Source organism: Salvelinus namaycush, chromosome 11 (assembly GCF_016432855.1).
Source record: "Salvelinus namaycush isolate Seneca chromosome 11, SaNama_1.0, whole genome shotgun sequence".
In the NCBI taxonomy this organism is placed as follows: domain Eukaryota; kingdom Metazoa; phylum Chordata; class Actinopteri; order Salmoniformes; family Salmonidae; genus Salvelinus; species Salvelinus namaycush.
The window spans coordinates 13,740,840-13,885,018 of NC_052317.1; the positions used below are offsets into that span (position 1 = coordinate 13,740,840).

The 144,179-nt window shown below is 45.0% G+C and overlaps 3 protein-coding genes across 4 annotated transcripts in view; 1 reads left to right on the forward strand and 2 right to left on the reverse strand.

The window, feature by feature from the left end:
- Nucleotides 1–5,623: 5,623 nt before the first annotated feature.
- On the reverse strand, nucleotides 5,624–92,510 carry chd7 (chromodomain helicase DNA binding protein 7). Its single transcript, XM_039003855.1, has 38 exons — nucleotides 92,282–92,510; nucleotides 72,575–74,575; nucleotides 59,613–60,091; nucleotides 53,192–53,339; nucleotides 52,087–52,215; nucleotides 51,845–51,910; nucleotides 50,778–50,833; nucleotides 50,346–50,460; nucleotides 50,028–50,111; nucleotides 49,674–49,811; nucleotides 49,386–49,507; nucleotides 44,936–45,179; nucleotides 43,938–44,114; nucleotides 43,403–43,645; nucleotides 43,073–43,259; nucleotides 42,668–42,878; nucleotides 42,198–42,393; nucleotides 41,676–41,843; nucleotides 41,269–41,448; nucleotides 40,831–40,941; nucleotides 38,720–38,928; nucleotides 37,114–37,313; nucleotides 32,713–32,875; nucleotides 29,813–29,902; nucleotides 29,018–29,121; nucleotides 27,324–27,453; nucleotides 26,866–26,984; nucleotides 26,230–26,578; nucleotides 25,678–25,886; nucleotides 24,615–25,517; nucleotides 24,066–24,217; nucleotides 16,065–16,298; nucleotides 14,378–14,545; nucleotides 12,604–12,837; nucleotides 8,991–9,206; nucleotides 8,552–8,695; nucleotides 8,302–8,406; nucleotides 5,624–8,142 (listed from the first exon to the last, which is right to left on the reverse strand). Exons 2-38 carry the CDS (start codon nucleotides 74,396–74,398, stop codon nucleotides 7,135–7,137), a joined length of 9,615 nt encoding a protein of 3,204 aa, XP_038859783.1. The 5' UTR covers nucleotides 74,399–74,575; nucleotides 92,282–92,510; the 3' UTR covers nucleotides 5,624–7,134.
- A 2,041-nt stretch (nucleotides 92,511–94,551) lies between these two features.
- LOC120055847 (ras-related protein Rab-2A) lies at nucleotides 94,552–116,092 on the reverse strand. Its single transcript, XM_039003856.1, has 8 exons — nucleotides 115,870–116,092; nucleotides 107,200–107,271; nucleotides 106,587–106,654; nucleotides 101,200–101,282; nucleotides 100,653–100,745; nucleotides 100,085–100,196; nucleotides 97,387–97,455; nucleotides 94,552–96,183 (listed from the first exon to the last, which is right to left on the reverse strand). Exons 1-8 carry the CDS (start codon nucleotides 115,913–115,915, stop codon nucleotides 96,088–96,090), a joined length of 639 nt encoding a protein of 212 aa, XP_038859784.1. The 5' UTR covers nucleotides 115,916–116,092; the 3' UTR covers nucleotides 94,552–96,087.
- A 24,957-nt stretch (nucleotides 116,093–141,049) lies between these two features.
- LOC120055848 (carbonic anhydrase-related protein-like) overlaps nucleotides 141,050–144,179 on the forward strand; it is a 24,823-nt gene continuing 21,693 nt past the window's right edge. Inside the window, exon 1 of one of the 2 annotated variants that reach the window (XM_039003857.1) lies at nucleotides 141,050–141,552. In XM_039003857.1, the coding sequence (XP_038859785.1) occupies nucleotides 141,480–141,552 (73 nt within the window). In that variant the 5' untranslated portion in view covers nucleotides 141,050–141,479. The remainder of the gene's footprint in view (nucleotides 141,553–144,179) is intronic. The other variant, XM_039003858.1, reaches the window with a different exon arrangement.

The following is a 144,179-nucleotide window of genomic DNA, read 5'->3' on the forward strand; positions in this document are numbered from 1 at the left end:
GAATATCGCCGCCCTCGTGAAGAGCTGGAGGCAGCTAAAGCCGAGAGGCGGCGGTATGAGGAGGCAGCACGGAAGCAGGAGAAGGATCTGGGTTACACTACGTGGGAGGAGATCGACAGGTGGGCGATCGACCCAAGGAGAGTGCCGGAGCCCGCCTGGGATTCTCTGGCACAGTGTGAGGAGGGATACCGGCGAATGGAGGCAGCACGACGACGCGGTAGGAAGCCTGTTAGTCAAGCCCCAAAAATTTATTGGGGGGGGAGGGGGCTAAAGGGTAGTGTGGCGAAGTCAGGTAGGAGACCTGCGCCAACTTCCCGATCTTACCGTGGAGAGCGAGAGTACGGGCAGACACCGTGTTATGCGGTAGAGCACACGGTGTCTCCTGTACGTGTGCATAGCCCGGTGCGGGTTATTCCACCTCCCCGCACTGGCAGGGCTAGATTGAGTATTGAGCCGGATGTCATGAAGCCGGCCCAACGCATCTGGCCACCAGTGCGTCTCCTCGGGCCGGCATACATGGCACCAGCCTTACGCATGGTGTCCCCGGTTCGCCTACATAGCCCAGTGCAGGTTATTCCACCTTCCCGCACTGGTCGGGCTACGGGAAGCATACAACCAGGTAAGGTTGGGCAGGCTCAGTGCTCAAGGGAGCCAGTACGCCTGCATGGTCCGGTATATCCGGCGCCACCTCCCCGCCCCAGCCCAGTACCACCAGTGCTTCCACCACGCACCATGCTTCCTGTGCGTCTCCAGAGCCCTGTTCCTCCTCCACACACTAGCCCTGTGGTGCGTGTCTCCAGCCCATTACCACCAGTACCGGCACCACGCACCAAGCCTCCTGTGCGTCTCCAGAGCCCTGTTCCTCCTCCACGCACTAGCCCTATGGTGCGTGTCTCCAGCCCATTACCACCAGTGCCTACACCACGCACCAAGCCTCCTGTGCGCCTCCAGAGTCCTGTGCGTCCTGTTGCTGCTCCCCGCACTAGCCTGAAGGTGCGTGTCCTTAGCCCGGTACCTCCAGTTCCGGCACCACGCACCAGGCCTACAGTGCGTCTCAGCCGGCCAGAGTCTGCCGTCTGCCCAGCGGCGCCTGAACTGCCCGTCTGCCCAACGCCGTCTGAACTGCCCGTCTGCCCAACGCCGTCTGAACTGCCCGTCTGCCCAACGGCGCCTGAACTGCCCGTCTGCCCAACGGCGCCTGAACTGCCCGTCTGCCCAACGGCGCCTGAACTGCCCGTCTGCCCAACGCCGTCTGAACTGTCCATCTGCCAAGCGCCGCATGAACTGCCCGTCTGTACTGAGCCTTCAAAGCCGCCCGTCTGTACTGAGCCTTCAAAGCCGCCCGTCTGTCATGAGCCTTCAGAGCCATCTGCCAGACAGGAGCCGCTAGAGCCGTCCGCCAGACAGGAGCCGCTAAAGCCTTCCGCCAGACAGGAGCAGCCAGAGCCTTCCGCCAGACAGGAGCAGCCAGAGCCTTCCGCCAGACAGGAGCAGCCAGAGCCTTCCGCCAGACAGGAGCAGCCAGAGCCTTCCGCCAGACAGGAGCAGCCAGAGCCTTCCGCCAGACAGGAGCAGCCAGAGCCGTCAGCCAGACAGGAGCAGCCAGAGCCGTCAGCCAGCCATGAGCAGCCAGAGCCGTCAGCCAGCCATGAGCAGCCAGAGCCGTCAGCCAGCCATGAGCAGCCAGAGCCGTCAGCCAGCCATGAGCAGCCAGAGCCGTCAGCCAGCCATGAGCAGCCAGAGCCGTCAGCCAGCCATGAGCAGCCAGAGCCGTCAGCCAGCCATGAGCAGCCAGAGCCGTCAGCCAGCCATGAGCAGCCAGAGCCGTCAGCCAGCCATGACCAGCCAGAGCCGTCAGCCAGCCATGACCAGCCAGAGCCGTCAGCCAGCCAGGATCCGCCAGAGCCGTCAGTCAGCCAGGATCCGCCAGAGCCGTCAGTCAGCCAGGATCCGCCAGAGCCGTCAGTCAGCCAGGATCCGCCAGAGCCGTCAGTCAGCCAGGATCCGCCAGAGCCGTCAGTCAGCCAGGATCCGCCAGAGCCATCTGCCAGTCCGGAGCTGCCCCTCAGTCCGGAGCTGCCCCTCAGTCCAGTGGCGCCCTCTGGGATGGTATTCAGTCCGGGACTCGCCGTTCCAGAGGCGCCACCAAAGCGGGTAGTGACTATGGTGGAGGGGGGTCCACGTCCCGCACCCGAGCCGCCGCCATAGGAAGGCCCACCCGGACCCTCCCCTTCTGTGTCAGGTTTTGCGGCCGGAGTCCGCACCTTTGGGGGGGGGGGGTACTGTCACACCCTGGCCTCTGTTATATTGATTTTCTTTATTAGTTTAGTTAGGTCAGGGTGTGACATGGGATGTTTGTGTGTTTTGTCTAGTTTAGGGTGTGTGTATTGTTTAGGGGGTTGTGTATAGTGTATGGGGTTGTGTTCAGTCTAGAGGTTTAGGAAAGTCTATGGTTGCCTGGTTTGGTTCTCAATCAGAGACAGCTGTTTATTGTTGTCTCTGATTGGGAGCCATATTTAAGGCAGCCATAGGCTTTAGGTGTTGTGGGTAATTGTCTATGTTTACGTTAGTAGCTGTGTGTGCACTTTCGTTTGTAGCTTCACGTTCGTGGTTTATTGTTTTGTATATTAGTTTGATTAAGTATTCGTGTTACGTCTTCGTCATCTAATAAAAGAAGATGTACTCATATCACTCTGCGTATTGGTCCGATCCATGCTCCTCCTCAGACGAGGAGGAGAACGAACGTGACACTAATCGAAGTTTAACATAAAAAATTAAAAGGCTACTTGATCATTAGAAAGCCCTTTTGCAACTGTTGTGCTGATTAAAGAAGCAATAAATCTGGCCTTCTTCAGACTAGTTGAGTATCTGGAGCATCAGCATTTGTGGGTTTGATTACAGGCTCAAAATGGCCAGAAACAAATAACTTTCTTCTGAAACTCATGTCTATTCTTGTTCTGAGAAATTAATGCTATTCCATGCGAGAAATTGCCAAGAAACTGAAGATCTCGTACAACGCTGTGTACTACACAGAACAGCACAAATTGGCTCTAACCAGAATAGAAAGAGTGGGAAGCCCCGGTGCACAACTGAGCAAGAGGACAAGTACATTAGTGTCTAGTTTGAGAAACAGACACCTCACAAGTCCTCAACTGGCAGCTTCATTAAATAGTACATGCAAAACACCAGTCTCAACATCAACAGTGAAGAGGTGACTCCGGGATGCTGGCCTTCTAGGCAGAGTTCCTCTGTCCAGTGTCTGTGTTCTTTTGCCCATCTTAATCTTTTATTTTTATTGGCCAGTCTGAGATTTGGATTTTTCTTTGCAACTCTGCCTAGAAGGCCAGCATCCCAGAGTCGCCTCTTCACTGTTGACGTTGAGACTGAGGTTTGTACCCTGAGCAGTCACGGGCTGCATCTCAGTGTTAATTGGTTTCCTCTTCTAGTCTCCTTTCCCCTTATCTGCACTGATGTTAAAGAGCTGGACAGGACAAGAGATAATCTCTATAGTGGCGCACCTAGTGCTTTAACCTATGCTTTGTTTTCAGTGCAGATGAAAATGGAGATAATTAGGAAAGGAAGCAATTTAGAGTTTTGAGATGTACCTATATTACTGACAAAACCACAGAATAAAAGAATCAGGAAGGTTAGCTTGCTTCTGTCAACCTTGCCTTGCTTTTAGAAGGTTTCACCTTGTTGTACTGAAGTGCTTCGTTACATTGGGGATGAGACAGCCCTGTATGTGAATTAAATTGAATCTACTTATCCTGCTCTTTGAATCTAGCGTACAGTACACCCAGTGTCCACTACACTCAACCTTAAATAAATGCAATACATTTGTGCTGTTCATAAACACATGCATGAATGGGCTCCCGAGTGGCGTAGCGGTCTAAGGCACTGTATCTCAGTGCTAGAGGCGTCACTACAGACCCTGGTTCGATTCCAGTCTGTGTCACAACCGGCTGTGATTGGGAGTCCCATAGGGCGGCGCACAATTGGCCCAGCATCGTCCGGGTTAGGCCGTCACTGTAAATAAGAATTTGTTCTTAACTGACTTGCGTAGTTAAATACAAAAAAATGGAGGGTAATAATGTGAGAAGTAGTGTATATACAGCTGTTATGATTGTTTTCCTTAATATCAAATCCTTTCCAGGTAACAATTAGGTACCTTACTGTAATAGTTTTCTACAAAACAAATTGCTTTTTAGCAAAGAACTATTTCTCTCTGGGAGTGGTCTGAGTGGGTAGGGTAAGGGCACCAAAGCGATGGAGGGGCTAATGGGAAGGATATGTATTCTTAAAACTAGCTGTTATTATTATTGGAACTCTTAGTTATTGGTCTATTAACATATTGCTTGGTGATGTCACCAGGCAAGCCAAAACTTCATACATCCAAAACCTGTTGAGGTCCTGTGTAGTTTGTATTTTCAACCAGCAACTATCAGGAAATAACCCTGATCAGATTTTTTCACCCTTCTACAGTGTTAGTTTCATCAGCTGTAGTACAATATATTAAACAGAGAAAACTTAAATTTTGACTGCACTGGGCCTTAAAATGAAATAACATTAGATTGGATTTTACAACGCTACCTGCACTAATTACTCTGTCATTATTGCTCAATATCTTTATATAAAAACATCCAAGTACTGAATAATTACAATTTTTTTCCTGGTCAAGTGTCCCTGTCTAACACTGAACGCTTCCCCGACACAATACATGCTGGGAAATCACGGGAGACCTATGGATTTCACGACCCACTTCATCGAGAGCGCACGATTATGAGAGATGTCTGTCAGGGGAAAACCAGTCACCCATCCGCTTGAGTAAACACACAGGGTCTCCAACTCCCCACCATACAGGCTGCTCTCCGCCACACACACACAGCTAGTCTTCCACAGCCACACACACACACACACACACGGGCTGCCTCATTTGCCCCTCCTGTCAGTTTGGGTCACATCAGCAGGTCCATTGGGAGAGCTGCCATTTATGACTGCCCGAGTTAGCAGACCGACAGCCCCCAGTCTCTGGAAGCACTGTAGTATCTCCCACTAACCCTACCCCTCCTCTCTCCTGTGCCTCCACCCCACTGACCCTAGACCCCACCAGGCAACATATGCTTCCAATGGCCCAGTTGGTTGAGGCAGTGTTTTGTGCACAAATCGTAGGTTTGATTCCTGCATGAGCCACACATACGGAATAAATAGGTTGAAAGCATCTTCGAAACGACCATTTTATATAAGGCATGAGTTAGAACACTCCAGTAAGAATCCAAGTTGGTTACCCTTAGGACTCTCAATGACTGGTCAAATTCTCAAATGGCCTAACCACATTTGTTGGCTTCTTCACAACCAAAGATAAGCCTAATTAGGGTTGTATCAGATTGCTTTCACCTATAAATACCTTTCTGATCACAGTCAGAGGTGAGCTGGCATGCAGCCAAAGTAGACATCTCAGCAGGGGCCCCTCTTCTTCCCTCCTGTAGGGTAGGTGGATGGTGTGATTGCTCTAGTGTTCAGCCAAATTATTATGCTTATTGCGCAATGAAATATTTCTAAAATGTGATTAATTGTAGTGGATTTTATTGAATTGTTAGTAGATATCACATTTGGCAAAAATATGTCCATCTGCACTTAAAAAGCCTTTATTTTCCTATTCTGGGGGTAATAACTTCACCACCATGAATCAACCAAGGTCATTTAACACTCAAAATAGACATGTACATTTAACATCCAATTAAAAATAAAAAAAACTGGTCAACAAGCACTCCGGGTTTGGTTTCCTAGGCGAATATCATGATTCACTTTTATTAAAAGCATCATAACTACAGTTCATCATACATGATGTAAAAGAAAAAAAAAAAAAGAAAAAAAAGACAAAGAAAACATTTACAACTTATGTCTGTAAACTTCAAGGCTAGTTAGAATTGAGGTAATGCATTTCAGCTTGGTGGCTAAAAGTAACAAAAAGCCCATTCAATAGTTCTAATAAAGGTACCTGATTATTTTACTCTTACACCAGTGCATCAACAGGGATAGTGTGAGACAAATTGATTGCAGTACTTTTTCATGTCATCGTTTATATGCGATTTAGTTTCTCTTTTTCACCGACACTTGTGGTTGTGTTTTAATGGGAGAGCGATGTTTGAGACATTCAAAAGCTGCCTTAGGTTATTGCTGTCTCCTTCCGCGTTGTGGAAGAGAGGTCTCTCCCCTGCTTGGCTTTGTCAGTGTGTCAGACTAAAAACAGTCAGGAGAGTCAGGGCCATCAGTGTGTGAGACTGGAAAACAGTTTCTATAACGAGTGTGACTTGGAAGAGTCAGACAATATGGGTGTTAGTAGTAGTAGTAGTAGTAGTAGTAGTAGGTGGCAGAAAACTGGAACTGGGAAGAGTTTGACTGAGAAGGGTAACAGGGTCGATTCATAGACTGGGAGAGGAACGGTGGATGAGGGTAAGACCGTCCGATTGAGACGGGGAAGAGTCAGAGATTGGATTGTTAGTGTGTAAGACTACAGGAAGAAACAGTCGGGTGTGTGTAGACTTGTGTGGGAGATCAGTGAGAGAGACTGGGAACAGTCAGATTATTAGGCCATCTGATATGTGAGGACTTCATCCTGCTCTTCAAGGCAGAACAGTACAACAGCAAAAAAAAAAAAAATTCAACAAGATCCTTTTCATCAGCAGCATATAGACGCTTAATGCCGTTAAATTGTACGCCAATGGAGAGTTACGAGATGCTACTTAATTTCACAATATCAAGAGAGTAAAAAAAAATAAAAAAATACAGAAACAGAAAAGCAGCATAGCACTATTGGAACGATTAATTCCTATAATAATATTTCGGAGGAAATGTTCCATCTCATCTAGTATGCACTGTTCAGAGAGCACAAAGACCAAAAATAACACCCTTTTGACATCTGCAAAACTCTAGTTCAGTTTGCTTTTTCCCTGACTACGCTATTAACGCTACAGTGAGAGCCTTTTAGTTACGTATACTCTCCCTGATTTTCATTTTTACCTGTAAAAGAAACAAAGACAAATAAAACAAAAAATCTAATTTGGATATCAAGTTGGTGTGTAAACGTGTCATGAGAGCACTGGGGGGGGGGGGGGGTCAAAGGCCAGTTTAGTTTCAGTCACTCTTCTCAGGGGCATCCTCTCCTTCCTCCTCATCCTCGGCTGCTAGGTCTTGCGGCGAGTCGGCTTCCTCAGCCAATGCGGAGGCCTCGTCTTCTAGGGCAGACGACTCGGCCGTCTTCTCCAGGCTCTCTGCTGAGTCACTGTCGTCGGCTGTCTCTGGGTCTGCGGTAGCGGCGGCAGGGCGGTCCGGGGCAGGGCCAGCCTGGCTGGGCTCCTTCTCCTGGCCCTGAGCTCCAGAAGCAGCCCCCATGGCTCCAGCCATGGCGCTCTGCAGGTCAGCCAGGGTGGTGGGGGGGAAGCCAGGCATAGTGAGACCTCCCAGGCCAGGGGGCAGGAACATGTAGGGGGAAAAGAGCCCAGGGGCCATGGTGGACAGCAGGAAAGGGTTGAAGGCCAGGGAGCTGGCCGACATGCCGGAGGCGGCCATTGCGGCAGCGGCTGCGTTCAGAGCCACGGCGTCCCTGTTAGCCTCGCTCGACTCCACCCCAGTGTCCTTCTCCTCATCCCCCTCTTCTCCGCCCTCCCCGTCGTCTCTCTTTGACGTCTCGTCCGAATCGCCCTCGTCATTGGTGCCGTTGGAGGCTGCAGCGGGCGTGGCTGCAGCCGAGGCAGCGGCGAGGTTATTTCCGAACAGGCCTCCCAGGCCAAACATGTTTGGCAGGCCGCCCATACCAGCCATACCAGGCAGCATGAGAGGCAGCATGGCTGAGGCGTGTTTAGAGTCAGCCCCCCCCATGCCGGGGAAGCCCATGAGCTGCAGCTGAAGACTCTGGAAGCTCTGTAGGCCCTGCAGGCTGGTGAGGTCCATGCCTCCAAACAGACCATTCATCAGCAGAGGGTTCAGGCCCCCGGACGATGCAGCCTGGGCCTGAGCTGCCGCGGCAGCTGCCGTCGCCTTGGCGATCTCCGATTTGGGGCGTCTCCCCCGACGACGGACGCCCTCCTCGCGCACCACGGGCCCCGTCAGGAGACGGTCAAACATGGCCTCAGGGAGGAAGCCCTGTGGAATGGGGTAAGAAACCGTGGTTAGTTAGTCAAACGACAATTTTGCGATTCGGCATTAATTTCTCCTCAAACATCAACAGATAAGGTTAAAATCTAAAACAAGTGCTGATTGGAATCAATTGAGGGCGAACCGGGAGAATGACAAGAAACTCACCGATTGCTTGACAATGTCGGTCCAGTCAGGAGCGATGGCAAACTCTGGGTTCTCCAGGAGCCATCGGGGCAGTTCCTTCATGGGCGGCGCCATGGCTCCACCCATCTGGGAAAAAAAGAGGAACAAAATGTTTGACAAGATAGCAATACCTTCAGTTTTGCTATGAAAGGCCAAATTGAAACTGTTGCCAAATGGCGACCAATGCATTTGTGACAAAGCTAATTTGTACTGTACTGAAAAGAAGCCATACCTTTCTGCCGTTTCTCCGGTTGACCACGGGAACCCTCTCTTCTCCAGTGAGAGTGTTGATGTCGATCTTGTTGGGGTTTCGGCAGCGGTGCCGCTTCTGCTTGGGTTTGGGGAACTGGGAGGAGAGGAGCAACTCCTCACTCTTCTACAGAGAGACATACGGGAGTGTGGACAGGGATTAGGAACCACGACAGGACCAGACATGAAATTCTTGAATACTTCATTAAATACACTAACCGTTATGATTTAGAATAGCTAAATGTTATATTTGTAACCATATTTTAATCACTGAAAGGGATGGTGTAAGATCTGATTTAGGAAAGGGAACAGGGGGTTGAAGGTAGGGGATATGCTCATATTCCACACGGATGTGTTAGTTCTACTGTATAGGGACATCTGGTAAACAACTAGACTTTATTCCATTTTGTTGAAGTACATACTGGTGTGTATGCAGTAGGCATGTCCATTGTGTACGTGGGGTGCTGTCTGAGCCAGTCCCTCAGGTCCTTGTCAGAGGGGGTACCAGCGTCCCCGTCCTCTATAGCGCTGACAGAGGGGACGCGGGCAGATGCGCTGGGACTGGGAATGTTGTGGCGGTAGGAACGTGGGGGCATCTGCACCCCCTCCACCGACGCTTTGGTCCCCTCGGAATCCTCCTATAGAGGGGTGCGGGGGATGAAGATCGGGAAAAGTTAACTTCATTCATTACCATGTAAAGTAGAGCTACTCAAATGGTATCTAAAATGTTTGATTTTGTATGACATTTGATCAATGTCCTGTCAAACTTGTATTTAAATGTACGTTAGTCTAATTGAGATATCCCAGGCATACCCGTGTTCATTTGACATTTTCTAAAACTTAATTCAGACTGTCCCATTGAACCTGTTTTCTATCAGGTATTTAACTATTTATTAAAAGGTCCAGTGCTGTCCGAAACATGATTTCCTGTGTTTATATACATTTTCACACTAAGGTTGGAATAATACTGAAATTGTTCAATTATGGTAATGCCCTTTAAGTGTAAGACAGCGTTTCCCAAACGTGGTCCTGGGGACCACAAAGGGTGCACATTTTGGTTATTGCTCTAGCACTACACAGCAGATTCAAAGAATCAAAGCTTGATGATTCGTTGAGTCAGCTGGTTAGTGCTAGGAAAAAAAGGGGGATCCCGAGAACAGAGTTTGGGAAGCTCGGTAAGAGCTGCTTGAGTGGAGCTGAAGTGAGGGACTAAAAATAAAATCACTAATGTAAAATATACTGTGTCCGTAAAATGTATATAGGTTCAGAACGTCTGTGAAACACAACAGTTGAAAAATATATGTCAAATAGAAACTGGATGGTCAAAACTGGATGGTCTTCAGATAGGAGGGGTTGAGGGTAACTGACGGTGGAACTAAAAACAAACAACTGCAATTAACACATATGGAATCATGCATTAACCAAAAACGTGTTAGAAGAATCTCAAATATAACGTTTGATTTGTTTAAGTAGCCACCCTTTGACTTGATGACAGCTTTGCACACTTGGCATTCTCTCAACCAGCTTCATGAGGTAGTCACCTGGAATGCATTTCAATTAACAGGTGTGCCTTGTTAAAAGTTAATTTGTGGAATTTCTTTCCTTCTTAATGCCTTTGGAGACAATCAGTTGTGTTGTGACAAGGTAAGGGTGGTATATAGAAGACAGGCCTATTTGGTAAAAGACCAAGTCCAAATTATGGCAAGAACAGCTCAAACAAGGAAAGAGAAACAGTTCATCATTACTTTAAAACATGGTCAGCCAATAAGGAATATTTCAAGAACTTTGAAAGTTTCTTCAAGTGCAGTCTCAAAAAACATCAAGTGCTATGATGAAACTGGCTCGCATGAGTACCGCCACAGGAAAGGAAGACCCAGAGTAAACTCTGAGGATAAGTTCATTAGAGTTACCAGCCTCAGAAATCAGCAATTAACTGCACCTCAGATAAATGCTTCAGAGTTCAAGTAACAGACATTTCAACATCAACTGTTCAGAGGAGACTGTGTGAATCAGACCTTCATGGTCAAATTGCTGCAAAGAAACCACTAAAGGACACCAATAAGAAGAGACTTGCTTGGGCCAAGAAACATGAGCAATGGACATTAGACAGGTGGAAATCTGTCATTTGGTCTGATGAGTCCAAATTTGAGATTATTGGTTCCAAACTCCGTGTCTTTGAGACACAGTAGTTGAACGGATGATCTCCGCATGTGTGGTTCCGATCGTTAAGCATGGAGGTGGTGGTGTGATGGTGCTTTGCTGGTGACACTTATTTAGAATTCAAGGCACACTTAACCAGCATGGCTACCACAGCATTCTGCAGCAATATGCCATCTTATCTGGTTTGCACTTAGTGGGACTATCATTTGTTTTTCAACAGGACAATGAACCAACACAACTCCAGGCTGTGTAAGGGCTATTTGACCAAGAAGGAGCGTGATGGAGTGCTGCATCAGATGACCTGGCATCCACAATCACCCGACCTCAACCCAATTGAGATGGTTTGGGATGATTGAGCAGAAAGTTAAGGAAAAGCAGCCAACAAGTGCTCAGCATATGTGGGAACTCCTTTAACTTCTTGACGCTAGGAGGCAGAATTTTTATGTTTGGAAAAATAACGTTCCCAATGTAAACGGCCTATTTCTCAGGCCCAGATGCTAGAATATGCATATAATTGACAGATTCGGATAGAAAACAGTCTAAAGTTTCCAAAACTGTCAAAATATTGTCTGTATAACAGAACTGATTTTGCAGGAGAAAACCTGAGGAAATCCAACCAGGAAGTGCCTCTTATTTTGAAAAATCCCTGTTCCATTGCCTGCCTTTCCTTCATTTAAAGGGGTATCAACCAGATTCCCTTTCCTATGGCTTCCTCAGGGTGTGAACAGTCTTCAGACATAGTTTCAAGCTTTTATTCTGAAAAATGAGCGAGATTTATCAAATCGCGTCAGTGTCCTTGATAAGTTCTTGCGCGCGAAAGTGGTAGCTCGACATTTTATTTCTGTCTTGTATTGAATAGTTTACCCTCCGGTTGAAATATTATCGATTATTTATGTTAAAAACGTTTGACATGTTTCTACGAACTTTACGGATACAATTTGGAATTTTCGTCTGCCCTTCATGACCGGCACGAGCCTGTGGATTACTGAATATAACACGCAAACCAAATGGAGGTTTTTGGATATAAAAATCATCTTTATCGAACAAAAGGAACATTTGTGTAACTGGGAGTCTCGTGAGTGCAAACATCCGAAGATCAAAGGTAAGCGATTAATTGTATTGCTTTTCTGACCAATCTACATTGCTGCTAGCTGTTTGTAATGTTTTGTCTAGTGATCGATAAACTCACAAACGCTTGGATTGCTTTCGCTGTAAAGCATATTTTTTAAAATCTGACACGACAGGTGGATTAACAACAAGCTAAGCTGTGTTTTGCTATATTGCACTTGTGATTTCATGAATATAAATATTTTTAGCAAATTTTTTAATTTGGCGCTCTGCAAATCAGCGGTTGTTGATGAAAATTATACCGCTAAAGGGATCCGTGCGCCAAGAGGTTAAGAAAATCATTCCTCATGAAGCTGGTTGAGAGAATGCCAAGTGTGAAAAGCTGTCAAGGCAAAGGGTGACTACTTTGAAGAAACTCAAATAAACTATATTTTGATTTGTTTAACACTTTTTGGTTACTACATGATTCCATATGTGTTATTTCATAGTTTTGACATCTTCACTATTATTCTTAGTCAAAATGAAGTAAAACCCTTGAATAAGTATGTGTGTCCAAACTTGACTGGTACTGCATATATACATACATCAATTTTTTTTAAAGAGCTGTTTTGATAGGATGGAGTTTTGGCCGGAAAATTAAATAGACCAATGCTCTTTGCTAAGAAGCTGTTTGTTTCTTTTTGACCATTTTAATTTAACACAATCACAGTACTTAATTGTTACCCAGAACCCATTTGTTATTGCAATAAAAAAAATGCTGCATTGGACCTTTAATAAAATGTGACTGTTAGTGACCATGCTCTGTACCGTGGCTCCTCTCTTGTTGTTGATAAACAGCAGCTCTAGCCCCTCCACATTTTTCCTGCGGCCTCGTCTCCTCCGGGTGGGCAGGTCAGCATCGGCCAATGAGCCATTGGCCCTATGTCTGGAAGGCGTGGCCGCCTGTAGCAGCTCCATCTGAGCCTTGAGGGTAGCAGAAGGCACCATGCTGCTGCTGGAGTAGCCCGCCAGGGACGACGCTGCCTTGTGGTGATGCATGCCCTGGAGCAGAATAAGTCCCAATGATAAATATGGAAACTTAGAGTCAATGTATAGACTAAAATGCAATGCCTGTAACAAAGAGGTTAATTTACATGGCAACTAATATGACCATAGTACTTTACATGCTTGACTCCTTTATATAAAAGATATGATAAATATTAAAATGCTTTATTTCAGTGGGGTCAATTTTACTCATACATCAGGGAGACCAGAGGGGTATCCTACAAAGTAAGCAGGATCTACTCAGGGTTTTCTAAAGTGAACCAGCATCAGTTCCCTTCGCATTCCAGCTCAGGCTTCACCCGTACTACGATGGTGGGTATTGCTTGTCCGCCTGCCGCTAATTCTAAAATCTCTGAAACTGGAAACACTTATCTCCCTCACTAGCTTTAAGCACCAGCTGTCAGAGCAGCTCACAGATTACTGCACCTGTACATAGTCCATCTATAATTTAGCCCAAACAACCTCTTCTTCCCCTACTGTATTTATTTTGCTCCTTTGCACCCCATTATTTCTACTTTACACATTCTTCCACTGCAAATTTACCATTCCAGTGTTTTACTTGCTATATTGTATTTACTTCGCCACCATGGCCTTTTTTTGCATTTCCCTCCCTTATCTCACATTGTATATAGACTTATTGTTCTACTGTATTATTGACTGTATGTTTGTTTTACTCCATGTGTAACTCTGTGTTGTTGTATGTGTCGAACTGCTTTGCTTTATCTTGGCCAGGTCGCAATTGTAAATGAGAACTTGTTCTCAACTTGCCTACCTGGTTAAATAAAGGTGAAATATAAAAATTAAAAAAATAATTCTAGCAGTCTTGTAACTGACACATTTAGATTTGGTCGAAATCAAAATAAAGGAAAAGTTCTCTTGCAAATTCAGTATGGTATGATGAGAAATATGCTTTTAGAAGTGACGTCTTTATTTTATTACGTATCATTAACACAGTCTTTGGTGCGCTTATCAATGAATGAGCAACACCCCCACCCATTCCTATCAATAAAATAATTTTACCGAAATAACACTTGTCATATAAAAGTTACTGTCCCTGTAAAATACCAAATGCATTTTGTCATTACTAAATAATGTGATATACTTTTACATTTAATACTAACAAAACATTTGATAATTCAAAAAAATCAGTCTTCTTCCTCAAATGAAGAGGATGATGGCACAATCTTTGTGAGCGAGAGGGAGGGAATCCTTATTTAATTTGGTCCTCAACTCGCTGCTCAGACACTTCATTCAGGATAAATTAGTTAGTCATGAGTTACCCAGCCCTGGAATAGGTTAGTTCTGTAGGATTCATTGCCATAGAAATTTACCTGACTGAAAGGTGAGCCACATTGGTACGACTGGTTATCCTGAGTTGAACTCAAGAGTTGACCAAGGTTACCTCGCTAACTCTTCAAACCTGATTCGTAGGACACCACTGACCCAAAAGTGTCATTCAAAAAAATACAATGCAGTTGTAAAAAGTGATACATAATTCTAAATTTAGAATTAATTCATAACATTTTAAAGACCCTACCTTGGTGAGGTCCATGGCCTGGCTCTGGGACTCAGGTTGGTGAGACTCTCTGAGCTGAGCCACCATATCCATCAGGTTCCTTCGCTTGGCGGCGCGCTCCGCCTCAATCTCCACCTTTCTCCGCCTGCGACGACGCTGCTTTGGCAACGACATGCTCAGAGCATCCTCCTTTACAGAGAGCGAGAGGGGAAATATAGGGTTGAGAATTCAAGGTTTTACTGCTTACCTACAAAGCATCACATGGGTTTGCGCCTACACCCATCTCTCCGATTTGGTCCTGCCGTACATACCTACACGTACGGTCACAGAACACAGGCCTCCTTATTGTCCCTAGAAATTTTAAGCAAACAGCAGGAGGCAGGGCTTTCTCCTATAGCGCTCCATTTTTATGGAATGGTCTGCCTATCAAAGTGAGAGACGCAGACTCGGTCTCAACCTTTAAGTCTTTATTGAAGACTCATCTCTTCAGTAGGTCCTATGATTGAGTGTAGTCTGGCCCAGGGGCGACAAGGTGAACGAAGAGGCTCTGGAGCGACGAACTGCCCTTGATGTCTCTACCTGACCGGCTTCCCCTCCACTGGGATTCTCTGCTTCTGACCCTATTACAGGGGCTGAGTCACTGGCTTACTAGTGCTCTTCCATGCAGTCCCTAGGAGGGGTGCGACACTTGAGTGGGTTGAGTCACAGACGTGATCTTCCTGTCCGGTTTTGCACCCCCCCCTTGGGCTTGTGTGGTGGAGGAGATCTTTGTGGGTTATACTCAGCCTTGTCTCAGTGTAGTAAATTGGTAGTCTTGATATCCCTCTAGTGGTGTGGGTGCTGTGCTTTGGCAGTGGGTGGGGTTATATCTTGCCTGGTTGGCCCCGCCCCAGTCACCAGTATCTATGCTGCATTAGTCTATGTGCCCGGGTGGGGGGGGCTAGGGTCAGTGTTAAATCTGATGTAATTCTCCTGTCTTATCTGGTGTCCTGTGTTAATTTAAGTTGGGTCCCTCTAATTCTCTCTACCCCCTCCCGGAGAACCTGAGCCCTAGGATCATGCCTCCAGACTACCTTGTCTGATGACTCCTTGCTGTCCCCAGTCCACTTGGTCGTGCTGCTGCTCCAGTTTCAACTGTTCTGACCTGTTCACCGGCTATGAAAAGCCAACTGACATTTACTCCAGAGGTACTGACCTGTTGCACCCTCTACAACCACTGATTATTATTTGACCCTGCAGGTCATCTATGAACATCCTGAAGAACCTGGCCTTAATGGCCATGTACTCTTATAAATCTCCACCTGGCCAGAAGAGGACTGGCCACCCGTTGGAACCTGGTTCCTCTAGGTTCCTTCCTAGGGAGTTTTTCCTAGCCACTGTGCTTCTACATCTGCATTGCTTGCTGTTTGGGGTTTTAGGCTGGGTTTCTGTTTAGCACTTAGTGACATCTTCTGATGTAAAAAGGGCTTTATAAATACATTAGATTGAATGTAGAAAAATGGGACACCGGTTTGAAAGTAAAATTAAGTGATTTAAGTTAATTATGTAGTAATAAGGGAATATTCATTTTCAGACCTCACCCTATATATCAGTATGAATACACTTTCTTCCAAGACCAATCATCTGAGATGCATGTTTTTTAACCGGTAGTTACAAACTAAATCTGTTGAGTGGGCATTTTTCGCAAAATATTTTTTTTACTACTTACGTTAACCTGTGGCGAGAGGGTGAGGTCCTCGCTGCCGCTGAAGCTCGTCTGAGCAGCCACCACCATCGACAGCTCGGCCAGGCCGCGCCTCTGCTGGGGGCTTTCTGACGCCATGGGGCCAGGGTATCCAGGCAACAGGCCCGGGATGTCGAAGAACTGACGGCGGTTGGCGGGCCACTTGCCCTTGATGACCGCCTCGCAGATGTTGTCCATGCGATTGATCATCACGCGATCCTGGAAAGTCAAAATGGCGCACAGAGGAATGGGTTAATACAACTAGAGAAGTACTTTGGAGTTGGGTCCGACTTGAAAACAGGGCTTTTCTCCATTTTATTTCTTTACGTAAACTGATATCCGTGTTATTTCTTTAAAACCGAACTGCTCAAGTACCTTAGGTTTATAGTGTGTGCCTAGCAAAAGTGTTCATCCACCTCTGCGTTGTTCCTATTTTGTTGCATTACAACCTGTAATTTAAATGTATTGTTATTTGGATTTTATGTAATGGACACACAAAATAGTCCAATTTGGTGAAATGTTAAAAAATAACTTGTTTAAAAAATAATAATAATAAAAAGAAAAAGAAAAGTGGCGCATACATATGTATTCACCCCCTTTGCTATGAAGCCCCTAAATACGATATGGTGCAACCAATCACCTTCAGAAGTCCCATAATTAGTTAAATAAAGTCCACCTGTGTGCAATCTAAGTTTCACATGATCTGAGTATATATGTATATATACACACACACACACACACACACACACACACACACACGTTCTGAAAGGCCCCAGAGTCTGCAACACCACTAAGCGAGGGGCACCACCAAGCAAGTGGCACCATGAAGACCAAGGAGCTCTCCAAACAGGTCAGGGACAAAGTTGTGGAGAAGTACAGATCAGGGTTGGGTCATAAAAAAATATCTGAAACTGAACATACCACAGAGCACTATTAAATTCATTATTAAAAAATGGAAAGAATATGGCACCACAACAAACCTCCCAAAGGAGGGCCACCCACCAAAACTCACGGACCAGGCAAGGAGGGCATTAATCAGGGAGGCACCAAAGATAGCCAACCCTGAAAAAGTTGCAAAGCTCCACAGCGGAGATAGGAGTATCTGTCCATAGAACCACTAAGCCGTACACTCCACAGAGCTGGGCTTTACGGAAGAGTGGTTAGAAAAAAGCCGTCTGGCGCAAACCCAACACCTCATCACCCCAAGAACACCATCTATACAGTGAAGCATGGTGGTGGCAGCATCATGCTGTGGGGATGATTTTCATCAGCAGGGACAGGGAAACTGGTCAGAATTGCAGGAATGATGGATAGTGCTAAATACAGGGAAATTCTTGAGGGGAAAACGGTTTTAGTCTTCGGGAGATTTGAGACTGGGACGGAGGTTCACCTTCCAGCAGGGCAATGACCCTAAGCATACTGTTAAAGCAACACTTGAGTGGTTTAAGGGGAAACATTTAAATGTCTTGGAATGGCCTAGTCAAAGCCCAGCCCTCAATCCAATTGAGAATCTGTGGTATGACTTAAAGATTACTGTACACCAGCGGAACCTATCCAACTTGAAGGAGCTGGAGCAGTTTTGCCTTGAAGAATGGGCAAAAATACCAGTGGCTAGATGTGCCAAGCTTATAGCGACATACCAAGAGACTTGCAGCTGTAATTGCTGCATTTCTTGTTTGTTTCACAATAAAAATATTTTGCATCTTCAAAGCATGTTGCGTGCAATGTTGTGTTCCAGGGTGCAAGGCAATAAAATAGGAAAAATGCCAAGGGGGGGGGGGGGGGTGAATACTTTCACAAGCCACTGTATAGTGTGTGCCTATTATGGGGTATTGTGTGTAGATTGCTGAGAATTTTTATTTATTTTCATCAATTTTAGAATAAGGCTGTAACGTAACAAAATGTGGAAAAAGTAAATGGGTCAGAATTAATACTTTCCAAATGCACTGTACCTTTCATAATATTTCCCTACCTTTAAATTTGCCTACCTTTAAATCTATTGTTGCTTCATTCTTTCCTCACTTTCAACATTTGAATGAAATAAGTTTCGTTGTCCCCATCTTCATAATTCTAATGACATCCTTGAATAATATAGGACTAGATTCAGAAGGCTTTCACTTCTCTTCGCGAAGATTGTATGTTACAGGTCTGAATAAATGCAACAAAATAAAGTCGAGCAAGCTATTCTAGATGAGCTTTTCCTGGGACTCCAAGAGCTAAGGAGCTTGCGTGTTGCGCAAGAGACAGAAGCTTATTATGCATAACCCAACATTAATTAGCTAAGGCTAATACTGGATTGAATTCATTACCTGAAAGAGGTTGGCTAGGACATCTAGATTGATATATAGCCCAACATATATAACATAATTTGAATGGAGTCAAAGCAACAATATTCGAGTGATAAGTAGTTTAAAACTCTTAAAATAAAAATTGTAATCTACAATTGAAAAACAAGCCAGATGGATGGGTAAATTTGACGCACATTCAGCCTTTATATTACTGTAGCATAGGTCACAAGAAAAAAAAGTTACCATGAGATGATAGGTCTACATGCATTGTGAACTGCCGCTCCATACTGAGATGAGTCATCATGCAGAGGCTGTAGAGATGCCAGATTTGGACCACACAATTTAACAGTTCCAATGAATGCCATGCTGTTCATATAAATCATTTATTACAATTGACCAGTTTCACAGTTATTTATACCAGTGAAAGGGAGTGGTAACCGGGTTCTTGGTAACTGGGTTTTTGTCATTCAACCCTAATCAGGTGTGACCATTTGCCTGATGCAGAGCGACATCTCCTTCGCATAGAGTTGACCACTCTTCTTCAATGGCTGTGCGAAGTTGCTGAATATTGGCGGGAAATGGAACAAGCTGTCGTACATGTTGATCCAGAGCATCCCAAACATGCTCAATGGGAGACATGTCTGGTGCGTATATGCAGGCCGTGACAGAAGTGGGACATTTTCAGCCTCCAGGAATTGTGTACAGATCCTTGCGTCATGGGGTCATACTGAAACATGAGGTGATGTGGCAGATGAATGGCACGACAACGGGCCTCAAGATCTCATTAAGGTATATCTGTGCATTCAAATTGCCATCGATAATATATATTGTGTTCGTTGTCCGTAGCTTATGCCTGCCCATACCATAACCCCACCACCACCATTTGTAATTTATCCCTTTTTTATTTTTATTTATTTAACTAGGCAAGTCAGTTAACTTCTAGCGACTCAGAAACCCGGATCCGGGAGCACCCCCCACCCCCCCCACACTGATTAGCATCGCTAGCATAGCGTCACAATTAAATAGTAGCATCTAAATATCATTAAATCACAAGTCCAAGACACCAAATGAAAGATACAGATCTTGTGAATAAAGCCACCATTTCAGATTTTTAAAATGTTTTACAGGGAAGACAAAATATGTAAATCTATTAGCTAACCACGTTAGCAAAAGACACCACTTTTCTAACTCCATCAGTTTCTTACTCCATCAGGTGCTATCACCAATTCGACCAAATAAAGATATAAATAGCCACTAACCAAGAAAAAACTTCATCAGATGATAGTCTGATAACATATTTATTGTATAGCATAGGTTTTGTTAGAAAAATGTGCATATTTCAGGTATAAATCATAGTTTGCCATTGCAGCCACCATCCCAAATCTCCCCAAAGCGACTAGAATTACTACAGAGAGCAACGTGTATTACCAATTTACTCATCATAAAACATTTCTTAAAAATACACAGCTCACAGCAATGGAAAGACACAGATCTTGTGAATTCAGACAATATTTCAGATTTTCTAAGTGTTTTACAGCGAAAACACAATAAATCATTATATTAGCATACCACATATGCAAACGTTACCCGAGCATTGATTCAAGCCAAAGAGAGCGATATCGTTATCATCGCCAAAATATATTAATTTTTTCACTAACCTTCTCAGAATTCTTCCGATGACACTCCTGTAACATCATATTACAACATACATATAGAGTTTGTTCGAAAATGTGCATATTTAGCCACAAAAATCGTGGTTATACAATGAGAATAGTAGCAAAACTGGTCTGAAAATGTCGGGCGCCATCTTTGAGAGTGATCTAGCCTAATCGATAACTAATCATAAACTTGACTAAAAAATACAGGGTTGACAGGAATCGAAAGACAAATTAGTTCTTAATGCAATCGCTGAATTACATTTCTAAAATTATCCTTACTGTGCAATACCGGGTCCGCCAAAGCGAAGCTACACAAAACAAAATGGCGATATATGCGTTTAACATTTTTCAACAGAACAGCGATTTATCATCATAAATAGTTCTTACTATGAGCTGTTCTTCCATCAGAATCTTGGGCAATGTATCCTTTCTCGGGTCTAATCGTCTTTTGGTCGAAAGATGTCCTCTTGTCCCGTCGAAATGGCCACTAACGTTCGACCGGTACTGGAAACGTGCCCAGCGCTTCAAAGTGCGTCACAAAGAAATGCCTCAAAATCGCACTAAACGGATATAAATTGCTATAAAACGGTTTAAATTAACTACCTTATGATGTTTTTAACACCTATAACGAGTAAAAACATGACCGGCGATATAGAAGTGCCTAAACCATAGCTTGGAAGGAGGCCAGTCCCGACGTCCATCGTGCGTCAGGCGCAGGAAGAAAAGAAAGCTACTTCCGCCTTGTGGTCTTTTATACAGACCCTGATTGCGCAATGGACTCCATTCAAATTGTCACCTCTTACTGACATCTAGAGGAAGGCGTGGGCAGTGTTTGTATCCTCATAGCATTTACAGGGACATTAAAACTGACCTGGGAACAGAGGCCTGTAGTGATGTCTCTAGCACAGAGATGCAGTGCCTTAGACCGCTGCGCCACCCGGGAGCCCTGAGGTAAGTTGACTGAGAACGCATACTCATTTACAGGAACGACCTGAGGAATAGTTACAGGGGAGAGTACGGGGGATGAATGAGACAATTGGAAGCTGGGGATGATTAGGAGGCCATGATGGTATGAGGATCAGATTGTGAATTTAGCCAGGAAATCGGGGTTAACACACCTACTCTTACGATAAGTGCCATGGGCACTTTAGTGACACCAGTTTAACATCCCATCTGAAAGATGGCACCATACACAGGCCAATGTCCCCAATCACTGCCCTGGGGCATGCCAGATCTTATTTTTTCAACCAGAAGAAAAAGTGCCTCCTACTGGCCCTCCAACACCACTTACAGCAGCATCTGGTCTCCCATCCAGGGACCAACCCTGCTTAACTTCAGTGGTAACCCAGCAGTGGGATGCTGGATGGTATGCTGCAGGCTTCATGAGAGACTGTTCACAAAGTTGACATCAAACCGCTTGCCCATACAACACCATACTCAATGTCTGCCATCTGCCTGGCACAGTTACAACGAGGATTGATACGTGAAGAGCACACTTCTCCAGTGTACTAGCGTCCATCGAAGGTGAGAATTTGCCCACTGAATTAAGTTACGACGCCGAATGGAGTCAAGTCAAGACCCTGGTGAGGATGACGAGCACACAGATGAGATTCCCTGAGACAGTTTTTTACAGTTTGTGCAGAAATTCTTTGGTTGAGCAAACCCAGTTTCATCAGCTGTCCGGGAGACTTGTCTCAGAGGATCCCGCAGGTGAAGAAGCCGGATGTGGAGGCCCTGGGCTGGCATGGTTACACATGGTCTGGGGTTGAGAGGCCAGTTGTACGTACTGCCAAATTCTCTAAAACAACGTTGGAGGCAGTTTATGGTAGAGAAATTAACATTAAATTCACTGGCAACAGCTTTGGTGGGGATTCCTGCAGTCAGCAGGCCAATTACACACTCCCTTAAAACTTCTTGTCAATAGGGGGGCGCTGTTTTCACTTTGGAAAAAATCGTGCACAATTTAAACGGCCTCGTACTCCGTTCTAGATCATACAATATGCATATTATTATTACTATTGGATAGAGAAAACTGAAGTTTCTAAAACGGTTTGAATTATATCTGTGAGTAAAACAGAACTCATTTGGCAGCAAACTTCTATACAGGAAGTGAAAAATCTGAAAACGAGGCTCTGTTTCAGGGCCTGACTATTCAACTGGCTTTTATTTATCGATATGTATGCACTTTATACGCCTTCCACTAGATGTCAACGGGCAGTGGAAGGTGGAATGGGGTGTCTAGCTTGATCTGAGGCCGAACAAGGGCTTTTGGAGTGACAGGTCCGGTATTTTCTTTGTCTTCGACGGCGCGCGAGGGACCTCGACATTGTCTTCTGAAAAGCGTTCGGTATACACGGCGAATATGTCCGGCTCTGATTTTATTTGACACATATGATAATATCATAAAGTAGGTTTTTTCAACCGAGTTTTATCAGTTTATTCAACGTTTATTGGGACTTTTGGAATTTTCCGTTCTTTGCACCAAGAGTTGACGGGAATGTTAGCAACCTTGGCTAGCATTGTGGCGCGAATTCGACAGAAGAAATGGACATTCTAAAACCAAACAACGATTTATTCTGGAAATAGGACTCCTTGTACAACATTCTGATGGAAGCTCAGCAAAAGTAAGACAACATTTATGATGTTATTTCGTATTTCTGTGTAATATGTTGATGCCTATTCTCCGCCGTGTTGGTGAGCGCTGTCTCACAATAACCCAAGCTGTATGTTGTGGTAAAGTTATTTTAAAAAATCTAACACAGCGGTTGCATTAAGAACCAGTGTATCTTTCATTTGCCATACAACAAGTATTTTTATGTAAAGTTTATGATGAGTTCTTTGGTCAGATTAGGTGAGTGTCCAAAATATCTCCGGACATTCTGGGGAAATGTTGCTATGTATTCACACTGTATAACCACGATTTGCAGCTCTAAATATGCACGTTTTCGAACAAAACATAAATGTATTGTATAACATGATGTTATAAGACTCATCTGATGAAGTTGTCCAAAGGTTAGTGATTAATTTTATATCTATTGCTGGTTTTTGCGAAAGCTACCTTTGCGGTGAATAAATGCGTTTGTGTGTTTGGCTATTGTGGTAAGCTATTATAATTCTATATTGTGTTTTCGCTGTAAAACACTTAAAAAAAAAAACGGAAATATTGGCTGGATTCACAAGATGTTTATCTTTCATTTGCTGTACACCATGTATTTTTCATAAATATTTTATGATGAGTATTTATGTATTTCACGTTGCTCTCTGTAATTATTCTGGCTGCTTTGGTGCTATTTTTGATGGTGGCTGCAATGTAAAACTATGATTTATACCTCAAATATGCAAATTTTCGAACAAAACATAAATGTATTGTATAACATGTTATAAGACTGTCATCTAATGAAGTTGTTTCTTGGTTAGTGACTAATTTTATCTCTATTTTGTCGGTTTTGTGAAAGCTACCTATGCGGTGGAAACATGGTGAAAATATGCGGTTGTGTGTTTGGCTATTGTGGTTAGCTAATAGAAAGTGTTTTCGCTGTAAAACATTTTAAAAAAAATCGGAAATGATGGCTGGATTCAGCCATCATTTGGACTTGTGATTTCATGAAAATTATATTATATGATATCCCTGTCCCGTTAGGCTAGGCTAGTCAGCTTTTTTGATGAGGAGGATCCCGGATCCGGGAGGGTGATGAAGTAGAGGTTAAAATTTGCGACAGTGTGTTTTGTCCCCAGCACAAGGTGCACCTGTGTATTAATCATGCTGTTTAATCGGATTTTTGATATGCTACACCTGTCAGGTGGATGGATTATTTTAGCAAAGGAGAAAATGCTCACTAACAGGAATGTAATCAAATGTAATCAAAAATCAAAACATTTTTGAGAAATAAGCTTTTTGTGCGTATGGAAAATTTCTGGGATATTTTATTTCAGCTCATGAAACACTTTACATTATATAATTATTTGTTCAGTATATATTTCACCACTAAATGAATATGAGCATGTATCTGTGAATTAATGTACATCTTTGTTCTACAAACCTTTGGCCAGAAAGAGAAGGAGAAGGTTCTCTGGATGGCTGAGGGTTCTCCATCCTCGGGGCAGAACCCATCGCGGGTCTCGTCTCTGGCCGTGGTGCTCAGTGAGGCATTGCTCTCCTCGTCAAAGTTCTTCTGCTCAGAGGTGGCACCAACTGAAAAATGACGACAACAACGCTTGGTCAACAGCAGCCACAAGAGAATCTACAAATGGCTTCATGTAGTGCTTTCTCAAAATTAGCAACAGCAGTATACTAGAAGGGTCATACAGTGAGTCTTCAATTCAACACTAAGCAGCAAGCATAAATAGACAACATATAGTAGTTTCTAAATGCCAGCTAAAGCAGACCAACTACACACAGCCACTTACTGTGTTGGGGCTGGCTTCAACAGAGAAGTTATGATTCATGCACTTGCATGGCCCAACGGACTATTGTATAGACTTCTACACAGACCCACGGTTGATAGTTTACATGAATTCACACCCTAAAATTGAAATTTTCCTTGAGAAAATATTTATTTTTTAGCAATGGAGTTGGGAGTAAGACATACCTTCAGCTTGAGACGACTTCTCAGACTTGTCGTCTTCCTCCATCTTCTCCTCATCCTCCTCTTCGGGGCCTTTCTCAGCCACTGGATTGGGAGATTTGGGAGACTTGGCTGGACTCCCATCTTTCTCCTTCTTGGTTTCCTGGTCTTCCGATGCTTTGGAAGACTCCGGTTTCTCCTGGAATTCCGGATTCTTGTCCTGATCCCCGACGTCCTCATTGGGAGGGTCTTCTTTCTCAGGTTCGGCCTCCTTGGAAGTCTCTCCGTCAGCATCCCCGTTGACCTCCATTTTCTCCTCCTTCAGTTCTTGGTCTTCCTCGTCTTTTAGGTCCTCTCCCTCTTCCTTCGCTTTCTCTTCCTTCAACTCCTTCTTGGGAGACGCAGCCTTCTCTTCTTTCTCTCCCTCCATCTCTTCGTCCTTGCCTTCCTGCTCGTCTTGTTTCTCGGCTTTAGTACATGGAAGGTCGTTGTCACCTTCCTCTTTCACCACCTTGCCTTCCTCCTCCTCCTCCTCCTCTTTGACATGGGAGGGTTTCTCAGCAGCGGCCTGCTCAGAGGCAGTAGAGGGAGCACCATCGCGGGGCGGCTGAGGCGCCCCAGCCGATCCCCCCTTGGTGAACTTCCTGTGGGCCTCAAGGAAGCCCAAGGCTGGGTCGTTGAGGATGTGGTAGTCGGTGCGGCTCACGCCGTGCTTGGAGGCGCCCAGGAGGAGGTCGCGGTCGTGCCTGCCGCAGTCCCACCACTCCGGCAGGTCAGAGCTGGGCTGGCAGAGGCGCAGGCGCTCGCCCAGCAGGGGGTGGGGCAACACCTGCTCGCGGATGCGGCGCAGCAGCTCGATGCGGTAAAGGGTGCGTGATGCGCGCTCCTCCGTGATGGGGTCAATGATCAGGGTGGGGTCTGGGAGCTCTGCCAGAGAGAGAGAGGAAGGGGGGGTGAGGAGAGGAAAATAGTTGTTAATCTAGTCAGTCTTTCCAGGAATGATCCTTTGCTTTAGCTTAAGTAAATGTAGGTATGGCTGAAGTTGTGTTCAACAGCTTTCTGTTATTAAATGTGTGAGGGAATTTACCTGTGTCGGTCTTGACCTGCATGCGACACACCCGTTTGCACATGGCCACGAAGGAGAAGTAGTACTTCTCCAGGCTCTCGTCAGTCTTCTTGTCCAGACGGGCGAAGGCCCTGAACTGGGTCCAGTCAAAGCGCTGACGGGCCGTGTCATAGATCACGCCAAACGTGGACACCACGCGGTAAAAGTCGGCTTCCTCACGCCTGGTCCACCTGACGACGAGACACGGAAGGGTTAATCCAACAACCAATGGGACGGAAAGCAATGTATGAGTAGTGTATTGATTAGGAGACTGGAGCATTATGGGTACTGTAGTACACACATCATGTTACAAGTAGTGCTTCTCAAACAAGCCCCAAACAATAATACAGGAAGTTGATAGAACTTCAAGAAACTCTTGACTGTACTGCCTTCTATACAGCCGGGTAACAAATTGAAATGTTTATAATATACATATTGTTTATGGTGTATAACATATCCTAAGTAATCTGGATGGAAGTGTGCCTCAAAAACATCTAATTAACTCAACCAATCAAACTATTCATGTTTCTATACCTTTGACGCCTCTCTTTGAAGAAGGCCCCTCCTTCCGCCAGGAGAGCCGTCGCCTCAGGAATGAACGCTCCGCCCTTGGCCATATAAGGACTGCCCTCTGCCATGAAGGCTCCGCCCTCATGCACGTAGGCCCCTCCACCATCTGTGACCATGGAGAGTAGCTGTTCTCGGGGCCGCCGGCGACGGCGGCCGTCGGGCCGGGCCATGGCCTCCTGGCGGAGCTGCTCTCGTTTGTGCGTGCGCTGGTAGGCAGTGATGAGGCGGCGGAGTCTAGCGGTGAGGGCCGAGGCTGCCGGCCAGTACAGACGACCCGCCCCTCTGCTGCCTGCTCCATTCTCACCTGGTTTAGCTGTGATGGGGAGGAGAAAAGGGTGGAATATTAGGACAAATAAATGTGACTGCATACTGTTGAGATGGTTCTGAAAAGCAACTTTGGTTTCTTTGGGTGCGTACATTGGTGGTTTGATATAAAAATAAATATATACATATTTTGAACTAAGGATTGATGATGGTGAATCATCTTCAGACAGATTGCTAGTAAATAATACATTGTCAAGCTTTTTATTGAATTTATCCCAAAATGGTGGTCAACATAGTGCTACATCATGTGAAAGCAGAGATGGCCACTCCACTTACATTCACCACTCTCAACGTCCATAGCTTCCTCTTTGTCATCAAGGGGAGAGTTAGTGAAGTCATCCATCTCATCTTTAAAGGGCATGCGGAGAGGCTTGTACTCTGGGTCCTCATCCTCTCTGTACACACAAAGAACCAGGGATGGAGGGATGAAGAGAGAGAAAAGAGAGAAATTAGTTTTAAACTTAAACAGAATCAAACAAAGGAGCAAGGGGAAAAAGTGGTAGACAGCCAGGAAGAGAAGATTGAGGGAAATTGGAGATGGGAGGTCAGGGAGGGAAAGGAATATCGAGTGGAGAGAAGGAGACCGAGACAGGTCGAAAAAACAAACAAATAGGAGGGAGAGACAGGAAGGGAAGATGAGAGTTGGAGGGTGACGGGGACAGGAGGTTGATAAGAAAAAGAGGAGGAGGAAGAGGGAAAAAGAGGTGGTGGTGAATTTTGGCTGAGTGTCTTACCCCTCCGGACCATCTGCCATCATGTCCGCCCCCCTCTGCTCTGCAGCGATGGCCTTGGCATCAGGCATGCCCACCCGCTCCAAGAAACACAGCGCAGGGTCGGCGCGCACCGAGTTATACTTCTCATAGCCTGGGATGGAGAGAGCGCGATTGAGAAAGAAGGAGAGAGTGGGTGAGAATGGTTGAATTACAGAGTTCTACTTTCCACATCCGGTGAAGAGAGAGGGAGTGGGTGAGAGATGAGTGCATTGTGACTGGGAAACGACACGCACCAGGCCTAGAACAAAGCAGACGTTGACTGACAATTTACAGTGGAAATGCATAGGCTACATATACACCTAGGCATTAATCATGATACACAGTAGCATCAATCCTGAAAGATGCAACAGAAAGCAAGAGAAGCCAAATTGAGTTTAAAACAAAACCCATCATGAAGTTCAGAATCACATCCTAAAAACCAACTGCCATCCGTATAAAGAGATGAGAAAAACAAAAACAGAAGCATAGGGTCCAGATGCAGACAGAGGGCAGTGCCTGTTGGAGCGTGTGTGAGCGCGCATCTGACTGGGTGTGTGTGTGTGTGTCAATGTGTGTAAGAAAATCTGTGTGTCTAAGTGTGTGTGCCTATGGTCTGTATGTGTGTGTATTTGCCCAAGTGTGTAGCAGAGAGAGAAAAGTGCCCGTTGGAGCTTTCCAAGCAGAACAGATTAGAGCCTGCAGATCCCACTGAGCACGGCGGGTGGGAGGAGGGGGAGACAGAGGCACAGGCTGGAGCCCCCTCAACCGTGCCAGTTTGCAGACCAGACTATCTCCCCCTTCTCCGCCACCCCTCACGGCCTGTCCCCCCCTCCATTCCCCAAAGCCCCCACCAGAACATCACATTTCAATTAGGATTTATGCGGTGACACATTGTTCCTAACCGCTGCTGCGCCCCGAGCCAAGCGCTAATCATGAGGGGGTTTATAGGCCATCACTCTTCCCTCTCGCAGCCCTGGAGAGTGTGTGTGCCTGTACAGTGTGTGTACAGTGTGAGTACCAGACATGTGTGAGGGTTCGGTGTATGTGCGTGTGTGACAGAGGCAGAGAGTAGCTTCCTCCCCCGGCCTCCCAAGTGAATGAGGATTATGATTAACTATAGGCTAGCTCTATTGTTTCCATGTGTGTTTGAGAGAGCACCCGTGTGTGTGTGTGTGTGTGTGTGTGTGTGTGCATTAGGGCTGAGGCACAGCTCGGATCCATAATTGAATCAGAGAGGGTCGCAATTACGGAGAATAATGACAATTATCCCAAATTAATATGAATATTTATCACCATCAATACAATTGACACTTAAAATCGTTACAATTCTAGCTTATCTTGTTTTTCACTGTAACACAATACAAAAAAGTGGTTAAATCTAAACCAGCTAGCCCATAGCTAAAAGAGAACAAACCTCATGATAAAGTGCATCAACCAACTGTGGTTGATAGAACACTGGATAACCAGGGACTAGATGGAAGCTGCAACAAGTCTGTGCGCGCACACACACACACACACCTACACGGCCTGCTGGACATAGCCATCAATCAATCTCCTGACGTCTCACTGAGCCAGCTGTGCGCCGCGGTCGCTATGGGAACACCAATCAAGCCGAAGCAGCCAGAACTCGGGCGGCGTGCGTATGTGTGTGCGAGTACCGGACGGGTGGGGCTTACCGTGTTTGAAGACGCCGATGAGGAGCGATTTGTCCGACTCGCTGTCCCACCAATCGGCAGGGACCTCGGCGTGGAAAGGCTGAGGGATCCAGATATCCATTTCACTGTCGGCCCAGACCAAGGGGAGAGGAAGAGAGAAAGAGGGGAAAACGAATTAACAGGGTCTAAAAATCGGCACGTGTCCGTATTAGGCCCCATCTCCAGGCATCTGGGAGGAAATATGGTCATTAGCCACGCTGCTGGAACATCTCCACTGTGTCCCAAATGGAACCCAATTTCCTACACCGTGCCTTGACCAGAGCCAAAAGTAGTGTACTATATAGGAAATAGGGTGCCTTTTAGAAAGCAGCTCTCATCACTAAGGAGACCTAGGCAGAGCAGGCCTAACCTTATCACCACTAGCAGCCTGCCCTGATGCCTGCAACGCTATCACCACTAGCAGCCTGCCTGGCCTAATCCAATACAGACACACACACACACAAGCTGGCACTTATACACAGGCACACACACATACGAGTGAACACACACACACACACACACACACTAACTGGCACATATATGCGCGCACACACACACAATAACAGCATTGTAGCTATTCAGCGAAGAGCCTCAGACGCCATCGACATGGCGTGCACATTTTCTGCATTATATATGCATGCACATCTGGGTGATGGGGTGAAACGAGGGGAGAGAGGGAAGAGAGGGAGTGTGAAGATAAAGCAGGCAGGGGCTTGGGAGTGTTGGAGTGAGAGATAAAGGGATGGAGGGAGGAGACGGAAGGGAGTGGATGCCAACCTTGAGTCTGTTCCCTCTAGGATCCGGTCGGCTTGGTCACCGATGACTTCCTGTCGCAGATAGTAGAGCATACGGACCCTCAGGAGAACTCTGTGTGTGTGTGGGGGGGGGGGGAGAGAGCGAGACAGAAATAGGAAAGAAAGAAAAGGGAAGAGGGTAAAAAAAAAAAAAAGTGAAACTCTGGTCCCGTGCGCCAGCAGCAGTAGCTGGCTAGAGCGGCTAGCTGCGGCGGCGGATCTTTGGCACTGGCCGTTGCCCATCCATCACGCTGCCAGGCCTGATTAGCCATGCCGTGCGCCAGCCCCTGCGCCTGACAGATGGCACCACATAATCGCCCCTGTGTGTGCCGCCTTTCACCCGCTTCCAACAGGTCTGCCTGGCACCTGGCCTGGCGCAGCGCCAGCCTCAGCCCCAAAAAACCTGGCCGCCACAAAATCTCCCCGACAACAACAGAGTAGAAAGAAGAGTTGTGGCCAAGGAAGGAGGGGGGAAAGTAAATAGGACACTGGCTAGAAGTAAACAAAAGGATTGTGAAGTGTGTTGTGTGTGGGGCTAGCTGGAGTGGAGCTATGGAACTCATGTGAAATAGGATTACCGGGGACTTAATGCGTGTTCGATTTTTGGGAATTATAAAGAAACCACCAACTATCAACGGTGTGTTGGCCTGCTTATCTATGACAATATGGTGGTGTATGAGTAGGGGCTGTGTTTCCTAGGGGTTAAAGGTCAGAGGTTAGGGTTGACCAGTGTGTTCGAGACCATCTAAAGCGAGACCGATTCAAGACTGGAGCGAATCGAGTCCAAGTCAAGACCAAGACCGGAGGGGGGCAAGAGAGTCAAAACCAGCAAAATATGAGTCCAATTTAAGACCATGACAAAAAAATATCAAAATGTCAAGTATTTCTGTGCTCATATTTCAGAAGAACTAGGCAAGTCAGTTAACAAATTCTTATTTACAATGACTGCCTACCCCGGCCAAACCGGACGACGCTGGGCCAATTGTGCGCCGCCCTATGGAACCCCCAATCACAGCCAGATGTGATACAGCCTGGAATCGAACCAGGGACTGTAGCAACGCCTCTTGCACTGAGATGTGTCTTAGACCGCTGCGCCACTCAGGAGCCTTCAGAAATTGAGAATGATGAAAAATGCATGCCGAGAGAAAATAGACCCACTCTACAAGTTATTACTAACCCAAACGCAGTAGGGAACAATGACGGCCTTCAGAGAATTTGTAAAATAATAATGTTCTGATTTAATCTCTTCAGTTTTTGTTGGAAAGGAAAGCATTAACACTGAAGATGAAAAAAAAAGATCCAATAAGGATTTTTCTTTGGTGGTTTTTGGGGAGATAAATCTAGCTGGCTAAACTCTATTAGGGAAGCATTTGAGTGACAGTGGACATTCAACCAATCACATGTGGATTTTTAATGGGTTGGACCGTTAACCAAAACTTACGGAAACTATTTCCTTCGAAGGCCAACAGGTCACTGCGCAATAGCGAGCAGTATTTCTCCCACGATCTAGCTAGCTTTTGTTGTAGGCTAGTTTGCAGCAGGTGCTATCGAAGAGGATGTTAATGCTAATTTGTTGGGGAGTGGAACTGTGCTTTCATTTCAGCTCGCAGCCATTTCTTTGAAAAGAACTTCAGTGTGAAACGTTGTTGCATTTAAACTTTAGTTCACTGGCTACTTTGTGTGCTGAACATGACATGTTTTTTGCAACGGAAAGAAATAGTTAACGCTTAATCGTTTTGTTTTTGTATTCTTATGATTGGGACCTACTGGCTTATTATGTCTGAGTGAATGTGCTGCTTGTCCTTCAACATCATGCTGTGTGTGACTGCTGTCTTTCCATCGGACCTATGCAGGGGTGTAGTGGTTCTTCAACATCATGCTGTGTGTGACTGCTGTCTTTCCATCGGACCTATGCAGGGGTGTAGTGGTTCTTCAACATCATGCTGTGTGTGACTGCTGTCTTTCCATCGGACCTATGCAGGGGTGTAGTGGTGCTTTAACATCATGCTGTGTGTGACTGCTGTCTATCGGCCCTACGTGTTTAACATAAACTGCACTCTGCTACATAGTGCGCCCTGGTATTACGGTCACTGTCCTTCCAGCATCACAAGCTTGTCTCGCACATCCTTTGACGTGTCACTGTCCGTACTTTTGGTGATAAGTGTGATCGTGGCGTAAGGCTACCCTAGGTTGTTTAAGCAGTGTGGTTGTGGGTAGCATTATCCGTGTGGGTGCTATCTGTGTGAGTGGCAGCCAGAAGCTCGGCTCAGTTCTGTTTTATTCAGTTGAGCGCATTAAGTGATGGTATGATTTTTGAGTTTGGTACATGTTGGAAGTTGCCACGTTTCACCACTGAGCAAACATGTCTATAATAGGTATTAAGACTGTTACAACCCCCCCCCCCCCCCCCCCCCATCACTAATAGTGAGCGCGCAACTTGCAAATAATTCCCCTAACTCTTCCCTACTAGTGAATCAAGGAAATTCTGACGAGCACGACAAAGATTGAGTATATATTTCAATGAAAGTAAAGTACAGTAATGTTACGAATCAAGTAGGAAGCCCAGGTTTCAATATGTGATAAGATATTGTTTAATGAAAGGTGGGTATATATATATATATATTTCACCTGGCGAAGCAGTTTTACACACTGACTGAATTGAATCTGATAATTACTGTTTGAGTTTCTTACGCCACTAGTCTCGGGAAGAAATGACGAGTCCTCACTGTCCGACACAGAGTTAAAATGTATCAGACAAACATGGGGTCTCGAGTCTCGAGACCGGACCCGAGCACAACGACACTGAGCTTGATATATGGCTAATTTGTTCCTTTGGTGTTTGAAAAACGACAGTGTTGAGGTTAGGATTTGGGGGTGACTTACTTATTACAGTGGTGTTTGAGGTGTCTCTTGTAGCTGTCCTCCTGCAGTAGCAGGTCAGGGTTACAGCTGGCCAGCCACTCTGCCCTGGGGAGCTGGGGAGGGGCAGGCGGGGCTGGTTTCCCCTTCTTCCCCTTACGACCCCGTGGTACTGGAGTAGACAGACCTGCAGGAGAGACATTACAATTTAGAGTAATAGATCCATTATTTCTCATTGAGATCCCTTTATAAGAGAGACCTGGGTTGGACAAGTCTAGTACCAGCAAGGATTTGATCAATTACTACAATTATTTATTTGAAATGGCCATCTGCAAACTAATTGATAACATTGAAATAGCAAGGCATTGGGCTAACTCCATGGTTCTTGTAACCAAATCAGATTCCAGTTTGCTTAGGCGGGAAACCAATGAGGATCAAGGTCAAATAAGTCATGTAAAGTCAGACTGAACCAGTTTGAGCCGGTTCTAGTCCAGCACTAAACCAGACAGAGCATAAGGTTAAAGCAAGGTCATGTCAGGAGTTGTTGTGGCGGGAATAAGTGGGGGAGGGGTTGAGTGAGCGAGTGAGGGACGTTCGTGGTGGTACTGTGAAAAATCCTATGGAATTCAACGTATGTTTATTCACTACTCCTACTGGGGGCTATTGGGCAGGTCTTAACTTCTTGCAACTATAGGGGGTGCTGTTCCGCATTAGCATATTTTGGTCTCCAAATTAAACGGCCTATTGCTCAATTCTTGATCGTACAATATGCATATCCTTACTAATATTGGATAGAAAACACTGTCTAGTTTCTAAAACCGTTTTAATTATGTCTGTGGGTGACCCAGAACTCCCTCTACAGCAAAAATCCTGACATGACTTGCGAAGGTCTGAGAATTATCCTCTGATCTGGGTTCAGTTTTAAAGCCTGTGTATATCCTATGGCTGGAATTGAACTGCACCCGCCTTCCCCTGGATGTCAGTAACCAATGAGAAGTGGAATGGTCTGTCTGCGTAGCTGTCCGAGGTTATAAAGCCGGATGGAACGAGAGTACCTTTCTTTGTCTCGTTCGTCATGGCGCCTGGCAAGAAGTCAGGATGAAATTTTGGAACGCTCAGTTATCGACCAGAGATGTATCCGTCTGTAATTTAATTAAATATAGGTGTTAGAAACATCATAACGATGTTATTTGAAACCGATTTATATCAGTTTATGCGAGTATAGTGCTATTTTTCTGAATTTCCTTTGTATCTAGTTTGAGGATTTGGACATGTGTGTGCGACATAGCTAATGGTAGCAGCTAGTTCCAAAGGTGAAGAGGACGTTTTACAACAAAGCAACTATTCTTTTGAAGAAAAGACACATTGCCCAAGATACTGATGGAAGCTCGTCCAAAAGTAGGAACTATTTATGATGTTATTATGTATTTATGTGGAAAAATGTCATAGTGTTTGCGCGCCACTTTTGCAGGCACTGGTCTGGCTGCAACGCACACTATATGTCTAGTAACGTTAATTTTAAAAATCTAACATAGCGATTGCATTAAGAACTAATTTATCTTTCGATTGTTGTCCAACTTATATTTTTTAGTCAAGTTTATGAATAGTATTTTTATAAGAATAGGCGCTAATCCAAAATGGCGCCGGCCAGAATACATGCAATGTTTGTAGTGATTACATAGTATAACCACGATTTGTGCTGCTAAATATGCACATTTTCGAACAAAAGCTATATGCATTGTGTAATATGATGTTACAGGTCTGTCATCTGATGAAGTATATCAAGGTTAGTCAAATTATATATCTTTTGTTGGGTTGTTACGATCGCTAACATTTACAGCTGGTAAATGCGGTTGTGATTCTGGCTATTGTGGTACGCTCATATAATGCTATATTGTGTTTTCGCTGTAAAACACTTAGAAAATCTGAAATATTCTCTGGATTCACAAGATCTGTGTCTTTCGATTGCTGTAGGCTGTCTATTTTTCTGAAGTGTTTTAGGATGATTCTTTTGGTAATTGACGTCGGTCTCAGTAATTATTCCGGCTGCTTCCAACGCTATTTCAGATTGCAGCTGCAATGTAGAACTGTGATTTCTACCTGAAATATGCACTTTTTTCTAACAAAAACTATCCTATACCATGAATATGTTATCAGACTGTCATCTGAAGAGGTTTTTTCTTGGTTAGTGGCTATCAATATCTTAGTTTAGCCGAATTGGTGATAGCACCTGAAGTAGTAAGAAACTGATGGAGTTAGAAAAGAGGTGTATTTTGCTAACGTGTTTAGCTAATAGATTTACATATTGTGTCTTCCCTGTAAAACATTTTAAAAAACAGAAATGATGGGGTTATTCACAAGATCTGTATCTTTCATCTGGTGTCTTGGACTTGTGATTTAATGATATTTAGATGCTACTATTTAATTGTGACGCTATGCTAGCTATGCTACTCAGTGGGGGGGGAGTGGGGGGTGATCCCGGATCCGGGTTGGTGACTCGTTAAAGGTTAACCTGTTGAGGACAGAGGGCGCTGTTTTCACTTTGGGGGAAAATCGTGCCCAATTTAAACGGCCCCGTACTCAATTCTTGCTCGTACAATATGCATATTATTATTACTATTGGATAGAAAACACTCTCTAGTTTCTAAAACCGTTTGAATTATATCTGTGAGTAAAACAGAACTCCTTTTGCAGCAAACTTCCTGACAGGAAGTGGAAAATCTGAAATCGATGCACTGTTCTAGGGCCTGCCTATTAATGTCCTTGATATTTATTAGAATACATGCACTTCATACGTCTTCCACTAGATGTCGACAAGCAGTGAGAGAAGAAATTGAGTGTGTAACTTGATCTGGGGTCGAATAATAGCTCTTGGCATGACATGTCACCAGTTTCCTGTTTTCTGGAGAGCGCGAGAAGGGACCTGGATTTGCCTTCTGATAAGCTGTCATAATGGACGACTAATATCTCCGGCTTTGATTTTATTTGATACATGTGACAATATCATCGTAAAGTATGTTTTTTCAATATAGTTTTATTAGATTATTGAAATTTATTCGGGACGTTAGGCGTGTTGCGTTGTGTGCCTTTGTTCAGGAAGGAGAGCTTAGCGCCACTCTGCTAGCTTTCCGTGCTAATTGACTGGAGAAGAGGACATACTAAATCCAAACAACGATTGTTCCCGACAAAGGACCCCTTGTACAACATTCTGATGAAAGATCATCAAAAGTAGGACCCATTTTATGATGCTATTTCATATATCTGTCGAACATGTGAAATAGTCGTTTGCGCCCAGAGTTTGGGCACTCTCTCGCTATACCTAAGCTGGATGTCGTAATGAAGTTATTTTTAGAATTCTAACACGGCGATTGCATTAAGAACTAGTGTATCTATCATTTCCTATACAACATGTATTTTCTAGTAACGTTTATGAATAGTTATTTGGTCAGAATAGTTGGTGTCATAAAAATATCCGCACATTCTGGGGAAAAGATGCTACGTTAGCACAATGTATAACCACTGATTTCAGCTCTAAATATGCACATTTTCGAACAAAACATAAGTGTATGTATAACCTGATGTTATAGGACTGTCATCTGATGAAGGTTTATGAAGGTTAGTGAAAATTAATATCTTTTGCTGGTTTATTCCCTATCGCTAACGTGCCTTGATGAATGAATGCAGTAGTGTGGTAGGCTATTGTAGTAAGCTAATATAATGCTATATTGTGTTTTCGCTGTAAAACACTTAAAATCGGAAATATTGGCTGGATTCACAAGATGTTTGTCTTTAATTTGCTGTACACCATCGATTTTTCAGAAATGTTTTATGATGAGTATTTAGGTATTTGACGTTGGTGTCTAATTACTCTGGCTGCTTCGGTTCTATTTCTGACGGTAGCTGTGATGGTAGCTGCAATGTAAAACTGATTTATACCTCAAATATGCAAATTTTTCGAACAAAACATAGATTTATTGTATAACATGTTATAAGACTGTCATCTGATGAAGTTGTTTCTTGGTTAGTTAGGTTTGCTTTGTGCATGCTACCTGTGCTGTGAAAAATGTCTGTCCTTTTTTGTATTTGGTGGTGAGCTAACATAAATATATGTGGTGTTTTCGCTGTAAAACATTTTAAAAATCGGACATGTTGACTGGATTCACAAGATGTGTATCTTTCATTTGCTGTATTGGACTTGTTAATGTGTGAAAGTTAAATATTTCTAAAAAATATCTTTAGAATTTCGCGCTCTGCCTTTTCAGTGGAATGTGGGAGGAGTTCCGCTAGCGGAACGCCAGAGCCAGACAGGTTAAAGAGCAGTTGGTAAGGTTGCTACTGTGAGAGAGTGGAAAGGTGGTGGTGTGTTCGTTACGTTTTTAGTTAAGCTACGGTAATGCTGCAGTAAGGATGCGTAGGAATACGTACCGGAATGGTTGGTGAGCGTGCGGCTCTGTCCGTCCTCGGTGGGCGTGATGAGGTCCCAGATGAAGCTCTTGATGTTCTCGTCGCCACGGTAGTGCAGCAGGCAGTAGGCCAGCAGGGCGCGGCAGATGGTCTCCACGTCTTGCTCCCGCAGGGGCCGCTTGAAACGCCCGTGGGACAGGATGTCTCCCCAGCGACCCCACCTAGCAGGGAGGGAACGGGGGGGATCGTCAGAGAGGGGAAGAAAAAGAGGGGAGATAAGAAAAGAAGAATAGACGAACGAAGGGAGGAGAGAGAGGGGGAGGAGAAAGAGAGATGAGAATTATTTAGTCAGTGTCTCAAGTATTATCATTTATCCCGATGACTCACATTTACAGTCTGGATCTGGAAGGTTTTATATTTCCATACTCATCCCCCCACCCACCCAAACTACTACAGTAAGGTTGACGGGCGGGTATGAATGGGGCGGTGTTATGTCTGGCTCTCTGCCTTTCAACCAGGGTCCAATGTCACACCACGATCTGATTCCGTGACCCCGTTTGCTCATGACCGCACACGCAACCGACAGCACATCTCACTACCGTGGGTGACCCAGAGTAGATTTCTACTTGTGACAACCGAGCGAAGACTCTCGCCCTAAAACGTTTCTACACGGCGGTGAGATAACCCCACTGACACCCAGACGATAGGAGTGCGTTTGTGGGTTGAGGGAAGCTTGGGCTGGTCTATGGAGGGAGATACAGCGAGGGAGGGAGTCAATGGCAGCAGCGTCAGTTGAAATGAGTCCTCTCAGACGTGATGGCTCTAATTTGCCCTACAGCCCCGGGGTCTAGACAGTACAGTTGACTCGGTCACATGTGAAAAACAAACCCCACTGCTGGTCAGACGTTGTGAGTGCATGCAGCCAGCCGTGATCTCTCCCTGCGGAGGGCAGCCGGGCACAGCGACTAATGAGTGTGTGTGATGTAGGTGCTGGTTGGTTGGTTCACTGTGTGGTTGTGTGTTGGGTCATTATAGGAGTGCACGCAAGATCGATCTGGGCTCGTGTGTGTGTAAGTATACAGGCATGTTTAATGGCCCCTTGCGTGTGGGAGCCTCAGATGGCTAAGTGTTAAATTACTCTACATGGGAGTGTGCAAGCATTAGCGCTCCGTGGGCGTCATTTCCCCCCAGACCACCGCAGCATGACCAGACCAGTCGCTTGTGACTGGTGTTTAGGCAAGCACACATCCTCAACCTCCTGAGCCTACAAAGGAGGGAAAGGAAAGATGAGATAGGTGCCCTGGAAGCCAGACAAGATATGACATCTCAGGAATCAGGTGGACTTCCTGACCGAGAAGACGTAGAGGTGAAAGGATTGGATAGGTGATAATCAAGGGCTGTGGTAATATCTCTGGTGTGTTTGATTCATTTCTGACATCCATCTAACAGTCTGTAGTATCTAGCTGTAGATATTGACCCCTATGGTGAAAATCTTTCACCGAATCCCCCCCAAAAACAACAAACTATTACATTTTCCCCGATCTATCAGGGTTAGCCTTCCAAAGGGACTTGGAGAACAGTCATCCCTTCCCTAACAAATGTCTAAGTCTTTCAGATGTCCACTCACCCATAAACCAGAAGGTTCTTCTCCACCCTAAAGCACTCGCTGCGGGGGTACCCTTGGGCTCGGTCCTGTGGCCGCCTGGGTTTGGTCAAGGGCTTCTCGTTCTCGCCGTCGCTCTCCAGCTCGGAGAACTCCGCCAACTCGTCCTCCTTCATTGAGCTGTAGTGGCGTGTCTGCTTCCGTACCCTCGGAGTGTCAATTACCAGGGTGTTCTAAGAAAATTGTTAGTTAAATCCCACAAAATCAAATTGTGTCAAAACCACCCAACCACATTTCCCTCCCTGTTAAAATGATCAAAACAGGTAGCATGTTGTTATTATTGTCCTTATTACCAGTTTCCCTGCTGATAGAGATCGATATATTAGGTACAGTACAAGTCAAAAGTTTGGACACCTACTCATTCAAGGGTTTTTCTTTATTCTTACTATAATAATAGAAGACATCAAAACTATGAAACACACATGGAATAATGTATTAACCCCCAAAAAATGTTAAATCAAAATATATTTGAGATTCTTCAAAGTAGCCACTCTGTCTTGACAGCATTGCACACTTGGCATTCTCTCAACCAGCTTCACCTGGAATACTTTCCAACAGTCTTGAAGGAGTTTCCACATATGCTGAGCACTTGTTAGCTAAACTCCAAGCGGGCTGTCGTGCCATTTACTGAGGAGTGGCTTCCGTCTGGCCACACTACCATAAAGGCCTGATTGGTGGAGTGCTGCAGAGATGGTTGTCCTTCTGGAAGGTTCTCCCATCTCCACAGAGGAACTCTAGAGCTCTGTCAGTGACCATCGGGTTCTTGTACACCTCCCTGACCAAGGCCCTTCTTCCCAGATTACCCAGTTTGGCCAGGGGGCCAGCTCTCGACAGCCTTGGTGGTTCCAAACTTCTTTATTTCAGAATAATGGAGGCCACTGTCTTGGGGACCTTTTTTAGTTTCCCTTCCGCAGATCTGTGTCTCGACACAGTCCTGTCTCTGAGCTCTACAGACGATTACTTCGACCCCATGGCTTGGATTTTGCTCTGACATGCCCTGTCAACTGTGGGACATTATAGACAGGTGTGCCTTCACAAATCATGTCCAATTAATTTAATTTACCACAGGTGGACTCCAATCAATCTCACGGATGATACATGGAAATGGGATGCACCTCAGCTCAATTTTCAGTCTCATAGCAACACATCTGAATACTTAAGTAAATAAGGTATGTTCGAAATTTTTTATAAATTTGCAACAATTTCTAAAAACCTGTTTTTGCTTTGTCATTATGGGGTATTGTGTGTAGATTGATGAGGATTTTTATTTATTTAATCCATTCAAGAACAAGGCTGTAATGTAACATTTGGAAAAAGTCAAGGGGTCTGAATAGTTTCCGAAAGCATTGTGTATACACACACACACACACACACACACACACACACATTATATATATATATATATAAAACTCATCCAGGGTGACTTGCAGAGATGACACGTCTGTTTATGCGGCTGGATTAAGTGCTATACTCTAGGGCCCTTGAGGAGAGGGAGGAGGAGAGAGCAAGAACGGTGTGGGGTAGAGGCAGAGAGGAGAAAAAAGGACTTGCTCTCTAGACTGACTAAGTGATGTCTCTGTTCCCCTCCGGCAGCAGCATAAGCTGCTTACTGCCTCTGGGTCCACCGAAGAGGGGAATGCGGGGTAATTAAGGAATAGAAAGAGATTCCCACAGCCACCGTTTTAAATGAGCTTGACTTAGCCCAGTTATGACTGGGGTGCCACGCATGGCTAGCCTGGGGGTAATAAGCCATATTAATTAATGCTTTAGATTAGTATATGTATGAGGGAGATAATACTATTGAGCTCCGATACTTTTGCATGTGGTGTCTAAAGGGAGGGGAAACGCTGGTGTGACCACCCCGGGCTGTGTTTCTCCCATTCCCATAGTAAATACTGCAACTGAGAATTCAGCCCCAGAAGCCAAACTGTCAACGAAATCGGTAGGCTCACTGTCCTCAAGTAGCCGGTTACTGTACAGTCCTTGAGACTGAATTACTGACCAAGCCAAGTCCCTGCCCCCTAGGTCACACCAGTCACACTACATTTCCCACAATTCAATTTCCTGAGGCTCACCCGTCCATTGATGGCATCCATGTCGAGCTCCGCCTTCTTGGCCCACTTCTGCCAGAAGTCCGGGTCCTCCAGGGAAATGTCCGTCCTGTTACCAGCGGCCACGAAGCTCGCCTGGGGAGAAAGGGAGAAGGAGAAACGGTCCCAACGGCGAATCTCCTGAATGCGTTTTCTCCACATTCTTTTAATCAAATGACACTTTTGATCTCAGAGAAGTGCTGCTGGGTTAGCTCCCACTGACACTGCACAGCTTGGTTCTGAACGAGCTTGGCTCTAGTGTTAATGACCATGGAAATAGAATTACTAGAATGGGGCGTCGGTCCACCCAGGCCCATAGACTTGAAAGGGTAAATCTGTTCTAGTAATTCAATTCCTATGGTAATGCCTACTGAATTGAACGAGGGAGCTAAGAATACATAGGAAACAGCGTATTGAAGCTACCTTGGCGAAGGTGGACCCCTTGCCCTCGGACTCAATGGTGATGGTCTGGGTTCGTCTCTGGAGGATCTGGTCAATGTCTTCCTCGCAAAACTTCGAGCCCTCGTCCTCCTCGTCCATCAGAGCTCCGTAAGCTCCTTTGCGGAGGAGGTCCTCCACTTCCTTCTTCGACAGCTGCTGCACCTGAGGTGGTCGGGTACATTTGAGGGCTTAGATCACGGAGCTCGGCACATCAACAGAAGTTTACCTTTATTAAGACAATGAAGTACAGTTGAGAAGACCCTCTTTCCAAAAAGACAGGTGAGCAACCTTCACTGTTCTATTGCTGCACATAGAACTTAGACTATAACAAGATGTCCTCAAGCCTGGTCTTGCTATTTGACTGTGTGAGAACTGTGTGTGTGTCATACCCCATTGGCTGCGTTCTCTCGGCCACTCATGGATTGCAGCACAGCCTTGTCAAGGCCCAGCTTGAGGCTGGCCTTGTCAAACATCTCTCTCTCATAGGAGTTCCTGGTGATCAGTCTATAGATCTTCACTGCCTTACTCTGGCCAATCCTGTGGCATCTGGCTTGGGCCTGAGAGAGGGGAAAAGAGAAAGAGGTATGGAGAGAGAAAAAACATGCTTAGATTCCAAAAAGCATAGATCAACTGATAATAAACGAAGTCATGGATCGGTGTACCAGTGTGATAACATCTTGTCTGCCCTGTTTTGGAATGTTCACTCGTCTGTGCCCTGTTTTTTGTTTAATTTACAAACCAGTGTACTGCATTTTGACTAGTGTCTGTCTACTGTATTTTAACAGGACTGTATTGACCTGTGCAGTTATTTGAGTTGTGACCACAGCATTTTCAAAGATTCAAAAAAATTGCATCTTCAACTATCAAACTAAGTAGTGAGACTATTTCTAAGTACAGCCCAGTCTTCATACCTGTAAGTCATTCTGGGGGTTCCAGTCCGAGTCAAAGATGATGCAGGTGTCTGCAGCAGTCAGGTTGATGCCCAGGCCTCCGGCCCGGGTACACAGCAGGAAGACAAAGCGGTCAGAGTCCGGTCGAGAGAAGCGGTCGATCGCAGCCTGCCGGAGGTTACCCCTCACGCGGCCGTCGATACGCTCGTACGGGTACCTAGTCGGATGGAGACGGTCATGGTCAGCTTCAACAACACAGTCATACTAAAACAACCCACGTTTCTGCCTCTCATCGATGTGCTCCTACAGACTACTAGTAATGTGTGTGTGTGATATATATACCATGAAATATGTTCAAAAGCATCAACTACTCAAAGACAAACAAGGCCAACATTTAAATAAAAGCGGGCTGCATTTGGCACACGGGCCACCAGTTTCAGAGCCCTGGGTTAGGCGATTGAAGAGAACATCTAAAACGGTCAAATTCGCACCGTTTCTGGATGAGGTAGTCCTCCAGGATGTCCAGGCAGCGCACCATCTGGGAGAAGACGAGGACCCTGTGTCCCCCGGCCTTCAGCTTGGGCAGCAGCTTGTCGATCAGCACCAGCTTGCCCGCCGCCTGGATCATGGCCTGCAGGTGGAACTGTGCCATCTCGGCGTGGTGGTTCTCGCGGAAGTCCTCCAGGATCTTCTCCTCTGCACCTAGAACATAGAACATAAGAGGCCACCATCAGAATCATTCAAAGCAGCATGACTAAACCCAGTCAGTTCACAAACAAACCCAAGCAGGTGGGGCACAGAGACACCAAATCAACATCCAGAGGGTCCAAAATAAACACATTCTAAGCCGAGCGATTTTAGAATGAGTGTGATCTGCGTTAGTGTGTGTTTAGTACCGTTGATGAGGTAGGGGTGGTTGCAGCACTTCCTCAGCTCCATCATGGTGTTGAGCAGGTTGGGGACCTGAGCCCCTCCGCCTCCCCATGCACCACCACCTCCTCCCGGTCCTCCTTTAGACAGAAAGGAGAAGTTCTTCTCCAGGATGGCCCGGTAGTACTTCTTCTGGATGTTGGTCAGCTCCACCTGAGAACGGGATAGGAACGAAATCAGTCAGCAAGACTCCTCATAATACGGCAGTAGTAATCTAACAGAAAAGGTAAGATGGCTTGCACGTTGCAAGAATTGACGTTAACATAACACACTCAAACACACACACACACAAACACCTCGATGATGGTCTCCTCCTTGGGTGCCAGGTTCTTCTCCACATCCTCCTTGAGACGACGCAGCATCATGGGCTTCAGGATGGCCTGCAGCTTCTGGACCTGCTCCTCAGTCTTGAGGTCGCCAAACTCCTGCATGAAGGTGTTCTCTGAGGGGAAGCGTTCAGGCTCCAGGAAGTTGAGCAGACTGAAGAGCTCCTCCACAGTGTTCTGCAAGGGCGTTCCGGTCAGCAGCACCTTGTGCTCCTTCCCAGGGGGAGAGGGGGGGAGTATTTAGTCAGTAGTGTACTTAGTTCCTTCCAGTAGGTCTTTAAATATATGTTTTTTTTTTATTACTCCTGTGATAGTAGAGGAGGAAGGCGGAAACATAGTCCCATTAATGTCCATGAAATAAGCATTTCATCAATAAGTTGCTTATTTTCCAACAGGTCCAATGGCAAGTAGTCTTTGTATTCACATGTGGTTGTATTGTGCATTTTCTTTTTTTGTCAAATAAATCATACATCTCAACTAGACATTTCTCTCCGTTTCAACTCACCATGTCCATCATCTTGAGTCCCTCGAGCAGTTTGCAGTTCCTGTTTTTGAGGCGGTGAGCCTCGTCGATGACCACACAGCGCCACGGGACGCTGCGCAGCTCCGGGCAGTCCGTCAGGATCATCTCAAACGTGGTGATGACCGCATGGAATTTGTACGCTCCCTTTATCACACGACTCTGAGGATGGAGGGAGAAGAAAGCGAGGGAAAGAAAGGAGTGTTATGGTGAACAGTCGATTTTCCTGCCCACACGACTCAATCAGGGAAAACTCAGGACCCTGGTTATAGGATTACATGGTCTGCCGAGGTACTGGTGGTCTGTGGCGGTACTGCAGATGGTCCGCAAATTTTATTATGAATTGGTCTTTTTTGTTGCCAAAAATAACAGTTGGGAGTATTAATGGTATTATAATTAATTTTACATTACTTTTCACAATGCTATTTATAACAATAAATAATAGGCCTTTAATCTGTTACATTTACCGATAAAATTTACTCAATTTGGCCTGCAAGATATTTTGGTACAAATCGACAGTGATTTGGTGTTCACCGGATCAGAAAAGATTGGGAACCGCTGGGTTAACACATTTAAAATAGTGATTGGAGTAGGTTACAGTCACATTTCGGTCACTGTAGTCTTTATTTGGTCTGGTAAGGTCAGTGTGGCTCTCTGGTTAATGAGGTTAAGTACCTGACCGTCTATCTAAAAGTGCTTACTGTGGGATTATTCTTAGATTAGGGTGAAGAACCTACTGTACCGTACTATAGTCTCACTTAGGCCTAAGCGTCTTGTGAGGTCATGTTTGTTATGCAATGCTAAAGTTATGATAGAATAAGGTCATGGTGTGCTTGGGATTATAGTTACATTAAGGTCACGTTACCTGTGCGTCTGGCCTTGATGGTCAGGTTAAATTACGGTATGGAGTTCATCTCGTAGGCCTGGGTGGTCTTATAGTTGTGCTGTGGTTAGGTCATGGTTACAGTACGGCCAAGACGTACCTGCGCGTCACGGTAGTTCATTTCGTAGGCCTGGATGGTCTTGCGGCTGGCCTGGCTGCCATGGTAGACGATCACGTTGAGTTCGGTCCAGGTGCGGAACTCCCTCTCCCAGTTTGGAATGGTGGAGAGGGGGGCGATGACCAGGAAGGGCCCGTGGATCCCCTTCAGGTAGATCTCATAGAGGAATGTGATTGACTGGATGGTCTTGCCCAGGCCCATTTCATCTGCTAGGATGCAGTTCCGTCTGGGAGGGGGAGAAACATAATATGAACATGATGAAAGGGAGTCCTCGGTGACTATTAGCAGTAGTGGGGGCCCTCGGTGACTATTAGCAGTAGTGGGGGCCCTCGGTGACTATTAGCAGTAGTGGGGGCCCTCGGTGACTATTAGCAGTAGTGGGGGCCCTCGGTGACTATTAGCAGTAGTGGGGGCCCTCGGTGACTATTAGCAGTAGTGGGGGCCCTCGGTGACTATTAGCAGTAGTGGGGGCCCTCGGTGACTATTAGCAGTAGTGGGGGCCCTCGGTGACTATTAGCAGTAGTGGGGGCCCTCGGTGACTATTAGCAGTAGTGGGGGCCCTCGGTGACTATTAGCAGTAGTGGGGGCCCTCGGTGACTATTAGCAGTAGTGGGGGCCCTCGGTGACTATTAGCAGTAGTGGGGGCCCTCGGTGACTATTAGCGGTAGTGGGGGCCCTCGGTGACTATTAGCGGTAGTGGGGGCCCTCGGTGACTATTAGCGGTAGTGGGGCCCTCGGTGACTATTAGCGGTAGTGGGGGCCCTCGGTGACTATTAGCGGTAGTGGGGGCCCTCGGTGACTATTAGCGGTAGTGGGGGCCCTCGGTGACTATTAGCGGTAGTGGGGGCCCTCGGTGACTATTAGCGGTAGTGGGGGCCCTCGGTGACTATTAGCGGTAGTGGGGGCCCTCGGTGACTATTAGCGGTAGTGGGGGCCCTCGGTGACTATTAGCGGTAGTGGGGGCCCTCGGTGACTATTAGCGGTAGTGGGGGCCCTCGGTGACTATTAGCGGTAGTGGGGGCCCTCGGTGACTATTAGCGGTAGTGGGGGCCCTCGGTGACTATTAGCGGTAGTGGGGGCCCTCGGTGACTATTAGCGGTAGTGGGGGCCCTCGGTGACTATTAGCGGTAGTGGGGGCCCTCGGTGACTATTAGCAGTAGTGGGGGCCCTCGGTGACTATTAGCAGTAGTGGGGGCCCTCGGTGACTATTAGCAGTAGTGGGGGCCCTCGGTGACTATTAGCAGTAGTGGGGGCCCTCGGTGACTATTAGCAGTAGTGGGGGCCCTCGGTGACTATTAGCAGTAGTGGGGGCCCTCGGTGACTATTAGCAGTAGTGGGGGCCCTCGGTGACTATTAGCAGTAGTGGGGGCCCTCGGTGACTATTAGCAGTAGTGGGGGCCCTCGGTGACTATTAGCAGTAGTGGGGGCCCTCGGTGACTATTAGCAGTAGTGGGGGCCCTCGGTGACTATTAGCAGTAGTGGGGGCCCTCGGTGACTATTAGCAGTAGTGGGGGCCCTCGGTGACTATTAGCAGTAGTGGGGGCCCTCGGTGACTATTAGCAGTAGTGGGGGCCCTCGGTGACTATTAGCAGTAGTGGGGGCCCTCGGTGACTATTAGCAGTAGTGGGGGCCCTCGGTGACTATTAGCAGTAGTGGGGGCCCTCGGTGACTATTAGCAGTAGTGGGGGCCCTCGGTGACTATTAGCAGTAGTGGGGGCCCTCGGTGACTATTAGCAGTAGTGGGGGCCCTCGGTGACTATTAGCAGTAGTGGGGGCCCTCGGTGACTATTAGCAGTAGTGGGGGCCCTCGGTGACTATTAGCAGTAGTGGGGGCCCTCGGTGACTATTAGCAGTAGTGGGGGCCCTCGGTGACTATTAGCAGTAGTGGGGGCCCTCGGTGACTATTAGCAGTAGTGGGGGCCCTCGGTGACTATTAGCAGTAGTGGGGGCCCTCGGTGACTATTAGCAGTAGTGGGGGCCCTCGGTGACTATTAGCAGTAGTGGGGGCCCTCGGTGACTATTAGCAGTAGTGGGGCCCTCGGTGACTATTAGCAGTAGTGGGGCCCTCGGTGACTATTAGCAGTAGTGGGGCCCTCGGTGACTATTAGCAGTAGTGGGGCCCTCGGTGACTATTAGCAGTAGTGGGGCCCTCGGTGACTATTAGCAGTAGTGGGGCCCTCGGTGACTATTAGCAGTAGTGGGGCCCTCGGTGACTATTAGCAGTAGTGGGGCCCTCGGTGACTATTAGCAGTAGTGGGGCCCTCGGTGACTATTAGCAGTAGTGGGGCCCTCGGTGACTATTAGCAGTAGTGGGGCCCTCGGTGACTATTAGCAGTAGTGGGGCCCTCGGTGACTATTAGCAGTAGTGGGGCCCTCGGTGACTATTAGCAGTAGTGGGGCCCTCGGTGACTATTAGCAGTAGTGGGGCCCTCGGTGACTATTAGCAGTAGTGGGGCCCTCGGTGACTATTAGCAGTAGTGGGGCCCTCGGTGACTATTAGCAGTAGTGGGGCCCTCGGTGACTATTAGCAGTAGTGGGGCCCTCGGTGACTATTAGCAGTAGTGGGGCCCTCGGTGACTATTAGCGGTAGTGAGTTATCTAAATGTGCAGTTAGGAGGAAAGAAAGGAGAGAAAACAATGCAATGAATGAGATATAACCGGGATAGCGTCTCAAATGACACGCTATTGACTATATAGTGCCCTACCTTTGGCCAAGCAGTCCACTATATGGGCAATAGTGTGTCCTTAACACTGTTCACTCCATTAGTGAGTGAGTAATCTAATGAACAGTTAAGCTAACCCAGTTAGGGCAGATCAATGACATTCAAATTAAGAAGTGTGTGTGGAAGCTTTTCTATAGAGTGTTATACTGATATATTGGGGTAGGCAGGCTACACTGGTGACGGGTTTTTGTGTGTGTGTGTGTGTGTGTGTGTGTGTGTGTGTGGTGAAGGGGTGTCGGTGTGTGCATGCAGTAGTGTGTCGTGTGCAGCAGCGGTAGATCACACATTAATGATTAGTGTGAGAAAAGCACAGCTTGGGTACACACATGTCCCTATAACACATGGGTTGGAGGACACCCTATGGGGAATGGATGTGTTGATTGTATTCACGCATGTTCGGTGACATGTTTAAGTATTATCCATGCGAATGTGTTGGATAAACATAGCATCTACACTACATGACCAAAAGTATGTGGACACCTGTTCGTCAAATCTCATTCCAAAAATGTTTGCCATTAATATGGAGTTGGTCCCCCCCCTTTGCTGCTATAACAGCCTCCACTCCTCTGGGAAGGCTTTCCACTAGATGTTGGAACATTGCTGCGGGGACTTGCTTCCATTCAGCCACAAGAGCATTAGTGAGGTCGGGCACTGATTTTGGGCGATAAGGCCCGGCACGCAGTCAGCATTTTAATTCATCCCAAAGGTGTTTGATGGGGTTGAGGTCAGGGGTCTGTGCAGGCCAGTCAAGTTCTTCCACAACGATCTTGACAAACTATTTCTATATGGACCATGCTTTGTGCACAGGGGCATTGTCATTCTGAAACAGGAAAGGGCCTTCCCCAAACTGTTGCCACAAAGTTGGAAGCACAGAATTGTCTAGAAAGTCATTAAATGCTGTAGTGTAAAAAATGTCCCTTCACTGGAACTAAGGGGCCTAGCCTGAACCATGAAAAACAGCCCCAGACCATTTTCCTCCTCCACCAAACTTTACAGCTGGCACTATGCATTGCGGCAGGTAGAGTTCACCTGGCATCCGCCAAACCCAGATTCATCCGTCGGACTGCCAGATGGGGAAGCGTGATTCATCATTCCAGAGAATGCGTGTCTGGTGCTTGAGAATCCAATGGCGGCGAGCTTTACACCACTCCAGCTGACGTTTGGCATTGCGCATGGTGATCTTAGGCTTGTGTGCTGCTGCACAGCTATGGAAACTCTGTAGCGAGTGTTGCAACCAAGGACAGACAATTTTTACGTTCTACGCGCTTGCTCCTAGATGTTCCCACTTCACAATAAAAGCACTTACAGTTGACTGGGGCAGTTCTAGCAGGGCAGAAATTTGACGAACTGCCTTGTTGCAAGTGGCATCCTATGACGATGCCACATTGAAAGTCACTGAGCTCTTCAGTAAGGATATTATTTTGCCAATGTGTGTCTATGGAGATTGCATGGCTGTGTCCTCGATTTTATACACCTGTGAGCAACCGGTGTGGGTGAAATAGCAAAATCAACTAATTCGAAGGGATGTCCACATACTCAATTACATGCACTATATATACAAAGTATTTGTTATTGAGTACCTGTGGGGTTTTTTGTCACATCATGCATATTATACTACTGTTAAATAATAAACGTTGTAGAATAGTGGGTCACACAGATATATCATACAGCTTAGCACACACAGAGAGCATTATAGTACTTCTCCTTACGTATTGTACCAGTTGAAGAGCAGCCAGTTCACTCCCTCCAGCTGGTATTCCCTGAGTGCGTTGTCGTTTTTATAATCCCTGGAACTCTCGGATTTCTGCCAGCCGTCGGTGGGAGGTCGCTCCTGTTTCAAATAAAAGCCTGCCGTTAGTGGTTTCCGTGCGACTGCAGGAGCGTGGCCTTGCTGGCTCCGAGTTAAAGGGCTGGGGCCATAAAAACATGTAAGAAAAAGGTAGCAGGAGAGTCTGTAGAGTGGAAGTGTGTGTGTGTGAGTGGTTTTTAATACTCACCACGCGCTTGGTCTCGGGCTGGCGGGCCGCCACGGCCTCGTACTCCTCGATCTTGGCCAGGTCGATGTCGGCCTTCAGCTCCCACGTGCTGTCCTCATAGGGCAGGGAGCACCACTTCACCAGGTACAGGTTGACAGGCTGGGGAAAGAGGGGAGGTAGAGAGAGGGTTCGTGTGTCTTTGTGACTCCAACATGAAAGGAAAGGCCAACCAACGTTTGGTCTGAACTTAAAAGGAGCGTTCAGCCAATGAACTTCAAAACAAGGATAAGTCAAGGACATAACCAAACCTATCCAACTTTGGAGGCCATTTAAAGGCCATAGAGAACAGGTAGAAAAGAAAGATAAGGAACAAACCTCGCCGTTCTCATCTGTGCTCTCTGACTCGTCCAGGACCCGGTCCACCTCAACATAGTCCGGGTTGAAAGGCTCGTCATCCATCTGCAGGAGGGAGGGAAGGAGAGAAGGTTAGCTTCTGACCATTACAATGGCAGATGAAGATACCAGGAAAAGTGAAGAGCAGAGAAAGTCTAACATTCACCCAACCAAATAACCTTATGTTATTGAATCCTCTGAAGATGAAAGTGGGAGGAAAGAAACCGATTGTACCACACGTGTCAAAACTGACACAAAATGGCAGCCAAACAGTGGGGAATATAAAGGTGCGGGACTGACCTCTGTCACGAAGGTGGCGAGGGCCTGCTTGGCCCTGAACCGCTTGACCTTCTGGTGGATCCTTTTGTCCTTCTCCAGCTCCTCCAGATCTGCCCAGCGACAGTGCAGGTAGGAGCTACACAGAGAGAGAGAAATACAGTTACACACACACGCGCCATAAAACATGACAAACACCATAACAGACATGCCATGATATACACACCACATACCAGAAACACACACTACCAAAAATGCGCTAATCTAGAGAATTATAGCATTATATTATAATCTTAATCCAAACAGTAGTCCTGTGGTTTACAGAGCGTGTATTAGATTACACGTTTTATTACGATGCCATTTATCCACCATTTCCCCCCAAACGCTTGAGGTAATCAAATGACACGGTGAACTAAGGCCCCTGTATCGTAGTGTGTCGGTACTTTGGTCACTCACAAACTCTTGAACTTCACATAGAATTCTTCCACTTCCATTTCCTCTCCCGATTCCATCTGTGAAAAAACAACCAAGACGTAAATATCTGTGTCAGCTGTTGTCGATTACAGTTGGGCGATAGGAGTGTGAGTTTTAGGTTAAGATGCAAAGTTTGTCCTTGAGTGTGATTCGCTGATTAAAAAGAAAACTAAATCCAGGCCACCGTTTTCTCTAACAAAGTAGTAAAGTCTAACAATTGTATCTCGGTACAGAGTTCTCGCTGTACTGTAGTGGAGAAGAGAACTGACAATCCCCCCCCCATTAAAGACCAACCATCTCTACTGTGCGGTGCTGAGGATGACTCATGAATCACTTCTATGCACACACAGCCACACTACACGCACACGCGCACACGGTTCCATTCACAGAGAGCTGACCCGAGGCCTGGCTTCCTGCCAAAACCACAGCGCTACGACAGACGCCAAACTAGCATTTCCTCAGGCAGAGTGTGTGCGTGCAAGGTGGGGGGGGGGTAACCCATTCGCAGCTGCCTTACTTCGAGTCCCAGCCGCCAGCCAGCCTGCACGAGTGTTCGTATTGTTTTTGGCAGAGGTGAACTAAGCTTTGTTTTGGAGAAGCTTTTGAAATGGAATGAAGAAACACACACCCTGAAGACAGACAGAACACACACAACTCCCTCACACACACACCCTGTCTGGAGTGTAATGTACCATATAAAACCAGCCGGTCTTGGGGGAACAAAGCGCTTCTCGTTTTCTCATCCCTTATACTTCAACTCCCTACACCGCCGCTACTGGAGGAGTACAGCGGCGCCCCTTCACTGCCAACAAGGGATACAGTCACAATGAAGTATCTAGACTTTAATGTAAGAGAGACTCAAGGCTCATGTCAACTCCACGGCTGCGAATGTCTGGCCTAATCAAATTACTAGTCCAACCCAAAAGTCAAGAGAACCAAGTCCACACAACTCTAACCGGCTTCATTCCAGACCACTGCTAGACTGGTCTACGAAGCGGCTTTCTAGGAGGGAGGATGAGCGTGTGTATAATCTGGCGCGCGAGCCTCACCTCTTTCTTCCCCATGCGCATGGCCATGATCTTCTCCACCACAGGCCCCTCTGTCTCCACCACCTCCTACAGTCACACAGATGGAACAACGTTAGCAGGCCTATGTAATGGAGGGCAGGGAGCACAAATCTATCCACAGACAATACAGAAAGATGATCTGACACACTTTGGCTCTGTCTGACAAGCTCTTTCTGACATGCACACGCCAGAGCACCTCGCTCTGCCTCTCTGTTAGTGCTGACCTGCTGTTCAGAGTTGTTGGAGGGGGACTTGGGAGCTGGGGAGTCTCCATCATGGTCCTCATCCGAGATCCTGAATTCCAGTTCCTCGGTGTAGCGCTTTCTCTTCACCTGACGACTGGAGCGACGCTTCTATAGAGAGAGAGACGGGTGAGGACAGAGAGAAGGACGAGGGAGAGGTGATAAGTGAACAGTTGTACTTTACAGTACCGCGCTAGACCGACATTCCCGAAAACAGAATAACCATAACAGAAACGTTAATCCCAGCAGGATTTAGAATAGAAATGAGATTAGAAACGGGATTGACAAATAAAACCAGGGTGGAAACAGAGGTGAATTCTATGATAGTGTTTTTTAAAACATTTGTATCCTATGTAAGATCAATCAGGTAAAAATATATATATATATTTTTAAATATCTAACTTCCACAGCCACACAGCCACGCTCTAGCGCAGGGCAGGCCCTCTCTGCTGCTCTCCTAACGGGCTAAATAGTGCCAGCTGCAATCATGGTATTACATCTGTCAGGTCATGCCTACTGTTTAAGAGTGGTGGAAATTGGACAATGCCTCAGTGTCAGACGGCTGGGTCACCTGGATGTTTGGGTTGGTGAAGTCATTTGCAGCTAACAGCTCCCATATGCCTGGCTCAGAGCAGGCTAGTGTGCTTGTATGTTTGAGTGAGCATCTCGCATTAAGATATTTTTTATTGAATTCACTCCTGAAAAACACAGGGACCAGATGAAGTTAATAATTGAACACCAGGGCCTGTGGCTGAATGCCCGGTAGACCCGGGCCCATCTAGGAAATAGGGTCCCATTTGGGATGCATACTTAAGACTTCATCTGGCCCCTTTAGTTCAGCCATCATCCATACGGCTGTATTATTAAATCCATATTAAAACCAGAATGAAGTCAATAAATTAGCATGGGGGTTATTTGGTGGCTTCTAACAGGATTGACATTGTTGGAAAGTGTGTGTGTCTGTACTGTACCACTGATGTTACTCTGTATGAACAACTGACGTTACTGTGTGTATGTGTGTGTACAACTGACGTTACTGTGTGTGCCACTAACGTTACTGTGTGTGTGTGTGTGTGTGTGTGTGTACCTGGACACCGTCGTCGTCCTCCTCATCAGAGGGAGGTGGGGGTGACTTCTCCACATCGGAGTTGACCGACACTGACGGTTCTCTCTTCCTCTTGGTCTCCTTCACACTGCTGCCACCGCCCTCCACTGCCTCCACCTTCTTAGTGCTGCTGGAGGACGAGGAGGACGAAGGGACAAGGAGAAGAATGAAAGAGAGCGTCAGGAGAGGAAGGAGGGATAAGGAGAATAATGAAGAGATGAGTGTGAGAGGAGATGGATAATAAAGAGAAGGATGAGTGTGTCTGAACCCCATCTCCTATCACCACCACTGTATTGCACATAAAAAAATATATTGTCGTCAGCTTTCGGTCGTCTGTGTCTCTGATAGTCTAAAGTCAATGCCAAAAGTATAATTACCTTCACACCATGAGGGACAATCTCTTATCATAATCTGCTCCCAATATCAAGGCTTTTACCATAGCATAAGAAGCTTAGGAGACCATTTTCATGACCGTTGGAACAATCAACAAATCACCCTGTACACAACAAGGAGAACTCAGCAGATGAACCTGTGGTTTCAAAGTTGATGTTCGATACACAAGAAGATGGATGTCATCTGGGATTTCTAGTAAGTAACCATCTTGGAGGCGCCATGTTTTGAATTAACAGTTTGAGGTCCTTTCCTTGAGGCTGGAGGACAGAGGGTTAAAACATGAAAGAGAAGAGGGGGAGAGAAGGGGTGTTGTCTCCTCTCTGTGTACTACACACACACACACAGCTCCACGGCTGCCACAGATTACACAAAGCCCAGGGGGTGGGCAGTCAACCCCCCTCTTGCCTTTCTCTCTCTCCCTCCCTCTCTCCCCTCTAGGGCCCCCCTCTCCTTTCATTTGCACGCCAAGAGCAATCACATCGCCCTGGTAACCGGCGGTCACATGACCCGCACCTGTTCCTTTGGCTGGACGCCACCGGCTGGAGCCATCTGCTCTACTCAGTCAGTCTCCCTCTCTCTTCTCCTTTTCTCCTTTCCCTCGATCACGCCTCTCCTCTATGGCTCCTCTTTCTCCTCTAAAGCTTCTCCTTGCTTTCTCTCCCCCCCCGGCCTCTCCCCCTTTTTCTCATCTTGGTTAGATAAGGGTAATTATACTGACTCCAACTTTTCTATGTAAAATGTGTGCCAAACAAAACCATTTGATTTCAAAGTTGAAAAACCATCCAACTCTATGCCGAAAGACAACTTAAGAATTTACACAGAAAACGCATCAAAAACACATTTACTTGACCGGCGCAGATGCAAAATTTGTTAACAGAATGCCGTCATTCTGTCACCGAACTTTATTCTGTTACCATATTTTGCATCTGCACTGTCCAAGTAAATGTGTTCCTGTGTAAATTGTTTAAGTAGTCCTTGTGTATAGAGTTGTATGGTTTGTTAAACTACATTTTAAAAGTGAAAATTCTGAGTGTCATACTTCCGTAACTGTTGAATTGCCCATAAGCTTCCCCATCTCTTTCCCCCACCCAATCAACCACAGATTTACTATATTTTTCCTCTGTCCATTCTCCTCTACTCATTCTTCTTGGCCAGCTCCTCCAATGATCCATCATTTACCCTCAGACTCCATCGCCATCTTCCTTTCTCATTCTACCGGGCCATCTTATTGACCAGTTTCATCATCCCTTCTTTTAATCTCTCTTTTCCCCTTCCCTCTCTTCCCTTTGGTCGGCCTTTCAATCTCTTCTCCTGCCTCCGTCTTTCTACCCCTCTATCAAGTCTCCATTCCTTCCCTCACCACTCATCGTTTCCTTCACTCAATTTTCTCTACCATCTCCCCATCTTCTTCACTCCCATCCACCCCCCCATCAGTCTCCTACTCCATCTCATCCTCCAGTCACAAGGTATTGTGGGCAGGGTTCAAGGAAAGACTCTGGGGGCTGTGTGTGTATGCACCCAGGGGAGGAGGGAGGTAGTGAGGCAGCAACACTGAGGACTAACGCCGCTAACCAACGCTGTTATAGATACAGCACAAGGGCAACAAAACATGACGTTTCATAAGACGGCGTATGTAGTACCAAAATACCAGTCGGCCATGATGGTGTTGTAACTGCATTAACAAGCAGGATTTGTTCCAACTGCACCACTGAAATTAATCTGGTCTCTGGGGCGTACTGAATGGCATTTAGGCATGTGGTCCTCCAGCAGTGGTGTGTGTGTGTGACTTTGCTCAGTGTGTGTGCGTGATGGTCCATGCTGACAGCGAGGAGACGGGAGGAGGAGAGGGAATAGAGTGAGGAGAAGGTCGGAGGGAGGGAGAGTTATAGGACACCTGCCGTCCGCTGGTGAGATGAGTCATACACAGCTGGACCCCCTGACACTCTCTCCCCGGGCCCACACACACACAGCTTTAGCATACTTGCAAAGGCCAATGAATGCACACAGGAGTACCCACACACACACCGCTTCAGCAGAGTGCCGGCAATAACTCTATGGAGACATTAATAAGGGAAGGTTCTCAGTCATGTGACTGGCTTGGAAGGGGAGGTGCCTCGATGCAGAGCGAGTAAGCAGCAGATTAAGATAAATGGTCCGGTGTGTGGAGAGTGAGGAAGGCCCTTCTGTCCTTTCAGTATGAAGGAGACGCTGTCGTATCACACATTTCGAGGGTTAACAGTCTGTTTGTATTAAGGGAGAGCCACAAACACGCTCAATGTGAGGTGCTGCATGTGTGCTTCCCTCTTCCTGACGGCTGTGTGTACAGCAAACAAATCTGCCAGCACACACACACACCCCATGTTGCACACACACGGGTGTGGCAGCGAGAGGAGCAACGATGCAGGAGAGGGTGTAGCTATTAATAGCGCCGCTTTCTCCCAGGATGACCGAGCACAGAAACACAAGGTCAAAAGACAGCCTTCTTCTGCCTGCCAGCCACTGGCTCGCTCTCTCCTGAAGCCCCTCACTCCATCCATGTCAGTGATGCTGGCTAGGGAAGCAGGGGACAGAAAATGAGCACATGGACTCGAGCCAAACTGAGTGTCTCTCTACACAGTGCAAAAGGAGAGGTCTGCTCCGTTTCAGCTGTACTCATGACTTATTCAGATATGGCTTCCACCATATTGCTTTCACCTATCCTATCATGAAAGGTACTTTTACCTAACCAGTTATATCAAAACACATAGGATATTTAGGGTGTTTAACTAAAATCAAAAAGTGTAACGAAAGGAGACCGGGCGGAGAAAGCCACTTAAGACCAGAGAAATTCAGACACGGAGGTTCCCTCTGTGTGCTCAGGGAGCAACCCTCTGTGGACAGATGAAATGGCCATTGGCCAAGACCAAGTTAGACAGGGTAGGTGTGGGCAGGCAGATCTAGGATCAGTTCCATTGCTCCCACCTCATGGTTGAGGCCAGGGTTGGGGTGGAGGACGTCTGCCTCCGATCTGGACAGAGTAGAAAACTTCTGCCTGAAGACTGGGAGAATGTTTAGTCCACCATTACAGGGTGGAGGTTGAGTGAATGAGCTGCCACCATTATCATGCTAAATTAACCCATTGGCCTAGCCATCACAAAATGGAGGAAGGTTATGAAGAATGGTGCTCTCAATACCAGACTGACTGATACAAGGTTTAGTATCAAGAAAGTCAATAATAAAATGATACTCAACACCAAAACCAAACCACAGCAAAAAAAACGAATGAGTATTAGCTAAAGTCACTGAATAACCACCGGGCTTTATTTTTTGAAACATATGTTGATAACTAGTATAACAAATAGAACATTTCTATTCTATTTTCAATTTATTAAAAAAATTAAACACCATATTAAATAAGAATCTTACATTTTCCTGATGCAAAACCATACCATATGAGAATAATTGTACAATTACATCTAAAGTGTTTTAAAATGTAATTTGATACATCTCGGGGTTAATTTGCTCATCTATGACCATAATATCAGGTCAAATGACATTCATTACACTTAAGATAACATTATTCGTTACAACTAAATCATTTAATGTATTAAATGAACAGTTTAATTCCAAAACGACACACTTAAGTTCATTTCTGAAGCTTCTATATTGCAGTAGTCTAGACGTCATACAAATACAATGGACTTTACACGGCACACTACGATTCCCAGAGTGCATTTCAACTCCCAGGGTGCAATGCCCCACCCAGTGCAGTTGGCTGGCTAATGGTAGAAAGCCCAGACAAACAGGAAGTAGGCCTAACGTTAACTATGACAGCAATATATTTAAGTTAAGAGTGCATTTCACATGACTTTTGGGATGTAATCATTATTTTTTTTTTTTGTCGTTTTGCAACTGAACCTCCCTTGCACTGAACTGCTTTTAACACCTTTCACAGTTGTTGTTTCGGTAGGCTTGCCCTCATCGGTTGTGTAAGCAAAGTATTCCCATAGTTCACTTTTGGAGCCAGTTTTGTCAACAAGCTGCGGGTGTGGAGGTATGTTCGTTAGAAGAAGCCAATGCTGTCAGCATTTGCCCTCTCCTCTCGCTTGCTTCTCAAAAGTGGCTTGCACTGTGTCGGCTGCATGCGCAAGTAGCCTGGCTAGCTTGCTACTAGCCCCGTGAGAAGATCGACAAATTACATTTTAGTCATTTAGCAGACGCTCTTATCCAGAGCGACTTACAGTAGAGTGCATACATTTTATTACATTTACATACTGAGACAAGGATATCCCTACCGGCCAAACCCTCCCTAACCCGGACGACGCTATGCCAATTGTGCGTCGCCCCACGGACCTCCCGGTTGCGGCCGGCTGCGACAGAGCCTGGGCGTGAACCCAGAGACTCTGGTGGCGCAGCTAGCACTGCGATGCAGTGCCCTAGACCACTGCGCCACCCGGGAAATTACTAGACATACGGCTTGACAGGATTGAGTCTATGACGTGAGACATTTGAAAGAAGTACCAAAAGTAACAAATTCTAGTACCAACCTGTTTTTCATGTTCTAGTATCGAAAACATCTGTACATTTAGGTATACCGTGCAACACTAGTGGAAAGGGAGTTGGCCCCAATTAAATTGGAGCTCATTTAGCGCCCAGAGACAAGAGCCTTTTTGCAGGGCTTCCTCCCGGTGCTGGAGTCAGGCTTGGTGGCTAAATGAGGCAGCATGGCCTTGATTACCATTAGCGGCCATTTTACGCCACAAGATTACCTCCTCCCCCTCTAGGCACACACACACAGAAACACACTCACTTCCCTCTACCACACAGCCACACATGAATCTTTTTTTCCTTTCCCCCCACCGCTCGCTTCCTCTCACACACACCTCCCCCTCAGCTGACCCCTGCTCCGGTGCTGGGCCGCAGATGCGGGGCTGACTGGCGGCTCTGGCCCCTCCCTCTTCCTCTGGATGAAAGGGGCCAAGCGGCAGGAGGAGTGACAGCACTGCGGAGTAGGGGAAGAGAGGGGGATGAGGGCAGCGGGATAGAGAAAGGCGGGGGTGGGGGGGCTCTGCTGACATTCCTCAGGCAGCTCATGTTACTACCTCCACAATGAAAAGGCCAGATCGCTCACTGGCTCTGCCCACCTGCTTTGCATTTCCACCCAAGGAGGCAGAGAGCGAGGGGGAGAGAGAGAGAGAGAGAGAGAGACCGAGACGCAGGGTCTTTAGCATGCTAAGGGCTCCTGAAGCCCTGTGATAGACAGAGAGAAGAGAGAGGGAGAGAGAAGCCAACATCTGAGACATGGTGTTGAGATGGACAGACCAGGTAACATGAAGGCGCTTCTCCATCCATCTCCAGCCCTAGATGAATCACTCTGGTTCACGCAACTTCTACCTCACAGGTTAAGTTGACTGGCGATTTTCAGTGGTTTCATATTAGGTCATGACTGAATGCTGAAGGCCAACCAACATGTTCCCACTAAAGCATGAGGATGGAAGGTTCCCATCGCTGTGTAAGCCAACGCGCCAAAGCTCTCAGCTTGGTTTGGCAGCAACTTGGTGTGCTACTACTGCTGCTGTTAACGTCAATAGATGGCTGCTTCACAATTCACAATGTACACTCACAAACCCACGGACACTCCACCAAACCAGCGGCATAGCTAGCTCACCGAGTCGAATGATCACATAACCAACCAGTGTCCCTGCCTACATGTGCCAAGACCCCGGATGTCACTCCTCGTCCACCTGTGTGTTCGCGAACTCGGGGTCGTGACCGATGTTTCCCACTGACTGGTCACGTGATTGAAGAGCAAGGTTTATCCAACTAAGTACTAAAAGCATAAATACTGACCTGAACACAGACTGAAATCAGCAAGGCGTTCAATAACAGTAGTTAGAGAGCAGCTTATGTGGAAGTATGTGCCTTGCCTAGATGTAGCCTATCATCTAAATGTAGTGCTGCTATTAATAGTTATGCCTCTACTAGAGTGATATAACCTACATTTAGTTTATATAATGCAGATGTAACCTACCTGTGCTTCTTGGGAATCTTGGCCTTAGGGGTGGTGCTCCTGGCCTTCTTCTCCTTGGGATCTTTGGGGGTCTTGGGCATTTTCGGAGTCTTGGGTGGCTTGGGTTCTTTAGGCTCCTTCTCCTTTGGTTTCTTCTTGGTCTTCTTATCCGCCGCTGGCGATTCCTCCAGGGCGCCTGTCAGAGGGTCAACCTCAACCCCGCAGCTGTCCCCGACGCCCGGCTTCCTCTCCTCGTCACCTTCCTCCATAACTCCTTTCTTCTTCTTCTTCTTCTTCTGCTTCTTCCCCTCTTCTCCCTTCTCCCCCTCTTCTCCCTTCTCCCCCTCAATCACGTTGGCTTTCTTCTTCTTCTTCTTCTTTTTTGGCTTCTGCTCTGTGTCCGTGGGCTGCTGGTCACGGTAGGCTGGCTGGAGGTTTGCCCCTGAGGCGGATGTCCTGTCGGAAGCTGTCGTCGCGGATGATGGATCTGAAGGGGAATGCTGCCAGGAGAAGAGAAGGAATAAGATATTAGTAAATGTTTTCAGCAGCAGGGAAACAAAAATGCTGATCACATAACGACTCTTTAGGGTTAAACCGTTTTTGTAAAAGATGTCTTCCACAAGTTGCCCCAAACATCACACCTGCTGTTCCCCACCGTAGTCGTTACCTCTATCCCAGTACTGCTATTGCTAGCTTTATACTTTTCTCAAAGCTTCTACCCCCAAGCCATAAGACTGCTAAATAGTTAGCCCAACAGCTAGCTACCTCTGTGTATACTAACTCAAACATATGCTGCTGCTACTATTTATTATCTATCCTCTTGTTTAGTCAATTGATCCCCACTAGTGCTGAGCGATTAGAGCTTTTTGAGGTTGGTTCAGTTAGATTATTTGGGTTGAATGCATTAACAGAATAAAACAATGAATAAAAGTCCCATGATGCTAGTGACTGCTTACCAATTATTAATTCACATTCATAAAATATTCCAGTTGTGTATATTACATTTATTATTATTGTAGTTAATTACCACATTCAATGCACTAAACTAGGTAGAATATTGGCTTGTTGGAAACTACGTCGCACAGTTCAGGGTGGATGTGATGCATCTCTAAAGAAACTGTACAATGTGGACATTGAGATCACAGAAGAAAAGAAAACAAATATACTGAAGAAAAATATAAATGCAACAATTTCAAGGATTTGATTGAGTTAGTTCATTTAAACTCTACGGACACCCCATCCCGGATCCGGGATCATCCTCGTCAAAAAAGCTGACTAGCATAGCCTAGCGCCACAGGGATATCATATAATATAATTTCATGAAATCACAAGTCCAATACAGCAAATAAAAGATAAACATCTTGTGAATCCAGCCAACATTTGCAATTTTTAAAATGTTTTACAGCGAAAACACAATATATATATTTGTTAGCTCACCACAATAGCCAAACACACAACGCCATGTTTCCACCGCAAAGGTAGCTTTCACAAAACCCACACATAGATAAAACTAATCACTAACCTTTGAACAACTTCATCAGATGACAGTCTTATAACGTCATGTTAAACAATACATTTATGTTTTGTTCGAAAATGTGCATATTTATAGCTACAAATCCTGGTTTTACATTGTGAATACGGCGCCATAATGCACCAAATTGTCCGGAGAAATTTTGGACAGTCACGTAATCTAACCAAAAAACTCAAACTTTACTAAAAAAATACATGTTGTACAGCAAATGAAAGATACACTGGTTCTTAATACAACCGCTGTGTTAGATTTAATAAAATAACTTTAGTACAAAGTACAACATGCAATATTCTGAGATAGCGCCCAGCAATTCTCCGCCTTGTTGGAGCCAACATATACCACAAAAATACGAAATATCATAAATATTCTCTTACCTTTGATGATCTTCCATCAGAATGTAGTGCAAGGAGTCCTATTTCCACAATAAATCGTTGTTTTGTTTTAGAATGTCCATTTCTTCTGTCGAATTAGCAACTTTGGCTAGCATTGTGGCGCACACGTGTCCATCAACTCTTGGCGCATGGAACAAAATTCCAAAAGTCACAATAAACGTCGAATAAACTGGTCAAACTCGGTTGAAAATCCATCTTTATGTTTTTCTCATATGTATCCAATAAAGTCCGAGACGGAGCATTTCGTCGTGTATACCTAACGCATTTCAGAAGACAATGTCGTGTTCCCTGGTGCGCAGCTGAATACTGCCAATAGGGTGGACCTGTCACTCCAAAAGCTCTCATTCGGTCTCACATCAAGCTAGACACCCCATTCAACATTCTACTGCCTGTTGACATCTAGTGGAAGGCGTATGAAGTGCATACAGATCCATAAATATAAGGCAATTGAATAGGCAAGCCCTGACACAGAGCCCCATTTTCACTTCCTGTTTGGCAGTTTGCTGCCAAATGAGTTCTGTTTTACTCAGATATAATTCAAACAGTTTTAGAAACTTCAGATTGTTTTCTATCCAATAGTGATAATAATATGCATATTGTATGATCTAGAACAGAGTACGAGGCCGTTTAATTTGGGCACGATATTTTCCCAAAGTGAAAACAGCTCCCCCTATTTCCAAGAGGTTTTAAGGAATCAGTCATTTGAAATAAATTCATTAGGCCCTAATCGATGGATTTCATGACTGGGTATACAGATATACATCTGTTGGTCATAGATACTTAAAGGTAGCACGACATCTCCATATAGAGTTGATAAGGCTGTTGATTGTGGACTGTTGAATGTTGTCCCACTCCTCTTCAATGGCGGTGCGAAGTTGTTGGATATTGGCAAGAACTGGAACACGCTGTCGTACATTTTGATCCCGAGCATACCAAACAGGCACAATGGGTGACATTTCTGGTGAGTATGCAGGCTATGAAAAAAATTGGGATAATTTCAGCTTCTGCAACATGAGGTGATGGCGACGGATGATTGGCACGACAATGGGCCTCAGGATCTTGTCACGGTATCTGTGCATTCAAATTGCCATTGATAAAACGCAATAGCGTTTGTTGTCCATAGTTTATGCCGGCCCACGGCCAAATTCTCTAAAATGACATTGAAGGCGGCTTATGGTAGAGAAATGAACGTTCAATTCTCTGGCAACAGCTCTGGCGGACATTCCTGTAGTCAGCATGTCAATTGCACACTCCCTCAAAACTTGAGACATCTGTGACATTGTGTTGTATGACAAAACTGCACATGTTAGAGTGGCCTTTTACTGTCCACAGCACAAGGTGCACAAGGTGTATGATGATCATGCTGTTTAATCAGCTTCTTGATATGACACCTGTCAGGTGGATGGATTATCTTGGCAAAGGATAAATGCTCATTAACAGGGATGTGAACAAATTTGTCCAGAACATTTGAAAGAAACAAGCTATTTTTGCTTAAAAAACATTTCTGGGAATTTATATTTCAGCAACACTTTACATGTTGCGTTTATACCTTTGTTCAGTGTAATTGAACCGACGTTGATCAATTAGTTTAATTTCAGCTTAATCGCTCAGCACTAACCCCTACCTATATGTACACGTCTACTTCAATTACCTCATACCCCAGCACTTCGACTCCGTACTGGTACCCTGTGTATATAGCCTAGTTATCGTTACTCATTGTGTAATTATTCCTTGTCTTATTTTTCAATTTCAATTTTTACCCCTCTGCATTTTGGGAAAGGCCCGTAATAAAGCGTCCCACTTAGTTTACACCCGTTGCTTACGAACCATGCGACAAATACAATTGTATTTTTTCTTTAGTTCAGCATGGAGACAAATGACTAAATCTAAACCTATAGGTCTATAGAGAAAGAGCACATTTCCAACTTAGCCTTAGAGACAATATATGCAATTTATCCAGACTGTTGGCTCTAATCTGAATTCTATTGCTAAAGAGTCTGGGGCTAGGTCTAATCTAGCCTCTATTCCTAAAGAGAGGGACTTGGTAATTCTAGTCTCTATTCCTGTAGAGACAGAAGTAGCTCTCCTCTCCCCTGCTCTCTATCCCCAGTAGAGCTGGGCTGACAGGAAACACGTTGGCAGCTGTTTGGGGCTTCCAGCTGCCCGGAGTCCCAGTAGCAGATGGGGCGAAGGCATTATGACACGAATAAATTATATCCATACGTGAAAAAAAAATGGAAAGGGGGGGGGGGGTGCATTTATGGACATAAGCAAATTTACTGCAATATGGCACAGCTCTTGCCGAAGGAGTCTTCGAAAACATCCCCCTTGTCTGAGCTGGTTGGAGTGTGCGCAAGTATTTTCACTAAAGAGAGTAGAGAAAGAAAGGAAGGAAATTCAGAAGAATGAAAGATGAGGTCTCGTTTGTAGCGTGCTCGTTTTATCTGGGAGGCCTGCAGATCGCTCAGAGACCAATTTTTTTTGTTTTTTTGTTGTTGAAGAAACCACAACCGCTGCAGTCAAATGCAAATTTCCTGTAAACAAGCGAAGAGACAGATTGGGTGCATGGTGCATGCCAAACATCACCAAGGTCACATAGAATGTGTTTATGCACATCCCCAAACAGAGGTGTGCAGAAGACAGGCTGGCCATAGAAATAGAGAGAGAGGCGAGAGGGGGCTTGGACTGCTGCTTTAATGGATAAACGTCTCCTCTTGCCCAGCTTCCCCGATAATCAATCACATGAATGACAATGGGCCCGGTGCACGCACACACTCACTGCATCGCTAATGTGACAGCAGCAGTGCAGAATACGATATGGACGGTATTGGGTTTCATCTCTCGGAGGGGAAGAGTGATGTGCCGGTTATTCTGGCAGCCAAAGTGCTCGCTCTCTGAGCTAAATACTCCCTGAAGGAGCAGAGCAGAGGGCGGCCACTGCTGCTGAGTGGCTGTGGTCCTTCACCACAACACCTCCAGGGTGAACAACGCCATCGCGATGCTACAAATATGGTCCTCCATTTTTCATATTCAGTATTCCTTGAAGGAAGCATAAAATATGGACAACGATGGCATTAAAAACAGTCAACTGTATAGTCTCCGGTGATGGAGAACCATTGGCTTGACCGTCTGGGGTTTGTCAATTCCTTGCAACTAGCAGACCCCTGCTCACAGGCTACGGTTAGAAACCCCTGGGACCACCTGTCTTTCATCCCTGTGCAAATCAGGGTTAGGGTCAGTTTAATTTCAAACCAGAATATTTCTTTACAATGTCGGTTGTTCAATTCATTTTGATGAATTGAAATTGTTCCCAACTGATGCCAATTCAACACTGTTAAAACAAAATGGCAAGCCTGTGGCCTAAGGGTGTAAAAGACCGTAGATGCCAATCAACCAATGTCTTGTTGTGGTTTTGAGAGAGGGTGGGGGGGGGGTACCATGAGTCTTTTGGAGTTCGAGCACTTGAGGGACAGGGCTGAAAATCCTAAAATGGGCCTTACCATCACTGGAGGATAAGTTGGTGATCCAACAGCCCCAAAGAATAAGGCCATTGACAAACATTAACTTCATTTTCTTTTTTACTGTTTGTTGATGCCAACCAAAAATAACAACATCAACTGTGTTAGCCAGAGGTAATCAGGTGCAGAATTCCTACAACAGCTGAATTTGAAAAGGCAGAAAGACTCCAAGGACACCTTTTCTTATTCAAAAGTACTCTTGAATTCATCTTTCAGTCTATCCCCTTGAAAACAAAACGGACTAGAGGGAGCTGAAGTGATAAACGTGCCAGCACGAGCAGTCATGGGAGAAGCCCACATTTGGAAACATTAACTCCGTCAAACGGGTCCAGTTAGCTAGCATCTGCTGATTAAATCTATGGGCTTTTTAAACTCGTCCATTCTCCGAATGGGATCATAATGGACGAAATGCTACTGAAGAATGGAATCAATACTTGTAGCCTTCAACACGTGCAGGTGCAGTTTATGGCCTTCCTAAAGCTCTTTTATAACAAAATAAATATATCCGGCACCGCCAAAATGCAAAGCAATATTTTCGAACTCTGTAGGCATAAGGCAGGCAGATACATTCATAATATTCCAGGTAGCTTGGTAATCCAATGTTTCCCACATCATTGCTTTGGCAGATGGGGATATGATGAATCAGAGTAGTCTCCACAGACATACTCTGCTGCCTCCTTGACTGATGAAAAAAAAAAAGAAAAGGCATTGTGTCGTTCGGTTGGAAAAGTTGATGCCGCTAGGAGCGGCGAGACACAGAACACCGATATCGTCAGACCAAGCAGCAATAGTTTTTGCTTAGGCCTATAGTGATATTTACATGCGTGACATACTCTTTCTTTAGAGCATGATTGGTTCTGGTTGCTATATAGAAGAAAGTTCATGGAGCCAGTATCCATCAACTCAGCAACCGTGACCGACTTAAAGAATAGGTAACCCTGTGCAGCGTGGACTAGACAAGGATGGTGCCGATATTCGATTAAATCAAATATTGTGATATTTGACAGTGACAATATATTGTGCATGACTATATCAATTTGAACTTTACAAATCCAAACTGCAGTTTTAGCAGTTAGGCTGTATCAAATATGTTGAAAATGACCCCTAAATTAATCAACTAATACCCTGACTACACCGCTCAAAAATAAATGTAGGAATATATGTTATTCAATTATTGCACCCACTGCTCGCGCGCGCCAAGGGCTAAAATAGAAGTTGTTCCTATTTCTGATGCAGATCTCGCTGAAAGTCCTGCCTCTCCCATCTCCTCATTGGGTTATAGAAGCAAGTACCCATGTGCCATCTCCTCATCCTCACCCACCCACGTGGGTGATTGAAAGCCTAACCGTTTTGCCGGTTGTCGTGATAATACTATGAAAGTTTAGATGCGATCACCATATAAGTTCAACGATGAAAAAGCCTGGAAGGAGGAGAGATGACTAGAAACGAGTCGGTTGACTGTTTTATGTGTGGATTAATTGTCGTAGTAGAGGACCTTGTGCATTTCAGGTAAAATAACTCAATGTTTATATCCCAGGACAAATTAGCTAGCAACAGCAAGCTAGCTAAAGAGGACAAATTAGCTAGCAAGTGCAAGCTAACTAGCTAAATTGCCATATATGTTTAATGCTTTCGACCTGTCCCCAAATTAATGTCATTGGTTCAGAGTTGTTGTTGTTTTGATATTTTAACCCGTGTGTCGTGATCACGTTTGGTGTAGGGGACAAAATAAATTTATTCCCGATATTTAACACCATGTACTTTATAGGTTTTCAGATGTGAGAACAGGAAGAACAGCACAACAATCCCAACCCCTTATTCCTCCACCCACCAAGGCATCATACAAAGATCACACAGAAAAGTAAAGACAAAAAAATTGATAATGGAGAAAGAAAAAAAATCTATATCACAATATGGCCACTAGATCAGACATGACTTTTGTCGAGACCCAAGCACAGTGCACCTAACCTTTTCTAGAGGCAGAGATGACATCACCTCCTTAACCCACTGCATAAAGGAAGTTGGCTTTGCAGACTCCCAGAAAAAGAGGACAAGGCAGAGAGCTAGCAGTGAGGCAAATGCTGTTGCATTCACCTGATGCGTGGTAACATTCTGATCTAGGGGAATTACTCCAAAATTAGCTGAACAGGTTGGGGTTAATAGTTATTACACATACAGTAGCAGTCAAATGTTTGGACACACCTACACAAGGGTTTCTTTATTTTTACTATATTGTAGAATAGTGAAGACATCAAAACCATCTAATAACCCATGGAATCATGTAGTAACCGAAAAAGTGTTAAACAAATCAAAATATGTTTTATTTTTGAGATTCTCGAAGTAGCCACCCTTTGCCTTGATGGAAGCTTTGCACATTCTTGGCATTTTCTCAACCAGCTTCATGAGGAATACTTTCCCAACAGTCTTGAAGAAGTTCCCACATATGCTGAGCACTGGTTGGCTGCTTTTTTCTTCACTCTGCAGTCCAAATCATCCCAAACCATCTCAATTGGTGTGGAGACCAGGTCATCTGATGCAGCACTCACTCTCCTTGGTCAAATAGCCCTTACACAGCATGAAGGTGTATTTTGGGACATTGTCCTGTTGAAAAACAAAATTATTGTCCCACTAAGCCCAAACCAGATGGGATGGCGTATCACTGCAGAATGCTATGGTAGCTATGCTGGTTAAGTGTGGCTTGAATTCTAAATCAATCACAGACAGCGTCACCAGCAAAGCACCCAACCAAACCAAAAAACTCAAATTTGGACAGATTTCTACCGGTCTAATGTCCATTGCTCGTGTTTCTTGGACCAAGCATGTCTCTTCTTATTGGTGTCCTTTAGTAGTGGTTTCTTTGCAGCAATTCGCCCATGAAGGCCTGATTCATGCCATCTCCTCTGACAGTTGATGTTGAGATGTGTCTGTTACTTGAACTCTGAAGCATTTATTTGGGCTGCAATTTCCGAGGCAGGTAACGCTAATGAACTTAACCTCTGCAGCAGAGGTAACTCTGGGTCTTCAATTCCTGTGGCAGTCCTCCTGAGAGCCAGTTTCATCATAGCGCTTGATGGTTTTTGCGACTGTACTTGAAGTTCTTGACATTTTCCGTATTGACTGACCATGTCTTAAAGTAATGATGGACTGTCGTTTCTCTTTGCTTATTTGAGCTGTTCTTGCCATAATATGGACTTGGTCATTTACCAAATAGGGCTACCTTCGGTATACCACCCCTACAGTGTCACAACTGATTGCCTCAAACACTTTAAGGAAAGAAATTCCACAAATGAACAAGGCACACCTGTTAATTGAAATGCATTCCAGGTGACTACCTCATGAAGCTGGTTGAGAGAATGCCAAGAGTGTGCAAACCTGTCATCATGGCAAAGGGCGGCAATTTGAAGAATCTAATATAAAATATATATTTTTAATTGTTTAACACTTTTTTGGTTACTACATGATTCCATGTGTTATTTCATAGTTTTGATGTCTTCACTACTATTCTACAATGTAGAAAAAAGTAAAAATAAAGATAAACCCTGGAATGAGTAGGTGTCTAAACTTTTGACTGGTACTGTAAGTGAGATTTTAAAAAAGCATTAAAAAAGGGGGGGGGGGTCCCAGAAACCAATCAAAGATTGGCATGACCGAAACGTGTCCCACAGTCATTCGACTCTGGTGGCATCTCAAACACTTGGATGTATTTTTGCCAATCTGTCATTTGAGTAATGGAGACGGTGCAAAGGCTTGAACTTACATGCCTTATGCAAAATGATGTGTGGATGTGCCACATACTATGTTGCTATGTGTCATCGTGTAACTTGCCACCCATGGTCTTGCTCCCATGGAGATGTTGTATTTGCCCAGGAAGGCAGATTAATGTTCTGTATTATGTCCTATAATCTGAAAATTGTGCCCTTCAGATAGATGTTAAGATCTGAGCACCTCTCAACTGGACAATTAGGAGGGCTCGAGTGGAAATGCATTTTAGCAAAGCAGAGTTTGGGGGTACATAAAAAAAAAAGTTGTGGGAACGTTATGGTCAACCCTCAGAATATCAAATGAGACAAATGTGTTATCAACAAATAGGTCACTAATAAACACCAGACCGTTCCTATGCCAGAACTGAAATGCTGTGTCAATCTGCGATGATGAAAAGACAATTAGAACATTAAATGGGGAGAAGCAGATTGCATGTTTTAGGCTAAAGTGATTTCGGAAATTGGGACGAGATTTTAAAGGAGTTCTTGACGAAAGGATTTAAAACATGGGGTGCCGAGGTTCATTGGCAGTGGGGAGCACAGCAACAAGACAGTCAAGGCTTCCAACTTCTTCTATATCCTTGGAAGCCCAAGTTGGACCATCCTTGTTTTCAAATGTAGAAACGCAATAAACACATTTAGACAGTGTATTCAGAAAATATTCAGACCCCTTGACGTATTACATATTTTGTAAAGTTACAGCCTCATTCTAAAATTGATTAAATTGCTTTTCCACACATCAATCTACATTCAACTCCACATAATGAAAGCAAAAAGACGTTTAGAAATATTTGCTAATGTATTAATAATATAAAACTGAAATCTCACATTTACATAAGTATTTCAGACCCTTTACTCAATACTTTGTTGAAGGAACTTTGGCAGCGATAACATCCTCGAGTCTTCTTGGGTATGATGCTACAAGCTTGGCATACCTGTATTTGAAGAGTTTCTCCCATTCTTCTCTGCAGATCCTCTCAAGCTCTGTCAGGTTGGATGGGGAGCGTCGCTGCACAGCTACTTTCAGGTCTCACCAGAGATGTTCGATCGGGTTCAAGTCCGGGCTCTGGCTTGGCCACTCAAGGACATTGAGACTTGTCCCGAAGCCACTCCTACGTTGTCTTGGCTTTGTGCTTAGGGTCGTTGTCCTGCTGGAAGGTGAACCTTCACCCCATCCTGAGGTCCTGAGCGCTCTGGAGCAGGTTTTTTTTAAATCAAGGATCTCTGTACTTTGCACCAGTCATCTATCCCATGATCCTGACTAGTCTCCCAGTCCCTGCCGCTGAAAAACATTCCCACAGCATTATGCTGCCACCACGCTTCGCCGTAGGGATGGTGCCAGGTTCCCTCCAGACATGATGCTTGGCATTCAGGCCAAAGAGTTCAATCTTGGTTTCATCAGACCAGAGAATCTTGATTATCGCCGCTACCATAAAGGCCTGATTGGTGGAGTGCTGCAGAGATGTTTGTCCTTCTAGAAGGTTCTCCAATCTCCACAGAGGAACGCTGGAGCTCTGTCAGAGTGCCCATCAGGTTCTTGTTCACCTCCCCGACCAAGGCCCTTCTCCCCCGATTGCTCAGTTTGGCCAGGCAGCCAGGTCTAGGAAGAGTCTTGGTGGTTCCAAACTTCTCCCATTTAAGAATGATGGAGACCACTGTTCTTGGGGACCTTCAATGCCGCAGAATTTTTTGTACCCCTTCCACAGATCTGTGCCTCGACACAATCATGTCTCGGAGCTCTACGGACAATTCCATCGACCTCATGGCTTGGTTTTTGCTCTGACATGCACTGTCAATTGTGGGACCTTAGACAGGCGTGTGCCTTTCCAAATCACATCCAATCAATTGAATTTACCACAGGTGGACTCCAATCAAGTCGTAGAAACATCTCAAGGATGATTCAATGGAAACAGGATGCACCTGAGCTCAATTTCAAGTCTCACAGCAAAGGGTCTGAATACTTAAGGTATGTTTATATGAATAAATTAGCCAAAATGACCAAAAAACAGTTATCGTTTTGTCATAATGGGGTAGTGTGTAGATTGAGGATTTTATAATTTTATTTATCCATTTTATAATAAGACTAACGTAAGGAAAGGGTCTGAATACTTTCCGAATGAACTGTATACGAGTAGGCTAATCAGGCTATATCATTTTGACAATTTAATTACATTTACTTTAGGGGAACCGTAGCTTATGACGCGCCACCTTTGTCTGTAGCGCACTTGTGATTGAGTTTTCAAAACGGTCACTGGATTGCTTCTTTAAAAAAAGTTTCGTTTTAAATCGCATTGCAGCTCAAATTGCATTTCCATCTACACAAAGACTGTCAGCAAAGCTAACGAAAGCCTAACGGCTACACAAAGTGGTAGACCTACTGAATAAATCATAATAAAAAAATCAAGGTACAAACATATGAAAAAAAAACACCCTTTATGACCAATTAAAAATGTGTGTCGCACTGCCAAGTCAAACGTCCGCAAACGCGACTGTTTTGGTCGCGATATCGAACCCTGCATTACCATATTACAGCAGCCAGGGCAGACACGGCTGGGAGCTAAAGGAGCTGCTGACTGTCAGGAACCCTATTACCATATTAGAGAGTAGTGATGCAGAGTTGAGAGCTGAAGAGCCAGACACTGCTACCGCGACCGGGGGGGAAATCAGATCCACCACAGGAACAATAACGCCATCATAGTCTTGACGTCCTCGGGCGCATTTCCCTCAGCCAGCCTAACATATAACGGGGTTACGTTCTTGTAGCCAGGAACCGAAGCACACCGAAGCGATGCTATGAGGCTTAACTGTGTGCCTAACATCTAGGTCATTCGCGTTGGGCAAATTAACTCTGACATCTTAAATGTCAACCACAAAACTCCCTAATAGGAGTCCCCGGTACCAGGGGGATGGGGCGAGGGGGCCACTACTGGTAAAGGGGAAGAGGAGGAGTGGAGAGTGGTGATGGTGTGAATGAGGAAGAGGACTAATAGAGATGCTAAGTGTTGGATGCGTGTGCTGCCACAGGGCAGCCATTGTATGTGAATGGGTTTGCAGGGAAAGAGGCTTTGAGCACAAAACAAGCTAATGGAAGCCAGGACACACACACAGCAAACTATTGAGAGCTGGTAACCTCCACTCCCCACTGGCTCCCCCCTATCCTCCCCTGCCCCCCTTTCCCCTCTTCTCTCTCCCTCCCGACAGGCCACATCCTGCTGTACACCATTAACTCACGCATGAGTCCTTCGAGACAGACAAGGCAAACACACAGAGAGCAGAACGAGAGAGAGCAGAGAGAGAAAAGAGCGAGACATGGAAAACAACAGGATAGGGTGCATGGATAGAGGGGGGAAGAGTAAAAGATAGAGGGGCAGACAACGAGAGAGAGAGAATTAAACAAACAAGAGAGGGAAGTGAGGATGGAATAGAGAGAGCAGAGCGGGCGGAAAGAGAGCAGACGGGGGAGGAGAGAGATGCTTAGAGAGCAGGAAGGGAGTATTCCCCCTCAGAGAGAGGGGGTGGGGATGGGAGGGGGATAGGAGATTAGTACTGTGGCGCCTGGGTCTTGGGGAGGGCCAGGATATGCAGTGGAGAGGAAACAAACCGCTGTAAAAATCCATTTCCCACACACACCTCAAAACTCCCATTCAACCTCCACCCAGTGCACCACTGAGTTTTTAAATGTCACAGACCCCCCCCCCACACACACACAAATACCCCACGCACATGAAAACAAACCCACAAAAACCCCCACACACAAACCTCAACATCAAAGGAAACTCACCTGAATGTGAGGCACTTTCTGGGGGGTTGGAGGCGACTGGTGTGGCGGTGGCGCCCAGGGTGGCTGGTTGGGTGGAGAGTTCTGGTGGTGGGGGCCGGCCAGGTGCGTCTGGGCCTGCGACGGGGGCAAAGCAGCCTGGGCGGGGTGCACCTGCTGCAGCTGCTGGAAGGCCATGGGAGGAGGCTGCAGCTGCTGCCCAGGTCTGGGAGCCTGTTGCTGGAGAGGGAGCAGCCGCTGGTCCTGGGGTCCTGGAGGCTCACCGTGGGCCATGGGACCTGGAGGTCTCACCTGGCCGAGTGGGACTCGCTGGTTAGGGGGCATGCCGGGGTAGAGCTGCTGGCCCGGGGGCATGTGGGGGTGCTGCTGCGGGTGGGAAGGGTGCTGAGTGTGGTGTTGCAGGTGGGGGTGTGGCTGCTGAGCACCCATGGGAGTGGGGTTTCTCTGGGGGGGGGCCATGGGGTTAGGGGGCTGGAGTGGGACTCCTGGGTAGCCCCCTACCTCTGGAGCCAGGCCGGCACTAGGGGGGCGGCCCTGTTGAGGCGGAGGTGTGCCCCCAGGGGTTCCCATGCCCCTCATTGGGGACATGGAGGGGGGAGAGCCGTAAGATCCCTGAGGCGGTGTGGGGAGGTGGGGCTGCTGTTGGGGGGTGGCCTGTGCCTGGGAGGGGTGCATGGGCTGGGAAGGGTGCATAGGCTGTCCGGTGATTTGGTTGGGGTGGACAGGCTGCTGGTGTACCTGGGGGCCCGTGTAGCGCTGTGGGGGTCCACCTACATTGGGGTAGCGCTGGACCTGGGCTGGCCCCATGGCGTTACTGTTGTTGCTGGTGCTGCTGAGGCTCATGACGGGACTCATCCCTGCACTGCCGGCTAATCCCTGATTAAGGTTGCCGTACTGGGGGTAGGGGGGGTATTGCCCTGAGCTGGTTACAGCACCAGGGGGGGCTGCCTGGCCGTGCATGTTGAACCCCATGTTCTGGTGGGGCCTCCCGGCCAGGACCTGCTGCTGGCGAGAGGGGCTGTGGGGGAAGCGAGGGGTGTGGGAGGCCATGGGTTCCTGGCTGGGCCGGTGGAGGAACTGCTGGGCAGGCGGTTGCTGCTGTGGAGGCTGCTGTTGCTGGGCTGGGTGGCGCATGGGGGGACCTGTCATGCTGGGGTTCTGCTGGAGCCCCACGTGGCCCATGTAGTGGCTGGGCTCCTGGCCCATACCTTGGGGGAAGTGGTTGATCCTAGGAGGCGTCTGAGTCTGGCCAGAGTGGGCCTGCATGGTCGCATAGTCGGCCCGGCCCATGTAGGGGCCCATCTGGTGGCCGTGGCCCTGGGGTCCTGAGGGGCCGTGTTGTTGGTGGGAGGGGGCCTGGGTTGCAGCCTGTTGCTGCTGGAATGGAGGCCTTCCCTGCCCGGGGCCAGCCTGGGGGCCCCACACGGCTCCTCCGTCAGGGAATGGCTGGCCGCGCCCGTCACCCTGCGCTCCAGAATAGACGTGGTGCCCCCCTCCAGGTTGTTGGGGATTGTTGTGGTAGCGCGAATGTGGGGACGCCATGCCGTTGACGACGGGCCCGTTGCCCAACATCCGGCCCTGCTGCTGCTCGTAGCCCGCGAAGGGGTCGTAGGGGTGGCCCATCTTGGGCTGTCCGGGAACGGCCTGCGAGGGGTGGTGGAGGGAGTTGGAGGAGAGCGAACCGTAGCCCTGGTGCTCGTGGGGCATCTGCTGCCCCATGGGGTTGGGCTGGCCCTGGGGGAAGCCACAGTCCCCCAGGCCCTCCAGCCCGTCCGAGAACAGGTTGGCGTCGTCCCCGAACAGGCTCAACATCCCTGGGTCGGCCATGGCTGCTGGGGACCTGGCGGCTGGGGGGAGCGGAGCTCCAGGGAATCTGCGCTCACACAGAGGTGGATGTCCTCAAAGCCACTAATCCGCTAACTAATCTGCAGCATGTCACTCCATATTTCCCTAATTCTCTCAGAGAATGAGAACGCAGTGTCAGGCAAAGCCAGGTTATGGGACCTGGAGGGAGGGAGAGAGGAGAGCGGTAGGAAGAGGACAGAGAAAGGGAAGAGAGAGATAGGAACATTAGAATCGGCTATATCAGGTCAATTGTGCAACGCTACTCCTGTTCTTTAACCTCCTAACTGAAATAGATTTCTTAAAAAGTGGCACATGTTTAGCAGTTTAATCAGTTGTAAACGCCCCCCCCCCCCATAGCCCTTTCATCCCCATCCCCCACCACCCCATCCCACCTCTGTTTCCATTTACTTTCAAACAAAAGATTTTCTTCCAACACACACACCAAGCCTAAACTCATTCATTCTTTAGAATGGGTTGTTGGTTGGAAAAGAACAAAGGCCTGGGCAGAAGCAGGGGTGTTTAAACAGCAGCAGCTGCCAGATCAGCCCAGCAGATGTGAGAATACAAGGAGGGGAGCCACCTGCTCAAGCGTGTGTGTGTTTTGTTGGGCAGAGGAGAGAGAGCGGCAGAGCTCAAGTGTGAGTGTGTAAGAGTGAGTGCATACATGTATGTTGTGTGTGTGTGTGTTTCTGGGTGCATCACGAGTGAGTGAGGCTACACAAATAAATAAAATGTTTAATAGAAATTGCAATATTGACATGTGCAACATCCATACCGCCAGACATTTTGAAACGCCACAGCCGTCTAATGCCTTATTTAAAACTTTTGATTTATTGCTCAAGTTGACGGAGCTCTCGCTCAGTCTCTTTTGAGCGCTGCCCAATCCCATACACACAAGACCCGCCCCCTGTCACTCAAGCAGGCAGTTCCTGGTGCTCGAGCTGCACTCTGCATGCACTGACTAAACAGTGAGCAGTCAACTGATTTTGAAACAATAACGCAGTTTTCCACATTGCTTCTTTATAGAAATCCACGTTTCTATTTTATACTATTTGTTTGTGTAACTTTCTCTGCAAAACTCTAGTTAGTTGGTCTTAGCAAGCTGCAAATGTGCCTAGAAAACATGTGCTGGCCCCTTATGCTAATCACTAGCTAGCTGGCTAGCTAAATCCACTTATCTTGCTGACAAACCTTTGCTCTTATACAGGCTGGTACCAGTGGTGAAATATATCAGCACTGCTTGTGCAGCTTGTTCATAAATGAGCGGGAGAAAGGCAAAAAAAAATTAAAAAAATCTGTCTATGTATCCATCTATTTAAACCCAATTAGGGTCCCCTGGGAAACACTGACCAGCAATTTGGTTCCTACTCCAACACAACCATCTCCCTTACTTCCATTGTCATGCCAAACAAAACTGCATTCCCACTGTATTCTAACCATAAAACTAGAATGATCATTCTAATTTTATGGTTCCCAAAGTTTAGCCAAGTGTAAAATAAAATATTTTTTTACAAAATATTGCTAAAACGCTATTAGATTCTACGCCTATATCGGCCATCCCCTAATCATGCGTGTCCTCAACCTGCACGTCCCCTGAGCTCTGTAATCAGATGAGCTGGCGGTATTATGGCGGTGTGAGATAAACCAGGCTGAAAGGAGAGCTAGCACAGGGATTGGGTGTCCAACTCAACACGTGACGTGTGTTTATGTGTGGGCATGTGCGCGCAGGTTAGGGCCCTACTCCGCCTCAAGCCTATGAAAGCAGCGTTACGGAGTCCAGACATTAAAACGGAATTCAACAATATTACATTTATTGCTCTTAGTAGGAAATAAACTGAATGTAGGAAATAAACTGAATCTATTGGACTTATTAGAAAAAGCATTAATTTACCCAAGTGAATCACAAGACAAAATGCGTCAGTGATTCGTATTTTCATGCAACTTTCTGAAAAGTTAGCAATGATGCTAATGATAACCTTCTGGTAGAGATGGAAAAGGCTTTCCCAAAAACCTCACTTAAATGTTAACGCCAAAGTAGCCTATGCCTACCTGGCAGAATGCTAACATGATTATTTGCGTCAATCCAGTGGCCATTTGTCTTGCAAACTCTGCAATCACATGAGCGTTACAGCAACACCGCTTAACCAAACAATGGCTCTTCCTGGTGTGCAGTTGCATTACATTTCCCAGACCTCTAAAATAGTCTCCTGATGTGGTTTAAACATTGTTGTAATTAAAAACATTAAACTTGAATGTTCTATTTTTATAAAAAAATGTGTGTTTGGGGGTTTCCAAAAAAGTGGAAAACGGACACCTGGAAAAAATAAACCAGAACTATATCAGGCTAAAATTGGGTCCTAGTGTAAGCTTGAGTATGTGAAGAGGATAGTGTAGGTGTGTGTGTGTCACAGTACTTATTATGTAGCTTGGGTGCACGAGTAGGGAGGAGGAATGTGTCCCCGAAACTTCAACACTTCACTTCCCCCACTAGAGAATCCCCTCCTCTCTTCATTCCCCTCCCTCTGCCCCACCCCCAACTTTCCTCTTTCTTTCAAGCCTCTCCACATGGTTGCTAGCATCAGCCCCACGCACTACTACCACTGACCTTTCTAGTCAATGAGCAGAGGGGAAGCAATTTCCTGCTAAACAGCAACTCTTCAAAAAGGCTACATTAGCATACTGGTAAGCCTTCGCAAAACACAATTCAGACACTGAATTTCACCTTCAAACTCAAAAAGGAAAGACATCACAAAGGAAAGGAAGAGAATGATGCTCGCAAGTTGCAACACAACAAACTTGCTTTAGCAACAACCTCAGACAAAGGGAATTCAAATAAAAACTTGCTGGGCGACTCACTAGATGAAGAAAGAACAAACTGTAACAGATCTCTAAAGACAAACCACAACACAGCGGGGAGTGTTGACACAGAGAGAGAGAGAGAAAGAGCGAGAGAGTGACGAAACATGATTGAGTAGGAAGCGTGCGTAATGTCACATCCGTAGTTAGCCACCAATGTGGCGGAGAGTGGAGTGGCGTGACATGCCTGGAGCTGTCAGACTTCCTGTTTATTGTGGTGAATAGACTCACACTCCACGGCCGCCATGTAGGCCTATGCAGTAACAAAGATATAGTAACAGATATTAGGGCTGTGAGTCATGGAATTTTGGATAACGATAATTGAGCAGACAAAATTACAGCGGTCACCATAACAGTCAGAATAGCAAAACAAATGTATATTATTATTATGCATCGTTTCTCGTCTCCTGACTGCAAGTGCTGCCATAGAAGTAGAATGAATCAAACGGGAGTCCCATTTCAAGTCAATGATGGCATATTGCGAGTATACCATAGGAGCAAAGCAGGAAGTAACATTTTCTAAAACGTGCTGTGATATACTAATTCAACTCAACTGACGTTACAAAAAACACATTACAGTGAATGAGCTATATCAGTTAACATAACCTGAATGACAAGTCTATATTACCATAGTCATTGCTTCACAATACCAGGCAGCCATTGCGAGCGTCCTAAGGATGTGACAAAAGAACAATTTCTTTAAACCGCCATTTTGTTATTGGTTCTGTTAAAACGATAAAAATGCACAAAATTACATGTGAAATCACAATTCAGCTGCCAGCAACTGTTAGGTTGTCACAGTGCGTCCCTTTCAGATGGTCAAGCATTGCACCAGTACTACCATTGCTGTACCTCAATTCCACCTCGCAAAGTTTGCATTTCCTTCTCATAGTAATGCCATAAAGGACTTCGCTGCTGTTGCTTGTCTTTCTCTGCCATTTTTCCAACTGGTGGAGAGACGACTCCAAAATAACGGAGTACTCGACTCACAAAAAAAAGGACAAGCCATCCAGGAATTTTTGTTGTTGAGGTGACCATGTTTTCAATTGGTTTCTATGGAAATCTAGATTTGAGGCATCTGGTTGCAGTTCCTAGGGCTTCCACTAGATGACAAGTCATTAGAAATTGGTTGATGTTTTTCTTTTGACTAATTAAGAAGTATGGCTATTCAGAACGAGGGTCGAGTCTAGTGTACTGTTGTGTTTGTGGCGCGCGACCTAGCGCTCGCTCCACTTTCATTTTTATCCGCTATTGATTCCGTCTTCAATAGTGGAATAAAGCCTTTTTGAAATCTGACACGGTGGCTGGATTAACAAGAAGTGAAGCTTTAATTTGGTGTATTGCACTTGTGATTGTATGAAAGTTAAATATTTGTAATTTAAAAAATGAATTTCGCACTCTGCAATTTCACTGGATGTTGTCGAAACGTTCCGCTAGCGGAACACCCAGCCGTAACAGGCTAACAACGATCAAGAGATGTATATCACAATGGAATGCTGTATCTTGCAATGGTTCACAACATCAGTAAAGCAGGGCCTATCATCAATGACTTGGCTACGATATTCTACACACAGACTGAACACACACCCGCATCATTAGCCACTAGCCAAAAGAAAGAGCAGGCGAGCCAGTGTGAGGGACAGAAAGGAGGGGGCAAGCAGGAAGAAACGTGCACATAGGTCTGGGTAATCCATATCTCGCAAGGTCTTGTACACCTCGCAGATTCACCAAAGTAGCCTAAAGTTAGGATTTTTTAAATGTAAATCATACCAGAGAGGAATAGGGTATCTAGTTAGGCTACAACACAGAAAATAATCTGTTTTGTGATAACTGCACTGTGATCTAAGCTGATATATATTTACGGTCTTCATCCATAACCGTCGGTTATAAAGTACTTTTCTATCAGCTAAACTACAACATAGACTAGTAGTCTTACATCATTTGAATTATAGGCTACCCACAGTTTTTTCTTAAATCTACGCAAGTGATTGAACATTGCTTCTAAACCGTCATATAGGCCTACAGTAGACTACGACATATTACACTACCATTACACCACTTACTCTTCATCTACAGAGTCAACCACAATTATACACCCACCATCATGCTCTTTAACTTGCCCTGTGTTGTTTATTTCTGCCACACAGTAGAGGTACAGCGAAAATGAAGCACTAGGTAAATGGCCATAGCAATCAACAACTACACTCACAAAGTCACTTGGGCCCGCGAGGGAAACACTCAAGAAGAACGAGAGAGAAAGAGGACGTTCTTCAAAATAAAATGATTGGGAAACTATTCCGTGCTTTGGCCTACATTTCACCAGATTGAGCCTTGTTATGATTTAAACGTGCCAGAATGAGAGCTGAGGGCTCCAGTGTGGCGGGCCTATGGGCCCTGTGTTGCCGTGACAGCACTAGCCGCTTTTATCACCTCACAGCTACTGCTAAGAGCAGGAACAGGAGTTGCCCTGCTTCCTCTCTTCCTGGCCCATAAATCACCTCTCCTCCCATTAAGCAGCTCAGCTCCTCCAGCACAGTGAGAGCTCCCACAGCCCCCCTATGACATTGCACCGTGGGGGAGGAGATGAGACGGTGTATGTGCGTGGGGAGGAGTGTGTGTATCCATGTGCGTGTGTGCAGGGTGGTGAGAAGGGGTGGTGTGTGTGTGTGTGTGTGTGTGTGTGTGTGTGTGTGTGTGTGTGTGTGTGTAGGGAAGTAGGATATGGGGGGGGGGGGGGGGGAGGGTGAGCGAGGTGTGCAGCAGGGCCATGCCAAAAGCTGCAAATTTGAATCCCTGTGATCAGATTTGGCGTCTAAGCCAGAGGGCTGACCGTTCACCTAATTCCCTCTAGAGTGACAGATGTGGCTCAGTGCCAGGGCCTTCTCTACGTCTCTCCCTCTCGCTCTCTCTGGTAGGAGGGCTACGCCCGGGTGTGTGTGTGTGTGTGTCTGAGAGGGAGGGGCTTAGGTGTGTTAGTGAGAGGGAGTGGAGTGGGAGAGAGAACAAGCTATAGGAAGAGTAGAAGACAGAGCAAGCGAGAGGTGGAGTGGGAGAGAGTTCAATCCGCAGGCTGGGTGCCGACCAATGTGTGTTTGGTGACGTGCGAGTGTGCGGTTAGGCATGCCCTGATGCAGGAGAGACAACGAGTTACCTGCCCATACAAACAGAGCCAGACCACCACAGCCATCCTTCAATATCAGACCTGCACATTCCCACCACCACTTGCTCTTTCTTGGGGTTAGACTACGTGTTGTCGACTCATCACTAGAGATGTGATTTTTTTAAAATAAAATCGTAATGTTTAAACACCTTTTTTTGCGGTTTTCTGTTAAAACAATAAGAAAAATGCATAGAATTCCACGTGAATTCACAATGCAGGTGCACTAATGCCAGCGACAGTTTGGGCCTCACAGTGTGTCCCTTTCAGATGGTTAACATGCAGACTAGACCGGGCACGCGCCTGCATGTTGATTTTGTCCATCCATACCAGACGCGATGAGCACACATTGGTTGAAATATCAAAACAAACTATTCAATTTGGGGACAGGTAAAGAAGGAAAAAATTAAGTTTCTAAAAATGTTTTAATGATGTCTGTGAGTATAACAGAACTCATATGGCAGGCGAAAACCTGAGAAAAATCCAACCAGGAAGTGGGAAATCTGAGGTTTGTAGTTTTTCAAAGCTTGGCCTACCGAATACAGTGTCTATGGGTTAAGTTGCACTTCCTAAGGCTTCCACTAGATGTAAACCATCTTTAGAAACTTGTTTCAGGCTTCTGCTATAAAGGAGGGGGGAATGGGAGCTAAATGAGTCTGGTTCTGGCAGAGTCTCTCAGGCTCTGACGCGCGCTCCAGACAGAGTTAGCTCTCGTTCCAGTGCTTTGCTACAGACAATGGAATTCTCCGGTTGGAACATTATTGATGATTTATGTTAAAAACATCCTGAAGATTGATTCCATACATCGTTTGATATGTTTCTACGACCTGTAACGGAACTGAGTTTTTGTTTGGACGTAGTGCTCATGAAGATGGATTACTGGGCTGAATACGCTAACAACTAGTGGCTATTTGGACATAAATGGACTTTATGAAACAAATCAGTCATTTATAGTCGAACTGGGATTCCTGGGAGTGCATTCTGATGAAGATCAAAGGTAAGTGAATATTTATCATGTTATTTCTAACTTCTGTTGACTCCAACATGGCAGATATTTCTTTGGCTGGATTGGGCTCTGGGCACCGTACTCAGATTCTGCTTTTTCCGTATTTTTTTTTTTTTAATCTGACACAGCGGTTGCATTAAGGAGAAGTCCATCTTTAATTCTGTGAATAACACTTGTATCTTTCATCAATGTTTATTATGAGTATTTCTGGGGCTATCTGCAAAATCACCGGATGTTTTGGAATCAAAACATTACTGCACGTAATGCGCCAATGTAAACAGATTTTTGGATATAAATATGCACATTATCGAACAAAACATATATGTATTGTGTAACATGATGTCCTATGAGAGTCATCTGATGAAGATCAAAGGTTTGTGATTCATTTTATCTATATTTCTGCTTTTTGTGACTCCTATCTTTGGCTGGGAAAATGGCTGTGTTTTTTTGACTTGGCTCTGAACTAACATAATCATATGTTGTGCTTTCGCTGTAAAGCCTTTTTGAAATCGAACATGATGGGTAGATTAACAAGATGTTTATCTTTCATTTGCTGTATTGGACTTGTTAATGTGTTTCAGCACAATGCTGTCGAGGGGTTCCGCTAGCGGAACGCCTGCGCTAGAAAGGTTAACGGTATTGAAAAACCAACCTGTGGCTATTTCCAAATACCCCCGTATACCGTATACCACCCAAGCCTTCAACAAAACACTTGCATCTTTCACAGCGAGCTAGTGAGGAACGAAAGGGATGGGCACAGTATAGGTGGTTGGCCACAAAGACAGAGCCGTGCACTAGGCTTATCTATTGGCAATCAAAAGCATTCTCTCGCAAAGGAATGATGTATCTTGCAATTTTTTGGGCTTGCAAGGTCTCGCAAATTCAGTAATCATCAATGAATAGGCTAAGACAGAGATGAGCAAGATTCAACACTTTGCTCTGACAGTACATGCGCAAGTGCAGAAGTTCACAGCGTGGTAGCCAGGGCACCAAAACAGTGGAGAATTTTTGCCTCGAGCTTCACTCTTAGGGACTTTACAGTTAAACTTTTTGCAAAAATAGCCTCGGCTACACATATACGTTAATGCAAACTTGTCACATTTCGACCACGCACACATGCCCGACAGTTGCTAGCCTCTAAGCAGGGCAGTGTAAACAGAATGGTCTCGTTTAACCACACACAGAAAAGTGTATGAAAAAGATAGAATTGAGTACCTTGAAATAGTAACATCCTGTTACATACTTTTAAATCTCAAGTCAAGGTTTTTGCTTGACTGCACTGAGCCACCAATTTTCTTTTACCTCATAATGACTTCGTTGATATAGATCAAACTAAGCCTGTTTTTTTCTAAGGTAACTAATGCGGTAGCTAGTGTAAGCCTTAGAGCGCTTATCTAGCTATGATTCAACTAAAGATTAGAATTCGGCTATAGCCAGCACATATTTGATGCAGAAATTAAATTTCGTTGAGCTAGCATGCTAACGTTAAATAGCTGTGTAGCCTATATAATAAGGACACTGATAATGTTACTGTACTTTTACATTTGTATATCATTATTGATATGCTAACATTACTTGATCATGAAGCATGTTAGCTAGCTGGAGTTAGCTGTGTATTGTCAGCTAATTTAATGTGTACAGACGAGAAAATAAACTAATTGACTGCACATGGTTGTGGATTGTTGCATTACTGATGAGTAATATGGTTTGGTTGCATTACTCCACATTGTAATATGTTTAGGAAGAAAGGTTGCTCGGATTGTTAAATAATTTGCGCTTACTTGCTAGTGTCAACTGTGAAATTTATGGTTAATTTGAGCTGCGGACAAAGAATTTAGTGTTACCCGCCACAACGAAAGGTAAGGCAATGATGTAATGTGAATTGAAAAGTAGAAATCTCTTTGGCCACTCTGCTCCTCAGACGCCATCTCTCGTAGTGGGAATAGGGAGGAAATTGACCCACTATGCCGTTTACTTTGCACCTACTTCCTATGGCTGAGTCAATATTTAAATTACACTATTTTCCCAGGCCTTTATATCCTATCGTCTAGTTAGGCTATAACAGAAAATGGTTTGTGATAACTGCACATTGATTAATTTTGTGGGAAAATAATAAAATGTATTTTTGATTAAGGATTTTCCCTTGTGGTTAAGATCCCAATTTCGTTTAAATGCTCACACCCATACTCAGGACTAATTTTATTTTTTTACACTAGAACATCCAAACCATAACTGCTAGTCGACAGCTCTGTGTCAGTAACTACCATTGAACGCGAAACTCGAGTTACAAAATGGACTGTAGCAAGCTGAATAGCAACAGAATAGAGGGACTAGTTATTTCCCCCCCTACTCTCTTGATGGTTGAAAATGAAACTTTTTTCCAGGAAATCCCCAAAACGTAAACAGGAGGCATTTCCTGTGGGCCACATACTAGGCCTGGTTGGGAGGCCATGTCACATACAACAACAATACCATTTTTACTTTATCACCAACAGTCAATGGATCATAATAATTGACTTTCATTAGAAATACTATCAGAACATAGCCTGGCACATGGATGGTAGGCAGACCGTGTGGGGGAGGGAAGTTGTAAAGTTGATTGTGTCAGATTGCGTGACCATAGGTCTTTCATAAGAGGTACTCTGCTGTTCTGGTTTGAAGGCTGGCTCTCCCAACTGCTCTGCTGCTATTGACAAGAGCACCAGAGTGAAACACACAGACAAGCTTATAGGGGGAGGACTTAAATTCAAATCAGAAAAAAGACAAGTATCAATCTGCACTGTATCATGGTTGGAAACTTCCGTAATTATTGTTTGTTTCATATGCAAAAGGTTTGATTCAAGTCAGAACAGATTAGTGAAGACAGAAGTTTCCAAAATGATCTTGTTCACACCTTTCAACCAAGCCAAAATAAACTATCGGAGCACTCCCAAGAAATTATCTTTCGACACGGGAGCAAATGGGAGCAAATTTCTGCCACTTAATTTTACAAGACTACAGAAGCAGCAAGCCTACAGAAGCAGCAAGCCTACATCACAAACATCCTAAGTTAATAACGGCTTATGTTCTTTATCTTTAATGATAACACAAATTAGGTCAAATGTGAGAGTAGTAAGCAAGCTTAACTAAGAGAATAGTTTCACTTCAGGGTGTCTGAACTAGTTGTTAGAGGGGCTGTGTCCTCAAGGAATCATCATGCTACAAGAAGAACGCCTGGTCCAAGTTCGTTGGCTACTGCCTGAACCTCTGCTTGGCTAGACTTATGCTTATCGAATATGACACTAAGTCATTTTCACTTGACACGTTGAAAAGATAACCTGCAAAAACAATTTGAAGACAAGTGTAACCTCACGGATCAGTTAGAAGACAAATTACTTCTGAAGTGTCCTAACCAAACTGTATACATTTCAAGACGAATTGTCGTAATCAACCGTCTGCGCTTTTCTTTGTAGATTCAAAGCAGAGTGAAGTTCAATTGAATAAACACTGCCAGTCTAACTTCCAAAAGCTAACAACACTTACTCCAAAACCAAAAGTTATGGTCACAGTTCTTATTTTGGACATATGAAATTACTCATAATATGAATAAAAGGACCTACAGAGCTCTTAATTTCTGGGTCCCACTAATCCAGGGCTATGTGATTCAGCAGTGGCCTTAAGAGCCTTGTGGACTGCCATCATATGGTAGAACCACCTGTGGTGTCTCCCTCCCTGAGCCCTAGCCCCAGAGTACAGGCATCAGGTCCCAGCAAGGGGCTAGCTCTCCAGAGGCACACCACCAGCATTCCTTTTATCTGCCCTACCCCCTCCCAGGGCCCCCTCCATACCTTACCCACTGAAAACTCCCTCCCTCCACCTACCCCACAAGAGGCATGCGCCTGAGCATAATTTATACCTCTGCTCCACTGGGGGGGGGGGGGTGAGCATGCTGATGTGCATGTGCAGACGGGGAAGAGGGTATGGATGTGTGTTGTGAGTAGCTAACTGCACAAAGACAGTGTTTGAATGTGACTGATGTGAGCAGTGGGGCGATTGAGTAGGGAGGCAGGGGGGGGGGGGCCTGAGGGGCGAGCAATATGCTTGGGCTGGGATTTGAGTGAGGGGGCAGGGGGGACTATAGGAATCTGGTTGTTTTACGCACGGCTGCCTTGTTAATGGACTTTTTTTCTTTACAGCAGGGAGGGGGAAAACAGGAAGGAGTTCTGTTTATGCAATCTGCTCTCTGCTTTAAACACGTGGGCTTAATATCCCCCCCCCCAAAAAAATCGCTGTCCAAATCAGAGGCCTTTTGTGGTCAAATGTGGGGCAAAGGAGGAGTAAGAGCGGTTGTATGTGTGTACATGTGAAAGGTAGAAACAGTCGCATGGGGAATAGAAGAGGTTGTCAGTGATATATTCAGCAGAACTTTGACCTTGACTCCAAGGAAACAGCACCACAACGCCTTCCTCTGTGGCACTCATCTGACTGGCTGCCCAACAGCCGAGGTACCTGCTGCAGGGTCAGCCGGGGTAAAAGCCCCTTTGTGTCAGCCCGTTGCAGGCCTGGGGCAAGAGGGGGAGAAAGAGGAGTTTTAACTTCCTGTCAAGGATGTCTGGCCCAGGAGAAGAAAAACATAGAAAGACGGGGAAGAAGAAAGAGAAAAGTAGGGTTGGGCAGAATGCAGGTTCAAATACAGTCATACCATTTCTGTCCCTTACAAAAATGAATTTGTTGCAGCTATCTCCCTGCAAATTTGTGGCAAATTTGCTTCCAACTAAATAGTGTGCCACAAAATGTCGCCAGAAGTTTGCAAATGTTTGCCACTAGTGGTGAATCTGTGGCAACAATATTTATTGCCACTAGAGGCAAACCGTTTACCAGAAGTCGTTTCTGGTGAACACATGACTTCCAAGACCAATCAGGGGAATTAGAAAAATCTGTTGGGAAATGGAAACCAAGCCATCTAGTTAGCTACCTACCAAAGTTGTCCAGTGAGTGTCTAACTTATTAAATCTTCCTAATAAAAACTGTATAATTGTGTTTGCTAACTAGGCATCAATTAACTAACTCATGTTATATAGTGAACAATTTGGTTGATATCAGTTTCAATCTGTCAGCGCCACTGACTGACTAGCGCCTAGCTAGCTAGTGCTTAGCTATCTGGCATTAGCCATCATATATTTGCACAACTGTGATGGCAGTTGGAAGAGGCTGTACTAGGAGGAGGATGGATCAACACCCTGGAAAGATGGTGGTGCACTCCCTCATAACACTTTGAGTGATAAATAGCTGTACTACAGCGGAGTTTTGTTTGCAAACCTAGGATCATGTGCAATTACAGGTTATTCGTATCTAACAAAATAGGCTAGATCATACTAAGTTTGTTCCAATAAAATGTTATAGTTGTGTTGAGATTTGAGCAACTAACTGGTGCCACAAATAACATGTGCAATGCTAGTCTTAATATGGTACATTTGACAGTTTACAAGACAAACAGTTCAAACAGTTCAAACACCCAAAACCTCAATTTATCCCTCAGTTTTCCAAGAATCAATTGCAGGAAACTCGGGGCCTCCCAGAGGAGCTAAATAATTTCCCAGAGAGACGACTGACCCGACCATGCTGAAAGGTATTCAGACAGTCAGCGGCTGGGTGGGAGGTGGTTGGCTAGACTTACCCATGCGCAGGAGAAGGCTGGAAGGCCGGCGCCTCCAGCCAGGGTTACTGGTTTTAAGACACTCCCTCAGGGCAGATGATTTCTGTCACTGTCTGTCCTGATGCACTTCTGACAGAATGAAGGCCTACACATTGTTCCCAACACCCTGATCAACAGTCAGGTATTTTCATCGCGTAAAATGGTTAAGGTTGGGATCAGGGTTCGGGGTAAACTGACCCCAGATCTGTGGTTAAGGGTGTGAGGGACAGGAAGAGGATTACCCTGGGCCAGGATGGGGGGGGGGGGGGGGCTCACTTCCTCTTCCACTGCTAGTCTGTGTACACTGTAGAAGGCTGCATTCACTTCCCACTCCAGTGGTGGGACTCAATTGTCATGAACTGTGCATCATTTTCTGCTGCTGCACTGATAGCACTGGACAGGTGAAAGCGATCCCTTGTTGGTCTTCTGCTGTATTGCTTTCACCCATCATTTCAAATTGATGAAGGAAGGACCTACTTAGACTAAGTCTATAAAAGGTCTGTAAATCTCCTCTAGGCTATACTGAGATTCATTATCTCTCAGATCTTAACACTTAACCACTATACTGAATCTCGGCTGTGACTGTGCCGTTGTTTGAATGAGGGGATAGTATTGTTGCCTGGCTACCCAAACGCCTTGCTCCGGCCAAACGCTATGCTACGTCACGCACTTTAGTTTTTTCTCCACAATGGGTCTGGATCCGAGTCCCTCCGACAATTTCAAGAACGCAAGCGCATTCTAACCATTCTGATTGGTCCCAGAGCCAGAACACAGGTGGGTAAAGCTGCGTTTGGAAAATGGGTCATTGGCTTTGATACTCTGGTTAGAGATGATCCAATCACTTATGACTTTGTTTTGTACAACACCCCTAATTTTAACATCGCCACACAGATGACAAGGATGGCAGTCTCTGAAGTATGCTGTGAACAGAGCAGCCGAATAATTCCGGTTGATTAGTCAGGCAAATGGCAATTCAATGAATGAATGGATAGACAGAGCGGGAAAAGCCTCTTCTTCAGCCATAATAACTAGTTGGAGCGACTGCTGTATGAAAATGAGCCATCTAGAAATACATAGTCGACAAAGCTTCCTCGCATGAGCCATACAATGATGATTAGAGTGAATAACAATGCATCTTATCAGCTGTGGCCAATCTATAATATGTTCTGTTTAGAAGAAAGGAACTGTGACACACAAACAAGGCTTAGGGGCTGGCTAGTCGACACTTCAGATAGAAGCAGCATCTCAAATATTCCTGTCAAGAAGAGTGGTTCATAAGGCCAGGACTACGGGAGGTAGAAAGGTGGTGTAAGAGAGGGATGGAGGGAGGGACAGCGGGGGCTGCTTTTACAGGCACAACAGGCCACCACAACACTTCTGCAAACCCCGGACCTGGAGAGGAGTGGCAGAGAGGAGCAGAGCGGCGGGGCGCGAGGGAGAACTATGCTCAACTTCTTCCACTGAGAGGAGCAACAACTGCCACATAACTTAACAAAATGGCAGCCATAACAATAAGTGGTCAGATCAGATCCACACAGACAGTGCCCATTGTATTCATACAAGGGCTCAGTTGGGATTGAGAGTACCTCTGACACTGGGGATCAGATGAGAATGCCGAGACAGGATTAGGACTGCAGTTCCAGGTCAAGGTGTTAGCCAATAGGAGCAAGGCAGGAAAGAAAGATGGGCCTACACAGCAGGTGTGTTTCTGACACACATTAAACTCAATAAATCTTGGTTTGAATCTGAATGAAACTACATTAGGTCTACATTTTGAGATTTGTGTGCCACTCAAACTGCTGTGGCAACAATCAGACTGATTTAGTGGATATGGAGGAGAATGAAGTACCTTTCCTTTTACACGTTGGCTTATATATGAAATGATAACCATTTATTTCCCCACAAATCTGCCAAAATACCGTTATTGACTCCTTTCAAGTGAGAACTTTTCTAAGGATAGTGTGCCAGCTAACTGCTTCTTCAAACAGTGCCTCTGAGCAACTTAAATTGTCATAACAGTACTTTACCAATTAAGTCCCAGTAGTAGTTTGAATAATATATAATAACATATGGCAGGGATCATCAACTAGATTTAGCAGTGGGCCCTTTTTTTCTTGAGCGGATGGTCGGAACATAATTACAAATAATTTGCTGACAGCAAATTTACCGCAAGAAGCACAAACAGATATATTTGACGAAAACAATTTCTAACCTTGCTTACATGTGTACAAGATCACATGTGAATATATTATGCACTGGAAAACTTGGGAACAGATTTCATAAATTAAATTCACTTGGAGCTGATGTTATGGTGTTGTTACAGTCCAACAATGAAATTTAAAAACAAACGTGTTTTTTTGGGCTCAGAAAACTTTGGCCCACGGGCCACCAGTTGGGGAACCCCGATATATGCATTTAACATTCTCTCATACAAACTGAATTACAGTGCATACGTTTTACATATGGTGGTCCTGGGAATCGAACCTACTAAACTGGCGTTACCAGCACCATGCTCTACCAACTGAGCAACAAAGGACCACTGTGCAACTGAAACCAGAAGTTAATGTAACAGTATTGCTTCCGTCCCTCTCCTTGTCCCCACCTGGGCTCGAACCAGTTACCCTCTGAACACAACTGCATCCCATTAAGCATCCCTCCACAACTGCCACAGCCCTAGATTGAAAACGCAACTAGTGCTCACCACTAATTAGCTAGCCTTTTCACACCGGTTACATAAAGACGCGTTGGACGGGCCACAGCTTCCCAGCATGCATTGCTCTACTCATCAAATTGGGGTGACGGAAACAATGCTAATTTTTACAGCAGAAAAAAATATGTCACTGTACACAAGGCCCCGGAGTGTTCATTGTCAATGGGGCAACTGTCTTAAATGGTCAAAATGGCTACATCGAATTCGTCTTTCTCTCAACTATCTCCCACCTTGCATTTTAAGTTTAGTTTCTCGAGGCTGGCCTTTAGGGATCCACGGTGTATGCTGGTTAGGGTCCTGTAATTACATATGCGGCTAAGATCTGTGACTGGGCTTTGCATCTTAAAATAACAAAAACATGATTGGGATTTAAGAGCATTGTTTATACACATGCATGACACTTCTAGGCTTCAAATCTGATCTTGAATACGTCTTGTCAAACCACAGGTTCCAGACAAAAGATAGAGATGAACCTGCATAATATCACTCAAATGTTCTCATTTGAAATGTTTTCGGTATACATTTAAAATAAATGTTTAGAGCTAATAAACTGCTTTATGACAAAGTTTTTGCAAAAACAGTTGACTAGTAGTGGGGTATAAAGAAAACTTTACTCCATAGCACTGGTGCCATAGCCAAAAACTTTTGTTCAACAGAACCCCACCCCTTCATAAAGTCAACGCAGCTATATAAGTCAGTCGGAAAGCAGTACCTCAACAACCACAAGAAAATGCAGACTATGGTAGAAGCCACAATACTGGATAACATCTGTCCCGCCCGCCATACCCGGGGCCTCTTATCTGTTGGCGGACATACATTAGAAGCTGCCATCTTAGGTTAGAGACTCCGCAAAAGGTGGGGGTAGTACTTCGGTTATCTTTCAAGGGATTCTCGATTATCAATTAACGTAGCTTGTTCGTTCAACAAAACAACGTTATTTGCTATGCGAATAGTTTTCGTTAAATATCTATTCGTTCTTGTTCTATTATAAAGGGTTGAAAGTAGTCACTGGCAACACGCATTATGCGAACTATAGTTGACTGATTACAACATAATGGAGCAACACGGTCTGGAAATTTTTGGAAAAGAATGTCAGCTTGTATTTAGAAATTCAGCCACCCACAATACAGCAGCAGGTGTTTTAAAATCGAAAAACGCTGGATGAACAGAGGGTAACAAGTTAAGAAAGTTCCCCATAATACTGTAGCTACACATCTCTTGATAAACAAGCCCTCTTATCAAACTTTAAAACGCGGAAACGCATGCAACAAACTGCGACCGGTTTGCTTGCTGTTGAACAAAGTGGCATTCGCCATCAAAGTAGCCCATTAGCACATTATTAGCCTTTGGGCTAGCAGCAAGACAATGAGGGCTTTGATACAGTGGTCAAATGTCGGCTACAAGCGCAACTTCACTATAAGCAATGGGCCACCAACTAGCTAGCAGCATGCTAATTAGGCTACATTATTAAGCACGTTTTGGACGGAAACGCAACGCTAACCTCGAGTTATTCCCTTCAAAATACGAAATTCTCTCGAACCATCGAAGCTGAAACTCAGTGTTTTGATTAAAGCCCATGTACTTTAACAATTATATGGATATATCAGGGCGAAAAGATAGAAGGCTAACTAAACAGGGATGACCGTCTGGCCTCAAGCAACCCCCTGTCCATCGTCCTATAAAACACTACGGACAGGCTACTTTTCACCCCGTCGTTATCAAGTTAAATCACATGTGAATAGACTCAATTTATGAAATACAAGTTGAACTTTAGTCACAAAATCCGATTGTGTGGTTTGCAATAAGAAATTGCATATTTGTCACAGTGCATCCAGGGGATCCCTCGCGCTAGCAATCTATACTAAGGTTACTCACTCATTCATCTCGGCCACTGACTCACCTCTACGTTCGAGCCACCTCGTGTCTCACTAGCTAGCTCAACACACAATTAGCTAACCCAAGCTAACGAACACTCACTCTTGCCTATTGTATTACAAAGAAAAAAGTCACAATTCAACATTTCTAAAGTCAAGTTGTTCACATTTGTCTGTGCTTACTGAGAGAGCTCACCGTGTTGGCTAATATTCTTCACTTGATGAAAAAACTCAGGACTCACTCCGCTCAGTGCAGCGGGTTACGAGCTAAACTTGCTAACTGTAGTTAGCATTTTAACATGGTAATTTACGGACGTTCAATGACTTGTAAATGAGAGAGGGGGAACACAATTCCCTTTTCAGAATAAGTTTTCCACGAAGTTGTTTGCTAAATAGACGTCCCAGCTACCATACCAACTTCCATGGTAGATTAAAAGTCGATTGTAAGTGAGATCTAGTTTTCAAACATTATCATAAATTGGTTATTTACAGGTAAGAGTAACACACAACTAGCTCATTTACCATGTGAACAAACTGAACTGAGGGCGTACGGAATCCAACCATTTAAAAAGAGCATTGCTCGCTTACCCAACAAGCTTGGTCAGTTCAGGGTTTCGCAAATTAACTCCCGTAGTAGCTATCTCCAGTAAATTCCTTTCTGGTCCGTTTATAAATAAATTCAAGTTATTTTATAATGTTCGGCGTGTCGTTATCCCTTCCTCGCCGACTCTGCCTCTCTCCTTTGTGTTAATTTCACTCAAATCGAGTTTAATCCGATCGATCCCGGCGGTCGCGTTCTCGAGTCCTCTCCTCCAGACATTCGCTCACCTTCTACGGGTAGGGGGCGCGTTCATGGCTCCAATGGATAAACATGCGTGCGCGTGATGACCCTACTGGGCTGTGACGAATGTGCGCTTTATTATTCATTTATTGTAGACGCTATTAAATATATATATTTTCATTTCTTATTTCGGCGTATGGTTGTAGGAGTTATTCATACATTTAGTGGTAATTTTGTAAATCAGTTTCCCTGTGTACAGATGCTAATAAAAGCGTGGCATAGCAGAGTTGTGTAACAGAGTAAGAAAACCTGTGTCGTGGATTCAAGTTGCTTCTCAAATGATAAACCCTATCACTTTTCAGGGGATAATAAAATCTATATATAGAGAAATATATATATTTTTTAATATGTTTCAACCTGAAATGATGGACCTGTAAAAGCTCAACACGAGTTTAAGACAAGCGTTCTCAAATTAAATGGATCTGTACCACCTGCAATGAGTGGATGTTTTTTTATTTGTGTATGGTGCATCAGTTCGACCCCGAGAATTGAGTTTCCTAATTCCATGTCAACTGCAGATTAATAATTATGATAATTAGAGATGGACACCATACACATTTACGATTCATATTTACATATTTGCTCTTCTACGGAGGGAGCATATTATTCTACTTGGTCCCTTGGGCACGTGCAAGGCCAACCCGAGGCCCTGTGGTTTTCAGAGTAGTTTCAGACCTTTTTTTACCACAGTAAAAAGCTAAACATGTGCAACCAATTGCGATAGAAATATATCAAGATTAAGAAATACGCCTTTCACACAATCACACTTTTGTGAAGGTCTCTTCCTTGATGCATTGCACACTACCTTACATACGAATCATCAGGCAAGTAACCCGGATGTCCCTTGCGCGGCCATTCATTTGCTTATCATAACAATCTGCCCCACAAGACTTGTGTATTTGAAGGCGCACGCACTCCCTTTCTGTATGCCCAATGTCCTCTCAAATCCACTGTTTATTTTACTTATGCTTGTAAATATTCCAATGGATCAGTTATACATTTCGAAGTTTTTTGCACAGCATTTAATAGAGTTTGTCTTTAAAAATACATGTAGTTTGTGCTTGTGGGTATAATTTGCCTGTGAGAAGGCCATCTTGATTTCACATCTACTGTGAAGGTCACTATAATTGCATTCACTAAAATCAAACTTTCATTTTCGAAATGGTTCATAAAATTAATGCAGGCATACTACCTCTACCTTTTCAGACGGTTCACTAATCTGTTCAACACAAGCTTTTCACATTTCGTTCCTTTACTGCTTTGAAAAGTAGGTCATGAGATGTGTTCACCTTTAACATCAAACTGTCGCTGTGCATGACCACCAACAAAAGCCCATTTCAAATTACATCCAAATGTTGGCCGATATAATGGGGATGAATAAAACAAATATCTCATGAACTGTCTCTATTGCTGACTGCAATCCATTCCCACCTGAAACTAATTTGCTGTACTGTAAGCCTATTTGAGAAACACCCGGTGCAATGTTACTTTCATATTGGTGGTGAAATAAGATGTCTTTTCAGTAAGTAATGTTTAAATATTCATTAATAACCACATAGGAGGCCAAGAAATGAAATCACACATTTGATGTGAAAATTTTAGAATTGTACCCGATTGGTTGCCTATACCTGAGAAATATGCAATGTAGAGCAGAGAAGTGTGTTGTAAAACCAGTTGAATTGGTACTGGCTGCATGTGGCCCCCCTTTAGTTCATGTTGATATTAGGGAGAGGGTGTGGTGATCATTTGGGAACGAAGCCTGCAATTCCAAAACTACACACAGCTCTGAGGACATGCATTCTTTGTGTTTCACTTTATATATTGAGAAATCAAAGCTGCAATACAGTATGGATCCATATATAATTGTTTCATTCATATACCAACACAGACACTCAGAAAAGAACTATAGGGGACCAGAGGCAAAATATCCATTCTATAAAGTAAATTACAAAATGTACATTTTAAACATAGCAATTTTTTCCCCCACATGACAATCAAATGATATTTCAGTTTAGAATGTTTTATTATAGTTTATTGTGATAGCATTTTTTCATTTTTAAGAAGAACCAACACAGCAAATAAATGTCGAGGGGGTCACATAGATACTCCAGGTTTGGCTTTTCCCGCGCCCCTCTGACGACAGACGAGATGTTCACCATAATATCTACTAACAGCATGCACAGCCAAAGAAAGCAAGGCTGTACACAGCCACTCACACACACCTACAGGAAAACGCTGCTCTGCACCGACGCTCCACAGCAGACTGCATGAAAAACAAATTCCTGAAGAGAAAAATATATATATGCAGGCTTGTATGTATAAATAGACATACGCAGGTTGTTTGTGTGTAAGGACACATGTATGCATTTAAGCATGCATGTACTGTTTAAATCTGTGTATGTATACATTTAGAGTATGCAATGTGTGTTTAATGTAAGAATGTGTCTATGAGCATGTATAAGAATACGCAAAATGAAGTTACTGGAATGATTCCGCCGCAACCTGGTTATGTTTTTCTCATATTTTCTTCTGCTTTCCGTTAAGGCAAACAGCTGAGATCTCTTATCCGAGCAGAGGTGATCAAATTCTGGTATTTGTGGTTATTGAACACAGGTAAACACAAAATGTTGGCATTAAAATAGATGCAGAATATTGAGCCAAAGTTTCTATACACAGTCATAGCAGATCTAGGGCACAGAGAGAGAGGGGAGGGGGAAGGAAGGCAGGTGGCAGGACAAAAAGTAAATTAAGTAAAATATTATCTTAAAATGGTGTCAAAGCAGTTTTTTTTTTTTTTTTTTTTTGCAATACTGTTGCAGTTTCAAGCTCTATTCGTACAGTATAGATGTTCCCAGCAAGTTCATCAAAGAATTCTAGCTTGGTCAACATACACTAAAGCAAGAAAGGATAACTGTAACTATATATACACAGAATGTGACTGATAAATACAGATTTAAAAGAGTCCTGCTTTTTTTTCCTTTTCTTCTTTTAACTTCACTTTAGACATGGCTGCTACTTCCGACACAGCTGTTTCTTTTATTTCAAACTTCGAGTTCACCCCACTTCCCCAAAGCTTTCTTTCTCCCACATGAAACCGATTAAAATACTATCGATGACCAACATTGTAGTGTTAAATACAATTAAGCTTTTAAGTCAAAAGGGCACAAAACAAAAAAACGAAATCCTTACTTGGGAGTGGAAAAAAAAGAGACATGATCCACAACTGTCTGACAGATAGATGTACAGATAGATATGATGAGTCCCAATCCTAAAGCACCCTGCCTGTTTTAACACAACAGTAACAACCTATCAATCTACAACCAAGACAGGCTCCAATGCTCTTATACAGGGGCATGTTTTGCACCAGGACCAGGGTACTTTAATGTGTTTTGCTTGGTATTTTTGACTGACAGACACCTAGTACACGATTAGACTCTCCGTTGGCAAGGCTGTGGGGAGGGGTTAAGAAAATGTTAGTGAGCCCGACCAGTCCAGTAGAAACACAAGGGGCGAGGCAAGGTGGGGTGGTATGGGACAGAGGGGCGAGGGGTGTTCAGCAGCATCCCCCTCCGGCCTGTTGACCCCCCTGGCTACCGGAGAGAGTGGAGTTGGTGGTAGCGTGCTGGGGCCCGATCTTAATGCCGTTAGCCTGCCGAGACAAAACCACAACACAATGCAACCGGTTAGTGGATTCAGGCAGTCAGGAAAATGGATCGTGATGGTCAGGTGTGATTTGATGATTCAAGTTTGAGTGTTGTTTGTGTTTTTATGGGGTGGATGAATTGGACATCATAACAAGCAATATCAATGGTGACAAATTCTCTTTGGCTCACAGTCACAGTCCTTTGTGTGGGAGAGATGATATGCACACACACACGCGCACACTCAGCAGCAGCCAGCGGCACTTTCATCCATCGCACTGCTTTCATCTCCCCAGCCCTTCAGTGGCTGAAGAGAGCGCAGAGCGGCGGAAAGGCAGCACTCCACTGTGAGCCTGGGCTGCTGTGGTTTTCAGCAGTAGTAGTAGCTCTTAAGGAAACTCTGCATCGCTCTAAATCAGATTTATAGTGTTAAGGGAGGAGGAGGTGGAGGGGGTTTCTCACTACGTTTGCCAGTGAGCGTCAGGGATTCTAGCCAGGGCTTCCCCCTTCGTCAGTCAGCTGATGCGGTTTGGACCGTGTGCCTGGCCTCGTTTTTTCTCTCTCCCCCTCTTTCTTTTTTTACTCTTTCCTACTACTCTAATAAAAAGCATACCCAATGGCTGCTTAGGGGCTCGCCTCCTTCAGGCTGGCTGTAACCTTGTGGGATGTGAGGAATTTATGCGCTGGCCAGTAGCCAGGGCTAGCGGAGTGAGGGAAGGAGGGAGAGGGAGGGGAGAAGGGAGAAACGGAAGAACACACGGTGGAAGTTTTGCTTGGCAGACTGGAACTTGCTCTGCTTCTTCTCTCCCTCCTTTAGAGAAAGATGAAGTGTGGGCTGCTGCAAATAAGCCTCTGCCTCGAAAATATGAAGTGCAGAGAAGGACGCATCGTCTCGCAGAACTATATGGCTACGTAATAGGTTTAACTAGCTAACACAATGGCTTTCTGGTCTTCAAAATTACCTTTGTTAGATAGGACTATATCCAACGGCTGTTCTGTAAAGGTGTTATCCTTATTTACGGCCTCTTCACTCAGTTTATGACGTGGGCTTAGGGCACTACAAAATGAGCAAGGGCGTTTGACCACTTGCCCATACCTCAGTTGATGACTTATAACGAAAAAGTTAAGCTATGTCAAGAAGATGGTATTTGTCAAAGTTGCAGTGTACAAAATGAACACCAAAAGCGTTTTTCTCTATCATGTCAAATTACCTCATTGTTGATGTCGAAGACACCCTCCTGAATCTTCTCGTATATCTCCTTCGCTGTGTTGATGAATGCCTGAAAAGGAGACATAGCCAAATTAGTACAGGACCAGAGCTTACATCCACACAACAAACTAGAAGTGACACTTAGATTAAAGAAACCAAGCCTCAGACCAATCAAACCATATAAGCAAAAAAAGAAACGTCCCTTTTTCAGAACACCGTCTTTGAAAGATTAATAAGGGTTTAAACACAGTTTCCCATGCTTATTCAATGAACCATAAACAATTAATGAACATGCACCTTTGGAATGGTCGTTAAGACACAGCTTACAGACGGTAGGCAATTAAGGTCAGAGTTATGAAAACTTAGGACACTAAAGAGGCCTTTCTACTGACTCTGAAAAACACCAAAAGAAAGATGCCCAGGGTCCCTGCTCATCTGCGTGAACGTGCCTTTGGCATGCTGCAAGGAGGCATGAGGACTACATATGTGGCCAGGGCAATAAATTGCAATGTCCGTACTGTGAGACGCCTAAGACAGCGCTACAGGGAAACAGGACGGACAGCTGAGCGTCCTCACAGTGGCAGACCACGTGTAACAACACCTGCACAGGATCAGTACATCCGAACATCACACCTGCGGGACAGGTACAGGATGGCAACAACAACTGCCCGAGTTACACCAGGAATGCACAATCCCTCCATCAGTGCTCAGAATGTCCGCAATAGGCTGAGAGAGGCTGGACTGAGGGCTTGTAGGCCTGTTGTAAGGCAGGTCCTCACCAGACATCACCGGCAACAACATCGCCTACGGGCACAAACCCACCGTTACTGGACCAGATAGGACTGCCAAAAAGTGCGCTTCACTGACGAGTTGCGGTTTTGTCTCACCAGGAGTGATGGTCGAAATCGCGTTTATCGTCGAAGGAATGAGCGTTACGCCGAGGCCTGTACTCTGGAGCGGGATCGATTTGTAGGTAGAGGGTCCATCATGGTCTGGGGCGGTGTGTCACAGCATCATCGGACTGAGCTTGTTGTAATTGCAGGCAATCTCAACGCTGTGCATTACAGGGACGACATCCTCCTCCCTCATGTGGTACCCTTCCTGCAGGCTCATCCTGCCATGACCCTCCAGCATGACAATGCCACCAGCCATACTGCTCGTTCTGTGCGTGATTTCCTGCAAGACAGGAATGTCAGTGTTCTGCCATGGCCAGCGAAGAGCCCGGATCTCAATCCCATTGAGCACGTCTGGGACCTGTTGGATCGGAGGGTGAGGGCTAGGGCCATTCTCCACAGAAATGTCCAGAAACTTGCAGGTGCCTTGGTGGAAGAGTGGGGTAACATCTCTGGCAAATCTGGTGCAGTCCATGAGGAGGAGATGCACTGCAGTACTTAATACAGCTGGTGGCCACACCAGATTCTGACTGTTACTTTTGATTTTGACCCCCCCCCCCTTTGTTCAGGGACACATTATTCAATTTCTGTTGGTCACATGTCTGTGGAACTTGTTCAATTTATGTCTCAGTTGTTGAATTTTATGTTCATATAAAATGCAGTTGACAGTGAGAGGACCTTTCTTTTTTTGCTGATATATATATATATGTCTCGTTGACTGAATAAGCTCTAAAGAGTGGGATATACAGGAGTTTAGGATGAGGCATTAGCACATGCATCTCTGGCTTGTTGCCACAGAAAATCAATCTACAGCACTCCGCTGTAAGAACAACGCGAGCAGACGTATAAACAGAGAAAAATCATCAACTGTAATGATGAATTGGGCCTGTACGATCGGTTTCTTTCGGTTGTACAGTACAAACATTCAAAGACCATTGAATTGGGAGTTCTAGCCTGAATTTACACCCTAGTTTAGGCCGTATAATCATAACCTTATGTACACCTCAAAAACAAGCCTAGGGCAGGGCCCCCCTCTACAGTAAATACTGACTGAAATTCATATTTTTAGCACGGAATGAGTGAGGCCTGCTGCGGAATCTGAAAACAAAAGTCCACCTCAGCTCAGGAGGCACGGCCTGGTCCTGTCTCTACCCTCCCTGCCTCTTCATGCATTAACATATTAAACAGCAACAGATGTTTCCCTCCGCCTGAGGCAGAGCGCCCCCACCTGGCCATAGAGACCCAGGGCATAACCCAGGGACCCAGCATTAGCCTCAGCACAGGCAGAGAGCACATCTCTCTTCATATAGTGCTTATCGTAGGGTCAATGGAATATAAAGAACGTCCACCCACCCACCATGCCTTCTAAAAGATGAGGCATGATTGGCTTTCAGCTGTCGCGGCGGACAGGGGAGCGGAGGAGGGGGGAGGGGAGGTTATGAATATGGATGAGCTATAAGTGGGCGATGTACACGTCACGTCGCGGAGAGGGAGATGGAGGAGGAGAGATACCGGGAGGATTCAGGGGACACTAATGAGACAAATTAATCATACCAGGGGTTTCTGCAGCGGGGAAGGGGGAAAGGCAGAGGGGGGTTCTATAAACCAGTCTCTCCAAGGCCTTAAATCCTCAGAAAGAGAGTCTGGCTACCCAGCACACTGGAGAACAGACGTGCATGTGTGCGTTGGTGTGTGTGTATTTTTCTGAGCAAGAAAGGGGGGGTATATTAATGGGCAGACGTGAGTGAGAGAAAATGATGTTGACAACACACACACAATAAATAGCACAGTGTGAGCAGGAGGTACCTCTTCTACGTTGGATGCAGTCTTGGCGGAGGTCTCCATGAAGATGAGGCCGTGCTCTCTGGCAAAGGCCTCCCCCTCCTCCTTCTTCACCTCTCTCCTGGACTCCAGGTCACTATGGGGACAAAAAAAAACACTTGATATATACAGTACCATAGACCTGCGTTACGCTAGTACGGTCTTGTGTTTTGCACCAAATGATCTGCTAATTCATTCTGTCACTTTTGCCAGTTAGGAGATATGTCATCTAACTAGAGGAGACAAGAGCACACACAGGGAGCAGGGGCTGTGAAACTGGGTGGGCGCATTTCAATTGCCAAAAATGACTACTTCTCCCTTTTTCCTTTCCTTTATCAGCAATTGTATCATAAAATTGACCCGGTGAAAGCAAATTACACAGTCAAGCATCCACCATTTTGATTTGACATAGTCTATAGATCTGAAAGTGTAGGTTAAGAAGAGGAAATTAGGAAAGGGTGCCATTTCAGACTTTTGAGGCGCACCCAGTTTAACCATGACAACCATGACAGGGTTGTTCGGTAACCATGAGTGACAGAGAGATGAATCTGACCTCTTGTTCCCAATGAGCATGATGACCATGTTGGAGTTGGAATGTTGGCGAGCATCCTCTAACCAGGTTGTCAAGTGGTTGAAGGTGTCCCTTCTGTAATAAAATTAACATTGGAGCAACACTGAGCATAAGAACACAATACACTGTCCTTTCCAAGTAAACTAATGCATACAAATGTAATTCATTAGGTGAACGTAGGTCCCTTTTGGAACAACAAAAGTGGATCTACATGAGCAAAATAAGGACATTGGGCGGGAGACATTGCATTCAATTAATTCCCCAATGTATTATACAAACATCAATCTCAGTCGCTCTAACTACGGTTAAACTGAATTAGCTAGATAAGAGATTACTTTTCCTTTCCTCCTAAACAAATGCATTAAAAATACATAATTCTTATTATTATTTTTATCTGTCATGAGCAAAAGTCATGACCTGAATCCTAAGGGAGGACCTTGGGTGAGGAAAGTTGACTTAGTTAACCATAGTGGTCCTAGTGTTTATTTAGAATGATAAGGCCTGGGGAGAAAATGGCCGCAAGACTGACCTTGTGATGTCGTACACTAGCAGGGCGCCGGCTGCCCCTCTGTAGTAGGACCGGGTGATTGAGCGGAAGGATTCTTGGCCAGCCTGAGAAAAAAAAAAAAAAAAAAAAAAAAAAACAGATATAGTACACACACAGAGACGCTCAGTTAAAGTAAAGACAGAGCTCAGCACTGAAGCATAGTAACCTATAGTTAAAGGGTACAAAGAAGAGCCAGCAGTAGCACAAAACAGTAGAAGCAGTAGTAGCAGGGTTAGGCTATTTTACGTTTGCATCGTCTAGCGACGATTGTTTGACAGCCATTGTCGATGGCGATAACATCGTGATGTCACAAACGATGGTTTAGCATATTTGAATTTGACTGCATCTCCGGAGTCCGCCAGCGCACAACAGCACAGCGAACACACAGCAGGGCAAAACAGCAGTAGTAAGTATCAATATGAATATAGTATCAACTCTTAAAAGGAGTCTTACTCCAAGAGCTCAAGGGTGTGTCAGGACAGACAAAATGCTACGGTGTCTGGTACACTGTATTACTAGGGTCAGGGGTTCTTCTGAGCCAAGGTTCTGAAAAACTCCTAGCTCTAGCAATGTTTTACTCATTCATGACCTGCCTAGTCCCTACCCGACTCCTCCTCGAGTCCAGGCTTCCTAGTCCCTACCCGACTCCTCCTCGAGTCCAGGCTTCCTAGTCCCTACCCGACTCCTCCTCGAGTCCAGGCTTCCTAGTCCCTACCCGACTCCTCCTCGAGTCCAGGCTTCCTAGTCCCTACCCGACTCCTCCTCGAGTCCAGGCTTCCTAGTCCCTACCCGACTCCTCCTCGAGTCCAGGCTTCCTAGTCCCTACCCGACTCCTCCTCGAGTCCAGGCTTCCTAGTCCCTACCCGACTCCTCCTCGAGTCCAGGCTTCCTAGTCCCTACCCGACTCCTCCTCGAGTCCAGGCTTCCTAGTCCCTACCCGACTCCTCCTCGAGTCCAGGCTTCCTAGTCCCTACCCGACTCCTCCTCGAGTCCAGGCTTCCTAGTCCCTACCCGACTCCTCCTCGAGTCCAGGCTTCCTAGTCCCTACCCGACTCCTCCTCGAGTCCAGGCTTCCTAGTCCCTACCCGACTCCTCCTCGAGTCCAGGCTTCCTAGTCCCTACCCGACTCCTCCTCGAGTCCAGGCTTCCTAGTCCCTACCCGACTCCTCCTCGAGTCCAGGCTTCCTAGTCCCTACCCGACTCCTCCTCGAGTCCAGGCTTCCTAGTCCCTACCCGACTCCTCCTCGAGTCCAGGCTTCCTAGTCCCTACCCGACTCCTCCTCGAGTCCAGGCTTCCTAGTCCCTACCCGACTCCTCCTCGAGTCCAGGCTTCCTAGTCCCTACCCGACTCCTCCTCGAGTCCAGGCTTCCTAGTCCCTACCCGACTCCTCCTCGAGTCCAGGCTTCCTAGTCCCTACCCGACTCCTCCTCGAGTCCAGGCTTCCTAGTCCCTACCCGACGACTCCTCGAGTCCAGGCTTCCTAGTCCCTACCCGACGACTCCTCGAGTCCAGGCTTCCTAGTCCCTACCCGACGACTCCTCGAGTCCAGGCTTCCTAGTCCCTACCCGACGACTCCTCGAGTCCAGGCTTCCTAGTCCCTACCCGACGACTCCTCGAGTCCAGGCTTCCTAGTCCCTACCCGACTCCTCGAGTCCAGGCTTCCTAGTCCCTACCCGACTCCTCGAGTCCAGGCTTCCTAGTCCCTACCCGACTCCTCGAGTCCAGGCTTCCTAGTCCCTACCCGACTCCTCGAGTCCAGGCTTCCTAGTCCCTACCCGACTCCTCGAGTCCAGGCTTCCTAGTCCCTACCCGACTCCTCGAGTCCAGGCTTCCTAGTCCCTACCCGACTCCTCGAGTCCAGGCTTCCTAGTCCCTACCCGACTCCTCGAGTCCAGGCTTCCTAGTCCCTACCCGACTCCTCGAGTCCAGGCTTCCTAGTCCCTACCCGACTCCTCGAGTCCAGGCTTCCTAGTCCCTACCCGACTCCTCGAGTCCAGGCTTCCTAGTCCCTACCCGACTCCTCGAGTCCAGGCTTCCTAGTCCCTACCCGACTCCTCGAGTCCAGGCTTCCTAGTCCCTACCCGACTCCTCGAGTCCAGGCTTCCTAGTCCCTACCCGACTCCTCGAGTCCAGGCTTCCTAGTCCCTACCCGACTCCTCGAGTCCAGGCTTCCTAGTCCCTACCCGACTCCTCGAGTCCAGGCTTCCTAGTCCCTACCCGACTCCTCGAGTCCAGGCTTCCTAGTCCCTACCCGACTCCTCGAGTCCAGGCTTCCTAGTCCCTACCCGACTCCTCGAGTCCAGGCTTCCTAGTCCCTACCCGACTCCTCGAGTCCAGGCTTCCTAGTCCCTACCCGACTCCTCGAGTCCAGGCTTCCTAGTCCCTACCCGACTCCTCGAGTCCAGGCTTCCTAGTCCCTACCCGACTCCTCGAGTCCAGGCTTCCTAGTCCCTACCCGACTCCTCGAGTCCAGGCTTCCTAGTCCCTACCCGACTCCTCGAGTCCAGGCTTCCTAGTCCCTACCCGACTCCTCGAGTCCAGGCTTCCCAGTGTCTTTCCCTAATCCATACACATTCCTAACACAACAGAAATTCTCAACTAGAGCGCCATTATTCCAAAACCAAGCTTCCTGGTTTTCCCTCTGCAGCTAGGCAGAGCACAGGCAAGCCCCTGTCACAGTGTACAAAAGGCTCCTGTCTTTCTCTACGTCCCATCCCTGACTGACTGACTCCTCACAAACAAGGGGCCCACTGTGTTCCACACAGCCCATAACATAACGTGCTACCACTTTGGCCAATCACAACTCCCCGTTCTCTCGCTCGCCAGTCAGTAGTTGGTTTGTACAGCAGGCAGGCAGACAAGACCTGTCTGTAGATACCATTGTCAGTGTTTGATAAGATGGCTTCCCTCTTCCCTGGATAGCTGCTGAAGACTATTGAGCCTGGATCTTCTCTACCTCTTCTGTTCTGTTCTCTTCTGGCCTGGCAGCAGGTGAGTGCGAGCCAGGCAGCCAATGCCCCAGCACATTTGAATTCAATAAGGCCCAGTCAGTCCCTCCGTAAGTCCGTGGCAACAGTCCCCCGAGGCAGCTGCTAACATTGGAGCTAATGGAGGCCATTGTGAATAAATGATGAATGACACTTTTATGCCTGCCATCTGCCAGAGCTCAAAGGTTACAGGAAGGCCAGAAATGCAGATTTTGTCTATTACATCACCCCCAGGGCAGGCAGTGCCTCCCGGCTCCTCCTCCTGTGCGCACACACACAGGGACACCCACACACTGATAAGGCTACACGGTCAGTACACACACCCTGTGTTTGATTGTGACTCTGTCTTGGCAGGGTGGACAAGTGGTGGTCTGGGATGTAGGCTAAACCACAGAGAATTCTAATGGAAGGGATAGTCATAGTGGTGTGTTGAAAATACCCATAAGCTTTTGTTAGGTTAATAACCAAAGTTCGAACCCGGGTCTCCAGATATTACATTTACGTCATTTAGCAGACGCTCTTATCCTGTGCGACTTACAAGAGCAATTAGGGTTACGTGCCTTGCTCAAGGGCACATCGGCATATTTGTCCCCTGGTCCGCTTGGGGATTCGAACCAGCAACCTTTTGGTTAGTGACCGGTCCAACGCTCTTGAATTTCTGCTGAATTACAGCCTTACCCTTTTCATCAACCAAAATGCACCCAAGTTACCATGTGGCCTAGAAAGTACACAGCAGCAGCAGGCACTACATCGGTGGCACAGAAGGCCTCTAGGGCCTAGGACTCTACCACCACCACCATCCATCAGCATTACTGCTGTGGGATTCTATTCTTAATAGTAGAGCTGTGTCTCCCCCTACAGGCCATACATACATACTACACCAGAGCATCTCCTGCAGCGTTCATATTTTCTCAGCACTGCACAGGGAATCACCAGAAGGGCACAATGAGAAACCTTAATCATCACGTCACACATCAACCTTCACGGCTAAAAGACCATTCAAAAACTCAAAATAGAAAACGTCACAAGGACATAGCTGAGCGAGACTATTTGAAAAGAGGGTGAAACATGTCAACAGCCAACTGACATAACGCTGTTGTGTAGGCGCAGTCATTCTTTCCTTTGCAACATGTCCATGCTGACACATGCATGCCAGGGGGGGGGGGGGGGGGGGGGGGGGGAAGAGAGCTAGTCCTCCTGTACAAGGGTCCATTAGGGAGATAGTCTTAAATATTAGCTCCAATATGGGCTATTTTAATGCTGTATGTGTTGAAGAGTTCAGAGAAAAAACAACATATTAGACTTGTCTTGTTAGACTTGGTGGGTTATATTGGGTGAATTACACACTGAGTGGGTGCCACTCATCATACGACATGGATGTGATCGTCACTAGGTGGAAAACCTTTATCACTTTGATGATAAGATACATTAGTACAAAAACAGTATTCATACATTAATGATTACAGTTTACTCCTCATAAGTGCATTTCAGATCAGTTCAAATTCCATTTAACTGAATCGGGACAGTATAATACCAGCTACATTTAGGGTGTCCAATAAATAAATAAAAAACACTGACCAATTTGTAAAATAATAACAATCCTTTAAACATTTTTATCCTTGTAGGATGACCAAGATCAGGGTGACAACAAAAAAAAGTGGTAAAAAATAGGAAAATAGCATTGCGTCATCTAGGCTGGACGCTTTGCGAGAATTTAGGCTAACTGACAGGCTCACCGTTGAACTCGTCATCGTTCTTCTCGAACACGGAGGACATAAAACAATAGGAGGGAAGACTGATATCGATTGAGACATTACATATTTTCCTATACGCTTTTCATTAATGAAAAGTATGTCTGAAATGTCAACAGCACACTGAGCGTACCGCAAGTTTTTCTATTTTCAAAGCCTTTTACAATTAATTCCACTCAAGTCATGTTATTTTGCGACACGCGGAAACAACTTTGCAGACGACCACCACATGTAAAAATCCTCAAAAGTTGCTGCGAGAAAGCGGCACCGCTCTGTCAACAGATCTTGTACTTATTATCGGACGTATTAGGTTACAAAATCCGACTTTTTGGATATAATGTTAATGAATCATATTTGTCTTGGTAAATGTGTTTATAACATAAGTGAAATGACCAAAGCGTTTGTTAAGCCACTCTGGGCAGAGTGGGTGGACATTAATACATTTATCTTAATCGTTCCTGACAACTGGATGCTATCACAAACAGTCCCAAGGCATTATATAACATCAATTTCAGTTGCAGAACGTTTTGAAATATAGTGCTACACTGTGCCCTAATGAATACCACCAAGGAGTCAACTGTATTCAGGTAAAATCACATCTGTTAATGTGGTACGGGGCAGGTATCTTACCGTGTCCCAGATCTGCAGCTTGATCTGTTTACCATCTATAGTGATCATCCGCGCCCCAAACTCCACACCTGGGAAAGACAACCACCAGGTTACACAATCAGTCTACAACTCTGTTGGTCCAAGAGTTTTTCCATGACCACGTGATCGGAGCAGAAAAAATAAATGAACAGGACCCTATTTCTAGGCTAGTATTTCATGGTCAGGAAAAAGTCCTGGTCTTAACCATAAACTAGATACCAGCTTCCACCACAAATACGCCCTGGCTAAAAGCCTATGGTGTATTGAGGTTACAGCAGAGATTGTCTGATCTACTACACTATCAGACACTGGCCAAACCAGTACACATTAAATCATATTAAAATGCTAATACATCTAGCTCTCTCCCAATGTCAACACATCTCCCTCATCTTTACAGGTTAGACCAGAGGCGAGGGATGAAAATCCTTAAGAAATGAATTAATACAGTGAGGGGATCTGAGCGAAATGCTGAGATGATTTAATTGAGGTCCCTCCAGTGCATCTAGGCAGTGCAGAAGCAGGATACATTTTAAATCACAGTCGGTCATTAAATGTTATAATGAATAATGACATGTGTGATATAAAGGAGTCTTACCGATAGTGAGGTCATGCACCGGCTGAAACCGCTTGTCTGTGAACTGTAATAATAGGCATGATTTCCCAACACCTGCAAAACAAACATGCACGGTTAAACAGAGGCACACACACATGAACAAATAGGGGCTCTGTCTGCATAGGGGAAATTCTACAGTAAGGAAATTAGAGACTCACATTTTTTACTTAAACTTTGACATTTTTAACAAACCATACAACTATGCACACATTTTCGTTTTTGTACTTAACCCCTTTTTCTCCTTAATATCCAACTGGTAGTTACAGTCTTGTCCCATCGCTGCAACTCCCCTACCGACTCGGCAGAGGCGAAGGTCGAGAGCCTTGCGTCCTCAGAAACACGACCCAGCCATGCCCCACTGCTTCCTGACACACTGCTTGCTCAATCCGGAAGCCAGCCGCACCAATGTGTCGGAGGAAACACCGTACAACTGGAGACCGGAATCAGCATGCATGCTCCCGGCCCGCCACAAGGAGTCGCTAGCGCGCGATGGGACAAGGACATCCTGGCCGGCCAAACCCCCCCACGACGCTTGGCCAATTGTGTCTTATGGGTCTCCCGGTTGCGGCCGGCTGCGACAGCCCGGGCTCGAACCTGGGTCTGTAGTGATGCAATGCCTTAGACCGCTGCGCCACTCGGGAGGCTGCACAAGGACGACTTTTAACAATTAAGACAGAAAATTTGACAAAAACACATTCCCTGGAAGAACAGTGAATATGCTAAGTTTGGTAACAAAATGAGTTTATTCTGTTAACAAAACTTTGTATCTGCACTGTTCTTCCAAGTAAATGTGTCCTTGTCAAATGTGTAAATTGTTAAAAGTAGTCCTTGTGCATAAAGTTTTATGGTTTGTTAACCTTAGAAAAATCAATGGATTTTGTTTGGCATACATTTTAAAGTGAAAAATCTGAGTCTCACATGCAAACCAGACCGGACACGTCGCGTGCGCGAGCGTCGCAAAATAAATGTAGAAATAGATGTTATTAAATTATTACACCCACACTGCTCGCGTCTGCGTTACCAAGGGCTAAAATTGGTCATTCCTATTTCTGACGCAGATCGCGCTGAAAGTCCTGCCTCTCCCATCTCCTCATTGGTTTATAGAAGCAGGTACCCACATGCCATCTCCTCATTGGTTATACCCACGTGGGTGATTGAAAGACTAACTGTTTTGCCGGTTGTCGTGGTAATACTATGAAAGTTTAGATGTGATCACCATATAAGTTCAACGATGAAAAAGCCTGGAAGGAGGAGAGATGACTAGAAACGATTCGGTTGGCCATTTTATGTGTGGATTAATTTGTCGGAGTAGAGGACCTTGTGCAGTTCAGGTAAAATAACAACTCAATGTTTATATCCCAGGACAAATTAGCTAGCAACAGCAAGCTAGCTAAATAGGACAAATTAGCTAGCAAGTGCAAGCTAACTAGCTAAATTGCCATACATGTTTAATGCTTTTCGACCTGTCCCCAAATTAATGTCATTGGTTCAGAGTTGTTGTTGTTTTGATATTTTAACCTGCGTGTTGTGATCGCGTTTGATGTAGGGGGACAAAATTAATTTATGCACGATGGCGCACGCGCGCAGCAGGTTTGGGTTCCGTGTCAGGGTAATTCCTTTACTGTGGAATTGCCCACGACTAACATTAGCTAGTCACACACACACACACACACACACACACACACTATAAAACCAACCACTCTAGTCGGCTGTACCTGTGCCAAAAAAGCGTATCCTTTTTAAATAGTTAACCAACATTTTTTCAGCACTTTTATTTCCACGAATGATCAAAACTCATTTTCTCATGCTCTCTCGTCCCTCTGCAGCAGACACAGTGAGCAATATCTTTGGAACATCAAATTGCAAAACATATAGCATCGTGAGAATTTTTATTTTACCTTTATTTAACCAGTTAGGCCAGTGAAAGAGGTGTTGGCTTTGGGGATGACCAGTGAAATATACTTGCTGGAGCACGTGCTACTGGTGGGTGTTGCTATGGTGACCAGAGAGCTGAGATTGGAGCTGAGATTGGCGCGGCAGGGTAGCCTAGAGCATTGGGCTAGTAACCGAAAGGTTGCAAGTTCGAATCCCCGAGCTGACAAGGTACAAATCTGTCCTTCTGCCCCTGAAAAAGGCAGTTAACCCACTGTTCCTAGGACGTCATTGAAAATAAGAATTTGTTCTTAACTGACTTGCCTAGTTAAATAAAGGTAAAATAAAATAAAAAAAATAAGGCAGAGCGTCACCTAGCAAAGACTTAAAGATGACCTGGAGCCAGTGGGTTTGTCGACAAATATTTAGCGAGGACCAGCCAATGAGAGCATATAGGTAGTATATGGGGCTTTGGTGACAAAACGGATGGCACTGTGATAGCAAATTGGATGCAGTCTGAGTAGAGTGTTGGAGGCTAATTTGTAAATGACGTCGCCGTAGGATAGTCAGTTTTACGAGGGTATGTGTGGCAGTATGAGTGAAGGAGGCTTTGTTGCGAAATATTAAGCCGATTCTAGATTTAACGTTGGATTGGAGATGCTTAATATGAGTCTGGAAGGAGAGTTTACAGTCTAGCCAGAGACCTAGGTATTTATAGTTGTCCACATATTCTAAGTCAGAACCGTCCGGAGTAGTGATACTCGGGCGGGCGGGTGCGGGCAGCGATCGGTTAGAGCATGCATTTCTTTTACTAGCACTTAAGAGCAGTTGGAGGCCACAGGAGTGTTGTATGGTGTTTAAGCTCTTTTGGAGGTTTGTTAGCAGTGTCCAAAGGGCCAGATGTATACAGAATGGTGTTGTCTGCGTAGAGGTGGATCAAAGAATCACCCGCAGCAAGAGCGACATCGTTGATATATACAGAGAAAAGAGTCGGCCTGAGAATTGAATCCTGTGGCACCCCCATGGAGACTGCCAGAGGTCCGGACTACAGGCCCTCCGATTTGACACATTGAACTCTGTCTGAGCAGTAGTTAGTGAACCAGGCGAGGCAGTCATTAGAAAAACCAAGGCTGTTGAGTCTGCCGATAAGGATACGGTGATTGACAGAGTTGAAAGCCTTGGCCAGGTCGATGAAGACGGCTGCACAGTACCGTCTCTTATCGATGGCGGTTATGATATCGTTTAGTACCTTGAGCATGGCTGAGGTGCACCCGTGACCAGCTCGGAAACCAGATTGCATAGCGGAGAAGGTACGGTTGGATTCCTGGTCAGTGATATGTTTGTTCACTTGGCTTTCGAAGACTTTAGAAAGGCAGGGTAGGATGGATATAGGTCTAACAGTTTGGGTCTAGAGTGTCTCCCCCTTTGAAGAGGGGGATGACCGCGGCCGCTTTCCAATCAATTGCAATACATATCGTATCGGCACCTAAGTATCGTGATAATATCATATTGTGAAGTCCCTGAATCTCTTTAATTTGACGTTAGACAGTAATAGAAAAAGAGGAAAATGTCAGACTGTATCGGGCCCTACAGCCCTCTGACTATATTCACACAACGGTAGAGAAGCTCAGTCAGTCCGGCTGGAGGCTCGCTCTAGTTAGCACATCAAGAGGCTTCTGGCACATGGCTGCTCAAACAAGTAGAGTTCTGATTGTCATGCGTTTCTGGAGTTGATAGAGGATGCTTTAAACCACCGATTCAAGATCAAAAATAATATCATGCCCTCAATTGTTCAGGTTGGGAGTGGGATAGTGTTATCTGATCTTAGATCTGGGGTTAAGAAGAGCGATCTATTTCTTCAGAAGGATCTATATCAGAGGCCATGTCAACATGAGGACGCTCCTGATATAGATAAAATGGCCGGCCCTAATGTCATCCCACAAAATGTCAAATGCCACGACTCATGAGGTTGTTTGGTGTGACGAAACCAAGTTATTCATAGGTAGCACTGACCTTGATGAATGCAAGAATGTGGCTAAATCAACTTCTCACAAAGTATACTCAAGACCTAAATATAATGTGTGACGTGCTTCTGTGAGAGAAAATAATCAAACGTCACCGTGAAACACACCGCCACACAGTGGAAGGGGAACCTGTGAAAACCTGTGTGCTGCACCACATGGTTACAACGCAAACAGGTAGGGCCGGGACGATACCAGTATCGTGATACTCATTAGTATTGTGGATTTAACTTCTTTAGGAAAACAGACCTAATGTTGGAAACAAACATCATTATGTTGTCATCCAGAGTCACATAAATTTATTTTCCAAGCTATAGCACACAATATTTTACATACAGCAGGTTTTTGAGACCAAAGAGTTGTCTGGTAAGTATTTTCTTTTTTTGCAATGGAAAACATATTGCGATGATACTGGTATCGTCAAAGCCCTACAAAACAGGTGAAACCTTCTGGACACCAGAGAAGGCTTTCATTAGTGTTTCTATGGGTTACCACTGCCGTTGCTAAGCAGGGGAGCCAGGGTGATGGAAGACACCATGAGAAGGATGTACAGAAACAACAAAGCAAAGTCACCATTACACAACATAACCATGCACCTGCTAGCCAATCAGCCTCTAGCTCTGAATAGATGTGTGCATGTGGTTCTTTAGTGGTCAGGTCATTATTGTTAAAAACAAACAGTGGTACTGCTAGTTCAATTAGACCGTCCTGCCATATCAAAGATGTGCAAGCTGTAGGCTAATTGCTATGTTGAAAATAATGAGATGAGCGTATCATACCTTGAGGTGTGATTCTATCTAGTGTTCTGTGGTGCATATGGTTCTTTGAAAACAGCTGTTGCTTTTTCATGATAGACCTATATTTTATTTAACCTTTAACTAGTCATTGTAAACTAATTATTATTTACAATGACGGCCTACCCTGGCCAAACCCTAACCCGGACGACGCTGGGCCAATTGTGCACCGCCCTATGGAACTCCCAATCACTGCTGGTTGTGATACAGCCTGGAATCGAACCAGGGTGTGTAGTGACACCTCTAGCACTGAGATGCAGTGCCTTATACCGCTGCGCCACTTTGGAGACCCCTATATGCTAAGAAGCATTTAATTGTACTGTGTACCACGTGTATTCTGTGCATATGACAAATAAAATGTCACTCATTGAAATACTGCATTTGATTTGGCACTGATGTGAAAATAAACAGTTGCCATTTCATCCAGGTGAAAATACTAGGTTATGCAGGCTGAGAAAAACATTCATCTTTTTGGACAGAAGTGGGTTCTCCACCATCACCTCATCTAGCCTAGTAAACAACAACAGGATATATCTAACAGCTCCAACAGCTGGGATAGCCATACCTAAACTGCAGTCATGTAGAATGGGAATGAGCAATATGATAGCTTGGGTTGCAGGTGCTCACATGATGGCCCACAGTGAAGCTAGGGGATGACAGGTCTGTGGTGTTGCAACTGGACTGTTTACTGCTAGGACTAGTATCAGAGGCAGAGAGGACAGCAGGAGCGATATCTGCTCCCAGCATGCTCTGTCTTTCAGAGAGGGAAAACTCCCATTTATAGATGCTTAATGATTGAGTGGTGTAATTTAGAGTTTGACTGGGATTTTTTTTTTGCTAGATGCTGAGGTCTAGGGGTAAAATTATTTTTGCACAGAAAGGGACATGGGCCTAGGCTACTTAAAAAGTGGACAGAACATAGAGCTGGGATGATAAACCTAAAATGATTGGCACCAACCATACCCATCACTTATCGCAGACATTTTGCTGCTATCGTTTATGACAATAAGTACCCTATACTAGAGAAAGGTGAAGTTTGAAATGAAATAAGTTCCCTAATATGGGTGATTGTTAATGGGACAATTGACGGCTACAACCATCAAACCAATAGTTATAGTTTAAAGGATGTGGTGGACATTGTTATAAACGTATTGTTCTATTTATCGTTATGGTATTAATCCAGGCAATTTACACAACATGCCCAAAAGTATGTGGAGACCTGCTCGTCAAACATCTCATTCCAAAATCATGGGCATAAATATGGAGTTGGTCCCCCCTTTGCTGGTATAACAGCCTCCACTCTTCTGGGAAGGCTTTCCACTAGATGTTGGGACATTGCTGTGCGCGACTTGCTTCCATTAAGCCACAAGAGCATTAGTGAGGTCGGGCACTGATGTTGGGCGATTAGGCCTGGCTTGCAGTCGACGTTCCAATTAATCTCAAAGGTGTTTGATGGGGTTTATGGTCAGGGCTCAGTGCAGGCAAGTTCTTCCACACCGATCTCAACAAGCCCTTGCTTTGTTCACAGGAGCATTGTTGGAAGCACAGAATCATCTAGAATGTCATTGTAGGCTGTAGCGTTAAGATTTCCCTTTACTGAAACTAAGCGGCCTAGCCCGTACCATGAAAAACAGCCCCAGACCATTATTCCTCCTCCACCAAACTTTACAGCTGCACTATGCAGTCGGGCAGGTAGCGTTCTCCTGGCATCCACCAAGCCCAGATTCATCCGTTGTACTGCCAGATGGTGAAGCATGATTCATCAATCCAGATAACACGTTTCCACTGCTCCAGAGGACATACGATTTTTACGTGCTACGGGCTTCAGCACTCGGCGTGCCAATTCTGTGAGCTTGTGAGGCCTACCACTTTGCGGCTGAACTGTTGTTGCTCCAAGATATTTCCACTTCACAATAACAACACTTACAGTTGACCGGGCAGCTCTAGCAGGGTAGACATTTGACAACGCGACTTGTTGGAAAGGTGGCATCCTATGACGTTACCACGTTGAAAGTCACTGCGCTCTTCAGTAAGGCCATTCTACTGCCAATGTTTGTCTACGGAGATTGCATGGCTGCGTGCTATATTTTATACACCTGTCAGCATAAGGTGTGGTTGAAATAGCCAAATCCATGAATTTGAAGGTGTGTCCACATACTTTTGTATATATAGCATATCGCAATATGGATTTTTGTCCATATCGCCCAGCTCTTACAGAACATTCTTATATAGTCTTCCCCAATAGTAACACACGTGCCTAAATTGTAACTATACCATCCCAACTAATCTCACGTTACATGACAGGCATTACTGATCAACCTCTTCATTACACAAATGGGGTATGTGAATTCTTAGTCCATGACAGCAATAGTATTTCGAAGTAGGGCTTGGAGTTTTTTTCTGTGAACTAAAAACTCATGGCCCTAGTTTCTGGTCAGGAAACTCTAGTAATGAGTAATTACACTAATAAACGTAAGGAGTAGGCCCAACTCTCCTGGATGTAGGCAAGTACGGCAATTAATGCACTGACAGATTTACTACTCCTAAATGCTAACCGCTGAGTTTTGGGTTGGTAATGACATCTCATGTTTTGAAACAAGCATCATATGATATGCTGTCAGCAAATACTTCAAGTCAAATTCTGCCCTTCATCTTAGAGAAATGCAGGGGCTCAAGCTGGTAAACCTGTTATTGGCTTTCCTGGGTGCAGGATACACTTCCCTTCCCTGATACTTTTAAACCGAGTAAAACAGTAGGTTGTTACTTTTAAAGACCTCATACACCCTTGAATGTACAGGCCTTAGTGATCAATCAGTAAAGTCATAGCATCACTCCCTGTGGACTTGAGATACCAAAATGGTTACAGGTACACTTAACGTCAGGTGGACCAGCTACATGTGTTTATTTCTCAGCATCATCATAGACTGACATTCTCTCTAGCCAGAGACAGGTTACCTTTAACTATCTCAGTATATATATTTTGCCCTGGGCAAAATGCTGAGCTATTAGGCTATTTCAACAAGGATCAGGGTTGAGCTGTTAAGCAACATATTCAAAATAACACTGATCTAACCAAATAAGACGAAGAAGCACATAGCTAACGTTAGTTGCACTGTTATTGATAAACAAGTACCTACGTTGCATTGTTAAGTCAACCTACGGGAAGATTATATATGCTTGCTTTGGCAGCATCCACGATATTTCTTCGGTTACCGTTCTAGACCTCGTCTAACAACAACAAATGACAACAAACTGCGTAGCATTATTGACACAATACCCGTGTATGAGTACATTATGTCAGTTAAACACGACCATGAAAGCCTAGACCGCTACTGTAAAACCCGAGCCATGGAGGTGGCCGTAGGAAACCGTACCAAAACTCTGTAAAACGCCATTTCGAGGGAGAGAGGACTTGTGGCCTTGTTTTGTGGCTCAGAGATATACGTTACAAGCTCGCAAAAAAAAACAGAAAGCCCAAAACATTGATGTGGATGAGTCCAAAGGGGCTGACATGGTCTGTGCAAGCACCCATGTCGTTTAAGTGCTGTCAAATTAGATAACTGTTGTTGTTGATGTCGCTGTAAACAGCTAACGTTAGATACAGCTAGCTAACCAACGACATTAGCCTAGGCTAGTTAGCATTGCTAGCTTAGCACCCCACTCTCACAATGCACAGCGGAAAGACAATAGGCCGTCAGCTTGTTGGTGTTTTCAACAGTTGCTAAATTAGCACACTAGCTGACCACAAATTGTGCGATATGATGAAAAATGATGTTTTCTATTTCACGTTAGACAAGTTAATGACATAATATTAACGCTGTTAGCAAGCGAGAAATAGATATGTCATCCCACCCCTTGCGTCTCCGCTTTTACCACGTCACTGTACTCTCCACCACTGCGGAAATAAAAGATAGCGGTTAACGTTAGCTTGTCGTTAGCAATCTTTGCTACCAGTGAATACTTACCCGTGTCTCCGATAATGATGTATTTGAAGAGGTACGCATATGCCATGGCCACTGGGTCCTGTGTCAACCTGCCTCGGCCGTTTACTGTGGCTTCGCTACTTGAAACTGTATGAAAATGGTCTATGTAATCGTTATTGCTTTGCCTTGCTAGCCTTCTTTCTCTCTTCAAAGGGAAGGAACAATAAACATTTCCAAGCTTCTGCTGACGACGTCATATGTTCCGCCCTCGCCACGCACGCAAGAAAAAAATAAGATTATTTTGCCCCCGGAAGTCCGTCAACTTGCCCTCACCACCCAGTTCTTCTTTTTCTTCTTTGGTATAATGGCGTTACCATAACCATTTGCCACTAACAGTTTTTTATTAAATATTATGTCACTTAGAAGACTCCTCTTTTTATCTCAATATCAAATCAAATGTTATTGGTCACATACACATGGTTAGCCGATGTTATTGCGAGTGTAGAGAAATGCTTGTCAAAGTTATTAAAGTAACTAGTGTTCCATTTATTAAAGTGGTCAATGATTTCAAGTCTGTATGTAGGCAGCAGCCTCTCTGTGTTAATGATGGCTGTTTAACAGTCTGATGGCTTTTGAGATAGAAGCTGTTTTTCAGTCTCGGTCCCAGCTTTGATGCACCTGTACTGACCTCGCCTTCTGGATGGTAGCGGGGTGAACAGGCAGTGGCTCGGGTGGTTGTTGTTGATGATCTTTTTGGCCTTCCTGTGACATCGGGTGCTGTACGTGTCCTGGAGGGCAGGTAGTTTGCCCCCCGTGATGCGTTGTGCAGACCAAACCACCCTCTGGAGAGCCCTGTGGTTGTGGGCGGTGCAGTTGCCGTACCAGGCGGTGATACAGCCCGACAGGATGCTCAATCTACTGAATTTAACAATTTGTAAGACATATCATTATTTGCATACGTTATAGGCTAGTTATTTAGACCTACACACAATGATGTAAGATTACCCAGCTAACAATTATAATCAAATTGAAATCAAAAGGGAGAGAGTACGTTTTTGTAATGTCCCCCTAATGTTTGGGTCCAGTTTTCTGTTAGTTATGGGAACATTCTATCTATGTTAGCAAAATCCTTCTGAGAACCATTTTAGCATATTTTGGAATATTCCATCAACGTCACATCATACATACCCTGCCAGAACATGGTTGCCATGTTCTCAGAATATAAGATATTAGTGTTCTAGACACATTTCATGAGAACGTTGAAAAAACATTCCTGTGTCCAGTTTTCTGTTGGTTAGGAGAATATTCCATTAACGTCTCACCAAACATACACAGAACATGGTTGCCATCTCAGAATGTAAGATATTAATATTATAGCCACGTTTCGTGGGAACATTCCAAAAACATTTCTGTGTATCAGTTGTCAGGATGTCTCCTGATGGTCTCAAAGTAACGGTCTCCCCAAAAAAATGCATTACACATCATGCCTTGTTACTATTGCCAAGCTCATCAAGACCCTGATTGGTGAAGCACTGATCAATTTACAGCTCTTTTGGACTGTTGGCAAGGTTAGGTATACACACAATGCTTTGAACATACAGCGTTTTCAACTTACATATTTTACACACTTTGTCATACATTATTATGGTGTGCTTGTTCGTTTATACAGTAATTCACACCTTAATTGGGGAGGACGGGCTTGTGGTAATGGCTGGAGTGGAATCAGTGGAATGGCATCAAATACATCAATATATGGTTTCCATGTGTTTGATCCCATTCCATTTAGGCAATTCCAGACATTATTATGAGCCATCCTCCCCTCAGCAGCCTCCACTGCAGTAATTATTATTCAACATGTCCTCACCTGGGATTTGAACTCACAACCTCTAGGTTCACAGCATTCAGAGCTTTCTATTACACCACCATGTCTGTGTCAGTTACCAGTTAATTAGAATTTTCTCTCGTCATTGATTTGATTTAATTATTTCAACAATTTAAGGGCTTTCTGTATAATTCTATAACGTTGGTGGGGCATATTAACCTGTTTTAATGATACTCCTGAATCACTATGATCAATAAAATATTTTCTTGAGTCTACTTTTAACAGAGCTGAGATTTACTTCAAAGTACATTCACCCTATTGCTTAATAGGGAGGAGGTCAAAGACCTGGCAGGTTGGTGCCAGGATAACAAACTTTCCCTCAACGTGATCAAGACAAAGGAGATGATCGTGGACTACAGGAAAAGGAGGGCGAAGCAGTGGTGTAAAGTACTTAAGTAATAATACTTTAAAGTACTACTTAAGTAGTTTTTTGGGGTGTCTGTACTTTACTATTTATATTTTTGACAACTTTTACTTTAACTTAACTACATTCCTAAAGAAAATAATGTACTTTTTACTCCATACAGTTTCCTTGACACCTGAAAGTACTCGTTTCTGTATGCTGAGCAGGACAGGACAATGGTCCAATTCACACAAGAGAACATCCCTGGTCATCCCTACTACCTGATCTGACGGATTCACTAAACACAAATGCTTCGTTTGTAAATTATGTCTGAGTGTTGGAGCGTGTCCCTAGCTATCAGTAAATTTAAAAAAAACAAGAAGATGGTGCCGTCTGGCTTGCTTAATATAAGGAATTTGAAATTATTTATACTTTTACTTATGATACTTAAGTACATTTTAGCAATTACATTTACTTTTGATACTTATTAAGTATATTTAAAACCAAATACTTTTAGACTTTTACTCAAGTAGTATTTTACTGGGTGACTTTCACTTTTACTTTTTTCTATAAAGGTATCTTTACTTTTACTCAAGTATGACAATTGGATACTTTTTCAACCACTGGGGCCGAGCACGCCCCCATTCTCATTGACTGGGCTGTAGTGGAGCAGGTTGAGAGCTTCAAGTTTCTTGGTGTCTACATCACCAACGAACTGTCATGGTCCAAACACACCAAGACAGTCGTGAAGAGGGCATGACAATGCCTATTTCCCCTCAGGAGACTGAAAAGATTTGGCATGGGTCCTCAGATCCACAAAAAGTTCTACAGCTTCACAATCGAGAGCATCTTGACTGGTTGCATCACCGCCTGGTATGGCAACTGCTCGACCTCTGTCCGCAAGGCACTACAGAGGGTAGTGCGTACGGCCCAGTACATTACTGGGGCCAAGCTTCCTGCCATCCAGGACCTCTATACCAGGCGGTGTCAGAGGAAGGCCCTAAAAATTGTCAAAGACTCCAGTCACCCTAGTCATAGACTGTTCTCTCTGCTACCGCACAGCAAGCGGTACCGGAGTGCCAAGTCTACATCCAAAAGGCTTCTTAACAGCTTCTACCCCCAAACCATAAGACTCCTGAACAGCTAACCAAAGGGCCACCTGAACTATTTGCATTGACCCCTCCCCATTTTTACGCTGCTTCTACTCTCTGTTTATTATCTATGCATAGTCACTTTACCTCTACCTACATGTACACTACTGTTCAAAAGTTTGGGGTCACATGTTTTGCGGGTACTATTTAATGAAGCTGCCAGTTGAGGACTTGTGAGGTGTCTGTTTCTCAAACTAGACACTCTAATGTACTTGTCCTCTTGCTCAGTTGTGCACGGGGGCCTCCCACTCCTCTTTCTATTCTGACATTTCTAAGTGACCACAAACGTTTGAACAGTAATGTACATACAGTGCCTTGCAAAAGTATTCATCCCCCTCTGCATTTTTCCTATTTTGTTGCATTACAACCTGAACCCATCCAACTTGAAGGAGCTGGAGCAGTTTTGCCTTGAAGAATGGGCAAAAATCCCAGTGGCTAGATGTGCCAAGATTATAGAGACTTGCAGCTGTAATTGCTGCAAAAGGTGGCTCTACAAAGTATTGACTTTGGGGGGTGAATAATTATGCACGCTCAAGTTTTCTGTTTTTGTCTTATTTCTTGTTTGTTTCACAAGAAAAAATATTTTGTATCTTCAAAGTGGTAGGCATGTTGTGTAAATCAAATGATACAAACCCCCCCAAAATCTATTTTAATTCCAGGTTGTAAGGCAATAAAATAGGAAAAATGCCAAGTGGGGTGAATACTTTCGCAAGCCACTGTATTACCTCAATTACCTAGATTAACCTGTCTGGCTCTGGCGTTCCGCCAGCGGAACTCCTCCCACATTCCACTGAAAAGGCAGAGCGCGAAATTCAAAAGATATTTTTTTGAAATATTTAACTTTCACACATTAACAAGTCCAATACAGCAAATGAAAGATACACATCTTGTGAATCCAGTCAACATGTCCAATTTTTAAAATGTTTTACAGCGAAAACACCACATATATTTATGTTAGCTCACCACCAAATACAAAAAAGGACAGACATTTTTCACAGCACAGGTAGCATGCACAAAGCCAACCTAACTAACCAAGAACCAACCAAACTAACCAACAAACAACTTCATCAGATGACAGTCTTATAACATGTTATTCAATAAATCTAAAAATTTGCATATTTCAGGTATAAATCATAGTTTACATTGCAGCTACAATCAGAAATTGCACAATCAGAAAAGCAGACAGAATAATTACAGACACCAACGTCAAATACCTAAATACTCATCATAAAACATTTCTGAAAAATCGATGGTGTACAGCAAATTAAAGACAAACATCTTGTGAATCCAGCCAATATTTCCGATTTTTTAAGTGTTTTACAGTGAAAACACAATATAGCATTATATTAGCTTACTACAATAGCCTACCACACTACCGCATTCATTCATCAAGGCACGTTAGCGATAGCAATAGGCACGTTAGCGATAGCGAATAAACCAGCAAGATATATAATTTTGACTAACCTTGATAAGCTTCATCAGATGACAGTCCTATAACATCAGGTTATACATACACTTATGTTTTGTTCGAAAATGTGCATATTTAGAGCTGAAATCAGTGGTTATACATTGTGCTAACGTTGTGCTAACGTAGCATCTTTTTCCCACAACATCCGGATATTTTTCTGACACTTTTTCTGACACACATATTCTGACCAAATAACTATTCATAAACATAACTAAAAAATACATGTTGTATAGGAAATGATAGATACACTAGTTCTTAATGCAATCGCCGTGTTAGAATTCTAAAAATAACTTAATTACGACATCCAGCTTAGGTATAGCGAGAGAGTACCCAAAAGCTGGGCGCAAACGACTAGTTCACATGTACGACAGATATATGAAATAACATCATAGAATGGGTCCTACTTTTGCTGATCTTCCATCAGAATGTTGTACAAGGGGTCCTTTGTCGGGAACAATCGTTGTTTGGTTTTAGAACGGGCTTTTTCCCTCTCGATTTAGCAAGCACACTTGCCAAGTGGCACGAATCTCTCCATCGTCAACAAACGGAAGAGAACGGAACACGGCAAAACTCCCGAAAAAATTTCAATAATCTGATTAAACTATATTGAAAAAACATACTTTACGATGATATTGTCACATGTATCAAATAAAATCAAAGCCGGAGATATTAGTCGTCCATAACGTCAGCTTATCAGAAGGCAAATCCAGGTCCCTCCTCGCGCTCTCCAGAAAACAGGAAACTGGTGACACGTCATGCCAAGAGCTATGATTCGAGTCCAGATCAAGTTACACACTCAATTTCTTCTCTCACTGCTTGTCGACATCTAGTGGAAGACGTATGAAGTGCATCTAAACTAATAAATATCAAGGACTTTAATAGGCAGCCCCTAGAACAGTGCATCGATTTCAGATTTTCCACTTCCTGTCAGGAAGTTTGCTGCAAAAGGAGTTCTGTTTTACTCACAGATATAATTCAAACGGTTTTAGAAACTAGAGAGTGTTTTCTATCCAATAGTAATAATAATATGCATATTGTACGAGCAAGAATTGAGTACGAGGCCGTTTAAATTGGGCACGATTTTCCCCCAAAGTGAAAACAGCGCCCTCTGTCCTCAACAGGTTTTAACGTGTGCCCCCGCACATTGACTCTGTACCGGTACCCCCTGTATAAAGTTGCTCTTTAGTTATTAGCTATTTTCTTTCTTTTTTCATGTTTATTTATTATATATATCGGTAGAAATCGTCTGTTTGAAATCCACACCACATATACCATGTAGAACAAACACATGTCTCTGATAAGGAAACACATCAGCTCTCATCATTCCATTTCTATGTGTAACATTCCTAATTTGTTGATGAAACATGGCCCAGGTGGTAGTGTTGCTTCTGATAGAACCATACCCAGAACATGGTTGCCATATTCTCAGAATATCAGAAATATGTATATCTACAGTAGCATGTCTGTACTTTCTCACATTTGCCATTTAAGCAATGATGATGCCAGTTATACCAAACAATACACAACACAGAGTTCCATCTAAAATTTTAAAGCGGAAAAAATACAAATTGGGGAGATTGGCGGAGTCAGGTTTTAGACCTGAGCCAACTCCCAGTGCTTACCGTGGGGAGAGTGTGACTGGTCAGGCACCGTGTCTCCAGTGCGAATTCACAGCCCGGTGCGCTCTGTGCCAGCTCCTCGCAGTTGCCGTGCTAGAGTGGGCATCCAGCCAGGACGGATTGTGCCGGCTCAGCGGTCCTGGTCTCCAGTGCGTCTCCTCGGTCCAGGATATCCTGCGCCAGCTCTACGCACGGTATCCCCAGTTCGCCAGTGCGGCCTGTGCCAACTCCCCGCACTTGCCGTGCTACAGGGGGTATTCAGCCAGGACGCGTTGTGCCAGCTCTGCGCTCCAGACCTCCGGTGCGCCTCCACGGTCCAGTGTGTCTTGCGCCGGCTCTACGCACTATGCCTCCAGTGTGCCTTCATAGCCCAGTGCGTCCTGTGCCAGCTCTCCACACTCACCGAGCTAAAGTGGGTATCCAGCCAGGATGTGTTGTGGCAGCTCCACTAACTAGTGCCAGCTCCACTAACTAGGCTGATGATCCATGGCACGAAGCCTCCAGTGATGATCCATGGCCCGGAGCCTGCAGTGATGAGCCATGGCACGAAGCCTCCAGTGATGATCCATGGCACGAAGCCTCCAGTGATGATCCATGGCACGAAGCCTCCAGTGATGATCCATGGCCCGGAGCCTGCAGTGACGATCCAGAGAAAGGAGCCTCCAGCGACGATCCAGGGAAAGGAGCCTCTGGCGACGGTCCCCGGTCCGGAGCCCCCGGCGACGATCTCTGCACCAGAGGTGTCACCGAAGTGGGGGGAGCCTCAAGCGGGGTCGGCGTCCCGCACCGGAGCCTCCATCGAGAGTAGATGCCCACCCGGACCCTCCCCTATAGGTTCAGGTTTGTGGCCGGAGTCCGCACCTTTGGGGGGGGGGGGGGGGGGGTACTGTCACGCCCTGACCTTAGAGATCCTTATTATTCTCTATGTTTGGTTAGGTCTGGGTGTGACTCGGGTGGGAAAATCTATGTGTTCTATTTCTTTGTGTTTTTGGCTGGGTAAGGTTTTAACGTGTGCCCCCGCACATTGACTCTGTACCGGTACCCCCTGTATAAAGTTGCTCTTTAATTATTAACTATTTTCTTTCTTTTTTCATGTTTATTTATTATATATATCGGTAGAAATCGTCTGTTTGAAATCCACACCACATATACCATGTAGAACAAACACATGTCTCTGATAAGGAAACACATCAGCTCTCATCATTCCATTTCTATGTGTAACATTTCTAATTTGTTGATGAAACATGGCCCAGGTGGTAGTGTTGCTTCTGATAGAACCATACCCAGAACATGGTTGCCATATTCTCAGAATATCAGAAATATGTATATCTACAGTAGCATGTCTGTACTTTCTCACATTTGCCATTTAAGCAATGATGATGCCAGTTATACCAAACAATACACAACACAGAGTTCCATCTAAAATTTTAAAGCGGAAAAAATACAAATTGGGGAGATTGGCGGAGTCAGGTTTTAGACCTGAGCCAACTCCCATGCTTACCGTGGGGAGAGTGTGACTGGTCAGGCACCGTGTCTCCAGTGCGAATTCACAGCCCGGTGCGCTCTGTGCCAGCTCCTCGCAGTTGCCGTGCTAGAGTGGGCATCCAGCCAGGACGGATTGTGCCGGCTCAGCGGTCCTGGTCTCCAGTGCGTCTCCTCGGTCCAGGATATCCTGCGCCAGCTCTACGCACGGTATCCCCAGTTCGCCAGTGCGGCCTGTGCCAACTCCCCGCACTTGCCGTGCTACAGGGGGTATTCAGCCAGGACGCGTTGTGCCAGCTCTGCGCTCCAGACCTCCGGTGCGCCTCCACGGTCCAGTGTGTCTTGCGCCGGCTCTACGCACTATGCCTCCAGTGTGCCTTCATAGCCCAGTGCGTCCTGTGCCAGCTCTCCACACTCACCGAGCTAAAGTGGGTATCCAGCCAGGATGTGTTGTGGCAGCTCCACTAACTAGTGCCAGCTCCACTAACTAGGCTGATGATCCATGGCACGAAGCCTCCAGTGATGATCCATGGCCCGAACCCTCCAGTGATGATCCATGGCACGAAGCCTCCAGTGATGATCCATGGCACGAAGCCTCCAGTGATGATCCATGGCCCGGAGCCTGCAGTGACGATCCAGGGAAAGGAGCCTCCAGCGACGATCCAGGGAAAGGAGCCTCTGGCGACGGTCCCCGGTCCGGAGCCTCTGGCGACGATCTCTGCACCAGAGGTGTCACCGAAGTGGGGGGAGCCTCAAGCGGGGTCGGCGTCCCGCACCGGAGCCTCCATCGAGAGTAGATGCCCACCCGGACCCTCCCCTATAGGTTCAGGTTTGTGGCCGGAGTCCGCACCTTTGGGGGGGGGGGTACTGTCACGCCCTGACCTTAGAGATCCTTATTATTCCCTATGTTTGGTTAGGTCTGGGTGTGACTCGGGTGGGAAAATCTATGTGTTCTATTTCTTTGTGTTTTTGGCTGAGTATGGTTCCCAATCAGAGGCAGCTGTCTATCGTTGTCTCTGATTGGGGATCATATATAAGTTGTCATTTTCCTTTTGGGTTTTGTGGGATCTTGTTTTCTGTTTTGTATCTGTACCTGACAGAACTGTGCGCTTTCGTTTTCACTTTGGTTATTTTGTTTGAGTGTTTTTTGATATTAAAAATCCTGAACACTTTCCACGCTGCGCTTTGGTCCACTCCTTTCGACGAGAGCCGTAACAGTAACAGAGTAATATAACGAGTTACTGTCTTCAAATATTGTAATATTATTAGTTACTTTTTCAATGAACCCGTATATTACTTTCAGAAGCATGTCTCTACCAGCGTGTTATATATACACTGAACATGAGGAACACCTTCCTAATATTGAGTTGCACCCTCTTCTGCCCTCAGAACAGCCTGAATTCGTTGGGGCATGGACTCTACAAGTTGTCAAAAGCGTTCCACAGAGATGCTGCCCCATGTTGACTCCAATGCTTCCCACAAGTTGGCTGAATGTCCTTTGGGTGGTGGACCATTCTTGATACACATAAACTGTTGAGTGTGAAAAACCCAGCCGCATTGCAGTTCTTGACACACTTAAACTGTGGCGCCTGGCACCTACTACTATACCCGGTTCAAAGACACTTAAATATTTTGTGATGCCCATTCACCCTCTGAATGGCACACATACACAATCTGTAACCTTTCTCCTCTCCTTCATCTACTCCGATTGAAGTGGATTTAAGGATCGACCCCTTTTTCCAGTTTTCGCCTAAAATGACATACCCAAATCTAACTGCCTATAGCTCAGGCCCTGAAGCAAGGATATGCATTTTCTTGGTATCATTTGAAAGGAAACACTTTGAAGTTTGTGGAAATGTGAAAGGAATGTAGGAGAAAATAATACATTAGATCTGGTAAAAGATAATACAAAGAAAAGAAAGAAACTGTTTTTTGTATTTCTTTTTCCACCATCTTTGAAATGCAAGAGAAAGGCCATAATGTGATATTCCAGCCCAGGTGCAATTTAGATATTGGCCACTAGATGGCAGCAGTGTATGTGCAAAGATTTAGTCTGATCCAATGAACCATTGCATATCTGTTAAAAATGTTGTATCAAGACTGCCCAAATGTGCCTAATTTGTTTATTAATAACTTTTCATGTTAAAAACTGTGCAATCTCTTCAAACAATAGCATGGTATTCTTTCACTGTAATAGCTACTATAAATTGGACAGTGCAGTTAGATTAATAAGAATTTAAGCTTTCTGCCAAGATCAGATATCTCTATGTCCTGTGAAATGTTCTTGTTACTTACAACCTCATGCTAATCGCATTAGTTTACGTTAGCTCAACCATCCCGCAGGGGACCCACCAATCTTAACAAGTGATATCAATAAGGGATCCTAGCTTTCATCTGGATTCACCTGGTCAAATTCTGCAAAGGCACCATTGATCTCTTCATCCAGAACCTGAAAAGGCCTCTGGAGGTCATGCACAAAGGCAAAAAGCTGGTAGCCAAAGTTCCAGAAATGTGTGAAACAGGAGAAATCTATATACATCATGATTATAAACAAAGATGTGTACGATGCGTATTTCCAAATGTTCTAACGAAATGTCAATATTAACAATACAAATGTCTGGTAAATGCAATTCAAAATGGGAATAATTACATTTACATTTACATACAGTTTTTTACTATTTTCTACAGTGTAGGATAATAGTGAAGACATCAAAACTATGAAATAACACATATGGAATCATGTAGTAACCAAAAAGATGTTAAACAAATCAAAATATATTTTATATTTCAATTCTTCAAAGTAGCCACCCTTTGCCTTGATAACAGCTTTGCACACTCTTGGCATTCTCCCAACCAGCTTCATGAGGAAGTCACCTGAAATGCCTTTCAGTTAACAGGTGTACCTTGTGAAAAGTTCAAGGAGTTCCCACATATGCTAAGCACTTGTTGCCTGCTTTTCCTTCACTCTGTGGTCCAATTCATCCCTAACCATCTCAATTGGGTTGAGGTCAGGTGATTGTGGAGGCCAGGTCATCTGATGCAGCACTCCATCACTCTCCTTCTTGGTCAAATAGCCCTTACACAGTCTGGAGGTGTGTTTTGGGTCATTGTCCTATTGACAAACAAATGATAGTCCCACTAAGCTCAAACCAGGAATGGCGTATATAGATGCAGAATGCTGTGGTAGCAATGCTGGTTAAGTGTGCCTTGAATTCTAAATAAAGCCAGTGTCACCAGCAAAGCACCCCCACACCATCACACCTCCTCCTCCATGCTTCATGGTGGGAACCACACATTCGGAGATCATCCGTTCACCTACTCTGCGTTTCACAAAGACACGGCGGTTGGAACCAAAAATCTCAAATTTGGACTCATCAGACCATCAGACCAAAGGACAGATTTTTTTCCAATGCTCATGTTTCTTGGCCCAAGCAAGTCTCTTCTTCTTATTGGTGTCCTTTAGTAGTGGTTTCTTTGCAGCAATTCTACCATGAAGGCCTGATTAACGCAGTCTCCTCTGAACAGTTGATGTTGAGATGTGTCTTTTACTTGAACTCTGTGAAGCATTTATTTGGCCTGCAATCTGAGGTGCAGTTAACTCTAATGAAATTATCCTCTGCAACAGAGGTAACTCTGGATCTTCCTTTCCTCCATCATAGCGCTTGATGGTTTTTGCGGCTGCACCTGAAGAAGCTTTCAAAGTTCTTGACATTTTCCGTACTGACTGACCATCATGTCTTAAAGTAATGATGGACTGTCGTTTCTCTTTGCTTATTTGAGCTGTTCTTGCCATAATATGGACTTGGTCTTGTACCAAATAGGGCTATCTTCTGTATACCACCCCTACCTTGTCACAACACAACTGATTGGCTCAGACGCATTAAGAATGAAAGAAATTCCACAAATTAACTTTAACAAGGCACACCTGTTAATTGAAATGCATTCCAGGTAACTACCTCATGGAGCTGGTTGAGAGAATGCCAAGAGTGTGCAAAGCTAAAATATAAAATATATTTAGATTTGTTTCGCACTTTTTTTGGTTAATACATGATTCCATATGTGTTATTTCATAGTTTTGATGTCTTCACTCTTATTCTACAATGTAGAAAATAGTAAAATAAAGAAAAACCAGTGTCCACACTTTTGACTGGTACTGTACAAATTTTTAAATACTAGTTAATTTCAATTGACTTACTGAAATTCAGTCGCTCTGTCCCTCAATTGTTCACGGATGATGTGTCTCCTCCTGGGCAGCTCACAGTAAGGGTCTGGTCTGGGGAGATCCTCATCGTCTTTTGGTCAGACTGGAATTTCCCTCACACCCCATAAATGTGCCAGCGGTTTTCCTCTCATGCCCTCACTGGAATGCTCAGCAGGCAGAATCAATAATCCTGTTCGTGACTCCAAATTGTCATGGAAATTACCACCAGGGACCCTTAGTCAAACTTAAATTAATCATTCTTTATTATTAGCAAGCTGAAGAGGTTTCAACAAACTTAATACACCAAATAGTATACGTCTGTCAGGAGCTCTCCTGGGGTAATCCCGTTAGTTCTCGTATATACGGCTTGCACAGACAAGTTATATTTGCATGATTTAGCTTGTTCATTACTCATAATGAATTCATCATTAATGTTTGTTAATGCATGTGACCGAGCAATACCTCACGAGGGTTCCTCTCTCCAAGCTGAATCCTTGAAACGGAGACACTCCTTTCGGTTCTCAAAACAATGTTCTGGGCCTACTGCCAATTTGCTTATACTGATGGTGAGGATTCCTCCCAGGCACGATCAATCAGTCACTTGCATGAACCAAGTCAAATTAGTTATTAGAAAACCACAAACATAACATTTTCCTTCACAGTAATCAAGGTGATGATGAAGTCCAGGTGTGCGTAATGATGGGCAGCAGGTGTGCGTAATGATGGAGAGCTGGTGTGCGTAATGAAGATTGCCAGAGCCGGTGGTTAGTAGACTGGTGGCGTCGAGCGCCGGAGCGGGAGTAGGCGTGACAATGGGAAGTTGATGGAATATTCTCCTAACCCACAGAAAACTGGACAAATGAATGTTCTTGCAGCGTTCTCATTTAATGTGACTAGAACATGGCAACCATGTTCTGTGTATTTTTGGTGGATGTTGATGGAATCTTCTTCTAACCCACAGAAAACTGGACATAGTCAGAACGTCACCTGATGGTCCCAAAGAAACGTTCTCCCCAAAAAACTATTGTTTCATCATTACACATCACCCCTTGTTACTGTGGCCGAGCCAATCAAGGCTCTAATTGGTGAACCACGGATCCATTCACAGTTCTTTGTTTGTTGGCAAGGTTGTGGACACCCCTACTCACACAAACAATGCTTTAACATACAATGTTTTCAACTTACATATTTGACACACATGATTACCTTGTGCATGTTCATTTATACAGTAATTATTATTCAACATGTCCTCTTCTGGGACTTTAACTCACAACCTCTTGGTTCATGGCATTCCGATCTTCCTGCTATGCCACATAGTACATCAAGGACAGTTTAAATCACAGTGTAAAATATTTTTGGGGCTAAATTGACTCTACTGAGAGTTGTCTTATCCCTAAAGAGAGTGACACGCTCCCTGGAGTTAGCTTTGATAACTGGAGTTCATTGGGACTGTAAAAAATAAATTTCTGCTCCCCTGCTCTCTACACTTTCAAAATCCTAAAATTGAAGAGCCTTTCACATTAAACAACCATCATTCCTGTAGTTTTTTTTGTCTTGCCAAACGTGGTGTTGCTCACACTGAACGATGTGGCACAGACAGGGAAGATGCAAGATTCTTCACTTGGTCGTGAGGATTGTCAATACCACACTGTCTCGCAAAAAAAAATGATGTGATGATATGATTACATTTAATGTAGCTAGAACAAGCTGTGGCTCAAAGCAGCCTCGTAAACGTTTTCAGTCAGACATTCGCATTTGCCATACAGAGTTGAAATAACTAGCCAACATGTTTAATTGAATAACATTGCTTGTGAATGTCAGAGCTGTAATGATTTCACGCTTTGGTTTAGGCAGGTAGAAACACATAATAGTAGTCGTCATCCCTCCTGTTCGAGTCTACACATTCTGGGTGATGCAAAATTACTTAATCATCTCACTGGCTTCTGCTCTGGTGAGCTCTCATTGGCTATTGCTGATCACAGTTCTCAAAACTTGTCGTTGCACATCTCACACCTCAAGAGCATTGCATATTTTGTGCCGATAAAATCAAAAATGTGAAATTATCGGGATGTCTGGGACTGCTCAAAGAAGGGTAGGCAACGACATCGGGATTTTGTCTCCGATCTCAAAAACGTGTCGGGGACAACTAAATCGGGGCCAAAATCGTGTAGTGTACAACTGGCTTTGCTGAGAGAATTTTTCTCATACAGGAGAATTAAAGGCGCAGTGCACAAATTTTGTGTAATAAAAAAATGTAATAATAATAAAGACCTGATATATCAGGGGGTGCTGCAACACCCTCAGCACCCCTACTTCCCGTGTCTATACTAAGTGCCATTATTGTATTGGTTGCACAAGTGCTTATGCAGAAGTTGTTATTTGCTCGTATGTATAAACAGTCTTTGTTGTATGAGCACGCTAGAGTGTCTTTTTGCGCTGCCATAGATGCAGTAAAGAAGTCAATCGAACTCGACCAAAACAATTTTTTTTGCCATGGAAACGCATGGGGAAAGGGCCGTGGGGGAAAGATCCATATAATTTAGTATAATGTATAGTATAGTATAATGCTTGTATGGATGTCAACCCCAATACGTTTACGGTGCATTCGGAAAGTATTCAGACCCTTTGACTTTTTCCAAATTTTGTTACTTTACAGCCTTATTCTACAATGGATTAAAAAATAAATTTCCCTCATCAATCTACACACAATACCCCATAATGACAAAGGGAAAAATGGTTTTTAGAAATGTGGGCAAATTTATAAAATATTTAAAACAGAAATACCATATTTACAAAAGTATTCAGAACCTTTGTTTTCAGACTCGAAATTGAGCTCAGGTGCATCCTGTTCCCATTGATCATCCTTGAGATGTTTCTACAACTTGAATAGAGTCCACCGGTGGTAAATTCAAATGATTGGACATGATTTGGAAAGGCACACACCTGTCTATATAAGGTCCCACAGTTGACAGTGTATGTCAGAGAAAAAACCAAGACATGAGGTCGAAGGAATTGTCTGAATAGCTCCGAGACAGGATTTTGTCGAGGCACAGATCTGGGGAAGGGTACCAAAACATTTCTGCAGCAATGAAGGTCCCCAAGAACACAGTGGCCTCCAACATTCTTAAATGGAAGAAGTTTGGAACCACCAAGATGCTTCCTAGAGCTGGCCGCCTGGCCAAACTGAGCAATAGGAGAAGAAGGGCCTTGGTCAGGGAGGTGACCAAGACCCCGATGGTCACTCTGACAGAGCTCCAGAGTTTCTCTGTGGAGATGGGAGAACCTTCCAGAAGGACAACTATCTCTGGAGCACTTCACCTATCAGGCCTTTATCGTAAAGTGGCCAGACAGAAGCCACTCCTCAGTAAAAGGCACATGACAGGTTCAGCTTTCAAAAGGACAACGACCCTAAGCCAATACAACGCAGGAGTATTCTTCGCAGGATTGGCTTCGGGACAAGTGGCCCAGCCAGAGCCCGGACTTGAACCTGATCGAACATCTATTGATGCGCCGCTCTCCATCCAACTTGACAGAGCTTGAGAGGATCTGCAGAGAAGAATAGGAGAAACTCCCCAAATACAGGTATGCCAAGTTGTAGTGTCATACCCAAGAAGACTCGAGGCTGCCAAAGGTGCTTCAACAAAGTACTGACTAAAGGGTCTGAATACTTATGTAAATATGATATTTAAGTTTAGTTTTAATACATTTGCAAAATAATTTAAAAAACGGTGTTTGCTTTGTCATTATGTGGTATTGTGTGTAGATTGATGAGAATTTTAAAAAATAATACATTTTAGAATAAGGCTGTAATGTAACAAAATGTGGGAAAAGTCAAGGGGTCTGAATACTTTCCCGAATGCACTGTATGTCATCATTACCAATCAACTCAATTACAGTAAAAAATCACTTTGGCTACCGATTTCTGTGTGCTAGCTATGCTTGCCAGCTTATAATAAAATAGTTTTTCATGTGTACTTTTAACAGACCTTAGATTTATTTCAAAGTGCATTCACCCTATCACTTAGACCTATCCAGTTGTTTCAAATCTACAGAAGTGCCTAGGGAGAAGGGGTTGCTTCTCGACAGAGCCTATATAGTATGATAACATTTTGTGACGTTTTGGTGTTCAGCTGTTCGACATTGCACCTTGCATCATAAATAACTTCTCATGATTATTTGTAAGTCAGTCAGTCACCCATAAGTCACCCATAAGTCAATCAGTCACCCAGTTACCCATAATACATCATGGATTTGATGCTCTGGAACACAGCCTATTTCTTGGAGCAAGCCAAAGTTCGGTAGCCGAAGTCCACGTCACTTTGTAGGTGATTGGTCAAAAGTAGGGATTCTACAGCGAAGTGTTTGTCATTCAACGACAGACGACTAATTTTCACTGAAATACTGCTCCAAACATCTTAGCGAGATGCAAAATTGTGCAACTAAGACCTCGGCAAAAACATTCAAATTAATAACAGATTTATCCTGTTATCTTAGATTAATTCTGACTATTCTGAGGAAGTGTACTGGCTATGGCATCTCAAGAGGGACAAACAGTAATATTGTCAATTCTTTCTTGTATTTCAATCAAATGTATTTGTATATTTTAAGGGAGTATGCAAGCACAGACGTTCACTTTGCCTAGTCGAGTTCTGGTAGGAGCAAACCAAACCTATGTATGTGTACAGCTTTAATGGGCAGGGTGGATTGGCCATCTGGCAATTCAGGCAAATGCCAGATTGGCTCTACCATTTTATTTGTTGGGTGGGGTGGTCGAAAATTAACACAATTTTTTGTTTTTAAACATAAAAAAGAAAAAAAAGAAAAATATGATATGGTCGGCATCCCATGGGCCTGTTAATATAGTGGCCCGGTTTTCTGATTGGCTGAGCTAAGGTCATGCAAACTCAGATTCATCCTCTGCTATCAGTTAGACAGCCAAGATCATGGATTGTAAAAAAAAATGCCAATAAACTTAGAAAGAGCACATTCTACGTTGTCACCTCACTCAACTTCCTATGATTTGGTCAAACAGTAAAGTGCATTATCCTCATAATTCCTGTAATTAAAGTGTCTTCCCTGCCGTTGTGCATGTGCCCTCGCTGAGGCCTGTTACTGTGATGAGTGAGCCCCCACCCCCTCCCCATGCGTTCAAGAGAAAAATGTGTTCTGATCATATAACATTTCAAAATGCAACTGCGGGAAAAACACCGCTTTGGAAGCTTCTTCCCCTTGTCCTTGTCAAGAGAGGTGAGTCTCAGCTTTCTGTAGGCGAAATGTGCGAAAGAGCAAAGGCCTATTAGTTGTCATGGGAAGTAGCATACAACTGCAAAGTTTTTTTAGGACATTAAATTTACTGTTGGATGAATACATGGGTATATATTGGGTATTATATTATATACAGTGGGTATTATATTTATAGTTAGCGATCTAGATAATGCTTTTTGAGTTTCCACTTCCTCAGGTGTTGAACCCCAAATGAATTAGCCTACGATATTAGTTAGTGCACATAAAGATGTATGCAATTTATCGCTATTGAACCCTCCCCAAAAAATCTGGAGCCCTATTTTGACAGTAAAATATAGCAACTGTAGTCTAATTGTCAACCCAATATTCAAGACAATCCCTGGATTAGGTTGCGCGTTAACACGTGCTTGGACGTGTTAGATGAAACAACCTATTTATTGAATACCTCGGTAGTCTATTTATTACACTTTTTAATAAAGCGCTATGAAATACTTTTCAAGATGATTACTCATGATTTGGGTCTGACCAAATCACAGGCTGCTGCCACCACGGGAAACTGTTAGCCTGCAGCCTTGTAAAAGTAATTAACACTTAGGCTAAGTGTTGATTCAGGGGAACACATATGACAGGCATTCATTTGCAATATAGCCTAAGTAGTTATCTTGGTGTTTATAACGCAGACAGGCAGAACAAGAAGCACAGAGTGACCGCAGAGAAGATGCTGGGACAGATAGACAGCACAACAGGTCGGCAAACAAAATGACTAGAGCAGAAGCACCATTATAGTGGTGAGTTGTATCTCCAGTGGTGTTTTAACGTATTGTATTTGTTTTAAACAGCTGGTTAAAAGGAGGACCATGTTTCGCCAGTCACTAGTATAGAACTGGTTGAGAAACGCTGTACTGACAATGTTATGTGTCAGCATTATTGCATGTGTATAAGTAGGGTGTGTAGGGTCAGGGTGTGTGTTTGGGAATGGGGTGTGTGTGTGTATGGCTGGGGGTGAGTTGGTGGTGCGTGCAGTGATGTGGGATGGTGTGGATAAAATGCTAGGGCCGAATTATTGTCCCAGTCCACCCCTGTTAATGGGATAGTGGTTAGGGCATTTGTAATCGGTGCTGGTGGCCTACGTTCGAGACCCACTATGGGAGTGTGATGATGCGGCTTTGCGCCAATATCGCACTGTGACTAGTTCCCTGTTTTGGTAAAGTTTATAGCCAAAGTATTTCCGTATAACGAACACCTGCGCTTACACTTCTGGGTAGCCTCCACTGCGAATAGTTTCTGCGCTCAAAACAACTGGGAACTCGGAAAAATACGAGCTCCGACTTGGAAAATCGATTTGAACTGTTATCCAACTCGGGAACTCTGACCTCTTTCTTGAGCTCCGACCTGAAGATCACTGACGTCATGATTTGACCTTGTATTTTTCAGAGTTCTCAGTTGTTTTGAACGCGGCAAGTAAACAGACGGCTGCCGGTCAAATGCAGTGGTTATAGGAAAGGTGAAGTCAGCACGTTCTGTGTAAACGTGATACTCTACCTGTTTTCATCATTAATGCCAACGAAAGGGTTTTTCATAATTATTACAGACGGGAAATGTTGGATATACTTACCTGAATGTTGGTTAGTCATGCGGTATACCTGTTTTCTAGATAAAGTGAAATACTCCCCTATTTGTGTGAGACTTGGTATAGTCCTGAGGAGGGAAAGGCAGTCTTACTCTGATATTTAAGAAGTCTGTTGCAGACCTTGAGAAGAAAGGGGCTGTCCCAACAATGGCTGTTTTGAGCTAGAGTTGTACATACTGAGTGACCTTTGAAATAATTATCTTTTTTTGGTGGACATTTTCACTGTAAATAGTTGTTATTGGAGATGGACTCCTTCACTTGGTGCAAAAAAATGTAAATATAAAACTAATGTGATGGAAAATGTTATATTGTAGCTTTTCTTCTTACCAATTTCTGTGTTCTATGTTTGTGCTTTTCTGATAACCATTTTCTGTGTTCGTGCAAGTGACTGATTGAACGAACCCTCCCTATCAGTATCTGCAAGTTGCAGTACGCCCAGACCCTTGTTTTGAGAACGAAAGATATCTCAGTTTCAAGGTCTCAGCTTAGAGAGAAGACGCCTCGGGAGGTGTTGGTCTGTCACATGCGTGACCCAGTATTGGGTGAAGCAAACGTTAATGATGAATTAATTATGAATGAATAAGCTAAATCATGCAAATATAAGTTGTCTGTATATAAGGGATCTAACGGGACTGGCCCGGGGGGAGCTCATGACAGACGTTCACTATGGTGCATCAGGTTTGTTGGAACCTCTCCAATTTACTGTTAATAAACTATGATTAATTTCAGATTGACTTTGAGTGTCCCATGTGTGGAATTTCCATGACACTAAGAACTCTGTTGTCCTGCTCTTCCCTGACATCTCCCCAGGCCCTCAACATTCTACTTTTCTACAATTGGTGGCAGCAGTGGTCGCAGGCCAGCAGGGGGCCACCTAAGAATGAGAAGAAGGTTCGCACCAGGAGCACGCTGACGGGGTCGGCGGAATCAGGAGAACAGCTGGAGCAGGAGTTCCGTGAGGATGAAGAAGAGTATGGGAATCCAGAGGAAGAAAAGGAGAATGATGGTGGCGCCAGGAACGGGGCAGGGCCAGGCACGGAGCCTAGGCCACCAGAAATCGCTGATCTGGGTCAGTCCCTACGGGCCTTCATGTGGAACCAGCATGAGAGGAAGCACCAAGTGAAGCAGTCCATTTCCAAAAACAACTATTTACAGTTGTTTGTAACTTTTTTTGTACATATTGTTTCTGCCACCATGTCTTATGACCGAAAAGAGCTTTTGGACAGCAGAACAGCGATTGCTCACCTCCGACCGGACAAATATTTTTTTTCTTTAATGAATCGGAGGTGAAAGATTTACGCCTCCTCCCGGACCAGGCCCAAATCCCCATCATTCGCATGAAGAGGAGATGCCGATACAGAGGCCGCAGATCTGGGTGCTTAGTGAGAATTCGTTGGCAGGTGGATAATCCGCCTTTACCATCCGTCCTACTAGTGAACGTGCGATATTTGGAGAATAAACTGGATGAGCTCCATTCGAGACTATTCTACCAATGGGACATTAAAACTGTAATATCCTATGTTTCACCGAGTTGTGGCTGAACGAGGACTTGGATAATATACAGTTGGCTGAGTTTTCCGTGCATCAGCAAGACAGAACAGCAACCACCGGTAAGACGAGGGGTGGTGTTCTGTGTGTATTTGTCAATAACAGCTGGTGCGCTAATCTCTAATATTAAGGAAGTCTTGAGGTTTTGCTCGCCTGAGGTAGAGTACCTCATGATAAGCTGTAGACCACACTATTTACCAAGAGAGTTTTCATCTATATTTTTCGTATCTGTCTATTTACCATCACAAACCGATGCAGGCACTAAGACCGCACTCAACGAGCTGTATAAGGCCATAAGAAAACAAGCAAATGCTCACTCAGAAGCGGCACTTCTAGTGGCCGGGGACTTTAATGCAGGAAAACTTAAATCCGTTTGACCTAATTTATACCAGCATGAAACAAGTGCAACCAGAGTAAAAAAACTCTTGACCACCTTTACTCCACACACAAAGATGCTTATAAAACTCTCCTTCGCCTTCCATTCAGCAAATCTGACCATAATTCTATCCTCCTGATTCCTGCTTACAAGCACAAACTCAAGCAGGAAATGTGAGTGAGTCACTCAATACGGAAATGTTCAGATGATGCAGATGCTAAGCTACAGGAAGGTTTTGCTAGCATAGACGGGAATGAGTTCCGGGATTCATCCGATGGCATTGAGGAGAATATGACATCAGTCATCGGCTTAATCAATAATCGCATCGCCGACATCGTCCCCAGAGTGACACTACGCACGTACGTACACATCCCAACCAGAAGCCATGGATTACAGGCAACATCTGCACTGAGCTAAAGGCTAGAACTGCCGCTTTCCAGGAGAGGGACACTAATCCAGACGTTCTATAAGAAATCCCGATATGCCCTCTGACAAACCATCAGGCAAAGCGTCCAAACAGGACTAAGATTGAATCCTACTACACCGGCTCTGCTCGTCGGATGTAGCAGGGCTTTCAAACTATTACGGATTACAAAGGGAAACCCAGCCGCAAACTGCCCAGTGACACAAGCCTACCAGACAGAAGAAGGCTAAATGCCTTCTATGCTCGCTTCGAGCCAAATAACACTGAACCATGCATGAGAGCACCAGCTGTTCTGGACGACTGTGTGATCACGCTCTCCGTAGTTTATGTGGGTAAGACCTTTAAACAGGTCAATATTCACAAGGCCGCAGGGCCAAATAGATTACCAGGGCGCTTGCGCAGAGCATGCGCTGATCAACTGGCAAGTGTCTTCACTGGTATTTTCAACCTGTCCCTGACGGAGTCTCTAATACCTACATGTTTCAAGCATCAACACCATCATCCCAGAAACCCTAGACACACTACAATTCACATACCGCCCCAACAGATCCACAGATGACACAATCTCTATTGCACTCCACACTGCCCCTTCCCACCTGGACAAAAGGAACACCTACATGAGAATGTTGTTCGTTGACTACAGTTCAACACCATAGCACCCTCAAAGCTCATCACTAAGCTAAGGACCCTGGGACTAAACACCTCCCTCTGGAACTGGATCCTGGACTTCTGGATGGGCCGCCCCCAGATGGTAAAGGTTGGCAACAACACATCTGCCACGCTGATCGTCAACACGGGGCCCCTCACGGGTAAGTGTTTAGTTCCTTCCTGTACTCCCTGTTCACCCACGACAGCGTGGCCACGCACAACTCCAACACCATCAAGTTTGCCAATGACACAACGGTGGTTGGCCTGATCACCGACAACAATGAGACAGCCTACAGGGAGGAGGTCAGAGACCTTGCAATGTGGTGCCAGGACAACAACCTCTCCCTCAATGTGAGCAAGACAAAAGAGCTGATTGTGGACTACAGGAAAAGGAGGGCTGAGCACGCCCCAATTCACATCGACAGGGCTGTAGTGGAGCAAGTTCCTTGGTGTTCACATCACTAACAAACTATCATGGTCCAAACACACCAAGACAGTTGTGAAGAGGGCATGACAATGCCTATTCCCCCTCAGGAGACTGAAACGATATGGCATGGGTCCTCAGATCCTCAAAAGGTTCTGCAGTTGGACCATCAAGAGCATCCTTACTGGTTGCATCGCCGCTTTGTATGGCAACTGCTCGGCATCCGACCACAAGGCACTATAGAGGGTATTGCGCACGGCCCTATACATCACTGGGGCCAAGCTTCCTGCCATCCAGGACCTCTATACAAGGCGGTGTCAGAGGAAGGCCTTACAAATTGTCTAAGACTCCAGCCACCCTAGTCAAAGACTGTTCACTCAGCTACCGCACGGCAAGCGGTACCTTCAGCAGCCTCCTCTGCTACTCCAGATATTTCACTCTTATTCTACACCTGTTGTCTACAAAACATGTGACAAATAAAATTGGATTTGATATGATTTGATGTCACTGTACAGAACAATCCCTAGCTGATGGTAGGAGCATCTCGCTCTGATACTCTGTAACAACCCAAACTACCCCAAAAGGTATAATAGCCTTACACTCACATTCAAGCTATCACAACTCATTCTATCAACATAGTAATGTTTATTTTGACATCATGTATTGTTACCACTACCATTTAGCATAAGGTTGAAAGGTTTATTTTTATTTTCTACTCATTCTCCTAAAACATAGGCTGTCTGAAAGAATAGATTTCCCAGAATACATTGCATCAAACACTACAGTATGGAAGAGAACAATATAACAATCTAATAATCTCATGACAAAGAAAAATACTGTTTGAGTTATGTTTGAGTTATAATCAAACACATTTTTTAAATGGTCTGTGTATTCTATGCATTAGTAAGTGGCATATCCTTTTGATAAAAGATTTATGAAATCAATGAGACTTTCATATTTCACTTCTCAGTTGAAAAGATTTGAAATGGTTTTAATGAAATTACACTTCCTTTCATTCAAATTCAATTCAAATTATGCTTCCTTTGAGGTGTGGCCAATTCAAATTTATTTTTTGGGTCAATTCCGAATTAATAAAATTCAAATAATGAATTTTAATTGAATTTGAGTTGGCCTCACCCCGCAGGTGTGTCATTTGGCCCTGATGATATCAAAGCAGGACAGTACTTATAGTGTGCGTTGTCCCATGAAACGTCATAACCATATTTTAGCCACTCTTTGCGTCACAAGTTATAATCAGTGAACAGAGGCATAGAAAAGAAATTGGCCTATTGAAACACTGAGTGTGTGTATATTATAATATTTACTGTAACAAACTAAAATGACCAATTGAAAATGATCTAACTAATTTCATACAACATTACAAATAAAGAGATACAAAAGAGTTAAATATTTTTTCTAAAGAACTTAACTCAGGTTTTCCCAAACTCGGGCCTGGGGACCCCAAGGGGTGCACGTTTTGGTTTTTGCCCTAACACGACACAGCTGAATCAAAGCAGCAAGCTTTGATAATTTGAATCAGCTGTGTAGTGTTATGTCAAACATCCAATCGCTGGTGGAACTCATCATTTACAGTCAATCATACTCAGCAAGATAAGTGTTCTGCAAGATCATTTAGTGTCCACTAGAGGGCAGTGTCGTTATTGATTTGCGATCCAAATTGAAAAAGGAGCCTTGGACAGGAGTTGAGAGTCTATATACTATACTATAATACTAATAGACAGAGTAAGTATATATGAATGACCAATAATGACTAAAGAAAATGTAGACTAATTAGGCCTGAACGGAAAAATGGTTCTAATAAATCAACAAAGAATATGAGAAAAATATGCAATAATATAAAACTTTATGAAAAAGTCAAAATTAGAAAAGAAAGAAAAGAAGACCAGTGTCAACTATGTTCATGATTTATTTGCTGCTGAACAGGGTTATTATGCTAAAAGTCATGCTATTTAAAACCCAATTGTTTTAGCATCATATCTGGTCCTCTGGGATCGAAATGACCTCATTGTGAATATTCTGACAGAGTGGGTTATGCAATGTATTCAATTTAGGAAATGAGAAATGAGGGTCAAGGTGGTTTCCTTTTACAGAATATAAAGCAATTAATCAGTCTTAAACCCTTTGGACAAATTCTACACTTTGGGACAGGAATAAGACACGGGATATATATTATCGTGCCAGAACAGTACTGGTCAGTTCTACTCTGTAAGCTCTATTGAGAATGACAATATACTTCGTATCTATTGAGAAATACATTATTGGTTTACTATTTGCTGATACCTAGCCAGTAAAGGACTTTCAAATTCCAAAGGGAGGTTCACATGAAATATTTGACACCAATATTACATAAACCTTATATTTCCAATGATATTGTTAATCTGTTCTCTTTGAAAAAATAAATGCAAAAAATGAACCTGTAATCTCTCAGAGGTAAGACAAATCTGGAAAACTAGATCACAGTCTAATAATGAAATGCTGACTGGCACTTTCTTTACCTCAAAAACATCAGGATCATAATATCTGTTCCTAACAGTGACCCCTCTGCAAAGCTCTCCACCTCTCCCGCCTCTCACGGGGAGTAGTGTTTTCACTACCACTCCCCGTTTCCTTCACCCTTCACCCCAGGCAGAAATATAATTCTGACCTTCCTGCCCCCCCCCCCTCCCATTTACACCATTGTGAAATGCTGTGCTGTTTAAAAGGTGCTCCAAATGAGATTTGCACAGGCACTTGACTCATCCAATCCAAGCTTACTCTGTATGTGTGGGGGTGGGGACCCTGTGGGCTGCTGGTGCTTAGAGAGAGTTGTGAAACTCTTAGCTGCTTGCACTGACCTACAGTTGGAGAGTCTACACTGCAGCCTGGATTCACACACACACACACAGAGAGAGGGAGAGAGAGAGAGAGTTCTTTTGGGACACTCACTCTCTCCCATTTGAAGGACTGAGCCTCATCAGCTTCATCAGTATTTGGAGCTGAACCGCTGTACCAGCCCGTACTGCAGCACCTCACTGAAGACAGGCTCTCATAGTCACTGGCATCTGACAGAAAACCCTCCCTACCACACAAAGAAAGGAAGGAAGGAAGAAACCAAAAAGAAGACAGATAAGAACAAAAGCCAGAGTGTGACTTTGACTTCAAATCAAAGCAAGTGTGTTAAGTGAGAAGACTTGTTCCATACTGCCACAGCCATGGCAGACAGTGTGATTGAGGAGTCAGACTACTACCCTGGGAAGGATGAATTGGACTGGGGATATCAAGAAGGTAAGGGATTTGGAGGTTTTAGTATACACTTTGTTTCCTTTCACTCTTTTTCTCACACAAAACAGAGCTCAGAAAAATAAAATGTTCTTCTCCATTTTGGCACCAAACACATGCATTGGTATGGGAATGCAGTACTCTCTTCACAGATATAAACAGAAAGAGAAATGTCTCTCTGTCTTTTTTCTCTTCTCTCTCTCTCTCTCTCTCTCTCTCTCTCTCTCTCTCTCTCTCTCTCACACACATACAGTAGGTAAAGAACTTAAAGAAGGTAGGGTCATTTGATCAATGCACTCCTTATTGGGGTAACTTGATCATGCAAATTAGCTGTCTCGAACTGAATTTAAGATTCTGGAAGTCACACCAATGATTTGGTATTCTAAGAGAGTAGTGGTCTAGCTACCATGCTTTCATGGTTTTGAGCTTTACCAGCTCCTGTCCAGGGCTCCATTGTGTGCTTTGTGTGTCTCAAATTTGCCTATGGGCTCTTAGGGTAATAGGGTCAAGGTTTCCAGTAACTGGGAAAAGAACCTGAGAGATTGTAACATCTAAGTCAAGAGCTGACCTTTTAGTGACTCTAATAGTCATATTATTATTGGTGTTGACTTGAGAAAACATTTGTTAATCTTGTTGGTAGGGGATAAAGTCATCCATACACTAAAGGAGGAGAGGGGAGTTGTCTGTAGTGGTAACACATTAGCCGCTTCATTTACTAACTCCTGGCTTTGCTTCAGAAAGCATGTTTTTGTGCTATGTGCTCCCTCTGCGATTCAAAGCCATGGTTTCATCATCTTAATTACAAGGCTAAGTACGCGTGTAGGAGGTCAGACACTTCAGAGTGGGTCTGTATTTAGATTGGGTCAGTGATGTATGAAGGGAGAGCTTTGATCCCGTTTATGTCCCCCATCATGGGACTAGAGGGAGAGACACTGTGGAATCAAATCAAATCAAATCAGAGTTTATTTGTCACGTGCGCCGAATACAACAGGTGTAGACCTTAAAGTGAAATGCTTACTTACAGGCTCTAACCAATAGTGCAAAAAAGGTATTAGGTGAACAATTGGTAGGTAAAGAAATACAAACAACAGTAAAAAAGACAGGCAATATACAGTTGCGAGGCTATAAAAGTAGCAAGGCTACATACAGACACCGGTTAGTCAGGCTGATTGAGGTAGTATGTAAATGTAGATATGGTTAAAGTGACTATGCATATATGATGAACAGAGAGTAGCAGTAGCGTAAAAGAGGGGTTGGCGGGTGGTGGGTGGGACACAATGCAGATAGCCCGGTTAGCCAATGTGCGGGAGCAGTGATTGGTCGGCCCAATTGAGGAAGGATGTACATGAGTGTCTAGTTATAGTGACTATGCATATATGATAAACAGAGACTAGCAGCAGCATAAAAGGAGGGGTTGGGGTGGGGGGGCTCACAATGCAAATAGTCCGGGTAGCCATTTGAATACCTGTTCAGGAGTCTTATGGCTTGGGGGTAAAAACTGTTGAGAAGCCTTTTTGTCCTAGACTTGGCACTCCGGTACCGCTTGCCATGCGGTAGTAGAGAGAGCAGTCTATGACGGGGTGGCTGGGGTCTTTGACAATTTTTAGGGCCTTCCTCTGACACTGCCTGCTGTAGAGGTCCTGGATGGCAGGCAGCTTAGCCCCAGCGATGTCCTGGGCCGTACGCACTACCCTCTGTAGTGCCTTGCGGTCAGAGGCCGAGCAATTGCCGTACCAGGCAGTGATGTAACCAGTCAGGATGCTCTCGATGTTGCAGCTGTAGAACCTTTTGAGGATCTGAGGACCCATGCCAACTCTTTTTACTTTCCTGAGGCTTTGTCGTGCCCTCTTCACGACTGTCTTGGTGTGTTTGGACCATTCTAGTTTGTTGTTGATGTGGACACCAAGGAACTTGAAGCTCTCAACCTGCTCCACTACAGCCCCGTCGATGAGAATGGGGCGTGCTCAGTCCTCCTTTTCCTGTAGTCCATAATCATCTCCTTAGTCTTGGTTACATTGAGGGACAGGTTGTTGTTCTGGCACCACCCGGCCAGGTCTCTGACCTCCTCCCTACAGGCTGTCTCGTCGTTGTTGGTGATCAGGCCTACCACTGTTGTGTCATCTGCAAACTTAATGATGGTGTTGGAGTCGTGCCTGGCCATGCAGTCGTGGGTGAACAGGGAGTACAGGAGGGAACTGAGCACACACCCCTGGGGAGCTCCAGTGTTGAGGATCAGCGTGGCAGATGTGTTGCTACCTACCCTTACCACCTGGGGGCGGCCCGTCAGGAAGTCCAGGATCCAGTTGAAGAGGGAGGTGTTTAGTCCCAGGATCCTTAGCTTAGTGATGAGCTTTGAGGGTGCTATGGTGTTGAACGCTGAGCTGTAGTCAATGAAAAACATTCTCACATAAGTGTTCCTTTTGTCCAGGTGGGAAAGGGCAGTGTGGAGTGCAATAGAGATTGCATCATCTGTGGATCTGTTTGGGCGGTATGCAAATTTGGGTGCAGGGTTTCTGGGATAATGGTGTTGATGTGAGCCATTACCAACCTTTCAAAGCACTTCATGGCCACGGATGTGAGTGCTACGGGTCTGTAGTCATTTAGGCAGGTTGCCTTTGTGTTCTTGGGCACAG

Coding starts and splice junctions, on each gene's coding strand:
- chd7 (XM_039003855.1), bottom strand. CDS start 74,398: ATGGCCGACCCAGGGATGTTGAGCCTGTTCGGGGACGACGCCAACCTG. Junction 50,834..51,844: donor TGCGCATGGGGAAGAAAGAG/GTGAGGCTCGCG, acceptor GTTTTTTCACAG/ATGGAATCGGGAGAGGAAAT. Junction 29,903..32,712: donor CTCAAACACCACTGTAATAA/GTAAGTCACCCC, acceptor ACACACACACAG/AGTTCTCCTGAGGGTCCGTA.
- LOC120055847 (XM_039003856.1), bottom strand. CDS start 115,915: ATGGCATATGCGTACCTCTTCAAATACATCATTATCGGAGACACGG. Junction 106,655..107,199: donor GGTGCATGACCTCACTATCG/GTAAGACTCCTT, acceptor TGTCTTTCCCAG/GTGTGGAGTTTGGGGCGCGG. Junction 97,456..100,084: donor CTGCATCCAACGTAGAAGAG/GTACCTCCTGCT, acceptor TCTCCTTTTCAG/GCATTCATCAACACAGCGAA.